Below are 104,898 nucleotides of genomic sequence, written 5' to 3' on the forward strand. Positions count from 1 at the left end.
TATTACATTAAAATTATAAAGGTATAATATTGTTTTTTTTATTAAAAACTTACTATTTTTGTGTAATTAAACTTGATCTTAAAAATTAAAATAATTTTTTTATAATATTTTTATAAGATAGATGCTAACTAATACTTTAAGATACTCGTTAAAGAATTAAAAATAACTTTTTTATAATATAATTAAAGATTTTTTTTCAACGCAATCTAACAAATTTTCAAGAATTTTTTTATTTTTAATTCTTTAAACAATGCCTTTAGACTTTAGAGCATAGTTGGTATAGTCATTTTTATTATATTATTATAACTTGTGACCATTTTGAGAACACAACTCTTTTTTTTTTTTTTTTTTTTTGTAATTTAAAATTTTTAATATGTTAATTTCAAATGAGTTTTATACATTGTATTACAAAATACGATATCCTATACTTTATAATTGTATCTATGTCGTATTGTATTTGGGTGGTGTATGATATCCATGCTTCTCTAGGTGCTTTGTTGAGTTCTAAGTTGAAAATATGCCAAAATTGATAATGGATTGGCAGAATATGGTTAATTTAACGACATGAAATGGTAAGAGGATAACAGCAAACGAAGAGGACACAGAAACAACCAACTTTAACATCTCTCAGAGCAGAGTATCAGAGTTCCACTCCTTCAATAATTTGCTGCATGCACTGAACAAAGCGTGGCCAATCTGGCAACCGTGCAATATAATGAATCATATACCTGAATATAAAGATGAAGCAGAAGTAAACAGAGTATTTGCACCTAAAAATAATTGTAAAAAATGTATAATGATATAATATTGGAGAAGCATAAATTTCAGTGTAGAGTGGACCAAATGTAGAAGGACACGTACGGATGCATATGCCGGGAAAACAGCAGTGGCAATCTTATGCGATCTTCCTTTGTTGTTGTCTGGGACATATCATCATGGGCATGGCAGCTTCTGCTCATGGGGTCCAAACACAACTATTTCAATTTCCTGTTTTATGTGCGTATTTGAGTTCACTCAAACTTTCTTCGTTACCATCTATTAACTATTATGGAAATACATGATACAATATAATTTATGTTTAAGCAAATGCACTTTTCACCATTTCAAGTTTTACACCACACTACATCAATAAACATGAGCTAATATTATTTCATGAAAAATGGTAACAAGTGTCTGTCTAGAAAGTGAGATATTCGCTACTCTGTCTAGAAAATATATCCATCTTCATAATTTTTAATAAACTTATTTCAGGACTTATCTAGTGAGATATTCGATAAAATTATTCTCTTTTATAATTAGTTACCAATATTTTTTTAAATTAAAATTAAAATTAATTTAAAATAATGTATTTAATTTTTACTTATTTTTTATTAAATTCATTTAAAAATAAAAATTATTGTTTATTTTTATTACTTTATATAAATTTTTATATATTTTTAAAATATTTATATTTATATTTATAAAAATTATTTATCATGTTATATTTCGTAGCTACAGATAAGTTAAAATAACTTTTAAATAATTTAATATTAAAAATAATCTTATATTATGTACATATATAATTATTTTAAAATAATTATGAAAAAATATTTTTTTAACTATTAATATATATATATATATATATATATATTAAAATAAAATACTTGTGCATTTCACGCTAGTAAGTAGTGTTCTTAAAGCACTACTAAACAAAATTCTTATTTTTTATGAGTATAATATTTTTTAAATGGTAAAAGATTTCTTAAAAAAGGTTGAATGTGTATGTAAATACACTGGTTAACTTATTTAACTGATTTATTTTTTCTCAAAAGACAAGTACAGAAGGGCCTAGGCACAAAGGACCCAAGTCCAACAAGACAATCAACGAATAGGCTCTATCGTAAAAGCGAGACACTTGAACACAGGAGTGTCAATAACAATTTTTAATATATTTTTTAATCACATTTTAAATTATTAACTACAAAATATATTAAAGATTATATTGCTAATATAAAGGCATGTACATTACTTCATCACAGTATAGAGCAAATACAAAAGTGACCTTGGGGAACCAATTTTTCTTTTTGTTCAACTCACCATTGGAAAACTCACGGCATGTTTGGATCATCGTTGACCACCGTGACAGGGTGATTGTAGACGAGACCCATAAACCCATAAAACACACAAACAATGTACATTATTTTTGCCCATAACAAAAAACCATTTTTGCTCCAAGGAGTCGTGGACTTAGAAGTGAAAACCGAAAAATAGGCAAAAATAATATGCGAGACGAGCCCAATTATGTTCACACTGTTGAGTATGTCAATAAGTTTTCATTAGGATTTGTTACATTTGAACTTGTTAAAAAGCTTAGACCCATTTGATCACCCTACTTAAGACCTGTTATGTATATATGCATTTATATAATATTTTTATGCATTAATTATAATATATTAACAATATTTTGTGTTTAATTTTTTTTCCCTATCTAGCTTGTTTATCATTAAGTTAGATAACCTGTTAAATAAGTTAAAAGAGCAATCAAACCTTTAAAATTATAAAATAAGGTACTTATTTATGCAAAACTTAACTTATCTTAACCTATTTTCACCTCCTAATCATACTTTTTTTTCCCAAATAATGCACATGGCATCGAACCCTGCAAATTCATGGACAAGTATTGAAAAAATTAGTGTGAAATAAAAAATTTGCTAACTTGAGGAAAGTAAAATTAAAAATTGTAATCTATATTTGAATGAAATAGATAATAAATAATAGAAAGAAAATATCTGAAAATGAGATAAAAATTTTGTTGTTTGGATGGATAGAAATAAAAAATTATTTTACTTGTATAGATAAATAAAAAGAAAGTAAAAAAATGACAATTTATACAAAAATATTTTATAATAACAATACAAAATTATTTAACAAAAAATTTTAAAAATGTATAATAATTTTTAGTTATGTAATCTTTTTAATTATTTTTTATATTTTAATATTATTTTAAAAATGTATTTTCAATAAAATATAAAAAAAATATCACAAGTTTTTCCACACAAAATCTCATCGTTTTGTGTAAAAACAATTGTAGTGAATTCACAAAAATATTATTTTTCTCTATAAAATAAAAAATAAAAAATAAAAAAATTTATTTCTTACCTATTTTTTTATCCATACAAAATGTTTTCCACCAAAATAATCAAATGATCTTCCTTGTCACAATTTTGTTTTTCTCAGCAACCATACCCCAGTACAAAACGACCTTCGTTTCATGAGGTGGCTTTCATTGACAGTTTTGATATATTTATACGACATGTCGTTTAATCAGTTCCGAATTTCTACGTCGCCGTTCGGTAGCAGTTACCACTCACTCCGAGGTCTGAGGTACAAGTCCATCGAAGAAGAATGCGTCTTCTTTGATGAAATGGAATTCGTAATTACGAAAAATCCCGTTAATTTTCTTCACTCTAAGTCATTGTGCTCGCTTGTTCTATTGCGTGTTCCTTTCCTCGCACGCAATTTTCTCCGCACAAAATGGACTTGCAGCTCCAAACCCCTCAGGTTTTCGTTTTCTTCATTAAGAGCTTCGTGCGCTTCTTCCTCAACTGTTTATGGAGGTTGGGACGATTTCGGCGGTTCAGACGTGCCTGGTGAGTTCGACGCGTTGCGCAATTTCTTCGTTTCTATTGGAATCAATGATAGGAAAAACGTTTTCGTTTTCCTCTTTGGCCTTGTTTGCGCGATGGCGATTTCTAGAGTTAAGGTTTCTTCTATCGTTGTCCTTCCTGCTTCTGCGTTGGTTTTTGCCATTGGTTTCGCGGTAGGGTTTTTTCGAAATGGAATGTTCGGTGATGTGAGGGCAAATGGAAGTAAGAGGAGGGAGAAGGAGGAGAGTTCGAAGCTATCTTATGAGAAATTGAAGAGTTTGGTGGAGTTTTTTTATGAGCTTGATGTTATGGTTGAGAACTTGAAGAGTGATGTGCAAAGTTCTATTAGGAAAAAGCGGATTCAAGTGGATGATTTTTATGGTTACGTTGAAACCACAGATAAGATAAAATTGTCAGCTTTGAATGCTAGGGATATTTTGCAGAGTGTAGTTGATAATGAGGAAAACTCTAGCGGCGTTTTGGTTGAGAACCATAAGATTAGTAGAAGAAAAAAACAAGTTGGAGAAACTGGGAACCAGATGCTACAGTCTATTGGCAAATTGTTTGTGGAAAATTTGCTTAGCTCCAATTCCACCAAAGTCAGAGAAAATGTTAAGCAAGAAAGAGTGGATAAAGCATTGGATCAAGCTCGAGGGACTGGTACGGTGCCTCCAGTTGAAGGCAGTGCTTCAAATTTGGTTGTTGATCATAATAAAGGAAATAGTAAGATGGATCCTTCTCCAGACTCGTCTGTTAACTCTGTTTTGGATAGGGACAAAAATGGAAGAATAATAACTACTCCTGAGGGAGAAAATTTTGGCTTAGGGGACATTCATGGAAGGACTAAGAAATTCCATGATGATAAAGAGTATAGTTACCAGAATAAAGGATTGAGGTTCACAAATAATCATAGCTTCTCTTTGAAGATGGATTCCAGCAGTGTAACAGATATGTGGGAATCCCATGACAATCGACTTGATTCTGAAAGCTTTAAAGTCAGAATGCAACGCATGGAAAGTGAGTCGTCCTTTTTGCATGAGCAGTTACTCAATCGAGGTCATGAAACTTTCAGGTCTTCTCGTGACCTGAGGGAAGGTGGGTTTGACAGGTCTCAGTATAAAGATGATACAGTGAATTACGATGATCATTGCCATCTTGCCGATGACTTGTCTGCACATGAGAATGAATTCACTACCCCTTCATCTGAGAAAATTTCAGATGACATGATGTTTGATAGGTATGTTGCTGAATCAACAGATCTTCTAAAACAAGCAAAAGAGTTTATAAAGGGTAGGTATGGTGAAGAGCAAGCTGAAATGATGTTATACAGGTCTGCAAACTTACTATCCAAAGCTGTGGCGTTGAAGCCTATGAGTTTGTTGGCTGTAGGCCAGCTAGGAAACACTTATCTTCTTCATGGAGAATTAAAGTTGAAGATTAGTCGTGAGTTGAGAACTCTTCTTTCTGGGAGCATCCAACCATCATCTGGAAAACATAGAATATTGAAGGGACTGAGGAATAAAATCACTAGTAAAGACGAAGTTGCACCTTTACTTATTGATGTTTGTGAAGAGTGTGAAGAGCTACTAGTGGAGGCAGGCAGAAAGTATAGGCTGGCATTGTCAATTGATGCAAATGATGTTAGAGCACTATACAATTGGGGCCTTGCTCTTTCTTTCCGTGGCCAATTGATAGCAGATATTGGTCCGGTATGCATTATTTTTTTGTCATCATGAAATTACATCTGCTCGTTCTTAAATCTATATTTATCAGGGTGTTGTCATTAGTCTTTAGATTACACATTAAATGCTGCTTTGTTTCATTTATGTGTAGCCTCAATGATGTGTACAATTTCGTTAGGAGCTAAATTGATTCTAGAAATTAGTTAGTAATTTGTTTAATTTGATAAAGCTTCTATGACTTCGATATTTCCTTGACATGAATTCTTCTGCCGGTTTGTTATGCTGAGTTTTGTTGTACATTCTGTTTCTATATCAAAGTTTGAGTTATCTTCAAATACTGTACACAGGGTGCAGCTTTTGAGGCTGAAAGAGTATTCCTGGCTGCAATTGACAAGTTTGATGCTATGCTGTTAAAAGGCAAAGTTTATGCACCAGATGGTATTATATCTATATTTCTGAATTTGTCATTTTTAATTTTTGCATACAAGTGCAACCAGAGAATACTATGTTGACAGATTCTCCATGAAGTATATGGTCTTCTATGGATTTTCAGAATTTTAAGTCATAAAGCAAGTATCTAAAAAGTAATTCTATAAAAGATGTCTTTGTATGAAGAACTGCATTAGGAATAGGAATTAGGGTCTTTGTAACATAAACATGGATCATAGTACGAGTGCAATAATTACACTTTCACATAAGTTGCTAGCTATGTTTGATGGCATTATGTTTTTTGAAAAATTTGCATAGTAAAATGTTCTCCTTAATGTCTAATTGTTCTACTACGGCATCTTAGTCCCTTTTTATATATATCTCTTTCATGATGATAGCTTCCTGAAGTCCGACTATTATGTTTAACTTGGATTTTAAACACGTTGAATTGCAGCTTTGTTCAGATGGGGTGTTGCATTGCAACAGAGATCTCGCTTAAGACCAGGAAGTAGTAAAGAGAAGGTGAAGTTACTGCAGCAGGCTAAAAGGCTATATGAAGATGCCCTTGATATGGACTCCAATAACATGCAAGTGAAAGACGCCTTATCCTCGTGTGTAGCTGAGCTTAATTATCGACAGTTTTAGCCAATAATGGAAAGAGTTACCCAGAAGAATCATTTTGCTTTCAATCTCTTATTTGCACTATGTTATATCTGCCTTGGATCAAGCACCAACTGCAGGTATTTTTTGCATAGTTGGCTGACGCAAACGAGTTATGATTTGTATTAATTATTCCTAGAATAAAAAAGGATCGCACGTAAAATTGGGGTAATACCAAGGATAGAATGAAACCATTTTCTTTACATATTTCTATCCTAAAATTCCTGTGAACACAAATGCCAGGACTTTTCATTATCGGTATAGAAATAATATTTGATTATGCGCAATCGTGGACACGCACAGTTGCTCTGTTGTGATGCATACTTGTGTGATTACCATTCTTCTAAATTTGACGCACGTCCTGGGCCTTCACAGCAACCTACCCGACTTGAAACCTTACACTTCTTTTGTTGCACAAAAATTGTTGGTTAGTTTGTCTAGCTGAGGCTGAGGATGGAGCCATTTCATCATGAGGATTAAGTATGTTTGAATTAATCGATAAAAATTATATTATTTGAATAATCAATTATATGTATATTTGATTATTGTGATGATTAATTAAATAAAATAATTTTTATATTTGAATATGTTATTATAAAATAATCACTTTTTTAGGGAAATATTATTTGTAAAGATATGAAGTTGTGTAATAGTTAGTTTTGTGATTATAATAATTAATTATTAAGGATAAAATGAAAATAATAAAAGTTAACTAAAATGTAAGTTGATAGTTTTTAATCATAAGTCAAAATTATGGCTATCTTAAATTTTTATTTTTATATTTTTGTAAAAAATTAACAAAAGATTATAAGTTGATTTTTTTTTCAAACAAAATTAAACAGTATTTTTTTTAATACTTTTTAAATAGTAAAGGGAAAATGATATTTTTCAAACATACACTAATATTTCAAGGCTAATGCTAAATTTCAAGGCAAGTTAGCCAAGTTAGTGGAGTATATAGTGCATTCTTGACATTGCTTATTTTGAAAACGTTTTTTCTAATGATATATAAAAATAATTATTCATATATAATGAAATTTTTATTAAAAATTACTTTCAGAGAATTAATATATTTTTTGCTATTAGTGAATTAATATATTAAATGTTATAAATTTTAATAAAAAATTACTATTTATTAATCCTTTATTTATATTCTTAGGAACACATTAAAAAATTGTTTTAAAAATGACTATTTAGTTTTAAAAATTCATTGAAAAATGCACTAAAAAGTAATTATTTCTTTATATAAATTGGAATCAAGTAGTATATCTTATTAAATATTATAATTTTTTTTAAAAATATTTAGTAAATTTTTAGTTTAAATACAGTGAAGTGCTTATATATGATACAATAGATAGATAATAAACGCGCGAGTGATATGTCATAAGAAAAATTAATAATGTATTTATGCATGGATTTAAATAATAAATAGATCAATTTTAACACTACTTAATTAATAAAAATTAACATATAATATAAAAATATAATAATACAATAATAATATGTTTTATTTGAATAAATAAATATTTATATAAATATAAATTATATGATAAATTAAAAAATTATATCATAAAATATATTTTAAAAGATAAAAATATATAAACAAAAATTGTATTATATATCAATTTTTTTATGTGTTCAATAACGTATAAGAAATTAACAAATGGTAATTTTATATTGAACATTTTTTAAAATTTTAAAATTTTTAATAAAAGATTACAGTTTACTATCTTTGGTCTTAAATATAGAACCCTTTTGGAGATTATTTTGTAAAAAATATTTTTAGTGGCGACAAAGTAATTAATTAGGTAGGAAGAGAATAAGACAGGATATTCCGATAGTTTTCAGTGTAATTTTAAAAAAATAATAAATTGCAGATAAATTTAATATTATTAATGAAGTTCATTACCTTTTCTTAATTCTTGTGAAGTAGTTTTATATTTAGGGTAATTTTGCAACTTCTTGTGTACGGGGCAAATGAGTGAATTGAGAAATTGGCCGTGAGAAGAGAAATACATAGGTATATAGATATTGAAAAGCATGAGTTCAAGACCATTGCGAACATGGGTAACAGGGACTGCAGTTATATTGGGTGGAGTAGCAACCTTGAACCTGGCTTCTTCAGTTACCCTCAAAACGCTTCAGTTTGTGTCTGAGAAGAAACGGGTAAAGATTAGTTAAAATTTGTGGCTTTATCTTATATTCTTTTGGAGATTCATGCTGTGGGTTTTGTTTGTAGAAAAAAATTGCGTTGCCGTGTAGGGCTTGTCGAGGGAAGGGCTTTTATATATGCAAACTGTGTAATGGGAACGCCACCATTGCTTGGTCCCCAATGTATGACCCTATTGCAGTTAACCCCTGCGTTTGTCCTACTTGCGAAGGAAACAGGTTAGGTTTTGTTTCTCTTCTTCATGCTACGTTTTTTTTTATATTCGATGTGATTTCAATTTTGGGGTATGATTGCTTAGAAAAAAGTGTTAAGACAAGGAATATGATTTCATTATTGGGGTTCTCTTGAAGTTAAGGAAATTCCTTTTAGTGCTTTTGAATTTATTTTTTTTATAATTTGGGATTTTTTGGGTCACTCTGGTTTTTCAATGCTTGCTCTTGGTTTTGCAGGGTTCAACGCTGTCTTAATTGTCTGGGGAAAGGCTATGACTGACCTGTTAAGCGATAAATACTGCTGCTGCATTTCTTTTGTTCCTTTTAGAATATGATTGTGTAAGTGACTTGCTGAAGTGTGTACTGCATCTGGTAGTTTGCGCATCTATCTCATTTTTCTTCAGATTGAATTACCTTCCCTGATTAAGGACTTAGCAATTGTTCTGTCATTATAAATCTTGGCTTGCCAAACCCATGGAGGAACTTGCCCACCTTTTTTTGTGGCTGGTGTAGCGATGCCAATTACCCACAGTGATACATCAGGACCACAAATTAGATTATTCCAAGCTTCCATTCAGCATATGCTGAACAACTTGTTACGATAATAGTCTTAAATTGGTAGATTAACAACAAATTTAAAAGTATATAATTTAGAAGATCATAGCGTTTTAAATAAACAAATTACATAAGCTTTGTGTTCAACTACTCGTGGATTTGGCCCGCATTAAAAATCTTAATAACTTCTGAGGCAATTTTGCATTCAGGGAAGGAGTAACCCAGAAGAATCATTTTGCATTCGATCTCTTGTTTGCACATATTATATCTGCCTTGGATTAAGCACCAACCACTGGTATTTTTTGCATAGTTGGTCTTAGACGCTAATGAGTTACGATTACCAGTGTCGTCGTCTTTGTATTGATTATCCCTAGAATGAGAAAAAGACAGCACGTATGATAAGGGTAATAATACCAAGGATAAAATAAAATGAAACCATTTGTTCTTCACATCTTTCTATCCTAAAATTCCCGTCAACACAGTAACCGTGACTTTTCATTATCAGTATAGGAAATAATATTTGATTATGCGCAATCGTGGACACACACGGTTGCTTTGTTGTGATACATACTTGTGTGATTATCATTCTCCTATAGTTTACGCGCGTAGACTGGGCCTTCACATCAACCTACCCTACTTGAACACACCACTTGTTTTGTTGCACAGAAAATGTAGGCTACTTTGTCCCCACCGTGGATGCTCCCGTTACTTCATCATCAGGATTAATATTTCAAGGCAAATGCTAAATTTCAAGGCCAGAGAATCGGGTTTGACACCAAAAAAATATAAATATGAAAGACAAGTTAGTAGAATAATAATAAAGGATAATACATATAAAATGCTACGATACAGGTGAGTTGCATAATCCATTATAGTGTGACATAATTGTCAAATATTTTGAGTGTCATTCAATAGTAAATGTAACTTTTGACTATAATCATATGTGATGAGTGTGTAGAGTCATAATCCAATGGCTTTGGAGTAAGTGTTCAACTAAATTCAAAGAATGAATTGTTATCAATCTATGGATATAAATACGGAATGTTAGATTTTTTGAGTTGTCTTAGATTAAGAAATATTAGGTCGAGTCTAAAAATATAACCTGAACTCATTTTTAAAATACATCAATTTTAATTCATAATTTTTTAATTAAAGTATAATGACGATATAAATAATTGTACGCTAATTTCATCATGAATTATTACATATATAAGAATTTATTGTCTTAAAAATTTTATTTTAAAAGTTGTATCTATAATATTTTAAAAAAATAAATTCGTTAGAATTAAGTGAAAATAACTAAGCTGGGTAAAGAAGGGGGCATTTAGCGGGTCAACTTGAATTCGAAAGAACAAAAACAGCGCCGACTCAAAATTGTTGGAATTTCCCAAAATTCTAAAAAAGTTGTATCTCTCTCCTCCACGTCAGCATTCACGCTCTGTATTTGTTTAATGTTACAATATTATTACATTATTGTTATCATAATTCATACCATACGATTAACTTCTCCCTTATATTTATCGTAATTTCCTTCTCCTCGTTCTTCTTCTTCCTCTTCCTCTTCTCCTTCTCCCTCCCTCCCTCTCTCTCTCTCTCTCTCTCTCTCTCTATAGCTGGAGGAGGAGCGGCGCCACCTTCGTTTCTTTAGTCGCGGAGGACTTCAATCGCATCAACTAACTCTGATCTTCACAAACCCCAAAGATTCCTTTTTCTTTTGCCTTTCTTTCTGGTAACTAATCAAATCCCTAACTTTTTTTACCTAATAAATTGCCCCATGGGGTTTCATTTCCCCCAAGCTCTAATCTTTTTTTGACTTTTCATGTGGGTACTGATCAGTTTTCCTTTGATGCTTAGCTGTGTTTTGATTTGTATATTTTCAACTTGAGCTCCTTTTTTTGCTCACACTAGAATTTTTTGTGCAATTTGTTTGTCATGATGCTGTTTAAGCATAACTATGCTGTAAATGAAAGGTTTTTGTGGCTGCTATTTTGTGTTTCTACTCTGTTTATTGAATTGGATTGATCAGCTTCTAGCGCTCTTGATGATGTTGTCGTATGAGAGCTCATAATTTAAATGCTTCGACACAACCACTGGCTTGTATGCACCCGCTACTATGCTCATCTTGTGGTTTACTGTGTTTAGGGTTCAATTAACTCTGTATTACATCAACATGAGTCGTTTGTCTTCTTGGTTAAAGTTGTCTCTGTTTTGGGATGAAAATTTTGGAATTCGTGTTGAATACAATTAACTATGCTATTCTGCAATTCAATTTGTAAAACATATATGTATTGATAAACAATTGACAATCATCGGTAGTTTGATGGTAGTATATTATCAAGTCTTACGTTAATAAGATCACTCTCTAGTATTGTTTTATCCCAATACAATCACCTGCACAGTCAGTTTCTTCTTCTTCTTGAGTTTTGGGATGGAGTCCTACTGATGTTTAGCAGGAAAAGATATACAATAACAAATGGGTAAATGCATTGAATTTTGCTACTCATTTTGCCTGAAAGGTTGTGCAGCATATGCTGAATGGAAACGCGGAATAATCTAAATTGTGGTCCTGATGTATTACAATATTCCAACGAAATGCAATTTTCCATTTTTACAGACTGCATTGTAGACACACAGGGGAATATGAAGTGTGAAGGGGAACAGTGAAAATATATTACTGAGTTAAAGATGTTTTCGTATTTATTTGAGTTATATCATCTTGTCCGAATGGAATAATTAAACTTTAATAATTTGGAAAGTGGTATCTTATACAATTGTAACATACAATACAATATTATAATACAACCACCACCACCAAACCTTATCCCACTAGGTGAACATACAATATTACAGTAATGGAAGGATTCTTGAAATTTTCCTCCAATTGTAATGCAATAACATGAAATTGGCATATCTCAAGATGCATTGGTTCTTTTGAAATGATTCTTGTGGCATTTTGAATCTTCACAATGTAGTAATTGATGTAAAAAATCTCAATTCTTTTTTCAATTGTTGAAATGTGATACATGGTTGCCTGAGATTTGTTTGAATGCAATAAATAATCGTTGGGTTGACAGACAGTTTTGCATTCTTGTGAAATCATACAGTGAATGGACCCTAGATTGTGATGAGCATGTTATGCCTTGATGAATGGATATCAATCTCTAGCTTAGAGTCTTAAAGTAATATAGTTTTTTTTTTCTCCTTGTGTAACTTATTATGGTATATATTCAACCCTGGATTTATTGATGTTTTGGATTTTGTTTGCTAAATTATATCGAGAACTTAGAGATTTTACTTTAATAAAGATTAAGGAAGAAAGGAGTTTTATGAGAAATCTGAGAGTAAATAATGGTTTGAATGTTTATATGTATATGTGTATGTGTGTTTGGGTCATGATAATTTACATCATATTTTGGAAATGAAATTTGTTTTTGTCAAATGATTATGCATGGCATGCTAAATGTCTTTTAGGTTCTGTTGTTTTGCAGTTGGGTGTCTCATTACTTATCTATTTTTTGCACTGATGTGTGTGATGTGTTTGACATCAGTTTTACCAAAACCTGTTGATGCCAAATTCAGTTTTTCCTTAATTTCTCATGTTGATGCTATCTGTGTGTAGCTTCTAGTTCCTTCAATTGTTTCCTTGGTGGTGGAGACTTTAGTGTATTTTAAAAATATTGAAAATTCAAAATGCCAAAGGAGAGAAGAGATAGGTCCTTGTCACAAGATAGTAGCAGAGCATCACCCTATCCAAGCAGCTCTAGCCGTTCTGGAAGATCTGCTCCTAAGACTCTTTTAGAGTCTGAGGAAAATGTTAAAGAATGGGAAGACGCTAGGTGTCCAGTATGCATGGAGCACCCTCACAATGCCGTTCTCCTCATATGCTCATCCCATGAAAAGGGATGCCGCCCTTACATGTGCAACACTAGCCATCGACACTCAAACTGTCTTGATCAGTTCCGCAAGTCATTTGCAGAAACAGAAACTCCATCAATAATTCCTCAAGTAGAAAGTCAAATTTCAAACACCAACCCATCTCAAGTCCGAGGTGCAGAAGCAGATACAGTTGATGTGCAAGAAGAAAGAAGTGAGGGATCTGTTACAATGCAACCCTTATCCTGTGAGAATGACACAAAATCAAATCTAGTATGCCCTCTGTGTAGAGGGCAAATAAAAGAGTGGAAAGTAGTGGAGGCTGCTCGTCATTTCATGAATGAAAAATCTAGAAGCTGTTCTTGTGAGACTTGCAACTTTAGTGGCACATACACAGATCTCAGAAAGCATGCAAGGATTGAACATCCTCTTGAGCGCCCATCAGCCGTGGACCCTGAGCGTCAACGTAACTGGAGGAGGCTGGAGAGACAGAGGGATCTTGGCGACCTGCTTAGTACACTTCAAACTTCATTTGGGGAAAACAGGGTTGATGATGGCATTCCCCCCATAGACGATGGTGGTTTGCTGGCTGTGTTTTTCCTCATTCTTCAACCTGCATCTGTGTCTAGGGGTACCCCCGGAACCCGACTCCAAATGCGAATAAGGAGACCAACTACACTCTGGGGAGAAACCTATGAGGGAGAATCTGGATCTGCTTCTAGAGATGATGCAAATGAGTCTTCAGATGGAGGTTCTGATAGCAGAAGGCGCCGTGTGCGAAGACGGGTAGCCCCTGATGATCAGCCATGACTTCGAAAATCAAGTGTATCAATTTGAATTATTATTGTTAATGTTCCCAAGTAGGTGTTCTCTCTGCTCCTTCCACTTAGCTGTCTTTTCAGATATGGTTATTCATTACCTTTGTTTGTTGCAGGTAAAATGTGGAACAGAAGGAGAAAGGGGAGTTTTCGGTTTGGATTATCCAATGTGTCCTATGGAGTGTCCAACAGTTCTGAGTTTTGCATTGCTGATTGTCAAACAAAGAATGAGACAAAAGTGTTATTCGTTGAGGATACTATAATCAGTATAATTAACATTTTACCCTTTCCCATCTTTTGCTGCAATTGTTGGGAATAAATGTGTATCTCAAGACCGAAGACCCAAAGTTACCATGTACTCCATTTCACTTATAATAATAAAATATTATTATTATTTTTTTATCTCATTTACACTGTTTTAATATAATTAGTTTATTTGATAGAGGTCTTTGAATAAAATTAAAGACTTGTTATCATCTCTCTTATAATTTAATCTAAATTATTCTAATTCGGATAGATTATAATATATATGATAGTATTTATTAGATGAATATTAATATATTTTAGTTATTAATTTATGTACATAGATAACATATATATGAATATATTCATTGAACTGATTTAAATTAAGAATTTTTTATAAATAATATTATCTTATATTATTAATAAAAAAAATTTAAGAAAAAATATAAATTTTCTTTAACTTTAAATTATCATAGTAATTAATAAGTCATATTATACCTGATGTTTTGGAGCGCCAGCTGAATAGATATTATATATAATTAAATATTTGTATGATTAATAATAATTTAAAAAATGTATATAATTAAATACTTGCAAAATTAATGATAATTCAAAAAAGAATTTATCAACTTTATGTAGTGAGAGTTTGAGCTCAATTAAAATTAATACTTTTATTAGGAAAATAAGTATTATTAAGTCATTAAATTAGTTTGTTATAATATTGATAAATTATACCATATTCTAGAATTAATTCTGTAAAGATGAAAAAAAAATATTATTTTCTAAGAGTCTCTAAAAGTAAAATATTACTTAATATTATTTGAATATTGAGGAGTGTTACTAAACGTCAATATTAATAAATTAATGACTAGCTTAGTATTAAATTTACTAAGTCACACATTAACAAGTGTTTTAATTTTTATAAATTTTTTTTTATTATTTGATAATTAAGATTGTATAATTTATTTTATTAAATAAATAATATTTTTAAAATAAAATATTATTATAATTTTTAAATAAAATATTATTATATTTTTTGCTAATACTAAAAATATTAATAATAAAACAGCAGCATAATATAATATCATTTGATAATATATTAAAATTCAATTATTAAAATTACATATATCAATATCAGATTGTCTAATTATTGACCAAAATGAGAAAAATTATTATAAGACAGCAGAGCAAATATACTAAGGACAATAAAACTATTGTCAGGGTTGATAAGAATTAGCGTGGTAAAACCGTAACAAAGGTATTGCTGTATATCTTAAGCAAACACGGTGACAAAAACAAAAAGAATCAACAAATTTTCTTTTCTCTTTCTCGCTATTATGCTAGTAATTGTTTCACATTTAAAGAGTTAGGTAAAAGAATTAGTATCGGTATGTATACACGTAGTGAATTAGAATATTAATCTCGACGTGGATTAAAGAATTAATCTCAATGTGATACATGTAGAGATTAATCTCGATGTGCATACACGAAGAGAAGATTAGTCTAGATACACGTAAATGATTAATTTCGATGTGAATACGTTAGTCTCAGTGTGTATTAATGATACATATGAAATTTTCATGCTATTGAAAAATTTTTACGAAATTATGAACATATACATTTAAAGTATTTTTCATTTAGTGCATTGAAAGTATTTTTCATTTTAGTATATTTTAATACAAAATAAATCTTATTTTTCTGCTTTCATGTTACAAAAACCATTTTTCACTGTAGTAATTTCCCCGTGAATTCCAAACAATTGAGCTTGACCGATGTTGTTGTGCCAATTCTTTTCTTCATTTTCTCTTGCCTTCTCCCTCTACGTGTAAGGGGAAAAAAGGTACGTGGAGTTTGATGTTGAATCTGCTCTAATGTTCTAGCTGGGAGTAGATTGTTATTCAATGGCTTGGTATAGTATTTAAAGAGAATCTAAGTTTTAAGTGTTTTGTTTGTTTTAAAATAAATTATAATAAAAATTAATTTTATGTTGAATTTTTTTGGGTGTTTCCATTCGACGGAGATAGAACGAAAGCGCTTCTAGTCTACCCCTAAAGTTTAATAGTAAACTTATATTCATACAAAAATTAACTTTTAATTATTTCTTATAGTTTTTAATGTATATTCTAAAGTATATAATTAAAATTAATAAAGAATAAATGTTTATTAAAAATCATAATAAATATTGTGTGTAAATTTTTATTACACATTAAAAAGAACCATTTTTATTTGAGGTGACTATCCGGATCCCAATTGTATGTAATCTTAATGGAAGACGCAAGTGATGACTAAAGATGAAATAAAAAGGAAAGTAAATAATGTAACAAAATTCTAACGATTAAATAAAAAATCAACGATAATATTTTTCACGTGATTCTAAAAGCAAGGGAAAAAGCACGCATATTAATCCGAGTCCCAATGGCAAACTTGGCAAACTTGGACTTTCACTTTTGACACAATTATTATTTAAACGAATTGAAAAAAGGAATGTGGGGTACCAATATTTGTGCATACGCATGTGTATGTAATATTGTTAGTTTGAAACAGAGAATAGTAATTTTTATTTATAGGAAATAAAAATTGGCAAAGTGTAATGAATCTGAGTTTTGTTTGTTAAGGTTGGTGTGTGTCTGGGTGGCATGGACATGGAGAGGAGTCGGATCTGTTTTGTGTGAGGGTCGTTTCTTCCTCCGTGTCCTTCTTCTCTTTCCCTTTTCTCATCTTTCATTACCTCCTCCTAATTATGGGAGCGGAAAACTCCTCCACCTCCGATTCCAACGAAAATAACAGACGCAGCACACTTGTCGTCTTGAATGTCTACGATCTCACCCCTATCAATAATTACATGTACTGGTTTGGATTTGGCATCTTCCATTCCGGCATTGAAGGTTCCTCTCTCTGTCGTTGCTTCAACATTTTGAACTAGTTTTTCTGCTTGCGTGCGTGTGATCTGATCTGTGTACGGTTTTTTCTTTTTATATTTCGTTTTTTTTTTCCATTAGTATATTGCTGTAAGAAGGCTCTTAATTCTCGATTTGACTTGTGGTTAAACGTATTTTCTTTGAATGCAACTTTTTATGTAAGGGGAGAGACAAGTATATTACTGAATAATAATGTTTGATTCCTAAACTTAAATTTTGGTGAAGAAAGGATGGGCGTAAGGTATGTTTGTCACGAAGGAACTAGTTATTGCTTTTCTGTTTGTATGCCTGGGAATTTGTGTTTGCGGAAAACCAAAGACGCTCTTACTAGTTTGTAAATGATTAGACCAATGAATCGGAGAGCAAACTGCATAAAGAGGGGGGAAATAACGCGTCAGTTCTATGAATGTAAACTAAATCATAACTCAAAAGAGGCATTACATGTACTAAGGCTCAGTTTCGCTAAACTTATCAATGAATACTTGTAGGAAAAAAATAAATTGAACCTCTAAGTTAAAACACCTTATCTTCCTTAGAAATTCTCTACTCTAACCTTTTCCAAAGCTGGAGATGCATTGTCTGATTTTTAACTTTTGGAAGAAATTTGATTATTTTATCTCTTTATTTCTTTTTCTGAGTATTTATTGATAAATTTATTCAAAATCAAAATAGTGAGGCAACAGAATAGTATGAGGTGAGAAGGTGATGTCTTAATTTATAGTTCTGCATCCTCTCTCCTTGTAAACTTTTTTTTTTTTTTAATCATAATCAGACGAAACAACAAGCCAGCAATGGCGACAGTTTCTAAGCCCTAGCTTATATACAACATACCCTTTCGTCTTCCTTCAAGAATCCAAAGGAAGCTCCTTTCTTTATGCGAAAAACAGAACCCCAAATTCAAGATTCCCAAGTTTTGTCACACTTGAAAGTCACAATTGTACCCCTGATTACAATCTCGGAAGTGAGAAGACAAAAAATACCTTAGAATACAAAACACTATCAATAATATTTACTCTACAATCGCCCAAAGGGTTTTTCAGTTGGAGAGTTGGAGTGAATATAACAGGTTATAAAAATTAAAAATCTGTTGAATGGAGATCAATTTTTTGATCTAATGCTAGTAGGTGGTTCTTTTAGTATAGTCAGAAAGCCTCCAGTATGTTGATTGGAGCTCATTTAATGCTGAGAATTCCATTCCACCCTTCAACGGCTTTTTTCAGTTATCTTAAAAGATTTGCCTAAGTGTCAAATTCCTTGCTCTGGTTTCACATTTATATTTTGCAATAATCTTCTTCATGTTTGCCTTTCCCAGTCCACTTTCTTGTGTCCAAGACTCACGCAAGGTAACTCCAAGTATACCAAAGTGTATTATACTATTTATGAAAGCATTTTTAACTATATAATACAATAATTAATGACAAAGGTAGGTTGATTACACGCATTGCATGTCAATAAAAGCTACAATCTCGTTGTCAAGCATAAACAAGCATGCCTTTCTTTTTGGGATACATTATACACCGTGTGTGAATTAGGTTTCATGTGTATAAAGGTGGTTTTCCTGGTTGATTGAGTACCTTGATTCAACAAAAATAAACAAAAATGAATATTAACATATTTAAACTTATTAAATTTTATCATTTTAATATATTATTTTTTATGGTTTTTGAATTCTTCTGATAAATATGCCATTTTTTGTATTGTGGCTTGGAAGCAACTATTATTTTTTAAGGTGCTCTCTCTCCAGAAAATGTCTGTCTTTTGTGATCTATGCTGATGTGTTCCGTGTTTTTGTTACTGCTGTTTTAATTCTTGTTGCTAATGCTAATCTGTTGAAACTTCTGTCTTTCTTTCTTTGGTTCTTTCATTTCGATATAGTGCATGGGAAGGAGTATGGATTTGGAGCCCATGACTTCCCAGCTAGTGGAGTTTTTGAAGTGGAGCCAAGGAAGTGTCCTGGATTCATATTTAGACGCTCTCTCTGTTTGGGTCAAACCAATATGAATTCTTCTGATTTCCGGACATTTATTGAAAACGTGGCTTCTGAGTATCATGGGGATACCTATCACCTTATATCTAAGAACTGCAATCACTTTACAGATGATGTCTCATATAGATTGACTGGGAAACGAATCCCGGGTTGGGTAAATCGACTTGCTAGGCTAGGTAAAACCATATGACAAAATTCTGTTTACTCCATATATATCTTCTAAATTCTCATTATAAAGTAGATGGAAGTTGCTTCCAGCTCTGTTTTCGTCTGTTTTAGCAAGACATCTAACATCAAGCTTCTCCCTGTTAAGTATAATTCAGATCAATAAAACATTTATTAATTGTTTGGAGTAAAAAGTCTTATATATGTATAAAAGGGTTAATACCCGCTTTTCTGTTCCTGTGAGCTATGTCATTGAAGTTCTAAGGGATCAAGATTGAACACTGCCTACCCAAACTGTTAGTTATGAAGTTTTGGGCTGTTATAAGACAAACTTTTCTGAAAACACTTGAATATATAAGGAAAGAAAATACTTTCTCTTGAAATATTGAGTTATTGGCTCTATTATATATCACAAAAATAGAATTATTATAGTATGTAATCACATAATATTTGAATTGAGTTCAAGTCAATTGTTGAAAATAGACTCTGACAATGATTATGTTTTGTCAATGCTTGAACTTCAAATTCTATTCCATCAGCTTTCTTCAAGTTATGTTTGGGAAGAAAGTTATACTGTCTCTGAAAATATCAACATCAGTTGTTTTTGGGTGGATAACATCATTTGTAATGTCATCACGTGAGATTAGCATAATTTTGGGTGATGTGTCTAATCCAGTGCATTGATTTCTCTCTTGTAGTTCTGTTCTATACATTTTATGTCTTATCCTCCCTACTTCGTATTCGTGCTGATTACACAGACACAATTATCATAAAAATACAATAATAATCCTAAGTTCAGCCTTTTGGTCCAAATTGCAGGTGCTTTGTGTAGCTGTCTACTTCCTGAAAGTCTTCAAGTAACAAATGTTAAACAGCTACCTGAATACCATGAATGCTCAGGTGTGTATATCTCTAGTTCCTTGTTTCTTCTCAATCAGCATGTATTCTAAATTCTAATCCATACTTTATTTTCCATCTTGTTAATACATGGAACTTTCTTCTTGTCTTTTTTGTAACTGTTCCAGAGGATGAATTTGTTGAATCTCTATCGACTGCCACACCCACCCCCCGTGGTTCAACAGAAATAGATGATGACCAAGAAAAGCACCTTCTTTCACCAGCATCTGGAACTGAGGATGTTACGTTCATTAAAGAGGCCCAAGTAAAGTGATTGTAGTGTCTTCAAGGTTAGAAAACACTTGGATAACACAGGCTGTCTTCGCTTGAATATTTATCCATTTGATTTGCAGTGATTCTTTTCTCCCAAATTTTTCTTTTCTTTCCATGGCTTTCTTGCATTCCCTTTGGTTCATTCATTGTAACTGAAGAGTCCAAACTGTATCTAGTGCTGTGTTGTTTATGTATAAAGGTTTATCATGGGGCTTGTTTGTTTGTGTGTAATTTTTTGGGGGGTTTGAAAGTTTGGGGAGTGTTGGGGCTCCCAAGTCTTTGTCATGTAAATTGTAAATGACATAAGACATCCAAACTTAGTTATGAAATATTCTGTGAGTAGATAAGCCAGTTTGTTTGAGGAATTAGTGTGCGTTTGGTAACAATTTATTTTTAAGAAATATTCGTTTAGTTTTTAGAATATCTCTCAGGAAGCTGGTAAAAGCAAGGATTTTTTTTTTAAAAATTAGCTGAACCAAATACTGTAAAATGTTTTTCAGTTCGTGGATTGAGTCTTTATAGTTGTTTTAATGAAGCTGGTATTTTCCTGCCCGACAGTAAAAGAAATGACCTCTGTAAGCAAGACTGGATCAGAAAACTTCTATTCTTTCTGGAAATTTCTGTTATAAGAGTGGTGAATTGCCATGGCCTTTGATACCATCTTTGGAGGGGAAAGAGGTGGCATGGGGAACTCGTGAGGGCATTTTTGGCCCTTTCCAATTACCATTTTCGTGTGAAGGAAGGTTGCAACATACGAATCGGGGAATGTCTAGTTTCAATATGGTATTTACGTATTGCTTATATATAATTTAATGTGGGATATTTTATATATCGGAAACTTCAATTGTTCTACAGTTTGTTGAATGTTGTTTGTGATCGTTATTCTCAAGATGACTCAAATGTAACATTTCTTGCTATTATTATTATTATTATTAGATGCTTTTCAAAACATGTTTCTATCTGTTGGGGGTTTCTGATTGCAAATAATTACATTTTGAGTACTGATGGTTTGTTTTTTGAGTAATTTGGTGTGAAATCATACAACATAGTTCGATCCTATTCGACGTATCCTAGGGAGAGCTGAAATTAGATGATGCACGTTATCGATGCCAAATCTGTGATCCTACTTTTTAGGTGGAGTACATGACATGATCAAATATAGCACGAGCATTGAATGCTTATCAAGATTTGATCTTGTTTATTTCGCAATGTTTCCAGCAACAGTTTAAGAAACAAATCGAAGTATATTTCATTCTATGAGCATAAATAGATGGTAGGTTTGATATTTATTTGGCACTCTTCCCTTCCAACCTGAAAAATTATTTTCCATCGTGACAAATTATTCATTCTTTGGAACAATCCTTGGAGCATAGTTGGTGGTTCTTGTGAAATAATCTTCTTTACTCTCTCGTAGAAAACCTTAATTCCTTTATTCCTTTGACAAGTAATACACGCGGAGCTTTAAGCATCCACGTTTCAGTATACAGGCCGCTGCTTGAAATTTAAATTTTCAATAAGCATTGTTTGGGATCTCTTAGATTTATGAAGAAAATTAAAGCGTTGATTTTTCCTGTATTTCCTTTACGTGGAAATTGCCCTTTAGTTTCTTACCATCGTTTTGAAAGGATACCCTGATCCCAGAGTTGAAATTAATTAATATTCTCTCTATTCTTTTTTCTGTACAAGATTACGTGAATACCTTTGCAGTAGAACGATACCATTGCTGTCAAAATCGGTTTCTTTAATTTTAAATTAAAAAATTATGAATTTGTGCTCATATTAATTTTTTGTTTCTTTTTATTCGTTTATCATTAAAGGAATGATGTTGCTATTTTCTTTTAAATATGTTCTTTATTATTAAGTAAAATTTCATATTAGTCATGCTTAACATCTTAAGCTCGCCCTTTATTAATAAAGTCAACATTAGATTTCTCTTAATTATAGAAAAAAGTGTTAAAAATAAATTATCAAAAAAGAATTACGAACATTTGTCTTTATTATAAATAGATAAGATTTTAATGGATTTAATTTAAATGTATTATTAATGTAGAATGTTTTACTGTATTATCCAATCATATGCTATCAAATTTTCAAATAAATAGTAATATTATGACTCAAAAATTATTGGAAACACTGTAGTTACAGAATTAAAACAATAATTATAGCGAAATAATATGCAACTTTCATACATTATTACAAATCTTCAAGTATACTATGTAAAATAATTGGTTAATGAAATGAAATAATACTATTCCAAACAAACTTAATTGCAAAAATTATCTTATGAAATTCCAAATGAACAGGTAGTTATTAGAAAAAGGGCACAAGTGAATTCTAGTCACTTTATTTATTTGGATAGAATATATTTTTAGTTTTTATAAATATAGTAAAATTTAGTTTTAGTCCAATTTTTTTATTGTTGGTTTGATTTTTATAATTTTTAAAATAATCCTTAATCAAAACCTATTGATGACGTGATACAATTACAGATGTTACGTCACACCTAACTTTAGATTGATTCTTAGCATAAAATTGCTAGAAGTATATCAAATCACTTTTAAGTAGTGATAGATATTGTCTTTAACTTTTGTATAAATATTAATTTAAAAAAAACTAAAAATAAATTTAACCATATTTACAAATATTAAGACATATTTAAGCTTATTTTTTAAAAAAGTCTAGAGTTTGACAACGTCTAACATACCCCTGCCCCCTTTTTCTTTATTGATTTTACTCGTATTACCTTTGCAAGAAAAGACTGATATGTGTAAAAAATTTAAGACAGTGTCAACTAAAGATCTAGTCAAATGGAACCTTTAAATAATGTACATGCCAGGAATAAATTATGAACATGGCATTTCCCAGTAGCAGGCGACGTTTCAAAATAGACCCAGAAAAAAATAAGTAATAATGAAGAAAAGATAAACTATATGTATAATTTGCTGATAGTTTTAGAACTAAGTTCCAATTTATACAATTGAAGAAACCAAGTAATCAGAACCAAAAATAGTAAGGGAAGACCCTGAAGCTGATTCCAGTAGAACCTCTAATTCCTAAAGTAGCTTAGAGCTATCTGCCAGATAAAATAGTGGTTTCCAAAGAGTAGGTAGATGCATAATCCACATGGCTTGACATAGAGGTCAATAACCTTACCAAATTGTTTTGATCTGCATGGTCTTCATCCACAGACAATAAATCAACAAGAATCATTCTGGAATCTGGGGGTTCATCCACCCTCACACGCCCTTCAAGCATATCAACCACCTGTGCCATGCTAGGCCTCAATCTTGGCTTCTCTTGTATGCACCACAAGGCAATATACACCAATTTAATAACCTCACTCTCATCAACACCCCCACGCTCCACTAGCCTATGGTCCACAATTTCCATGAACTTCCCTTCTCGCACTTTCTCATTAACAATCTTTGGGAAAAACTGCCACTTTTTCTTAGTCATGTCCCTCGGATCTTCCACCCTGGAAACATTTCTTCTCCCTCCAATTATCTCCAATAAAACCATCCCATAACTATATATGTCAGTTTTCTCTGAAACCCCCCTTTCCAATAGCCATTCAGGGGCCAAATACCCTCTTGTTCCCCTTATTGTTGTCATAACTTGGCTTACATCCTTGCCAACAAGCGTCGAGAGACCAAAATCTGAAACAAGAGCTTTATAATCCTCATCAAGAAGAATATTCTCTGGCTTCACATCAAGGTGTAAAACCCTTGACCTACAATCATGGTGAAGATAAGACAATCCTTTAGCAACATCAATGGCAACTCTATACCTCAAGTACCATGTCAAACATCCACCACGACGTGCATGTGTTTCCCTTGCGGGAAAGATCCAACAATCCAAAGACCCATTTGGAATATACTCATAAACAAGGTACCTAGGAGCCGTAGGAGCATTACAGTACCCAAATAAGCGTACAAGGTTCACATGTTGCACACTAGCAATGGCTGCAACTTCTGATCTGAACTCCCTCTCTCCACGTTCCTCTCCATCGATTCGTTTCACAGCTACTGAAGTACCATCATTGAGAATGCCTTTGAAAACCGAAGCAGAAGACCCTCTTCCCAGAAGTGCTTGAAAACCATCCGTTGCTTCTTCAAGCTCCTTGTACCGAAATTTGGTTGGAACACCGGCAATTTTCCTTAAGAAACTGTACTCTATTCGAAGCTCTCTCCCTTCTGACCTCAACTGCGACTCCAACAACCGCCTTCTGCGGTTGTAACGTTGTCTTATGAATAGACAAGAAAAAACAGCGAGGATCACAGCAATAGCAGCACCACAAATAAGGAAGAAAGCCCTTGAGAGCTTCAACGAGACACGAGCAGCTATGATGACAATGATCAGTGCAATCACTGATATAACAGCGATTGTGTTAACTTTTCTATCCTCCATTAAAACTTCATTTTATTTTATTTTTTTGTTCTTTTGTTTTAAGATGAAGAAGTAAGCAAAATGCAAGAGGGCCTCTTTATGGTTCCAACGGGAGCCGGGTTGAGTAGGTTAGTTTAGTCTGTGATTGCAATGTGTAACTTGCGTTTTGAATATTTATTATTTAATAAATTTCAAGATGGGGACCATTTATTTCAATTTTTGTTTTTCATCTTCAAAACAGCTAAAAGCTGAGATGTTGGGTAGCTTTATGATTTATTTATACGAATTATAAGCAACCAAGAATTTTAAAAGCAATATAAGTCCGACTTGAGGGCAAAGACCAGAGAGTGCATGCTCGTGTTTTTAGGACCCGAGAACTCTTCTGTCAAACGCGGGTTTTGATTTAGTCAAAATCCAATATATATAAATATATAGCGACAAAGAGGAATGAGAATGACTTGAACTTTGCTTTGGTCAATAATGGGGTTTCCCCTATAATTACGAAGGGGAAAGGATGCCTTCTCTCTAACGCGGCAATTCATTATTATAGCATGTTTCTCTCTTTCTTCCTCTCACAGAATTTAACTTAGGAATAAATAACACCCACCACTTTTAAGTTTGTCAAAATAACATTTTTCCCTAAAATGACACTCTACCCCACATTTATTAACTCTGTTACCTTCAAATTAAAATAAGCCAATAGAATATTCTATATTATTTCAAATTAAATCATATGCTAATAGAATATTTTAAATGTAATTTTCAATTATTTTGACTAAAATGAAGTTAAGCTAATTTTTAACTCAGTCAAATTGTAAAAAAAAAATTGTTTGATTTTTAGTTTTATAACTGATTCTATCTTGGTTTTCTTCAAAATACATTAGTGCTAATAAAATGAGTTGCTCAACTTGCAATGAACATTCTAAGGTCGAATACAAAAATTTATTTTTTATTTGAACTTTAAAATATAAACTTAGCTAAACATGAATTTACATTGTACCTTTAAATAGATTAGATTCACTTAAATTTGATAAGAAAAAAGTTTGGATAAGCTAAATTTAAAAAATTCAAAGTTAATTCAAGCTTAGAATTTAAGTTTAAATCTTATAATTTAATAAGTTTAAACTACCTATATTAACTTTTTTTTTTCTTACTTGTGTATTACTTTTATTATCACATATATATTTTCTCTATTATTGTTTTTACTATCATTACTGTTATTTAATTACTTTAAGTTTGTTAAAATAACATCTTTAATCATTAATTATCACCATTGTTATTATCTCATCTATTGAAATTATTATCTCAATTGATATTGTCTTTATCATTGTCAACTAACCTCGTTACAACTATAATTGCACTGATAACATTATCATTACCACTTTTATCATTATCACCATTATAAATATTATTATCATTAATTATCATTTTTAAATTATTGTTACTACTACAATCATTTTTTTTTAATCACTATAATTATCTATCACTATTATTATTATCACAATAATCGTTGTTATCACTATCATTATGATCGTTACCATTATTATTGTTACTACTCTTATTATTATTATTGTTATAAGCACTGATATCTTTATATTATTGCTATTATGACTATTATCATTAGTTATTATTTTTATTATTTTTTTATTACTCTAATTATTCACTATTATTATATTGCTATTATCTTTAGGGACCCTCGTTTCAAATAAATAATTAGTTGGTATTTTACTCTAATTAAAAATTTTCCCTTAAAATTGTCAACAATTTGATGGTAGAACCTATTTTTTTAACCCTCGTTAAATCTGATTTATTTTCTGCAATATGGAACTAGCACAGCCCTCCTAAAATCAAGATCTTTTTCCTTCCATCTACCACTTTTACCTGTGCTCCAATTTAAATTTTTTGATACACTGATTACGAAAATTTCGGTTAAATTTTCCTACTTTTATCTTCCAACAAGATATGTCATGAAAAGAAAACGTTGTCTTTTATAAACATTTTTTTAATCTAATTCTAGTTGAATTGAAAATATTATTGTCAGATTGGAAGATGGACTTGACTAACACGATTATAACATCTTAAGAACCAAAGCATTAATATATACATATATATATAATATGTGTGTGTGTTTGGTTTATTTTATTAATACAAAGATAATCTGCATAATTATATTCTCGATTTCTTTCAACAAAAAAATAATAAAAATAGTTGTTTAACACGGGAATGGCAGTCCAAACACATGGAAAATGCTCTGCTTGGATCCTTATTCACCAACTATGATTGAAAAGATTCTGATTCGTAATCATTAAACAAAACTCTTATCAAAAAGTACTTGGCATGATTAGAAAAAGAACCTAACTCTCTAAAGTATTACCGTTTGACAAAGTTCTTAAAAACATTATCATTTAAGGATCTGCACTCATAAATTAATAAATACTTTATTGTATTAAATAAAGAGATAAAATTTAAATTAAAAAATACATTGTAAAAGAATTTAAAATTTAAATTAACAATAAACTAAAAAATACGTACTTGATGTAAAAAAATAGCTTGATGTTGAAAAAGAAAACTAACTCCTAGAATTACTCTTATATAAGAAAGCTCATTAAAAATTTATACTTATTTATGATGAAAAAAATATTAACTAAAAATTTATAGATGAAAAATATTAATAATAAAATAAATTATGTAACAAAAAGATAAAGAAAAATGCATGTGTAAAAGTAGTCATAAAAAAAATATTATACAAACTATATCAGTCAATAAAATATATTAATAAAATAAAAGAAAAAAAACCTTAAAAATTAAGTTTGTTAGATGGCCCCATATAACCCGATGGCAATATAGTTACACTCTTTATGGTCCTATTTAACCCGGATACTTGTACCAATTTGTAGCTTTCAGTTTTAATTGAATTAATCGATCGGGTTCATGAATTGGATTAGATCCACAATCATCTATAATTTTTTTTATAAGAAAAATATTAATCAGTATTTTAAGGTAGTAGTTAAAAAATAATAATTAAAAATAATTTTATTAAAAAGCTTAAAAATACATTTATTTTCATGAGCGTAAATTTTAATATATTTTTTAATAAAAAAAAGTTATTTATTAACTTTGTAACCGGTACTTGATTCATAAAAGCCTTTCATAAAGACGGTTACTCATACAACTAGTAATAAGAAATCACCTTTTCACAAAATTGTCCCTAAGAATGTGTATAAATTGCTCAGGGAACAAAACCACTTATTGCACCGCTTAAGAGATGCCTATTGCGCTGCCCAAGGCCCTCCCCAGGTCAATCAACTCAGCAATTAGATTCAAGGTTTTGCTTGTTCGAAGAATGATTATTTGGAAAACCATGTTTTGCTTGGGCTTAAGCAATAAAATATGAGCTTATCTGGTTACAATGCATCGTTTATTGACACTAATATTGATTGCCATCCTCCGCATCTCTTATGACTTGTGAAGGAAATTTGGTGATTCTTCCAAGGCCATGCACATGCAATCCCTTTAATTACTCTACAAGCTGCTTTTAAGCCAAGTTTTCAATTACTCTTACGTTTGACTTTAATTAGACTTCATTTATTAATTGTAACAACTAAGCAGCAACTAAAACCTCGGTTTAATTCAAAACCTTTTCAGCTTTGAAAGCAAAGGTAATATAGCACATATATAAACAACGCTTCAATTCAATTTATAAGTACTCGTTCCTCTGAAAAATGCATAGATCTTCAAGTATCTCAAGAGGGTACGGTGAGTTCCTTGTTGACGTTTCAGCCACAGCTTCAGCTTCCTCATCTCTTAAAATGGCAGATTCATATGGTCTTCCAATACATAATTCTGTATCAAACGTTACCAACAAGAAGGAAGTGTCTCTTCATGGTAAGCCACCGACCCAGAAAGCCATTCATCTCATACCCTTTGTGCTAATCTTTTGTGGTTTAATACTTTGGATCTTCTCTCGTTAGTGAAAGATACTGAAATGGGAAAAAAAGGGAATCCGCTTCAAATTTTCTTCTAGCTCTTACTTCTTAATTCCTGTGTTTTCCGCTTGCAAAAATTTCTCTGTTTATGGATAAAATCGTGGCCATGTATGTGATGTAAATTATACTCAAGGAAGGAAATTTTATGATTTATATCATCGTCTTATCGAAAAACTTGATGTCCAAAATGGTTATAAAATGTAAAAAGAAGCTGAAGTTAGGGGCTTTTCAATTCTTGTGCAAAAATTCATTTATTTATTTATAGTACGTTCTGTCACAAAATTTTGAATTCAGTTCAGTTTTAGCACTTTTATAATCATTTGAAATGTTTTGATTCCAGCAATTCCAAATACAGTGGGTTAAGGCAGAGTATTACCTCTAACTAAACATTAATTTTAACTTTACTGGTCTGTTTGAGGTCAAATAAAAATAAGATAAGTATTTTCTAAGTTTACTTCTTAATCTGTTTAAAATAGTTTATAAACAACTTATAAAAATAATTTATGACTTTTATATATTTTTTTAATTCATTTCAATTAATTTAGTAGTATAACTTATTAAAATAAGATATTTCTATTATAATAGTTTATATTTAAATTTATAAAGTAAATTATCATATAAAATTAATTTATCAAATAAATATTTAATTAAATTATATATCTAAGTACACCTCTTTAGTTAAAAAAAATACATGCCTGTTTAACAACCTAACCTACTTATAATTTTATTAAATTATTTAAACTATATCTTTTATCTTCAAAACATAAAATTTTGTGTTATTTTCACTTTAATTGATATTATGATTGTTATTATTACCATTACTTTTATCATGATATTTATTATTAATATCTTTTTACGATTATTTTTATATCTTTTGCTATTATTATTCTTACTATTACGTATTAATAATTGTTATAATAATAATTATCATCATTGCACTTGTTATTGTTGAAGCTGTTATCATGCTTTTATCATAAACTTTAAAATGAAAAATTATTTGTATTGTCTAAATTTAATATTTAATGATAAATTTAAAAATTTAAGTCAAACAATTAAAAAATAGTAATTTTATTAAAAATTATAATATTATTAATATATTAAATTTTATGATATTTTATTTTTTAATAAAATTTATAGATTATTGTGTATATATATAATAAACTACAGATTATACAATTGAAATCTAATTTAAACTTTGAAATTTTCAAAATTAAAAATTAGCAAGCAAACAAATCATGGCAAAGTGACTTCATTGTAAATTGATGACTTTTAAAAGTTTTAACACAAAAATTTATAATTTTTGTGTTATTTTTTGGTAAAAAAAATGTATAATATATTCATTTTTAATTGTTATGTTATTTATAAAAAATTATCAAAGATGAATTTGAAACAATTTATTTTATTTTATTCTTTTTTATTGATGGTATGTTAGAGAGTTGTACTGAAATTAGTTGTTATGTCAGTTAAGACTGTCCAACTTGCAAATCAAGTGACTGATATTTTTTATCCAAAATAATTGACACATTAAATGAATGTTTAAATTAGTTGTGAAAAAAATCCTATATAATTGATTACTTTTGTTATACCAATTTTATGATTAAACTAACTAATCATTTGAATGGAGTTAAATTAATTGGAGATGTTCAAGTTGATTAGTATGAGTGGACCAAACCCTAAACATTTATGTCCACCAGCTGTACATGTACCTTTTGTGGCTATTTCTATACCTATTGGCACGTGATATGCATTTGGTTAGCACTTAGCATCTCAGCGGTCATTGCTTTCTTCCGAGATATGGGAAATAAATAAAGAAAATAAGTAATAAAGAAATTAATAAAAAAGAAATAGATGAAAAATGTTAAAGAGTTAGGAGTGTTAAAGTGTATTGGGCCTCGTAGGCCGATCCGCCTGATCTATTAAAAATAACGGGCTGGACTAATGATTTGTCTCTGCTGACCCATTTAGTTTGTTCTGTTTTATTTTGCCAACGGCAGGTTGGTCCATCGAATCTAATTGTAAAATTTAAAATTATTTAATAATTAAATTTTTTTTTTATTAATTTTAAGTGAAATAACTCATTAATATTTTGGCCCATTAATTTCTTTTTTTTTTTTAAATCTTTGGTAGGGGGGTTATTTTGAATGGGCCGCACTAAAAAATCTAATCCATTATTTAAATAAGTCCAAACAAGTTAGCTCATTTTTTTAGCGAATCAAGACAAATTGGCCCATTTTGATTTGACACCTTTAATTAAATAAATTATATTAAAATATTTTTATCATAATAATAAGTTTAATAAAAATTAAATGTTTTAATAGAATATCATAAGCACACAGTTATTTTAACGCAACACAATGTAGCATCAAGAAAATAAACGCATGTCTATTTATTTTTTACATGGAACTAAGTAGAGGTTAAGACAAATTTTAAAGGCGTATATTTATTTTTTTAGTTTATTTTAATGTTGAGCAAATAAAATTTTAAAAAATATATTAAAAGTTATCTTCTTATTTTGGTAAGAATATTTTGATATAAATTATTTATTTTTATAGTTTTTTGCATGCCTTGATTTTATTCTCTTTCTTTTTGATCTGATCCGATAGTCCAAAGAAAGAAAGAGGTTTGACATGGAGGAAGGAATATACATGGGTTTGAGGCAAAGTGATGTGATGGGGAAGCAGAGAATTTCATTCTCTTTGAATTTGTTCCCCAACCGAATTCTGTGACGGTCTTTTTTGTCTCAATTATATGAATCCTTTTTATGACCTTTAACTTACAAGTGAAGAGCAATGGATTATTTTTTATTTCGGTCTATATACACAAATTTGTGATTTAATTTTGATCTCAAGTAATTCTGAAATTTTTATCACTTTCCCTTCCCTTCCCACGCATCTTTTATCCCCACCAACTCATCTTACACGTCTGCGTACCCTATAAAATCACATACCGAACTTATACGAATTCCCAAATCAAACCATATAAATAATTATATTATATAGTTGTTAAATTAAATAAAACACCATATAAATTATAATTATAAAATTTTAAATTCATTTAAAATTATATAATATCTCATTTCACATTATTAAATTAACATACTTTTTTATTTTTAAAACAAATAAAAGTAAATAATTTCATTATTTTTACAATAATTCAATTTTAATATAATTTAATATTAATAATTAAAATAATCTATAATTATATTTCAACTATTAGATAAATAAAAATTATATTTTATATCAAATTATCAACGTTAAAACGGTGTAACTCGTATAAGTATAAATTGATCCTTTCAGATTAAAGAATTCAAACAAAAATATTAAAAGAAAATTTTGAATGTGCATTAAAAATCGCAAGAAGAATTGTATTGTCACACATTTTATAATATAGCTTTTATAGATAAGAAAACAAAATTTAGAAGATCAAAATTACGTATAAATCAAAATATAAGAAGAAAATATAATTAAGTTAATTTAATTTTAATCAAACGCATTTATATTTTTTTAAAAATTAATCGCCTTAATCAGACCTGAGCAAGTCCATTTACGATATGATAACCAATGAATTAATCGTCAAAGTATGTCGACGACAATATATAGTTTGTAGAGTATGTAGTCACAAAATTTATGAATAATAGTGAAATATTAATTTTAACTTATTGTTTTTGGTTCGGAATCATATTTTTTAGAGTCCAATTCAGAATTAATGATAATATAAACTAGTTAGGTTTCCATTTCATAAAGTAAGATTTAAAATACAAATTTTAATTTTAATGCATACATAAACAAAATAATTAGAAGTGAAATATCTAGTTTCAATTCCTAAGGCTTTCAACCCCAACGCCAGTTGTCAAAAGGGTGTTTTGTTCTATTTCTAATTTTTTACTTTTAAGATTACATATATCTGAAGTTTGCACTTTACTTCTAATAGAAAGGAAAACAACATATATGCTTTAAAATAAAAAAATAGTTAGTTGACAATTTTATATTTTTTAGGTTTAAACATAAATAATTTAAATAGATAATATGTTCTTATATATTGAGATTCGAATTAAATAGCAAAAAAGTAAAATCTAACCTTTTAAAAGTTTGTTATTAAGGTTTCTTTATTTTAAAAAAGTTCATTTGATTTAAAAAAAATTGTTTGACCAAATTTTCATTTTTTAAGAAAAAGAGGAATCCAATATAATTTAAGTAGAATGCTACCTAAAACTACATATACATTTGTTCTTTCCTTACAGATATGGTTATCAAACGAACTGAGTTCATAAGATGGATTGTAGATGAAGAAATGTGGTGGAACTGGAATAATGGTTTAAAACCAGATACAAGATAAGCAACAACAACAGGAATGGTTGTCTTGTTTTACAAGTTGGGTCGTTGATTGTGATATAGGCCAACCACAACACAATAAGCACGGTTAGCAAGGTAACAGAAATGTTTATTTGAGTAAGCAATGGTTTTTAGTTTAAATATTAATTTTAATAATTTATATATGATTGTATTATTTAGATTTACAATTCTCACATTTTAAAATATAAAAATGTTTCCATTATACTATACATACATGCATATATATATATATATATATATATATATAAAGAATAAAAAAAAATCTGTACTCACAAAAATAATAACTTAGTTTAAGCATATAAAAATAATAATTAAATAATGTTTGTGGGTTATGTAATATTAAAAATGAAAAAAATACAGTATCTTTTTTTTTTATATTACAGTATCTTTGTCAGATTATGTTATATAGTATTTAAATATTTTTGTGTTAGTTTATTTTTATCTAAAAATTTGTATAAAATATTACTGAGCATGTGTGTAATCCAATAAAAAAAAATGAAAAAAAGTTGTAATGATATAATTTATAGTAATATAGATAATTTGATCTCAATAAAATAATATTCTCTTTAAAAACAGTAAGTTAAATGCTAATAAAGTTTTTTATTTTATTAAATACCATTATTAGAAATGTCTTGCAGTAGAGCCTTTAAAAAATTAATTGTATGTGTAAATTAAATTAATAAATCACTTAATATGTATTATTAGTTATTATAGAGTTATAACAAGTTGTAATATCCTTAATAAAATATTAATGCTTAAAATAAATAATAATTAAATTAATAAATTATAATATCATATTTTTTTATATAAAATATGAAAAGCTATATATATATATATATATATATATATTTATTTATTTTAAAAAAGGTAACCCATAAGCCAGAAGTCACCCTTAAGCCCTTCTATCTCCGTATACTTGTGTAGCTATAGATTATTTTTATATAAAGATAAAATAAGTAACTTTTTGATCATATAATTATATATAATAATTAATATTAAGAATTATATGTTAGTTTAAAAAATTATATCACTTTTATATTTTATTTAATTATTTTTATAAATCTAATAATCACAATTTATTTTACTCATCCATGCAATGTTAATTCTTTCTATTTATATATCTTGTTTCTTTATTGTTTTTGGATAACAGAATTGAGTTTTTAAAACTGTTAAAATCAATTCTTAATATTAAAGTTTTTCTTATATACACAGTATATTTTCTTGGAATGAATTGTGTGGCAGGGAAATGTATTTGGCCTCGTGAATGGTGGGGACTGGACAGGCGGAGAAATCAGCTGTTTGAATGTATGTGTGTGTCAAAATTGACGCAATAATTAAGAAACTTTTTAACTTTGATTGAGAAGGATCTCTTGATATTCAGGTCAATGCTCAAACGCCAATTATTTTTGTCCCATATTTACTCAATTTTACTTTCAGAATTTGTATATTTTTGTCATGGCTCATAAAAATGCATAGACACCTCAAAAGTCCAGTTCAGCAAATAGCGAGTGTAAACTATGTTTCTGTATATTGTTTGGAACAACTAGATCTTGATTACATTTCCCATGATAATTAAGATGATGTAATGCATTTACACGTTTGTTTTAATTTGCTTTTAAGAAATAAAATCTCTTATGAACTTAAAAATAATAATTTTAAATATATTGAATTAAATATCTTCTAAAGAAGATATCAACTTAATTACTCACAAAAAAATATTTAAACTAAAAAAATTAATTTAATTACTATTAAAAATAGAAAATTAACTCATGGATGTATGCTTTTAAAAATAATCTTCATTTTTAGAAATAAGATCGTTTAAAATGACATTTTTGCAGAACTATATTTTTTTTGAATTTACCGTACCAACATTTGACATTTTATTCTGTTTAAAAATTTATTAAATCATTATTCTCATGAAAATAAATATTAAATTATACCAACTTTTTTTCTTTTATGGATATGATTCGGTAGAAATGATGCTAAAACAACCTATAACCGAGATAAGTTCAATGTTAGAATATATTTCAAATCTTGAAACTGACATAAGAACCTTGTATCCTCGTCTTCAAATTCCTAAAACTATAAAACTAATTCTTAAAACAAGCACCTTTGGGCTTGTTTTTTCCGTGTTCATGATATTCATTTAAACCACAAAATAAGTTGCTAGCTATCATTGTTTACAAAAATGTGATTAAAAATCAATATATTCTAAAATGGACGAGCAGTGATAATACACTATCAAGTCAATAATAAAATACATAATAATTATTTAACCTATATTTAAGAATACATGATATTTTTAAATTTAATATGTTAATAATATTAAATAGTATAATTATAAATAAAAAATTTATCATTTATTAATGTTTATCATGTGTCATCATATACACATAAAAATAATAAATAATATAAAATTAAGAATCAAATAATAAATATTACTTAAAAAAATTAAATAAAAGTCAAAACTAAAACAAATCAAAGCCCTATTTAATATGGATAGTAATTTTAAGTTTAGAAAAATTATTAAATTAAATTTAGGGTTTTTAGTTTCATAGTTTTTAATTTTAAGTTTTTAGAATTTTTAAATATAAATACTAAATTTTAAATTTAAACCACACAAATCACTTACTACTTTTTCATTAAACTTGTTTATTAGTAAAAAGGACAGTGGGTTGGGTAAGCTCCAATAAATTTATAATTATATCAAACTTATAGATATATATAAGTAATGAACAAAGATAATGATAATTTAAGTTACAACAATTATATCTAATCTTCATATTTTAGGCTGCAATTGTTTCTTACAATGTTAGAGTTGCTCATCTCTCCTTCTCTCTCTTATCCTTCTTTTTTTTTTCCTTAAACAACCTTTATTGTGCTGCAATATCAACTCTACTTAACATCTCTCATGTAGACCATTGTTTCTTCTTCTAGGTAGATGTGTTGATGTCAACTTTGAAGAGGTTGTGAGTAAGTTTGATAATTGCACAAAAAAGCACTAACATTTTGTACAACAACTTTAAGGATGAGGCATGAATTTGAAATTTGATAATATAAGTGGCATTTCTTTTAAACAAAAATACTCACATTGTTAATTACTAATAAAAATAAATTACTTCAATATTAAAATTTTGAGTAAAAAATTAACAATCCTAACTTAAACATGCTTTTAAATTTTTAATCTCTCACACCCTTATTTTTTCAAAAACATGGCAACAATACTTTCATTTCTATCTTTATTTTGAAGTGTGAAAAGATACATAAGGATCATGCTATTGTGCTTTTTTTTTTTTATTTGTTAAGAAGTGCTTTCTTTAGTTGTTTGCCCCAAGAACAAATATATGTCAACGTTGCTAGATCAACATACCTTAGTTGCAAACAAATCATGAGTATACAAATGCAACACTTTTTTAAATGCTAAATACGTCACAGAGCCAAACGTTGGTTCTAAATCTAAGCTATTTGTCAATGGAGGCACGTTACCATACGTACCAATAATACTAAGTGATTCATTAGCCTGCTGGTGAACAATGGGATGCAAAGAAAGATCATTTGGAAGTGAAGCCAAACAAAAGGTGGCTTTCCAATTCTTGCATTTGACCTAAATATAGCTTATGTGCCAACAAATCCGATTAATTCTTGTGGCGAGATTTGAGGTTGTAGAGAGAGGAGAGTTTTTTAAGATGCTCAGAATTTGTTAGGTCCAACAACAACTTGTACAGGAAATTTTCCATCTCCTAGACAAATCATCGTTGTTCAACAGATCCATAACCATAACAAGGAGTCATGAGAGATAATATTTTGATGTTCTTTCTCTCCTACCTTCTACAGTGGACGATGAGGCACTCTCTGTTTTTTTTTTTTTTTTCTCTAGTAAGTAATGTCTAAGCATTGTTATAGGTAAACACTTGACATGAAAATAAAAAAATAGGATTTTGATTTAACTTTAATTATTGGTTAAACTTGTTTAAGGTAAGTACATGAATATTCATTTTTTTCATTATTTAATCTTAATTTCATATTATTATTTCATTAATGACATAATATCATACTACTCTAAAATAATTAAAAAAAAAGGAAATTTTTAATAAATTTATTAACAAGTTTTATATCTTATACATCAACTATATAGGTGTAGAAAAATATATTTTTTAATTCAAAGAAAAATATTTATTATATTTAAATTAAAATTTTAAATAATTTATTTTTTTAATTTGATATCTAAAAGTGTTAAAATGTGTGTATTTAATGTCTTTTAATTTATGCATCCAATACAATATACCCGATTAAATGTGCACAAATGAATTAGATTGATGAGCTTTTCTCAAAACATCAAATTGATTGAAAAATAATAAAATATTTTAGCATTCATAAGAATAAGATTAAAAAATAATAAAACCAATAAATTATATATTATAATAAAAAAATTAATTACTCAAAAAATGTTATGATAATTTTTTAACCTTTTTCATTGGTGCATGCACTTTTGAACATTTTATTCAATTATTATTTTAAAGTCTTGTTAAAACTATTAAAATAACGTGTTTGTATATTTATAACCAATATAGGAAATATTATTAATATTTTACATGACCAATATTTATCATAATTTAAGATAAATGTATTTTTTAATTTTTTTAAGATTATTTAAATATGATTAATTTTAAATAAATTTTATGAATGTTTTTTTTTTCATACTTTTCTAGTTATGTATTTTGAGAGAGAATAAATGGAAAAAAGAAAGATTATAAATTTAATAAGTAATGTGATAGAAATAAAGAAAGAGATAAAATTTATAAGTATATAAAAAAAGGATAAAAAAATAATAATAAATATGATAAACAATAAAGCATAAATAAATTATATAAGTAAAATAACCATTTTCATCATTAAATTAATGTCAACTCATTTGATTTGAAAATGGTGAAATATCATGATTTGTATTAATTTTTAAGGAACGATATATATGGCATTTTAATTTTCTAAATTTAAATGATTTTAAATTTTACTAAAATTAGTTATGTAAATCTCTTTAATAGTTTAATTTGTTATAAATTAATTTATTTTAAATTTATATTTTTCACATTTTATCAAAATTAGCACAGGTACTAATTGCCATGTGATTATAAGAGTTTGTGAAGAACGATAAAAAATTCAGTTTTTTCAGGGGGAATTCACAGCATCGAAAAATGTAAATATTGTCTTAAAGGGATATAAATTAGAGATGGACTGGGGCTCAGGAATCTCAACTCTCAAAAGGGGGAGTATTAATTAGAAATGTATGTGTTGTACTAGAACAGTAAGAATAATTTTTTTAATGCATAGGATTAGACAAGTATGGACCATAGAATAGATAAATAAATAACTATATCGTGATTTTTAGACTGTTGGGGGCCTCTTGACTTTGAATGATTTGCTAGAAATTGTAGGTCGAAACTTAATGAGTTGCCATTGTTGAGAGAAAGAAAACCAATAGATTGTGTACATATTTCAATTTCAATTAGATTGAAGAAATGGATTAATCAAAATTACGATATAAATTAATTCAAACGCTGTTTAATTATAATATTAAAATAAATATAGTGCATAAAACTGTTTCAAACCCTACCAAAACTATCATCATTCATCATAATTGACGATTAATTATGCGGATTTTATGACTTTTGTAAAATTAGATATACTTTATTAAGGAATGAATTTGATCCTATTTTTTGAAAAAAAAAAGAAGCTTTTATTTTTGTTTAAGTTCTTTATTAGCATATTTCTTAAAATGCAGTTTTTGAGATACACTCATCTCATCCGCATTTAAAGAGTTTAATATCTGAACTTCAATGCACCAGATAAATATTAAATACCTTTACTATAATATCTAAATGCAGCTTACTAGTTATAAAATTGCGGGCAATAAACGGTAGAATGAGTGAGAAAGAGTCAGAGATAGGTGCAGTAGATTTACTCACAAAATAATTCAAAAAATACCATTATAATTAAACAGGTTATTTATGAACAATAATATAATAGCAAGTTTTATATATTGTGTGCATTATTAAATTTAAAAATTTTCTAAAAATAAAAAATTAAATTTATATTATATTATTATTTTTAAACACAAGGTTTTATAATTAAAAATATAAGCTTTTTGAAACTATAAAATGAATCTTAAAAAAAAATTAAAATTCAAAATATTAATATAAAAAAAATATAAATGGTGTAATATAAAAAAAAATTATCAGTTTTTTATACATCGAACAATAAATATATAATGTAGAAAATATATTTAACATGTTAAGAAAATAATAATTCTAATTTTTCATATATGAATTAGGTGAATGAGTTTACTTATCATGAAAAAAATTTTATATACATAAAAATTTAAATTTAAATTTAAATTTTTGTTTAACGATATCAAATCACTTATTATTTGAATTCAAGATTTTGAATTAAAAATATTTTTTAAAATATTCTTATTTGATAATACTCTAAAAAGTAGTTAATTTTAAAAGTTATTTATAAAAATATTCTAAAAAGTAGTTGATTTTAAAATTTATTTACAAATTATATATAAAATTAATTAATTAATTATAAAAATATATTTTAAAAAATGATAACTCAGATTTAGTAAACATAAATTAATTTATATTTAAGGTATAAATTTTTTGGTGGTCCAAATATTTTTCTGACTAACAACAGATATTTTTATATTATTTTTTTAGCAAGCACCAAGAAATATTCTTTTATTGTATTATCTCTTACTTGAAAACTATTTATTTCAAAAGCATTATTATTATTAAAATAAATATTAACTCGCTCTCTCTCTATTTTTTTTTTATTATATAGAACCATATATTAAATTCCTATAAACATGTTTATAATTAGCTTATCTCTTGCCTAAACTTTCCTTACCCAAGTTTGAAATCCTTTTTAATTTTTTAAAATATATAAAAATAATAATAACAATCTTTTAGACGGCGGTGAAACTGTACTTACACCATTAATGTAAAATTAAGTAATTAACCCATCAAATAACTTTAAAAAAAAAATCAAATAACGTCGGGATATGATAGTATTTTTTTATCCCATTATCTCGTTGCGAAATTTTATCCTTTATTTTTAGTTTTTCATCGTCTAAAAATTCAAGTGGAAGATTTTATTTTTGCAAAAAATAGAGAATATGAGTAGAGATAAAGGAAAAGTCAGAGATAGAATCAGACTGTTATTCTTTTGAAACTGAAATTTGAATTGCACCCTAAAAAATTTGAAATTAAAAAGTATATATACTAGGGATAAAATTTAATATGATTTTTCTTACATATATATATATATATATGAATTTGAGCAACACACACAAGAAAGAGGATCAATGACACAAGGAATGTTTACAATAAGATGTAACAGTTAATTCCCACCTCAACAAGCTATTCTTGGGCAGTTGGCAGCTTGGCAATCAAAATTCAACTTCGTATATTAAGCTTCCTTATTTAAAAATAAATTAAATCCATTTTTTTAAATTTAAATAAATCAATAGGAAACACTCAATGAAAATGATAATTTTGCAAATAAAAACAAAAAGGAAAAATTCTTCAACAACCGCAATCACAATAACAAGGAGAGAGTGAAAATCACAGAGACGAAAAGATCGTCTTCTGAATCGGAACAAGGTCAGTGAATTTTCTTCTCTTCCCTTCTTCTCCTATTGCCGTTTCATGTACTTATTCACTTTCTCTGTTCTTCATATCTCTGCTTAATTAATTAATTGTTATTATTATTTTAATATTCTGTCAATGAGCTTTCAATTTCAAATTTCTGCACGATTTGCTGTTGCTGTTTCTTTTGCTCTTTGTTTTGTTGCTGAGAAAATAGGGAAAACATAATCAAAATTCTCCTCTATGGTTTTGTTTTACCGATTTAGTAATTATGAGTTTTTTCCCCCTTATAATATTTCACAAAATGAATTTTAGAGAATTAAAGAGACACCAGAATAATAAAAAAGAAAGAACCTTGAAACTCAGCAAATCACTGGCGTAAAGCACTGTCGATCGGGTTTAGCATTCAAATGAGATGAAATCGGTTTAATGGCATTTGTTCTTCATCTGATCAATTGTACTTTGCCGTGACTGATTGGTTTGTTTCTCTCTCTCTCTCTCTCTCTCTGTATCTTTGCGTTTTTATTTTAAATTATACTGTTCCGTATCGTTGTTTATTCTGAACATAAACTTTAAACGAGTTCTGTTTTAGCTTTGTTTGGTTCTCTGTTTTTATTTTTTCTGATCACTTTATGACTGCATCAAAACTAGTTGTTTTTTCTGGTCTTAGAAGTCAAGATCTGAATTAATTCAATGTAAGAGTTTTGTAATAATTTTTTTGTTATTACCGTTACCTGTTATCTGGCTTCTCTTTTGTTTATATGTCATTATTATTATTTATTGATTGTTATCATCATCCATTCCATGGCTTCTCATTTTTACTGTGGTTAGCTTTGGATCTTTTTCCTATTCTGTTCTGATTCTTAATAGCTGACAACTATCTTATATTGATTTTTGTCCTGTTTCTTATTTGGATTTATGCTATTGAATAGCAGGTTTTGAGGTTGAAATTTTAAGGAAACTATGAGATTCAAGAAAGGGACCAAGGTGGAAGTATTAAACAAAGCTGAGGTGCCTTGTGGCTCCTGGCAATGTGCAGAGATCATTTGTGGTAACGGCCACAACTACACTGTTAGATATGAAGGTGCTGCTGGTGAGGCAACTGTGGAGCGGGTGTCCAGGAAAGACATAAGGCCATGTCCACCTGCACTTGAGCTTGCCGAGTATTGGAATCCAGGTGATGTTGTAGAGGTCTTCCAGAACTTCTCGTGGAAGATGGCTACAGTTTTGAAGGCTTTGGGGAAAAAGTACTTTTTAGTCAGGCTACTTGGATCTTCTCTGGAATTTCAAGTGAGCAAATTTGACATCCGGGTTAGAAAATCGTGGCAAGATGACCACTGGATTGTAGTTGGAAAGGTACCTTTATTTTGCCTTCTGATTTTTCCCCCCCAGTTTGCCTTAGCAGTTGCCAAGTACCGTTGGGTGTACTGATGTGGATGCTGTTACCCATCATGTGTTGAGTTGGTTTAGATTGAGCTTTTCAAATTTAATTTATTCTATATATTTTGTTTGCTAAAACTACTGATTAATATTTTAAAAATTGGGAATTAGCTTAGGTTGTTTGTCTTCATATGCTTTCAATATTGCCGGTTTCTTACTTTCAAAGTTTCTTCAGTTTTCCTCTTTCATTTTCATTTTCTTTAGCTTTCGCGAGTTTCTTCATTTTTTATTTTATTTTACTTTTTTGTGTTATTGTTTCTGGATCTTCCATGCTGTTTTATGGTTGAATTGTTATTTAACCTTCTCCCATCTTTCAGGGTTCTGCCAGCTGTGAGAATAGAAAACGTTCTAGTGCCCAACTTCAGAAGACAGCTACAAAGACAAAACTGTCAGGGTCCAATCTTCCTGAAAAGAAAGAGCTGAATACTCTGGAATCCCATCTTGTTTCTTTTAAAACATTGAAACGAGGAAGCCATTCCCAAGTTGAGGCATACACTGCACCTCCCCCAAAGTTTAGAGCACTTGAGAATGAAGGCAAATGTCACAGAGCAAGAGTCAGAAATGCACCCACACCATTCAAACAGGTACAGGGTGTCAGTTTTCCAAGGGATGTGCTCGCTGAAGAATGTAGACCTGCTTCTGTAAACAACAGAAAAACTGGGATATCTGATATGGACATAGAAAGGAGGAAACAAACTGGCGCTGTGGGTTGTTCATTTGGAGAAAACATAGATTCAAATCATGCTGATAGTGTTACATGCTCTGTTGGTAGTTGTAGTGTCACTAGCAGGAATTCCTATAAATTGCAATTTCCTGTATCTGCAGGTCCTTTTGAAGATGTAGACAGTACATTTAGTGACGCTGAATCTGTCTGCCGAAGGGGTTATGAGGAAGGGAACTGTTCCCCTCCTACACAAGAGGAATTAGCAGAAGAAATCCATAGGTTAGAGTTGCATGCCTATCGTTGTACAATTGAGGCATTGCATGCATCAGGGCCCTTAAGTTGGGAACAAGAAGCATTAATGACCAACCTCCGGCTTTCGCTCCACATATCAAATGATGAACACTTAATGGAGCTAAGAAACTTGATTTCTTCTGAAAACAGCATTCCTTTCAGATGACAGGAAATCTTTTTCTCTTCAATTTAATACTTTTATCTCAGGGATAGAGTTTCTTAACAGTTTGTTCTTTAGCCTCATTCAACTGTAAGAAGAAAGATGAAATATTTCCATCCTTCATTTATGTTTTATGACTTAGCGATATAGTTTGATGTGAATGTATATGCTAAACTTTGTGAATAAGTGATCATATCTGATCTCTTGTTAATCTGTTCATCTATCCTCTTCATTCCTGTTGGGCTTGTTCTGGTAGACACACACCAGGACCTTTGTAGAACCTTTATTAAATTCTAGATTTTGTAGACACTTGGCAGAGATGATCTGACTAATATTTGAAATTAAGTGGAATATCAAAATGTTGATTTATATAGGGGTTCAAAGACTAATATGCTTTATGGGACTTGTGTCTGCGTAATTTCTTTATATTTCATCCTAAGCTGAGTTTAAAAGATTGTTTGCATTCATTTCAGAGATCTCTAATTAGAAAGAACAAAGAAGCTTTTCTTTGCTGTCTAAATTTTGTACATACAAGCAATGTCGTATAAGAGATGTACCATTTGTAGTACTTATATGTTTCTGTTCTCCATCATTTGGAAATATAAACAATGTCATTTGCCAATACTAGTAATGCTTCCCCTGCATTTTCCAGGGCTGCGTAGGAGGCATATAGGTGTTGCTTCCAGATGTCTACAGATGATTGGTGCTTGCCACCTTTCTCTTGCTCTAGACAAGGGATGGCATTTCTGGTGTGGCTCTTGATGAGCCATCACATCCAATAGGCTTGTGGAGTACTCACATTCTTCCATTTCAGGCCACCTGTGAGCCTCAGATATCTGTTTTGCGGAAGATGCTTGCTCAAAAGTCTTGTGGCTACCATGGGGTGACCTGATATGTGAATGTATAGTTGATAACTTTCACCTCACCTTATTCAATTATGATATCTTTTGCATGCTGATTCATGTCTCACTATCAATGTGTTGTTGCAAATGAAATTATCACTGCTATTTTCTAAGTGCTCACGCAGAGGATGTTTATATGTCTAAGCCTAGCTAATGGTTAAAATGTAAAGAGTGCACAACTTTGGAATGTTAAATTAACATACTTGTAATGGGTATTTTGTGTATTACTGAGCAGTTGTTGATCACATATATTAACTAATAGTGGCATAATTAAGTTGGCTCGGGATGTAAAGAAGCAGCGGTTTTCCTGAAAAACAAAATTACAAAAGAAAACCTCAGGACCAATCAGCAATCACTGCAATAGAAAGCTGAAAAGGGTTTAATTTATTATGTGAATACCTAACCTAGAAAGTTTTCGCTTCCTTTCATATTATTAGCGACAGTTTTTGTTATTTTGCAATTTGTGATATTTATTGATCAATTGGATTATCCTTTCAGTTCATCTAGTACCTGCCACAGCTGCTTCGAACAATGCTGTTCCAGTAGTTTTGCATGTACTACTTTACAAGTTACTCGAATATGCTTTTCCTTTTATGGTTGTAAGCTTACACATGAAAGTTGTAATTGGTTTGTGACTAGTGTATCACTGCTAAGCAATTATCAATTAGCATAAGGTCCAAAATGGCTCTTGGAAGAACATGAGCACATTAAAGCCAGAATGACACAAGGTATGATTGTCCAGGCATACCCCATGGGAGGGGAATATATGTTTTACGCATATATTGCCCAATTCTGAGCAATGATACATACATTACTAAATAGATTTTAATTTCTTTATCAGCATGTTATACTACGCCAAGGTACAATATTTTAAAAACAATTCCTGATATACCTTTGGATGAAGATTCTTCATATGCCTTAGACGGAAGTTAACTGTCAGTCACCTAAACTCTATGATGTAACTTATTCCAGAGCATGAATTTATGCTGCGTAGAAGAATGACAACATTTTCGCGTAGTTACCTCAACATTTTATTTTTATTTTGGGTTTACGAATTGGTAGGAAAGGGATAACCTCCCCAATTCCACTAGAACTGCAAACATTTTCACCTACTTGCAGTTTGCTCAACTGGCCTCTGAATGATGCAGTTACTGAACTAGCTCCTGGCCATCAAGAGATTTGAATCTGCACTCATGTAAAAGGCTAGAATTTTCCTCTGGATACTCAGAATTTGTACCAAGCCTCGCACGTTGGCAATGCTCGGCATTTTTTAAAATATTATAATGGTGTTCTATCAATACTGAAAGGCACCTTGTCGAGGGCAGAGTATGTCATTTCGCTACATCTATTATTATTCTGTCATCAAAATCATGTTCTATTGCATCTTAAATTTTTAAGGTCCAACGTTGCAAAGGATAAAAAGTTTTATACAGTGAGTTTTTATTAAAAATTATGAAATTTAATGTTATTTAATGGATAACTTATTTTATATAACTTTATATTCTATGCAGCGTTGCACTTTTAAAAAAATTCAATTTTTAATTATTACTATTTTAGTGATCTTCGTGCTGAGATTCTGACTATCTGGAGAAAGGCGAGCCAATCATAAGCGGGTTCCAGCAACTTTGTACTTTCGACCCAATCTCCAATGACGGACCACTCACCCCAAATGTTGGAAGGCCAGGACCGCTTTCTGGATGTTTTTCTTGTGGCCCTGGACCCCTGGTGGACCATCGAGCCCAAAGTCTTGGATCTGACACTGATTAGATTTTGAATCATTGACAAAAAAAAAAAAACAGAATAATTTCTTTTTTTGGTAAAAAATACAGAATAATTTCAAAATTTCCTACTTTTTACACCAACAAATAATTTTAACTATTAAATAAAATTATTAAAAAATTTTAAGACGATAAATGTATATGCTTTTTGTTTAATAAATATTTTATAAAATTCAAAAAAGAATATTTAGAAGAATATAGCAATGCTCTTTAAATAATACTCTTTCCATCGGCCTAAATAGGAAAAAAAATCTTTCCATGACAAAATAACTTTGTCTTTTTTCTATTTTTTTTAAGTATTGATCAAATAAATATTTAAAGAGTGAGTTTTTTAATTTGGAATTCTTGACTTTAGACATCCATTTTGCATAGTTGTTTGCCTCGCTCATTCTTCATCGTGCTTCCACACTTACATTTTTTACACAGGCAGTTTCAATATAATCACATGTCAAACAATTCATTGAGTAAGTTAATTAGTTAATAACATTTTTTTGGGTCTTGAGTTTTTCCAAAATTTTGATGACTATTATCTCTCACAAGCCGAGTATGCATTCAACTTACTCTTAATGCTAATTGGGTTGGTGATCTAACTGATCTTCGATCTACAACAAATTATTGTTTTTTTTTTAACAATATTCTTATTTCTCGGCGAAACAAAAAGAAAAGCGTGATCATCATTTTATCATAGAATCTAAATATCATGTTTTTACAAGTACTACTTTTGAATTACTTTGATTATAATGGTTATTAGCTTATATGAGTTTCATACATTCTTTTGCTACTACACTTTATTATAATAATAGAAGTGCTATAATGATATTTTTTATGAAAGATTGAAGCCCATTGAAATTAATTGATATTTTATACATCACCATGTTGCTAATAGCACAATCTGTTTGATTTTTGTTTCCTCTACTGACTAAACAGCTAATAATTTCACCAAAGCACAAATTTCTTAAGCAAACTCAAGTTGGCATCTATCTACCAAGAGAAGGGGTGATAGCTTAATTTTGGCAATCATATCAATTAAGTTAACTATTATTTCACAGTTTTCTAATTTAGTTGTTTTATTGTTGTATATCTTTGTATTGTATTACGGTATTGAGGTATAAAAACACTTTTTCCTTCTGCATATTTTCTGTTAACATCAATTTCAAATGTCTAAAAAATGCTTATTATAAAACCCAAAAGTCGTTAGCGCCCAAAAGCAGTCGACTGGCCATTTCTAAATTAAATATGTCAAATAATTATTTACCTCCAGAATAAACTTATTATAATATAAATATTGGACACTATATATTCTCTGATTTTTTATTTAAAAAATATTCATTTTAAATGGGCTGCACTCAAAAGATTCTAACTATTTCAAATACTACTTTTGCACCTCAAGTGGACAGTGGCGATGCAAATGTATTTCTACTGTTCTACCTCGTAATTTCAAATATGTATTAATAAATTAAAACATCTTTCACTGGAGAGTAACTTTTATTTTTAAATTCCGTTTTTAATTCCTTTTTTATATCATAAAATCTGAACTTCTAATGTAACTTGTTAAACTGTGTTCGCCATACATTGTATAAAGGTTTGGGGAATGTATATTATGTTCGCTGAATGATGTACATGAGAATGAATAGGGTAAACAGATAAGGCTGTTACAAAGTACGCGATATATAATACATATCAACAAGCTAAAGAATAGGAGATAATGATGATGATCCATGCAGGCGTGATGAAGCCTTTGCATGGAGCTGAGATCAGGTAGGAGAAGTGGTTAACACACTAACGTAGTGTAGAATACCAACTTGAGAAAATCAAGGATATATAGTTGAAATCTAGAATAAAATGTTGGTTGATAGGAAAATTTTATAAGTAAACTAAGAAGGGAAATGTGCTCAAACTTGTCTTTCTCATTATTTCTAGGATCTAAACTCTCAATGAGATGTTTGGAAGCTAAATTGAGTCTAGACTAATTTGAGTCAAGTGATCCAATGGTACTCGTAATTTCACTCTTTTTTTTTTTGTAAAAAAGATTTAAATCAAAAATCTGTGTGAAGAAAATTTAGCTCGTTAACATTTAGAATAACAGGTGTTCATCAATTTTGTTTTCAACATTGATATAGTTTTAGAAGAACTGGCGAAGATATAATGAAGATATCTGTTCTTTTTTCTCGAATTCCATACACACTGGCATAGTTGTTTATACTTGCACAATAAACGCAAAAACATAGTTGTTCAAAATTTTTCAGTTCATTAACCGATAAAAACAGATTAAAGAAAAAATTAATGTATAGTTAGTGTATGAAACTAACATATTGCTGTTTGATAGTTAGTGATTTTGAATGTTTGATCTGTACTTACCCAAATGATGTAACAATTGACATGAACTTTACCATATTATCAATCATAACGGATGCGACATTGTTCGGCCTAGAAGACGAGGATAAAAAAGATGCTTTGATGAGAATGGCATATATGTTTGGTTAAATGACTAAAACCAAACATTTGCTCAAAATCTTGGAGTGTAATAATGCGTTTGTGGCTCAGCTTTGGTGGGAGCTAACGGGACTAGATATCTGATTGGATAATTGGACTACTGGCCAACTCGTAAACTTTTGGTTGAAAGTGTCCCACTAATCAATTTTTGTGGTACAACAAGTATAACTCCGAAGATAGCCAGATTGTGGACCAAATAAATAAAGGAAATACGAAGATTATTAAAAAATGGTTGTCCCAAAGTTCAGAAGCTCCTTCGTGCATTCCTACAATGTTAACTAGTTACGCAACGGCAGGTTGATCGATTAGATGAAAACAATTTGACCATTTGTGTTATATATATAGAGAGAGAGACTCACACGTACATATATTCAAGTATAGTATAGTATATATATCTTTTTGTAAATTCAGGGGTCTAAATTTGTTTAGCATAGTGGCATTTACATAAAAGTATTTTTTTTTAATTAAAAATGGCTTAATTATATTTTATACCTTTTTGATGATCAATGTAAAATTCTGTTCTTTCAATCATTTTCACTCGAATTTAATTTCTTGTTTTTTTATCGTTAGAATCATGTCGTTATGTTAATTTTTTACATATAAAATTTAAATATTTGTGATTTATTTAAATAATAATAGGTATAAAATAAATTTTAAAATAAAAAATAATTTAAACAGTCAGAAGTTAAAATTTTGATTAAATTCAAAAAAATTATAGGGTGTGAAATTAAATTTTCAAATATGTTGATTTTTTTAAAAAAATTGAAAAAAATATAAGATTTTGTTTGTGGATTTTGAGTGTAAGATTTAGCTGTTATAATTAAAAACTAAAAGAATAAATTCAAGAAAAACAAATGTACTAAACGACCAAAAACATATGGTAACTGTAACAGAGACGAAAAATGTATAATTAAATCTTAAGAAAATTACTGAATCACGTCATGTTTCATGTTTTTGTAATGACTTCAACTCTGATGTACACGTACCTCAGAAAGATGTTCTACTATTATTCTCAACCAAGTCGAGTAGCGTAAATGCATACCTTCATTCCATACTAGGACCATAATTTTTAATCTCTTTTTGAAAAGAAAGGAATTTTTTTTATTTTGGAACTTCACAAAAATTTTATTAATATAATAAAACAATTTTCATATTTTTTTTATTCATTCCCAGGAAAATTTTTATAAAAAAAAATTTCAGAGCACATTGTATACTATTCTTATATTAGAATCATCAAATTTTGTTTTAAGAAAAGACTAGGATATAGCAGGAGTGCGTGTGTCACCAGCATCACCAACAAAGTTTAATTTGTAAGTGCCATTTTTAAGATTTTGTTTTTTTACAGTTGGAAGAGGGTAATTCAAAGCTTGTTTAGTGAATAAAAAGAGAAAAATGAGAAAAAGAGAATGAGTTCCACATTTCTTCTAAGAAACTTATAGCTAGAAAGAGTTGACGGATAGGAAACCTACAAATGAGTTGTGCATTAATGCGGCTCCACCAAATCCTCTACCATTGTCTCATTTGCTTCCTTCATGATTGGTATTCCCATGTGATGCTGCCTCTCTCTCACTATGAGAGAAAGAGAATGAAGCCTACAAGTTTTTAGTAAGCATTTTAGGGTCACTCTCAACCTCTACATCTGTACATCACATGAAAATGTATTTAGTGAACATGAAAGTTAATTGTGAGAAATAATATGGGACAGGTCTTTTCAAAAATTGGTCCTATCTCCTAATATACACCCCCATTTCAAACATGAGGTGCTGTTTGAGGTTGAACAAGTTTTTAGTATATATACTATCTTGCCCTTGTAGTATCTATCTTGTGCAGTTGCCCCAGGCTATATTACATTTTAATTTTCTACTCTTGTTCTATTTCTTAAAAGAAAATATAAATAATGAGAAGAGAAAAAGACCTAATGTCATATATTTGATTGTACGTCTAATCTTATTCACTCCTTCAGTGCCAATGAAAATGTTCCATCTAGTGTTTCTTATGTTTCTTTTCAATGATCAGTGTGGAATGATAATTTATATATATCAAGACATAATTCATGCCCATTTTAAAAATCCCTTTTTAAGTAAATATTTTTAATTGGATTTTGTGTCTCATGTCCAAGTTTTCTTTTTTATCAAAGATCTTACTAAATATAACTTCAAAAATCCTTAAATCTTAGAAAACAACATATTCAGAGCAATATAATAAATATTTTTTTAATAAATTTACTATTTTCAAATATTTAAATTTAGTCTAAAGTTAATAATTTTTTTTAATAAAAAAATCATAAATTTAATAAAATTTAGCATCTATGGAGAAGCAAAATGAATTTCTCTCTCCAATTTGCAGTTATGGCCGGAAGATCTACCTAATTCATGAAAACTAGTGAAATGAATTACCCATTTATTGGGTGTAAGTAACTGGTAATTTATGGGATGGCAATCTCTCTGCAGAACTGACACACTGAGATTCTGATCCTAAGGCAAGGTTTAATGGAGAGATGTGGCTTCCTCATGAGACATAAAATTTTGGCAATCATGTTAAAAGGTCATTGCTATTTGGTACATGACAGACCGACAAGGTCTAATTATACAAGTGCAGACATTAGCCAGCTCAATTGCCTTGGCATCAGTGCCTAATTAGGAGACATTCAGGATTAATTTACTCCTTTTTTTTCTTATTATTGCATTAATACTGCGCTTACCACTGCCCATAGATCTTTAGCATTTACTTGGGATTTTAAAAATATTCCAAGCCAAATAGTTATGAAATAGCAGGTTAGGTTTACAAAATTAACATGAGCTGTCTATTTTTAATCATAAATATTTGTATTATTGAGGGCCACCTGGTACGAGTATCCCCATTAAGAATACACACTTATGAATGATGGAGTTTTTATTTTTATATATCTGAAGACATGCATTCATTTAAGTGCAAATTTCGATACAGATCAAGTACTAGAAAGTAAAAGTAGAAACATAAATTTCAAGCCATGCAGAGCTAAAATCTAATTGGAATGTAGATTTTGTCATTTAGCTAACCATGGGGGGACACTGCTTAGATGTTAACGCGGAAGAATGCTCAGACAAAGCACAAACCAACAGAAGCCTCCACTATTATAAAAACATTAAACTCTAATCAAATTAATTTCGCGGATTACTAGGACTATTAATGAGAGAGATGGGAAATAAAATAAGAAAAACATTGAATTGAAAAAAATAATATTATTCTTACGTGAAACATTAGGTTCTTGTTTTATGTGATTTGTATGCTCAAGGCGTAAACTGCGATTCCCATTATTCACAGCAAAAGCGTACTTGAACTATCATCTACAGCAGCACAGTAACACACAGAATGCCAAATCATAAAAAACTAAGGGTCACGCTAAGATTTAATAAATAAAAAGAAAACACCAATTGGAGTTTGTTTAATAATAAGGAGGAGGCAGCAATGATTCAAAATTTTAAAATAAAAATACTTTTTTTTTTAAAATTTCAAACTGATAATTTAAGATAATAACAAGAACTCAGACAATTTTGAAGATGTTAATAAAAGGAATAAATGAGGTCTAAGAGTGTAGGTGTAGAATTTTGAAATTGAAAATTAACGAGATACAAGGTAATTATGCGAGGGGGCCACATGCTGCATGGCATGCTTTGGTTCCTTTAACAAAAGCTAAAAAGAAAACTGAAATTAGAAGACAAGAAGATCTCCCCTAACCACATGCATCTTGGGGACCAGCAAATTAGAGCTCTCACCCCTATTCCACGGAAGGGGATGAGAAGATCCCAAAAAGCACTACACAATGCTGTTCCTCTAAATCTTACTTCTTACTAAATTACAAATCAAATGCCGCAAATCCCATAAAACAAAGTTAATAAACAATGTGCTGCATGCTGGATTATGGTCCCCTTTGCTTCAAAAGAACATTTTATGTCTTAAAGGTACTATTCTTCCTTTAAATCTTCCAGGTAACACAAATCTTACTCATCTGCATGGCCCTGCAAACAGGACTATATATAATTAATACAAGGAAGCTACCAGGGAGCCATCTAGTTCCCCCCCTTAAATATGATTCTTTTTTCTTTTTCAATATGTCAGAATGTCCAAATACGTCCTTATCCTAATTCTTCATTTCATTATGCTTCACGCTAATTTTGTTTTCTCTTCTTTTTTTTCTTCTCTGCCATCATTTAAACCTAACTAAAAATTCGGATATATATATATTTTCATATTGTAAACGACATGTACGAAATTGCGCTGATTGCGTGTTGCTGGAAAATGGGGTTGCACGGATCACAAGTGCTAGCTGAATAAACAATGTGATAAGAAGGAACTTAGAAACCCAACAACCATGGGGTTTGGGAATCTTACCTGTATACCATTTACTCTTAATTCAAGAAAGCTTCAATTTGCTACCATGCAATAAGAAAGAGATATTATGACATGTCTTTCTTGGAAAGTGAAGGACAGTAGAGTTCAGTCCCTAACTAGTTTCTATCGCTGTGGTACTCATTAGCTTTGTTCTAGAAGTCGGCAACTACATCTATGGAGATCACAAAAGTGGAGAGGACATTGAAAAGCTCATGATTCTTCATCATGGAGGGTGAAATTATCAAATCAAATCTTAACCGGTGCTTCTTCTTTCGGGTCATCCAATGATAAAGAATTTGTGGGTCTTCATGTCAGTGGTAGATAGTGATTTAGAACTTGGGTTTTCAATGTTTCTTCATCTACTTATTCGCCCTTATACACCATGCCTTCTTCCATCTCGTTTCCTGTTTCAATTTCTTTACCTTTTTCCGATCCCTCTATATTAAATACGTACCAAAAATAAAAAACATTTTTAAGAAACTACATGATCTAGAATAAATTCTCCTCTGAATTCATGTGTTAAATTTTTGAGACAGCAAATTAGACATCAGACTAATTAATTTAAATCGAAGCAAAATAGATCTCCAATTAAATTTGAACAAGCTCCATCAATTAATTAGTCTATGCACGTATTCAATGGAAAGTCATGTACCAAATTAATAACATTTACTGGGCATGGGGTGCAAATAATTTTTTTCATCTGTTGTGTATTACTTTGCATGTCATTAATTAGTTTCTCTTACACGGAGTTATGCCAAAAGATTGTCGTAGTTACACTGTTCGGTGGCGGAGTTGTGACTTGTGACAGGGGGAGCCATGCGTCCGGAAAACTTTTCTTGTTTTTCAAATTTAAGTAATTAAAAAAATTAGTGATGTTTATCCATTATTTCGCTCAATAACATTTATAAATTACACTTCTCAATACATAAAAAAACATTTTATTTCAAATTCTGTCCGCGGCATATATATTTAATATTTAATTTGATGAAGACAGATAGGGAGGGAAAGGTGTGGAGACCGAAGAGGATAAAATAATCATAAGACAAGCAATGGTTACAGTGGAAAGGACAATGAAAGGGCCAAAAATGCATTACAAAATTACAAATCTCTGTAAAAAAATGAAGGAAAATATACACAGGATGCACAAGTCAAGCAGCTATCTAGCAAATTGTTAGCCATCTACTGATTTACTCCTATAACTGGAAGCACTAGCTACATTGCAATTGGCAAAAGACACTTGGCCAAGAACCGAACCAAACCAAACCTCACATGCTAGAGTCAGTATGTTCAGGAGAGGAGAAAAAAACATGGGATAAATGTCCTTCCAGAAAGGGGAAAAGACACCACCGTTAATTTGCTCACAACACATCTCTCTTAGTTCCTATATATATATATAAATAATTTTTTTTGAAATAGAAAGGAAAAGGCATAGAGGGGGGTAATTTGGTCCCTGAAACTGAAGGGAGATATATACTATAGAGAAGAGACAGAGGGAGGAGGGGGATGGAAGAGAGGGATTGTTCATTGTTGGGGTTGAGGAGGAGGAGGAGGAGGAGGAGGATGGAGAGAGGACAGGTGTTGAAAAATGATTGGGGCGCCATGCTGAGGGTAGAGTAGCATGAGGACCGTTGGTGCGTGCTGATAACTAGGGGCCAACCTGAAACTAAAACGCTGCAGTATGATTGCGAGGGCCAGTTTGGTTTGTAGCACTGCAAGGTTTTGTCCAATGCATGTGCGCACACCGAGGCCAAAGGGTATGAATGCCACGGGATGCTTCGCGGCGCGGGCCACACCTTCAGAGAAACGCCCAGGATTGAATTCGTTTGCATCATTGCCCCATATCGCTTGATCGTGATGAACGGCTAGGATTGGAATCAACAGCTCCGTTCCACGTGGTATCTTGTAGCCCCCCAACTCCACGTCAGTTTTTGCCCGTCTGATTGTTGCGATCGTGGGTGGGTACAGCCTCAGCGACTCGTTCACAATCATGCTCAGCTGCACCAGATCATTGCCACCCCCAAAACATTATTAAATTTTCGTAACCCACGAGAAATAAATATGAAAAGACGTATTTGCCACTTGGGGGAGTGTAAGGGAAGCAAAAGGTGGCAGCTTGGTTATTGTTCCAAATTTATTTGCAAAGAAACAAACAAAAACAATTTTCTTTTTAATCTCATGTAGCATGAAAGGGTTGAAGGGAGGGGTTGCTTACCGTCCTTAGCTTTGCAACGTGGTCTTTGGTGGGGAGGTCACGTGCTCCGCACATCTTCAGGACCTCGTCACGTGCCTGTACCTGCCAGTGTGGGTGCATAGCTAGGAGAATGGTCGTCCACGTCAGCAGGTTCGATGTGGTCTGTTTCCCTGCAAAGAAAAAGCTCTTGCACTCTTCCACGATGTCATCCACTGTGACATTGGATGAATTCATGTTGGACGCTTGAATCATTAGCCCCAGCAAATCCTTTGGCCCCTTTTCCACCCTCTCGTTCCCACTCGAATTCTCTTTTCGTCTTTCTATCAGCTTCACCAGCGATTTCTTTATCTCCTTGTCCAATTTCCAAGATTTTATATTCCTCCTAGTGGGAAAGAACCTACACATGTTGTACATCCAAATTAATCACTATTTCTATACTCTAATTTCATTTTTCAGTATAGACAAATTATTCAAATGCTACGTACCACGCCACCATATCATGGGATGATTAATCTAATGTGATTGCTTAATTAAGTTTACAATTTTTATAATTATAATATAATTAATTACCTGTAACCCGGAATGAACACTTTTTGGAAGGCATCGGCGGCTAAGACCATTTGTTGGGCTTGTAGGCGAAAAATCGCTTTGCCATCTTCGTAGCTGCTTCCAAATGCTGTCCTCGTAATGACATCTTCTGTTAGGGTTTGAAACCACTCCGAAACTTCGATTTCAACCTCACCCTTCTCACCCATTGCCGACCACTTCTCCAACATCTCAACCACGCTTGTTGCCATCACCGGTATCAGCAACTAAAAAACATATATATATTTGGACACGATTATTGACTATATACATAAATTCAATTAAAATTGCATGTTGCAGATTCATACTAGAAAAAATATACATATGATCTAGTATATAGAATAATAATAATAATAATAATAATAAATAATGGAGTAGGAGTTATTTACTTTGAGATTTTCCATGTGGAAAGTAGGAGAGATAATTCTTCTGTGGTGAGCCCATTTTTCTCCTTTGAGGCTAAGGAGCCCATCACCTTCTAGCTGCTTCACAAGTGGGGGAGCTTCGTTTTTCTCATAAAATTCTGACTTAGATGTGAAGATTTCCCGGATGAGGTCTGGATCAGAGACGGTGAGACGAACGGTGGGTCCAAACCAAACAAGGAATGTTGCACCTGTATGAAATATAGTGAGAGATTAATTAATTAATATATTAAATAATTAATGGATGATATAGTATTAATTAGGAATAATTAATTAGTTTATTATACGGGCACAGTTTATTTTAAAAAAAGGCACGGAGGTGAAATGAGGTGTTTTTAACACAAAGTTGGAACTACCACAGACCCTCAAGTAGTAAGTGTGGAGTTTGCAAAAGAGGAAGGAGCAGGAAACATGACAGCCATTAGTTTCAGAGGAAGCATGGATAGTGTAGTGTAGACCCTACAGCACAGGACATTGAGAAAGATAGAGATAGCAAAAACAGCAGGAGGTGGGAAGAAGACAAGTCAATTTTAAAACGGTTACCAAACATATACAACTACATTGTCAAAATTCAATTCCTCCCATACAAAAACAAAACAAAGAGGACATGGAAAAGAGAGCAAAAGCAGATGACAACTCCACAATGCCAACAAAGTGCACTTACACATCATAAAAATTATGACTGTGTATATGTGAGGGTACTTAATCAGTAAGCTGGATATATATTTATGTTTTTTTTTTCTTAATAGGAAAATGAAATTGAGAATATGGACAATATTTGTATTACTGACACCCTTACAGAGCAGTCAGTAGGAAACAAATGTCTGATTACACATCAAACTGAAGCCTTGTTGGATTTTGAGGCTAGAAGAGTTGAGGATTCAACGAGGGTAGTGAATAAATAAAATAAAAATAAATATGGGTAAAAGAAAAAAATGGGAAAAGAAGGAAAGAGAGAAAACAGGTGGAGCTAGAGTCCAAACTTGGAACTTCAACATCATGCATCAAACAGCTAGGAAGTAACTCAGAAAAAGAAAAGCCTGAAAAGTTGCAAAAAGAAGCACCCTAACTTGGGCTTGAAAAGCCTCAAATTGTGAAGGAAGTAACACAGAACTAGGAAAAGAAAAACCACCACCACCACCACCATCATCATCATCATCATGGCACTGAAGAGCGCCAACTTTAATGATGAGGAGGAGGACTGTTGTTTGGAGCTAGAGACAAGAACGATTGTTAGAAGGCTTATCATCAAACAAAGCTGAAAGGGGTGTGAAAAATAATACTCTTAAATAAAATGCAATGGTTGATTTTGAAATTGAGTGGGTAGTTGTTGGGAGTGAAAAGGTAGAAGAAAATGTATGTATGAAGAGAGGAAGAGAAAGAGAGAAAATTTACAAGTACCATAGATTTTCTTCCAGTGATGGTAAAAGGAAAGGACTCTGGGAAGAATGTTGTGAGAGAAAGGCATGGGTTGAGAAGAGGCTTTGAGCATCATCCCAACAAGTTCTTTTACGTTTCCAATGAAGAAACGATAAGGGGGTCCTCTGATCCCTTGCTTGGAGAAATGGCCTTCAATTTTTCGGGGTCTCCACCAGAGCACCACTGTGAGCTTAAGAAGAAAAAGGAGGAAAAGGAAAGAGAGAGAAAGAAGCTTAAGGAAGGAGAAGAGGTCCTCCATGGGTTTGTCTTAGTGGTGCAGAGGAAGCAGGGTTTGGGTTTGGGTTTGGTTCTTATCTGCTTTGTTATGTTGGTTGTTAGTGGCTTGGCTTTTTAATACTAGAAGGAGTGAGGGAGATGGACATAGAGAGAGAAGAGGAAGCAATAGGTGGGCTTTGGCGACAGATGGAGAGAGAAAGAGAGAGATAGATGTTAACCAAGGCCAACGGCGTAGGGGCCGCCACTCCAATTCTAAGGGTCAACCAATGCAAACCTTTATAAAAATATTCATCTAATTCCATTCTAGACTATCTTACCCTTCTCCTTTCTTTTTTTTTTAGTATTCTTATACCCCTTTTATTTAGCTACTATATAAATAACCTTTGTATTTTTACATCTCATTTTCTTTTCAAGCTCCCCTTCAATATCCTTTCACTCACTCGTCATTTTATTAATATCTTTTTATTCAATATCCTAGTCTTTAAATTTATTTTAAATATTTAATAATATTTTTTATCAATATAAAAAATAAATATTTTATTATTTAATATACTTTATTTACTAATAATATATATTTAAATTTTAGTCTGTAAGCTAATTTTAAACTTATACAAATAATATTTTTTCCTAAAAAATATTTTTTTACATAATCAATTAAATGAGTATTTTTTAATATACACGTATTATTATTTATTCTTTAAACTAGGCTATAAAGACTAGGATTAACACTTTTTTTCGCTATAACTTTTTTTTTATGGGATACTGATTATAAATTTTTAATCTTTTTATTAAATTATTTTTAATATTAAAGATAAGGAATATTTAATTTAAATTTATAAAATTAATATAAATAATTAAATTTATTTAATTTTTGAAAAATTTAAAAAATAATATAACACGATAATTTTATCTTATTTACAATTAGTAAACTTAATGTTGTTAAATTAAGATAAAATTAATATGTTATTCTGTTTTTAAATAAATAAAAAGATTAATTGACTTTATTAATCTTTATTATTTTGTGTACTTTAATTTAAAATACCTTGTGGAAAACTTAAAAGAAGTACTTTTGTTTCCTTCAAAGAAGCATATGCTCTGTTGAAAGTGAAAATATATGTATTCATATTTTAAGGAAGTTTTGTTTTGCCTTTAAATTATAAATGCGCATATTTTTTTTAAAAAATAACATATTTTTTCACGAGTGTATATATCTTGAGGGAGATAGCTTCATATATATATATATATATATATATATATATATATATATAATAGTCATATAAAAATTTAAAAAGAATGAAATATAGGATTGATATGAGAAATAGTATATAGGTGCCTGAAGCTATTTTAAATTATATAAAGCTGAATTATTTTATTTTATAATATTCATTTTTGAATTTATTTTTCTTTGTTTATGGTACTAAACTCACAAATTTCTTCCATGATAAATTAGAATCAATTCCAAAAACGTATATAATTAATGAAAACTATGGAACATATAAATCAATTAGCATGAGTTTATTTTATTTACTTATTTTGAGTTTTGATCGCTTTAAATCCATAATTGTATTAAAATTCAATAAAAATAAATATAATCCCTTAATATATATATATATATATATATATATATATATATATATATATATATATATTGTGTGCTTTGACGACAATACATTTATATTGACTATTTCTTATATATTACACACCTATGTATAAAAGGACTTTAGAAAGTGAAATAAAATTTAAAAATTGTTACTATCAGTTTAATAATTTTTCAGAAATTTTACTTTATCCTACAGTTATTAATAATAAAGAGAAAAAAAAATCTCAAAAGATGTTTGTATAAGAATAAATTAAAGTATGACGCATTTTAATCTTTCAAGCAAAGTATATGGTTTTCAAAAAAATCAAAGAATGAAAATGTAATTTAAATATTCATTCAAATGCATTATTTACTCTATTGTACATTACAACCGTATATTTTACACTCTTAACTTCCTTTGCACATTACACAATGCAGACAAATACATTTTTCATTAACAGAAATCAAGGGTGTAATATTTCAATGGAGAAGTTTTGAGAAAAGAGATTAAAGGATAAATTTTCATTTTAAAATTTATAAAATATTTGAATAACAAATTGAAAGTATTTTTACCATTAAAAAATATTTACTTAAAATTGAAAAAAAAAAAATCTTTCCCTCCCATCCCTTTCAACCTGGTAGAAGTCTCTATCTAATCATATGCCTTATTAAACCTCTTGAGTATTTGTTGGTGGAAACAAGGTCAATCTAGCGTGAGAATGTCCCCTATTTTTTCCCAATCGTGACTGGTAAAAATAACTATGCCGCTGCATTGCTGGCCGTCAAGGTTGAATCCATCCAATTTTTATTTTTACGTAAAATAAATTGACCTTATTCACATTTTAATAACTATTAGATCTTGAAGGGAATGGTATGCACCTTAGTTATTAGTTGATAATAGTTTTAATATACATAAAAAAAAAAACGCTAATTATGAGACTTTTTAAAATGAAAATTAATTATCACAGCATTGAGTCGAGTGTGACTTGAAGAAAGGCCAAGATTAAACTAGAGAGGTCATTTTTTTCCCCAATAATCGCTTAGGTTGGCAACTGAAATTGAATCATTGGCAATGGTCAGAATTAAAAATAGAAGGGTCCCGTTTTGTCAATAATCGCCTGTGACTATAAGGTTGGTTGTTTTCCCCAATCAAGCAACATATGTTGCAGTTGCATCGATCGTTTATGCCAACTGTCACAGTGAAAAAAGGAATTTAGTTATGGATATGTCACCTTGTGTAAAACAAAAACTACTAGTTGCTTAATTATAAAATTCTATATAAGTGTAAATCTTTCTTTTGGACTCCAAAAAATAGGGAAAGTAGAAGAGAAAGTGACATGTGGGGATATGTCCTTATTGGCCATTAGAATACAACCAACCGGTCCTAAGGCAAATGCAAATGAGTAAGTAACTATTATTCAATGGTAATCATTGTAGATATAAGTTTAGAATTCAGCTATTTAAAGTAAAGAAATGTGTAAAATAAAAAAGCAAAGACTTAATTTAAACTAATTACATTTTTTAAATATTCAAATCTAAACTAATAATGAATAAAATTTCAGTATTTTATTTTAAAGGAGCCAAGTTTGTGGGTTTACCTTTGTGCAGCGTGATTTGTCATATGTTTAAATAACTTAAAAGTCAAAAGATCCTTATTATGTCTAATCGAAATGACTTCACAAGAAAGACCAATTTCAAATTATACATGAGATTCCACAACAAATCATCACGAGAATGTATGCACATGAATCATGAAATGTATGAAAAATAATGTGTTGACTAAAAAATAAGAATCCACATTGATAAGCTAAAATGCATCTCGTATGGAATATATTATTTGTTTAATGATCATTAGGAATTTACAAACTCTAGTTAATTAAGCACAAAGAATAATAAAAAGATGTAGGATATTCCATATAGTAACTAGGTAGAAGTTTTGTATAAGAAATAGAGGAATTAATATTAGAAAAGATAGAATGGTTAGCAATGGGAAAGAATGTGGAAGAGAAGTGAAAAAGATGATGTTATAAGAAAGTGAGGGAAGAGAAAGCGAGAAGGGGAGCACAAAGGAGGTTGTCGTTTTGGAATGTTGCTCTTAAATTTGTGCACATGGGAACAAGGGTGTCTAGCTTAGGGTATCCTTGTGTGCATTAGGTGGGGAAATATGCTCTAGTTGACCCAACAGTGGGGTGCCCACTCAAAGGCACCCTTCCCTAATCTTGTCCTAATAGACCCAAGACATATTGGGGCCATGTGCCCCTTGTGGGTCCTACAAATTTATAACAGAACTCAACGGCTTAGAGGATAGTTTGTGGACAAACGCTGGCTCTGGCTCATTCCATCATCATTTTATGTTTCTAAGCCAGATTCGACAAAATAGGAAACCCCTCCCTTCACACTGACCTCTCTGATTTTCCTACATTCTGTCAATTCATTTTATTTCCTCGCAATTCTCAGTTAAAGCAACCTCTCTCTCTCTCTCTCAATCATTAATAATTTATTAACATTGCCAGTTAGACATAAATACCACCATAAACCATAATTACACACTACAGTTTTGGAAAATCAGTTTTTAGCTCAGCCTACGTCATCCGTTCATCAAATTATAAAAGTTGACTCACACAAATTAAGCTTCAAATCACAACTTTTTATTATCCTATTAAACCTTCTTCACAGAATTTAAGTTTTATCTCACATCTACCAACACACATATATATATCCATGCAAAAATTAATCAGATCTTCACAATTTCTATGAAATTTTTAGAAATTAGTCAATACTTTAAATTTTTTATATATTCAATAATCAAAACATATACTTTTTCAGAAAGATAAAAAATTGTTGTCTTAATTCTCATACTATTTCTATGGATAAATTTTTTTAATTATTTGTCACTTTACTAATCGAGACACAACTAAAAAAAATCAGAGTAATGAAAAAAGAAAAAACATAAACTCGTTAACTGTACTTTAACTAAACGCGAGCTTTAAACATTGATTAGGTCTTCGTTTCTAATTTCTAACTTTATGAATAAAAAGTCTTTTTTTAATAAAATTCTTATCGACAAATTTTACCTTATTTTAGAAGAATTAGGTTTTGACGGTCAATTAAAACATATATACTATTAGTGCATGCGAAAAAGAAGCTTGTGATCGGAAAATTAAAAAAAATATATTTACATATCACAAACACATCTTAAAAATTAATATTATATACAATGCTTAGTTCAAAATTTGAAATTAAAATATATATATATATATATATATATATATGTGTGTGTCAATTAAAATTAATATAAAGTTACAAAAATTAATAAAAAATTAGAAAAACTCAAATTTAATTGACTAATATCAAATGTTAGGTTTAAGTTTAAAATTAATCTAGTATAATATATATCTTGTATTCATGTGACTTTTTTTTTTCTTTTGTTAGACCGCTTGTTTTTGAGAAATAATATAATTTTATTTAAATTAAATATAATTATCATTGGCAACAAAATTTTCTTTGAGTATTTAACATAATAATACTCTTATTTTAATTAATCACATTTATTTCTTCTAATTTTTCAATCATTTAAATTAGGTTTCTTACTTTAAAATTTTATTTAATAATTAATAAAAATATAATATATTCTTTATTTGTATAAATTATTTTTAAAAAATATATAAATTATTTAAATAAAAATAAGTAACCTGTATAAAATATAACAAACATTTTTATTTTCACTTATTATTATTGTTGTTATTATATATTGTAAACCTACAAAATTTAATTACATATCACATCTTATGCTTTTATTAATTATTGAATATATTTTTAGAACAAACGATATTTAACTTGAAAAAATTAAAAAATTAAATATACGAGTAATTTTTTTTTTATCAAAGTCTAATTTGGATAAACTTTTGTAAAAATATATTTGTAGGAGAAAAAAATAAAATACATAAAATAATTTTTATAAATTAAAATTAATTTTTACTCTTTTACTTTTTTAGAAGTCTTCTTAATTAAGTTCTTCAAAGCATAAGATGCATAAATTAATTTTAATTTATTAAAAATATTTATTTTTTTATCTTAAAAGTATTTTTACAAAAGTTCACCTAAATTAGACCATGAACCACAAATACTTGTATAAATGAGTTAAAACAAATGCTATAAATGCAATTTTTTAATATATTTTTCTAACACAGTTGGTTTTTTTTTTAAGTAAAATTTATTAGATTAAAAATAAAATTTACACAATTTTTTATTTTCAATACAAGCAAATAGTTCAGACTAAAAAATAAAACTTAAAAAATAAGAGAGCAAAGAAAAAAGAAAGTTAAATTATTTTTATTTTATTTAGATGTTAAAAACTTTCAAAATAAATAAACTCAATATATATGTGTATAAAAAGGATTATGGAGGATACTTAAAAATTGCCTAATATTTTCTTTTAAGATATGTCTGTGAGGGGATTATATATTTTTTAATTTTAAATTAAAAAGTTACATATTATTTATAATATTAAATATATAATTAATATACTAAATTTATGTCATAATATTAATTTTAAATATATTTATTTAAAATTTAAAATTTTTTTTTTTCTTCTGTCTTATAAACCCTCCCTTCCCAACAATATCTTAATTTTATAGAAATTTTCAAGTAAAAAAGTTTCTGCCTTATTATTCTAAATTGTTAAAACATGAGAAATCAACAGTAAAATTGCTTTAGCTAAGGGTTGTGCATGGATTAGATTTTTAAAAAATTAATCTAGATCTATTTAAAATCAAAGTATAAGGATTGGATTATAAATCAATTTATTTTAATTTTTTTAAAAATTAGTTTAAATTTGGTTTTAAAATTTGAATTTAATTTAAAATTGATTTAAAACTAATTTTAAATCTAATAAAAATATATTATAAATATTTTTTATATTATTATTAAATTTATTTTAAAAAATATTTAAATTTTATAATAACTAATATAATATTATATATATATATATATTATTTTTTTCTTAAGTATCAATATTTTATTAAAGATAAAATATGAGTACATGGGTACTCTAATCTATTACGTCTCTAAAAAGAATTAACAATACATATTAAGATAATATTCATATATTTTGATTTATTAATAATTTTTGTATTTTATTAAACTAATAAATATTTAGATATAATTTTATTTTATTAAAAAATAAATTTAGACACTAAACTAGTTATAAAAAAATATAATTAATTAAAAATTAGTTTAATATAAATCTAAATTTTTAAAATTAATTTAATATTAATTATAGATTAAACTTATTATAAAATTAGATTTTTTGTCCAGTTCTAACTTTAGCAAGAGTTGTTGTAGCCTGTAGGTACAGAAAACTTGTTCAATAACAAATGCAAAATAGTTATCGTGCAATATTGAAATATTTTAACATGTATATGGCACTGTATTTAAATTTTAATTACATGAAAACATTAACATCTGTACTCACGCGAATAAAAATTTTATAAGACATAATAAAATTAACTATATTATATTTCATTATTATATATATATCATTCGATTATTTTTTAAATACATATTTAATATCTAAAAGTTCTAAAACACACATGGTACGAGTGTAAGCAATATATATACTATTAACTTTATATTTTATTATAAATAAGGGTACACACATGAACGTGTGTGTAAGAATAAATCTTATAAAGATACATAACTTATTTAATCCTTCTACTTATTTTGTGAATGTGATTATTCGCATGAAATAGTGATGATTCAGTATACAAACACACGTACTCTAATACACAAAAACATAGTCTTTTCTTTTGTAATTAAACTAGTATTAATTAAATCCTAAGTATATCATATCCATATGTTTAAGATGTTGATAGAATTGAAAGGATTTCATATACTCACCCAATGTATCTTACAAATGAAATGAACAGTGGAAATTCTCAATTACTCTATTTGGTTTTAAATAGTGGGAAAACAGAATGAGGATATATAGATTATTCAAGAATCTGATTTAGCAGCTAAAGGTTCGACCAGGCGACGTCTAAAGATTCCACCGTGATCATTATTTGCCTCATTGGACTTACATGGCTAAATTTGTATAGACAAAATTGAAGAGAGAAATTCTTCAAATTCCATGCTTTATTAAACCCGAGTGACAACGCATGCATATAAACATGCACATGTACATTCCATAGGCAGTCAAATGTCAGAAATCACTTAAAAAGCGAATGACAAGATTACTTGTAAAATCAAATAAATTAATTCATCCATTTCATACACCATAGAGGGAGAGGGGGTGGGGATTGAAATTTGATGTAACAATTTGCTTTATGGGGGAATGTATGAAAACTGAGGAGGTCATAGCTAAACCATCAAATCAATTAATGATGACAATCCCCTGTTCGTCCACCTTTTGTGATTTTCTCTACCCACCATCCATGTTACTTTCATAAATTCCAATGGTAACTGTTTACAAGTTTCAATTTCAAAGTTGCTTAGCTATATGGTATGGGATACTTGAGAGCATCTAACAAAATACGTAAGGACAATGAGGAATATACAACCAAAATGATTTTTAATAGACCACTATAAAGCATGCATCGATCTTTAGATTAAAAATACAAAAAGAGAGTATGCTGACAAGAAGTTTTGGAATTATTAGACAAAACAAATAATTGAATTCAATGATAGACTAGAACCAAAAGCCAAGAAAATAATTGACAATAATAGGCACCAATACACGAGTTATGTATTTTTCTCCTAGCCATCTTTGAATTGCACAAATTGAAGAAACTTGAAAAGTTGTGAAAAAGATTTAGTTGGTAAGAGACTAATTAAAGAAGCTATAATTAAGAGCGAATGAAGGGATATACATACATGATTTGGTAGCAAATCTCTGCGCATTATATTTCATATCTCCTACATATGATTATGGTCATTGATTAAAAATTACGTCCATCAAACTCGTGATATTTTTTTACGTTTATTAGTGGCCATGCGAGGATATTCAACCACTTGTCTTTCTATATTTGGCGTTCTCCACATTTAACATCCTTCATATGGGACAACCTTTTGACCTTTAATTATAATAGAAGAATGAAGAATTCAAATTCAGTTGCAAAATCCATAAGGAAAAGCAGTTAGCCTTTGGAAAGATTTTCGTCAACTTTGCTAACTAATGATGGGAACAGGGATGGCAATATTTCTTGTTTAGATACGTTGTTGATCGATCAAGAAAATGCGCTCTTACTAGAGAGGATCAATTTGGAAAAAAAGTTAAAGTTCAATTTCACTATCGAATGGCATGCGTTTGCGCATGCCTTAGGAATTGGCAATAGATATAACCGAGTCCACATCTCTCAAATCAGATGTTACCAATGAAATGCATTTTTACAAGTATACTTTGTAAGTTGTCATCAGAAGAGATTTCTTTCTAAGTCGAAAGGTCAGAAAGAAGGTCTAGTCAGAATATCAATTCTATAAAATAAATTCAAATTTTGCATGCTTCCCATTTCTTAATTAAATCCAAAATTACCACTTTGACATCCTTGCTTGTTGTCCATAACTCACACACACACATATAATGAGAAATTGATGTGTTTATCACAAAAGTAAGAGAATTCAATTTCAATTATTAAATTATTTGCATATATAGTCATTATCCACACACATATACCGCAAAGATAAGCTTACACATGTTTAATAATTTCTTTTTATAAATTACAGCTAATCTTATGAATTATGTGATATATATTATCTTATAATTATGCATGCTGAATATAAAATAAATTAGTTATTCATGTGTATTAATATAATCATTGACATTTATTTATAATCATTAAAATAGCTATAAGAAAAAGAATGACATTTTTATAAAAGTTACTTAAAAAAATAGTAATAAACCTATGGGGGTGATTAAAATTAGTTGTATATAATATTAAAATTTAAAAAAGAATATTTTTAAAAAACTCATTATCAAGCTTGAAGAAGTTCATTTTATTAAAATAAATTAAAATATAATATATTTCTTAAATTACTTGCTTCTGGTGGTGCCGTGGTTTGAAAATTGGAAATGAAAATTTTCATATGCATTCTAGTTCATTTAATATCATGTGTTGTTCGTGTAAAAATGTTGCAAAATTGGTTCAATTTCAAAGTCCAGTTTGTCCTTTTGCGGCACATAAAGCCCTTCGTTGCATCAACTCAAACCTACCCAGCTGCGCAGTTTGCTGATGACTTGTTTGTTTCTTGGGCCCGCAGGTTTACCATATTGACCTTTCATACGCCCCAACCATCTTATTTTTCTTTTCTTCTTCACACACGTTTTATATTATCTTAAACAAACGTTGACGCCTCCATTTTTAGAATTGAAATCAGAATGGACTCACATATTTCATTTTAAAATGACCTACAAAAAACTGTAATGTTCTTATTTATTAACTTTTAGGACTATTTTATGGCAGTATGTATGTTATTAATCTGGTTTTCCAAAAAGGTTAAGGTCTTAGAAAAGGTCGAGCAAGGGTAAGCTTGGAATAATGATAATGGTCCGAAGATGTTATATAAAATATTTGGATAGCATCAACATCGAGACAGAGGGGAGCATAGCACGGCACGGCAGGGTGAGGTTTGTTTTGGAGTGCACAAAGATAACAACCTCTGGCAGTAGAAGTGATATATGAGAATCACAGACACAAGGCAAAAATCCGTACTTTCAATGCTGTGCAGATAATATAGACAAACTATTAATAATAATATATAAAAGGCAAATATTACTATATTGTATATTTTCGACTCACCTTAGCCCTCGTGAATCGAGGGGCACTGCTTGCACTTTTTCAGTTAAAAACAGTTATCGATGGTGACCAAGTTTACTTTTTCTCCACCATCCCCAAGATTTCTTCGCAATAATACAGTAATTTATTATGGTTGTTGTTCATATGCATGTCTGCTTTTATGCACAAATGAAGAAGCTGAACACAATGTACTGCATTTTATGCCGTGTTTTGTCCCATTAAAACCATCCTTGTCCAATTATGTCTCTTTCCAATGCCCCTCTTTCTATAAATTTAAGTTTTACATTCACCTAACTTTGCACCCTTTTCAAACATAACTATAAGCTTTTCATTTCTTTATTTAATTAACCCTCCCACTCTTTGCTTTTAGCCTAAAAGTAAAACCCATATCAATATTCAAACGCTGCGAGCATAATATAATCCATTAATCTTATCATCTTAACGGAATAATATGTGCAAACTTAACACCCTTTGTTTAACTCGCTTCATATTGTACCAAAATAATCTAAACTAATTGGTTAATTAGTATGCGTGTGTACAGATCTATAAACAAATTTCAGGACCTCTTCTTTTCAACGTATAAAATTTTCTAATGATTTATCGATATAATCCCATAAAATTTAGCTCATGTCCACGACAAACACACTACTTTTCATTTTAATTATTTAAATCATCAAACCAGTAGCAGAGTTATAACAGAAGATTGGCTTTAATTTTCTTATATAATCCGGTTTTGTAATCTAGCTTAATTCTTACTAACATTAAAAAAAAAATACTTGTTTCTGAATTTATAATTTTTGCAAAGATAATAATTTTACTGATTGGGTATTTATATATCCTTGTTTAGCTTCATTATTAATATTTTAGTTAATTTAAATATAATATCTCATTATACGTTTATTTGACAAAATAATAAAACATGAATATTATTATATTATTAATAATACAGATAAAAAGTATAAATATTTAATTAAAATTTAAAATATTCAACTTCTTAATAAACTAAAAAATCCAAAGATAATATAATTTTTAATTGTAAAGTATTATAAATACAAGTATTTAAATTAATTAAATAATATTTAATTTTTTATTTATTCTAATTATAAAATATAATAAATGCATTATATGAGTATGAATAGAAATAACTAATGTGATATCCGTATCAATAAAATTTTGTGAGTAATTAATTATCTATATTCAAACCCCTATATTTTTCGGATTTTAACTTTGACATGTGGATAAAAAAATTTCATTTAACAATAGTTGAATTAATATTGTTTGCAAAATAAATTCTTGAGAAATCTCTTTATCACTGATTAAAAATAAATATTTGACATTAATGTATTAATGTCATGCATTATTGAATATATCCAATTTATTTTAATGCATTATTGAAGATATTATACTTTTTTAACAAAAATTATATTTAGTTTATTTTTTAAATATAAAAATTGTTAATGAATTTATTTTTATTATTTTAGCATGACACTGTCAATTCATAAGCAAAACAAGTTTTGTACGAGTACCAGAAATACTACTCAACAAGGTATATTAGCCAATGCATAAAGTATACCTCCAACAGTCTCACTGGAGGTTATATGATTATTTTTTATAAATAAAATAACATATACTTCTATGACACTGTAAATAAAGTGACCATCTAACTTATTATCTTTCAATGTTTTAAATATTTAAATATAGAGTTAAAATTTAAATATTAAAATACTATATTTCACAATTATACTTATAATATTACATTTTATGTAACATAAAATTAAGGTAAAATATAACATATTATTATTTATATATTTAAACATTATTATTTTTTTCTTATCAATGAATAATTTTTCTCTAAATTTTTCTTTTATTTTTTTACTGACTTTATCCCATCCCATGGAATATAAACGTATTTGTCATCGCTTAGTTTAAGAGTAAATCTTTAATATTAAAATAAAGTATATATATATATATATTAGTTTAATTATTTGTTTCAATTTTTATAAATTGAACAACTATAATAATATATTTAATGAGTCCTTATTTTTATGTATTTCAAAAGTATATATTATGTTAATTTTAATGTATATGACTGAAGTATTAAAAAAAATTTAATTGATAAAAATTTTTACAAAAATAATGTATGTGATTAAAACTTTTAATCTAACAGTTAATTTTAAAATTAAATTATTTAATAAAAATTTATCAGATGGTGTAAGAATAGATGTAACTTACACCAATGTAATTTTTACACAATTCTATTGAGTTTTATTTCTCAGTTTTGTATTTTATTTAACCTTTTTAGTCACATCATGTAAAAAATTAAATATATGAAAATAAAAAATGATATAATGAAAATATTAATACGAAAGATACAAAAATTTATTCCTTTTTATATATTATCAGTTAAAGAGTTCGTGATTTCAGGGTGAATAATGTAATAAATATACTTTTAATGATTTATATTTAAAACAATTTTTGATGTTTTTGTTATTCATATTTTTAATTATTTATAGTTTGATTTTGTCTGTAAAAAATAGGTGCTATATTAGTTCTGCATCTTTTACTTTATAATTTATTAATCTTGTTTTATGAGTAGATCAAAATTGAAGGAATTAAATATGTGTGCTTTGATATATTTGTTTTACATCCTAAAATCTTAGACTAATGTGTTTGTGCGAGGGATGAAGAGAGAGAAATTAATAATTTTGGCTACGAATAGGATTTTGGGCATAAAAGAAATCTTCATCTTTGTTTTTTTATATGCCGTATGTTTTATACTTTATGCGATGCATATTTGACCCTAGTTCGGCTGTTATGTTTCTGTTTTTCCTCTTTCGCAATAAATTAGGAAGAGAGTTTCACAATAAGTACTTTCCAATTGCACTTTTTTTCAGTTAACCTTTTCAATTGCATTCTAGCTTGTAACAACCACCTTTCAGCTGTGGAATCTTCTATCTTTTCCATTCTTATGTGGCATAATACATTAAAAAAAAGTAGCGTGAAACATATCCTACATTGGTCCTTTTGTTTTCTTATTCCCATAAATGACAGTTTGTGCATGGGTAAGTACATACAAAAAGATTCATGACTTGTAATTTACTTTAAAATTCGTAGAAATGTACAAATTGGACTGTAGTCTAGTCTATCTATTGTTAATAGTAATGCAGAACAGAAAGAAGACTACAGAAATAATTAAGGGCAGGCTATATAGTTGTAGAGATGAGATGAGAAGAGTAGGGCTAATGAGTTTTCAAGTGATATGAGATTGAAAAGTACTAAAGGAAGAGAATCCAAATCATCACAACTCGGCTGAGAGAGAGTGAGAGTGAGAGGAAGAAATGAAATGAAATTGAAATGGAAATGGAAGTATAATTGAAACTACGGGTCCTTATTTCCAATAAATTCAGGTTTCCCCTAGTCTCTAATTCTCATCACCACTAGGCGCATATGGCTTAGACAATGACAGTTGCTAGCTATCCTCCTATTGATGCCCCTACCGTTTATGTGTAAGCACATGCTTCTCTTGCAGAACATGTCCTGTTTCAATTTTACATGAAAACAAGCTATAATCAGTTTTATTTCTCCCGTTACCATCCTCCCTACCCTACCATGAGGGGCTCCCCATATACATTTGTTGTAAATATGTATCCTCACTTCATAGCCCATGTGATGATAAGTCACATTCTTCCATTACTATTCTATTTCTCCTCACTCCATTTTTCCCACTTATAACTTTCCTCTCATGTTGGGGGTTAGGGTAAACGTGGGACTAGTGTTTGTGTATCATTAACACCAAAATTTGTGACAACTTAACTAGGTTCTTATATTCCATCCAACAATTTCTTTTAATTTGTAAGTTTCATGTTGCTTGGATTTCAATTTAGGTACAGTGATCATAATTCAAAATTAGACCATGTTGCCAAAATACATCCCTCACCTACTTGTGGCATGGATTCCAGTATTTTATTTTTAAGTTTGCAATATTTAGACTGTTTGATATTAATTAAAATACGTTGAATGGTAACATAGTCAAATACATGCACGGATTAATGAGAAGAGATTCACATACATGAGCTCTGCATGCATTTCGCTCATATTCTAAGTCTTGGGTACATTAATTGTTTTGCACATATCCATATCCATATTGATGACATGTAATTAATTGTACACATATTGATTTGAGTAGGAGACTAAAGAAGAGTGCTAAAAGACGAAAGAAAATAAAAGCAAGTATATTGAAAGCTAGCTGTAACCGTATATGTGATGGGGATGGTATTGAATGGCTAAGAAAATGCATGATAGAGAACAAAAATGGGAGACACAGAGAACAGGTGCATATGGACACCATTAACAGCTGAGGAAAGAGGAAAAAAGAAAAGGAAAGAATAGGCAGTTCACTAAAAGGATGAAAGACAGGATGGGCCACATAGCAAAGTGAGCCCCGTTGAGGAACAGCAAGAGAAAAGATGATGACTACAAAAAAGAATGAGAGAAGTGAGGCTACAGTAAGGGGCCTGGTGAGGATATTGGATAGATAACTACTAAATAGGGCCTAGCCCAAAGCAACACCGACCACTCAACCGACATTGAAAGCCACCTTTCTGAGCCTGCCCTTTAAAGATGAATTTTACATTGTGCTCTACATGGGACCTAGTTAATAAGTTGTTGGAGGTAACCACTAACCAGCTCCTGAAAAATTGACAGTGTACAACTCTAGTGGGCAATGGTCAAAATTCTCTATTATGAGCCCACCCCTTCCCACATTCATAGACATCCTGCTGGTGCTGGCAATGCTCAAGACCAGCTTTCACCTGCCCCACCTTTTCCCTTTGTGGCTTCCTACCACTGCTTATTGCCCACATACTGTGAATACAGTATGTAGAGTAGTAATGGCAAAATGGGACTGTAGGTGTGGGTTAGAACCGACACTGATAGGGACAAGTCTTGTGGCAAATGGAGCTCAACAGGCTCAGCTTCAGCCGGGAGAGAGCCATCAACATCTTTGGCCCATTAAGGCACGCCTACTTTGGAGCAGGTAACCTGTTATGGAGACATGGCAATTGGCAAGTGTTCATAAAACTACTACTGCATATTAATCATATAGTGACTTGTCTGGTGTCATTGGTCATGTGGTAATTCCTATTGCACTGTTCAACTTTCACGTGTCTATGATATCCCACAAATTTATTGAGTATGTAAAAGCCTTGGCATATGGTACACTTATGAATGGTGAGGGATGGGATTTGCTACTTCCGCCATGCATTTCATCAAACAACCCAAAAGCTGAGAGCTAGTTAGCTAATAAGGGAATATGTACTTGCCTAGCTAATGGAGCACAATCAAGAGCCCAAAGTTGGAACCCTTTATGCTACTGTTCAAGGTTCAACGTATTCTGAGACTTGTAGCTTTTCATCCTAATGTACATGGACCAGGCCAACTGGCCAAACACCTAAAAGCTATGTGCTAGAAATCAAGTGTTGCCACTCAGGACCGCAACTATTAATACTTGCCATCAGAATCTAAGAAATTATTATTGCTTGGTAAGAAGGGTTTATAATTTATCTTGGAAACACTTTTCAACACAGAATTCTAGGTGTTGCCATACAAAAAAGAAGGGTTGATATCCAGCAGATCAAAGATTAAGCTACCAGTTCCAAAAAAGAAAATATATCAGCTTTTTTTCCCATTCCACAACCAAACCAAGTGAAGATCCTACAAGTGGAATGTTCTAAATTGCGTGCTGAAACGGATAGATGCCTGTTGCTTTCATGTGAGACATTTACGAGAGATAGCTTTTGTCTTAATCTTTATATTCTATTTCATTTTACAGGTACCCGACATAGTACTAATACTAAGCAGTCTAAGATAAGCTCACAACTATCTAACCATCAACTCATGAGAGATGCCCATAAACATTTTAAAACGACAAATTATCATAAAAAATGCAAGCCGTGTGCATGAGGACTGAATGAAGAAGAATCATCATCCTGTCTTCCCCATCTAAACACAACAAAATTTTAAATTTTCAAAAATTTCTTTCCACTTTTACTACATTATTCTCGAATCAGACATGCCATTAAGTTTGTCGCCTACGAGGTGCTCGGAACAAGCTACATATAATAATAGTAGTAGTATAATACATTATGCATTTTTTTTTTTGCCCCAACAAGATTGGCATGAAAACCAGTGATTATAGCTCTAATAAAAGTAAAATCATCGATGGTATTTAGTACATTCATTTATCCATATCAATTTTAACATTTAATTCAATTGATCTGGACATGTGAATGTACTAACTACCGTGAGATATGGTTGATGAGGTCCATTTCATCCACGCGCACATGTGCACAAAATTAGCAAGGGGAATGTACTCTGTATGACATCATTTAAAAGTTTAATGACCCAAGAAGTCAATTGATTACTATTACACACAGCACAACTGTGGGAACAAAACTAAGAAATACTGCTTATGTCCGTGCTGAACAGACCCCTACCTTTACTCTAACTTGTTGAAAATTCCCCAATAATACAATGCACCAAAAGCAGATGAAAAATACATCTTTTTTTTTTATCAGGAAAATTCTGAAATGCCCAAAAGTTTACTCAAATGTATCATCATCGTCATCAGGAAGAGGCTGAGCAGCCGCCATAACTAGCTCTTGTTCATTCCTGTACAGCACATAAATTAGATGACACACATAAGATTGAATTAACTAAAAAAGAAACTAACAAGAGTGAGGCAATACAGCTTAATGTGTCTAAAAGCACATAAATAACTAGTGCATTTGAATACACAACTTATTTAAAAAAAAAATTCAAACAATGATTTATACCATAAATTTAACAATGAAACTTATTAAGCTGAAAAGAGTTTATTTTGATGCACAAAGAAGCTTACAAAAATAAGCTGTTCATAAGCTTAAACAAACAGGCCAATCATAAGAGTCCTTACAATTGCTGTGTAGCTAGATCAATGACTACGTCCGGGGGAGCAAGAGCAGGCATCTCAACAAAATGTAGGCCAGGGTCCCTGTAATCACAATACCAATAATTTGCTACCACTTGTAACATTGGCATATTAACAATAAAATAAACAAAAGAATAAAGCATTCCATTACGTACCCTGCAAGTTTCTTGGCAAGGTATAAGAAAGGTTTCTCGAAATTGTAGTTACTCTTTGCAGATATCTCATAGTACTGCAGATTCTTTTTCCTGTGAAATGTAACCTGCTTTGCTTTAACCTGTCTATTCTTCACATCAACCTTGTTTCCACAGAGAACAATTGGTATGTTCTCACACACCCTATGATTAACAAGAGTCACATACTCAACATTGAAAAATACATTGCAAGAAAACTCCAAAGATATTAAAAATAATAATACGAATTACTCAACTCACCGACAGAGATCTCTGTGCCATGTAGGAACATTCTTGTATGTCAACCGAGCTGTTACATCAAACATAATGATAGCACACTGCCCATGAATACTGCAGATATATCAAAGGTTTTCATCAGGACATCATAACAAATTTTCTGATAAATAAAAGAACATGTAGGAACGTTTTGTTACACATGGAATCAAAGAACTTAGCAGGTTACATGCCAATAAACAAGATATGCAAAAAAAGAAATAACAAATTTCAGAAAAGGAAGGGGGGGGGGGGGGGAGGAGCGAAGGGTGTGTACTCAAATCACAAAAGATAAAATATAAACACAAACAAAATCTTGAGCTATTTTCTTCTATTCATGACTGATAATTGACAAAGACCTACTTCATCTTCCCACTTCCCAAATATGAGTCAAACAAGATGATTACTAAGTTAAATTGGCAAGGAACTTCTAAGTATAACTAAATTAAAATCAAGATGAATGTCTCTTCAATTAAAATTAAAATATATGTTTGGACATTTGCCAGAAATATTATTATACAATTTATTATATGAACTTCATTTAGACTTACTAGTAACCATCTCTAAGACCACCAAATTTTTCTTGACCAGCAGTGTCCCAGCAATAAAAGCGAATTCTTCCACAGTTGGTATTGAAGTCTAGTGGATGAACCTCCACACCTATAGTTGCTGTTGCAAAATTAAACAAAAACCATAGATGATGATTAGAAATAGTAATAAGCAAATAAAGGGAGTGCAACAGAAGGAAAGGGATGCTGGTTTAATTACGTTCATATTTCTTCTCAAACTCCCCAGTTAGGTGTCTCTTCACAAAAGTTGTTTTTCCTGTGCCATCAACCGGGTAGTTAGTAATGATCATTGATCAACATCATCATAAGTTAATAAACAAAAAAAATGAAGTCGGTGTTGGAGAATTGAGTGAATGATGACATGTCATGAGAGTTGAGAAGGAAAGAAAAAGATAACAACCAGTTCCTCCATCGCCTACGATGACAAGCTTGAAACTTGGATACTCAACCGTTTGTTGCTGTGGTAGAGCCTGTATAAGAGAGAAAAGCATGAAGAACAACGATAAAGCATCATGCAAACTCCATATATAGAGAGAGGGGCTTACGTACCATGAATAATCTTAATGAATGAAAGGGTGGTGAATGATGAAGGTGAAGGGGTGAGGATGCATGGTGTTAGAGAGGGACCTTATAAAGTTTGCTATAGGAGAGGGTGTGGACTTGAAAATCACGCACAAGCACAAACATTGGCTTCAATCTCACGCCACAGCCTTTGCATTATTGAAATGAAGTGTGGTGGATCAAGAACCAACTCGCGGCTTAAGAATGACGCGCTCCTTGCTTTTTCAAACTCTCTCATCTTCTATCTATGTGTCATCGCCCGCACCAACCTGTATCCTATATTCTATATCAACTTAGAGTAAAGTCAGTAAACACCTAATCTTTGCATCTCAAGAAAAGATTATTCCACTCTCTGCATGTTTTGAAATGTTTAAATTTTAAGAAATGATTATTAATTCTTTAAAATTAAGTTAATTTAAAATTTTGATAAAAATAAGTATTTTTCTTTTAAATTATATTAAACGCACATTTAATTTAGTGTTTAAAAAAGTTAACTATCAAATAAATGTGAAATATTTTGGTCTTTCGGGTTTTTTTTTTTTTTAATCTCAGGTACATAATTAGTATTTAAAAAAGAGGATGTGTGCTATTTAGTTTGTAGGAAAATGTCAGTGATCTAATTTTGTCACTAAAAAAAATTATAGAACTAATATAGATCTAACATTTGTAATTTTGATACTATTTAGTGACTTTTTTTAGGAGCTGAATTATATTGCGTAACTTTTTCAAATATCAAATCAGATATTTAGTCTATCGAATATGTCACATCCCATCGAAAACGCATGGTCGTATAAACGTGTTATATAAAAATAAAATTTATATTATAAAAAATTATTTTAAAATTATGTAATTTTAATAAGTTTATATAGTTGATGCATATTTGAGAAATATATTATTAAGTATTGTAGTATTCTTTTTATTAAAAAAATTGCTTTTTTAATTCATTTAATATTTTAAAGATTTTATCTTTAATAAGCTATGTCTGTAAGAAATGTTATCATAATTTTCATAAAAAAAATGTATCATATTATGATTTTATATTTATTTATAATTTATCTAAGATTTTACCATTTTTGGGTAATAAATGCCTTTTAGGTGGTGCACAGTATTATATAAATTTTTTTACGTAATTATGCAATGTTTAAAAAATTTTATTTATATGTAGAATATTCAAAAGCCTGTTTAGATGAGCACTTTCTTTGAAAATTATTTTAAGGCCATGTTTAATTAAAAAAGGAAGGCTCTCAAAATATTTTCAATATTAATTTTTTGAGTTCTTTTAATTTAGAATTTTTTCTTTCCCTCATTCTTTCGTATTCATTTATAATTAGATTTTTTTTTTCAAAATATATTAGTTTTTAAAGTGAATTTTTTTAAAATATATATAAAAATAAAAAATTATTAAAAATTAGTGCATTATTTTTCAAAATTTATTAAATATGTTTATTATTTATAGAGTATTAGTCACAATAATATCATTATTAAAAAAATGAAATTACTCTAATTTTATTTGAGATCAATTAAACTGAGATAGATTAAATAAATTAATCACATTATCTATTAAAGGTGAAACGATAAAATTATAAAATCAATAGTTTTACAGTTCAAAAAATTAGAAAAAAAAAAAGAACTGATAAAGTATTAAAATAGGTAATAGCAAAAAAAAAAAATTTAAATAGGTCCCATATAAATTTTGTCTAATAATACCGTTAATTTTCTAGACACGGTCCGGGTGAAAGAAAAATAAAAAATTCATTTAAAGACGTGTTTGTGTTCTCAGCTGATTCCAAGTGCAGAGAGAGATGTGATGTTATGACATTGAATCTGTGTAAAGCAACCTTCAAGAAAGTACAAAGACAATTCATCACTTCCATCCAAGTTGCAACAGCCACCCCTTTTGACCTGCTTAATTTACCTAATTTTACCACTAAACAGCTTAAATTTATTAAAAATTACAAAAATAAAAAAATTAAGAATGAAAGAAAGTAAAATTCATATTTTTTTTAGGTTTAATAAATTTTAACCAATAATAAAAAATATATTAGAAAGAATGTATTACTATTTTTTTTTTAAAAGAAGTAAATGTGTTGGAAATGATCTTACAACGATCATTATTTTTTAATATTTTATTAAAATGTTAAATTTTATTATCTTTTTCTTTTTATGTTCATATACACTTCAGGGCAATTTTTTGTTCTTTTATTGAGACCCAGGTAGTCCTTCCAATGACAATTGTTGCACCAACAGTTTCTCCCGTATAAGTTTAAGCGATCTAAATTCAACATATAGTTACATCAATACGTTACCAAAACTTAAACTATGGACATAGAAGAAAATTATGAAAACTATTTTAACTTTTACCAGTAAATGACATGTTTGCAGAGATATTCTTTCGCTTAACTAAAATATAACTGGATTGAGGATTCTTTATTAATCATATATTCTTCGCATCAATCAGCGCGTATCAAATAGATCTTCTGTATGAAGAATTTCCAATATACTCACAAAGTGTTATTCAGAACAAGCCATTAGAACTGGGCTAAGTAATGACGAGGAGCTATGGTAGTTAATATGAAATTATAAATTTAAACCACATTATTACAATTAGAATTGTTACTATGTAATTCAGAAGAAACATATTTAGGTCGTGAAATGCATCTCAAATTCCACTATGACACAAGTTTGTGTAGAATCATATTGTGAATAATTTATAAATATCTATGATTAGTTTAATTATACTTTATGTTATGTTATTGTGAAGATTATTTTATTTTTATGAGGTATACCGTATACACCATTATAACATATTTATGAGGTTTACATAAATTTTTGCTTAAAAAATACTGTTTAAAGAAATTTTAATTTACTTTATTAGATATTTTGATTATTTAAAAAAAATATTAAATATAATTTATATCTTAGTGGAATAATATTTTTTTATTTCTTTAATTTAATGGTACGAACATTATTTGTATTAGAATAACTATAAGTATGATCCACGGTTGGTTTGGGCTGGGGTAGGTTATCACTATTGTTTATAGGGGGAACAATTTCAACTGATCTCAGATCAAAGAATTGTAGAGGCAGATTCTCCAATTCCATCCATTCCGCCATGGCCACGCCGTCCGATCCTTCGAACCAGTAAGACCTCTCTCCTCAGACATAGTATCAATCTTACTTTAATTTTAATTTGTTATTTTCAACTTCATTCTCTTAACTCTTTTTCGTTAACTACCACAGAGAAGCTGTTGTAAGAAGGAAGAACAATGGACCTCCTTTTAAGTTCCTCTTTCCTCTTGTATATGCCCCTGTACTCCCTCTAAGTATGTTACTTTTCCCATTCTCTTCAATTTTTTCCCACCTCTTTCAAATAGTTGATTTTTATTTTTTTTGGGTTGTTTCAATTTTCTTTTTTCTATTTTTTTTTTTCAGTTCGTATAGGGCTGCGGCATAGACCCGTCTTGAGAGATCGTTTGTTTACTGCTGTGTTGGCCGGGGCCTTTGCTCATGGTTTCTATTTGGTGTATCCTTTTCTTGACACTTTTTGTGATGCTGTTACTACCATGTTATGCTTGTTTATACTTTTGCTCAATCGAATATTATTTTTGTGTGACTTAATTCGGGGTCATTTTGTGCTTGAAAAATCTCAATAGCAGTTAAGAAGCTATTATTCGGAGTTTGGTGTAGGATTGCAAAATGGGTTGGAAGATTTGACAATAGTTATGGGGTGTATATAGTTTTTAGATGATACGCATTGTGGGATTTTACTGTGGCTCCTTTTTGTTTATTAACTGAAGTTGTTATTTCTTTTATGGGATTCCTGGAGGTTGGGCTCTCTTAGTCGTTTTGAATTATACATGCTTCTAAGGATTTAGATTTAGGATGAATTTGGGTAAACAATTTAATTAAGAGTTTATTCAATAAGGTCTTATTGTATGAGAGCTTATGTTCATAAATCTTACTATAAAACTTACTGAAGTAAGCTACAGGTGTTGGTTTTGAATAAGCTGCATCCAAAAGATTATCAAAATGAGCTAAAGAGATCTTATAGGAATCCTTAGTCATTTTTGTAAGATCAAATAAACTATGTAAAACCTCTTCTAACCCCTTTGTGTCTTGTAAGTCTAATTAACTTTTGGCTTTAAGCATTTGTGTGAGAAAACATGGAAAGGGGGAATAACATAGGGTTCTGACTTCATGTTATTTGGTCAGTGTCAAAACTTACTGCCGAAAATAAAAGTTCCCTTTCCACAACTTGTCAAAACTCGCACTTTTTGGGTGCGAGGAATTTTTCTGATGACCGGATTCATCATATTGAATGAAGTTCAATATAAGATCAAATTTGGTTGGCAAGGAGGCTCAGAATAAGGACGCATGTATCTTTCCTCAATTTCCTTCATAAAATTATTTGATGTTTTGATTGATTAGATGCAATTGATGATGACTGATTTTAGTTGATTTTGAAGAGTCAAGACAATTGTTTCTGACATCAACTAAGCTTCATTTTGATTTTCATCTCATGATTGGAGGGGGGAAGTAGTGGTAAATTTAAGATCAGTTTGAGTGTTGAGGATTTTGATTACTAGGGCTTCCAACTAGCCATTTGTACATTAAAATGGGCATACCCCAATGAGGGACAAATAAGATGCTAGTTTGGCATTTTCACATTGAAGTTCAGGATTAGTGTATGAACATAAAATTTTGTTTTCAAAACCTAACCCTTATGAAGTGATGACACATGACAGTAAGTAGGATATGTACACACCAGAGAGATACATAAAGATATTAAGTTCTATGTTAAGTTTGGATTTTGAAAGGTATTATTTCTTAGAATCATTATATAACAACCAATAAAGGACAATATATTTGCGTGGAAGGCATTTTGTTCTCTACTTGTATTATCAAATTACTAAGCTACAGTACCTTCCTGAATTATATTTGCCTCATACTTGGTCAAAATTCAAGAACCAACAAAGACTGCATACTCTGTTAATATTTATATTCTCTTATCATGTTTCTCCATAATGGCTATACCCAGAACAGATCTGTATGATATTGAGAGCAAGTGATTTTGCAGAGCATGTTTCAAACAATTCATCGGTGTCAGTTATCACAACCTCAGGTCCTCAATAAAATTTTTTGCAATTATTTGCAGCTCAACATATCCCGGTAACATCTTAAATTTAGGTCAATTTTGAACATGGATGAAGATATTTTTAACTGTTTTGGAAGATTATTATGCTATATACTCTTTTGAGAGTTGCATCTTGTATTGTGGTTTTAGCTTTTTGTAGAATGACTGTGGAAGAGTGTTCTTGGATCTCAAATTGCTGTAATGCCAGCAAAAGCATCCTATTTTTCTCACCTGATGTCAAATTGTCATTGCTCTTTCTTCTCAGTTTGATGTTGACTAGCATATAATTAGAGGGTCCATGTTGATTCAGTAACAGCAATATACATGTCCTTTATCACTATATATCATCTCATCCATGTTTTATTAATGACCGGAAGCAGAGAAAAAGTGGAAAAAATGAACCTGTAGTTAGAGATGATAACCCTTCAGTGAATTTTAAAAAAATTATGTTGGATGATATTCAGACTCAGGTTTGGTTTGTTTCATTGAAGTTACATTAGGATAGCAGTGCAGTACCCATTTCACAATCCACCGTAAACTGGTGGTTGGTATGAATTTATGATCACTAATATTTATGTCAAGATGGTTGACCCTTGACAGCCCAGACTTCGCCACCTTCATTTTTTTATGAAACAGAGCTTACACAAGTAGCCCCTCCTACGGGGAATCAAGCATACTGATTCCAAAGTTGACTCCTTTTCCTTCTAAACTTCTACATCTTTTTTTTCTCCGTCAATAAGTTCTACATCAAAATCATAATCGAAGAAGTGTTTGCTGGGCCTTCAAATTTTAGTTGCTCTGATGGGCCACTAAACTTGATCAATCCATTAGCCATACCCTTTTTGGGCTAGCAAAATATCTGTGGCCCTCTAGTCTTCGACTCGACCACTTTTGACCCAAAAGAAGTCTTAGACCACGTGGTACGGTTTTGCCTATACTGCCCCCGAAGTTTCGGTGGAAGTGGCCTCAAGATTATTCGGTACATGGGCCCAAAAAAATGATCTTTTCAGGTACGCATCTTAGACTTAGTTTTGTCCAACATTGATACGCGCTTTTTCTATTGTCTTCTTCTGATTCTAATATACACGTTAATATGGTGACATTTTGCATATACTTTTCATCCCATGTTTTATTCTGTTTTGTTTTTAGCTCATTATTAACAGTTTCTGCTCCGGAACTAGGAATATTATTTTATACATGGGATTTAGAAATTATATATAACAAATATGGTATTTTGAGAAAATTACGTAAATATAAGATTCAAAAATCGTCAATAGCAATTTTTAACGTAGGTAGTGATGGAACAAAGATGTTATGAAAAAATTACGTAAATTTGGGATTCAAAAATTGTCATTGGTAATTTTTTTAGGATGCATCCATAGATGTTATATTAATAATCATTTTGCTATAATATGTAACTTAACATGTATAAAATTATGTTACAAAAATAATAAAGGATATTTATTTTATAGAAATTCAAAATTGGCAAGGACTGAAATTAAAAAAAAATAACCAAAATCAAATTTAAATAAGTACGAGAATTAACATTTTATCCAACTAAACATTAAAATAATAGATTTGTCATATTAAAAAAAAAGTACTTGCTGAAGTGTCTACAAACTTAAAAAGACATTTTATACTCTTTTTAAATGTTATAATTTTTTTAATATTTTAAAAATTAAAGAATATTTATATTTTTTTATGATAAATTGTTAGCTTTTACTATTTATTATATATATTTGATATAATATTAATAAAGGTTATTCTATATGTAAAAACACAAAATGTTCTTATATCTTCAAGGCACCATAAAAATTACTATAAAAAACTGTAACTTTTATTGAAAAAGAAAGTTAATTATATAAAAAATACAATATATTTTTTATCCTCTTAAAATAAATTTTAAATATTCATGTGAAGATTGTCTTTAAAATAAATGTTCTCAATGTAAATGAAGTTCTATAAATATTGGGTAGCTACAGGTACAAAACTGAAGTTTGAAAAACCCATGTTGGAAGGTGAGTAAACTAGATTAAAAGGTCATACAAATGAAAGCTATCACCGTTCAAAGCAAATATGCTTTGAGATTCCGTAGCGCAATTTGCAGCTACAGTAGCCTTACAGACAAGAGACCACTATGACAATATTCTTATTTAGCAGACAGAGACTGAGAGGAAGAGCCTCGGCATATTCCCTGGATGGATGCTTAACCCAGCATTTCAAATTCTCAAATATTCCCTTCGTATCAGATACTCCTACTTGTTACTCGTCCACACGCGCCTCTCCACCCGCGGTGAACACCAGTTTAATGACGATGGGACCCGCAACGCTGCGTTCAACGTTCCAATTAATTACTTAGTTAGTTATAAGACATTAACGCCCCTTCGCCCAGTTGGTAACTACATTTGCGTTAGATCCGATCCACCGACTAAAAAATGGATAATGCTGCTGATTCATCCCACTACTCCCTCACACTCCACGCAAAACGAAAGTCAAATCAATCAAATAATTCAGATTAAAATTCGAAACAACAGAATAATGGATCATTAATCATATTTTTACTCCTTAATCCATGTTATATACACGTGATTGCATCCGTTGATCACTATCTAAATGCTACACTGTTATAAATCAATTTGCATCGACGCTTACATCGAAACCCTGAAATCTGGATACAAGCAATTCACAAAATGCAATAAAGAAAGAATAGTAAGCCATGTGAAGTCGCCGGCGCCGGAAAGTTTACAAATCGGTACGGGACTTGAAGTCAGAGGCGAGTCGAGAAGCGATGGCGGAGTGGTACATGGTGTCGTGAAAGGCCTGGGTGCCGACTGTCATCAACCGAAGCTGCTTCGCCTTCTCCTCCGTGAAGCCACCGGCGAAGCGCGGTCTCGACGCCTTCGACTCCATCGCATCCGAAACGGGTTCCGGCGTAGTCTGTTGGAGACTCGACGCTTTGTTGGTGGAGTCAATGTAGTCGGGTTCGGAGGACCAACCGAACAACGGGGTCCACCAGTTGGCAGAAGAGCTTTTCCGGCGATCGGGACCAGTCCTTGGGTTGCCGGAGGTGGCGGACGCTTTAAGTCCGACAACTCGAATGGGTATCAAAGTAGTGGCCATTTTGGGATCTTTATCTTTCTCTTCCGTTAGTGAACGGTTTGATTAACAGTTAGGGTTCAAAGTGGTTCAATAGCAGTGCTTTTATAGCGTGTCCGAAAAAGAAAAGGATAAGATCGAACACGTGGCGTTGTCAGATAGAAGGGATGGTGGGCGGTGGGGTTGTTTTCTTACACGCTTTTTTTATGACTTTTTTTTACGAAAATGGCTTTGCGTGTCACTGACGGGGAAGGGATTCGATTGGGCTTGGACTTGAACTTGGGCTTGGAGTATTCTTGTTGAAAAAATCTAAAACCCAAACTGTGGATGAAAATAGAACACGAACCTCAGTTGCTGTAATTGCCATGAACCTTCCTGATTTGAAGATTGTTTGACCAAAAACAAAAACAATTAAGATTGATTTTTTTCCTAAATGCCACCCACCCGCAATCGGGAGATCAAGTTCGAACCTTTCAACTATCTATCTCTGTCTATAGACCCCATGTTCTGTTGAGGATGTGTTTGGTTATTAGTAGAAAACTGAATAGTCGTTACATAAGTTGACTCGTGTGTTCATTAAACTCCACTTTAACAGAAAACTATGCACATAATGAGTGCAAAGTAAACTTGGCTAACAAATTTAATGGGTTTCAATATAAATGTTTTCTCAACGTGCTCTTACTCTAAAGGGACGTTTCCTATGGATAATTTTTTTATTTCTTAAAATTATATTTTTTGGAAATTATATTTCATGAAAATCATTATTTTTAAAATTTTTATAAATATGTTTGATATGTGTAAAATATTTTTTGAAAATGTTTTTAAGATTATAGCTCAATTTTTTCACTTTCATGGGAATCTTAAGGTGTATTTGGTAAAATTAATGATTAAGTTAACTGAAAGTCCAAACACTAATTAATTAAATTAAATATATTAATAAAATTAAATATTCAACTAGCTCGTAAATATAAAAAAGATAGCTAAATCATATGTTTTTAAATAATTATAAATTTTAATTTTATTATCATTTTAAATATTTTTTATTAAACAGTGAGGACATATGACTTATTATTATTATATTACAAACAAAATTAATGATCGAAAGTGATTTTAAAAAGTTGAATGAGAGAGATATAAAAGAATATTTTTTTTAACTAAAAATGTAAAAGGAGGAATAATTAAAAAATATATGAAAAAAAGAAGTTAGGAACTAAAAAGTAGCGTTTAAAACAATGCTAATTAGTGTAGTGGTTTCAAAAAATACAAAAAAATTACTTATGTCAACTACTTTAATAATAAAGTTGTTTTTGTTAAATAAAAACTTAAAGTAATAAAATAAAATTTCAGTTAATTGAAAAAGTTTATCAAACAGAATCTTAGATTAGTATTCCTCCCATTATACTTTTATTGAAAAGTATAGTAAAAAAGATTGCTAAAAATGTTACCTTTTTATTTTTAATATAATTATAAAAAAATAAAAATATGACATTTCCAACTCAAGATTCTTTAAAAATATAAAATAATTTAGAAACAAAAAAAATCTATAAAAGAATTTGTTCACAAAACATCCCTAAAAATATATAAAATATTCAATGTCACCATATTGCAAAAGTAGAGTAGATGATTTAATTGTTTTTTATTAGTTGTTTTTTTTATAATTGGAAATTGGCTACTTTATATTGTCTTTTCGTATAATTGTTTTGCATCTTCAAATTTCTGATAAAGTACAGTCTTATTGAAGAAAAATTCTCAAGCAAAGATTCAAAAAACCTTTTTTCATTTTTTTTGCATTCGGATGGCTGGCCCATTTACCGTTGGGACCTTTTTAAAATTTAACTTTCAACCCAACGTCCCATTACCACTGGTTTAGCAAATGAAAAAGCTTTAAGCCCTGTGTGGCTGTGTCCATTCTACACAGTACACACACATATAAACTTAATTAGATTAAAAAAAAATTAGGATATCAAAATCACATATAAAAATCCAAAATTTAGGACATTTTATTTTTTATGAAAAATCATTTCATCTCTTAGCATTATAATACTCTAATCTTTTCAAGTGAAAATTTTCAAATATCAATATGGATCGCTACTAATTATATCGGGTGTTAAGTTAGATTCAATATGCATCTTTTAGGAATCAATCAAGTGCTAAGAATGAAGGAAAAACAATTGAATAAATGAATCTTTTTAAACTTGTTAAGCTGAGAAACTTTATGATTAATTTCATTTCAAAAATATTTTTGTATGTTAAAAATGAAATAATTTTTGTTGTTTACTCTAATTTAGATAACATTTTTATCTACGTGTACATAAAAATTGCATTGTAAAAAAGTAAGAAACGAAAATAATTGTGAAAGTTATGAACTTATAACTAAAAGTTTATAATTGCATAAATAGTTTATGAAATTAATCTATTTAAAAAATTAGTCATATAATTGACTAATTTATATTAAATATCTTAAAAGGATATATAATGTTAAAATTAAATATAATTATTTTAACACATTTAATTAATAAAAGTAATATCATTAATTCAAATAATAACTTAAATTTTATTTTAGAATTATTAATTTTAACATGTTATATCAATAAATATTATAAAAATTGATTTAAATATTTTATTTTTATACTTATTTCTTAATTTTAAAGTATTATTTATTTATTTAATTATTTATTTTTCATTTAAAAGATATATTATTAACTATTAATAATAAAAAGATGAAAATAGAGATAAAAGGAAATAAAATATTATGAAAATAAAAAATAATATTAATATACTAAAATTTTAATTATGTGAATGGTGAGTTTTTTTTAAATAAAGTGTAAAAATATAATAAAATATCAGTAACTAATTTTTGAAAGTTAAACATTTATTTAAATCACTTTTAAAAAATTAAATTTCAAAAATTACAAGTTCATTTCATTTTGTTTTTATTAAATAGTTCTACTAGAAGTTACAAACTCATAAATAAATTTTAAAATACCTTTACTAAACACGACCTTAAATATACTAATAAAATGACCTAAAAAATATATTAATTAATAAGTAATCTTAAATTATATATATTATTTTATTTACATTAAAAAATATAATAAATTATTATTTCAAACATGTGATAATTATATAAATTGAAGTGAAAGAGACTTAACTACCGTAAGTAAATAATATATAGATTGACTTTAAATTAACTAACGAACTTTTTTGGGTCATTGTTCAGTTTTTAAAAATATAAATAAATTTTTAAAAAATTAAAAATATTATTAATAACAATAAATATTTTATTACGTTAATTAAAAATACATTATAGAGTTCAGATTTATAAAATTGGGAAGAAAACTGTTAAAATAAGGGTGTGAAATTTTAAAAATTAAATTAAGATCATTATAAAAATAATAAATAAGATCGATTCGGATTGTATTAATTTTAAATTTTAATTCATCCAAAAAATAGTCAACTTAATTTACTGTGTGGTTCTTTAAATAAAACTAAAGATAAATTAAAAATAGGAATAACATTTAAGAAATAATTTTGAAAAAAAATAAAAAATAAAGATAAATAGTTAATAAAAAACGCCACGTGACTTTAGCACCCAAACTTATCATGAAATATTTGTCTTTTTCCAAATGAGAGAATAATCTGATTCTGATAGATTGAAAAAATAGTAAGAAAATCAAATCGTTTATTTAATTACACATAATCTGTTATTTAACGGGAGAAGATTTGGTGAAATAGGTAAGAAATTTTCAAAGGCATATACAATTAATCAAAAAAGATTTCAAGCAAAATGCTTAAAAGGAACTATAAAAAACTTGTTCTAAGAAAACAAATCAATATTAATGAAATAATCAATGGTTACTAATAGTTTGACTTACCCGTATCTAATCATATTACAGTTAAATAAAGTTAAATTCTTCTACTATTTTAATTTACAAATATTCTTATTTATATAAAATTAACACGTCTTTTAAAGGAAGAGATATTTTTAAAAGGTTAAAGTCAACTAATGTGTTTAAAATAATTTTTAATAGAAAAAAATTATATAAATATTGTAAAAGTATTTAGCATTTTCCATTACGATTTACCAAAACAGATTTTATAAATTAAAACTAAATCTGCTACTCGGAAAAAAATAAATCTAGAAACACCCGCAGATGTAGTTTTTGTAATGGCCCTTTTGATATGGGTTTTGCTTCGATTAACCCACCTTTTTAGTTGTATTTTTGGTGTTTATTAATTCCTCTATGATTTATTATAATCCAACTACTTTTTATCTTTTAAAAAATTAATCAATTTTAAAATTAATTTCTAAGATTTAATTTTTTTGAAAAGTTAATGTTGTAAAAGAAAATAAAAAAGATGTGTCTTAAAGAAATATAATAAAAAATAAAAAAATAAAAACGACTTTTATTAAAATCATAATATTTAATATTATCAATATATTAAATTTAACGATATTTTATAATTTTTATTTAAATTTTATTACACTTAATTTTTTATTAAGCATATGACACCTATATTGAAAAAATAAAAGAAAAATGTTATATCATTTTTCATGTGGTGTGGTGTGTCCGTCAAGATTTCTTGACCGCCACCCACGTGCGAATATGAGACCCTATGCCCCTTTCTATTTCTTCTCCATCAGTTTTGTGGGTCAATCTGCATACATCCTTGGCCTAACGCGAGTGAATCTTTGGTACGTCAAAGTATCAAATTCAAAAGTTGACCAGAAAAAGAAAAACGTATCAAATTCAACGAAATAAAAAAAATAGTGAAAAGACGAAAAAAACTGTTTAGACTGACTAAGGATATACTAATTTTAATTTAATTAAAAATACAATACAATTTGAATACACTAAATTTTAAGCATAAATAATTTATCTTTACATATTTCAAATATGTTTTAATTAAAATATTAATAAGCGTGATATTGTACACTTGTAAGGTTCAATAGGGGTAGAATTTATAGGAGTTTAGTGGAGTTTGCGTTTGTCTAAATATTTGTGATGCTTTGTTTCTATTTTTAATTGGTGATTTCTCATCTCTCATTTTTGTTATTATGATTTCAAAAGCATTAGAAAAGTTAAATTGAAGGTTTGGAAGAGATTTTGAGAGCATAAAACACTCAATTTGAATGTGTCGGATACTAGATGAAAGATATTAAAAATGCATTTTACCATGTGAGAGTTATACCATGTATATCATTAAGATCTAAAAATATACATTTATATGGTCCCCTTTCTCTCGGCTTTTAACATCTAACCAATTTTCCATTTTTGGATACGTGCTCGGAAGTACTAATAATTTTCATAGTTAAAATGACATTCGTTCAATTCAACATTGCATGTCAAGAAAATCCTTTTCTTTAGAAGTATTTCAAAATATCTATCATTTGGAGTTAAATAATCTCATGTAAATTCACACACGAGTTGTTTATTAACATTAACAATCAAGAACCAAATTGTAGAAAAGAAGTAAGCAAACGAACTGGAATTAAAATGCGAAAAAGTAAATGTACAGAAATTAGAACGTACGACTCCTAGCAATGAACATGACTAGGAGTCACTTAGTAGCAAGTGTCTGGCGCGGTGTAAGTTTTCAGCGTGCAGAGTTTTTGGGTGCAGGTGTCTGGGTGCCAAAAGTCATCCTCTCGAAAGTGAAGCTTTGACGTATTTATAGGCAAGAGAAACTACCATCGTTCTCCTTTTTTCATAGACAATTCTCGGTAATTGCCTTCAACTGCTACACATTATCCACGACTGGCTCTGATCGTGCTGTCGGTTGTAGTTTCTTTCATAACTGTTATTGCCCACGATCTTTCCTCGTATTGTTATACCTTCGTTTGGTGGTAACTGCTGGTAACCGCTTCTGAGCCTTATAATAACTTTTGAGTCATATCATAACTCTTGTGAACTTAGAATCTTTTTTTTTTTTGAGTAATTCTGAGAGAAATCTAAGAGGCTCATTTATTATAGACTTAAAATATTTTTTCAAACTATTTCCTGTTTTTCAAGCAATTCTAGAGGAAATCTAGAGTTCAACCAGGTTTGTGAACTTAACATATTTTTTGACCAATTCTTATTTTTCAAGTAATTTTGTGTTGCTAAAAACTTAGAAACCCTCAAAAACTTATTGAAAAGACTTTTAATCTTGTAGACTTAGAATATTTTCCTGTTATTTTTGTTTTTCAAACAGTTTTGGGTGTAAGATACCTGAGAGTCACTCAAAAACTTCTCAAAAAAATCCTCTTATCTTGTGGATTTGGAATACTTTCTGATTGTTTTCAATTTTTGAGCAGTTTTGACTATTCTCAATCCAGAGGCTAATGTATCCACAAAAACACCTCAAAAAAGCTTATTCCAATAAAGTTTTAGAAAAAAATTTTCTTACTCCAAACAGATATAAAGCTCAAACTGAGTGTACATGGCATGTTTAGATGTCCTCCCATGCATGCTGAGCAGGTGAGGAACAACTTGGGCAATGGAACATAAAGGCACATCTTATGTTTTATTTTGCCATGGTTTTAGGATGAATCGGGAACCTCTAACAGCCTATTCACATAATGATGTTGGTTAAGAATGGGCATTTGACTTAATTTGGCATGTGGGTTTCACCTAATGGCTGCGGTTGTCGTGGCTAATTTATCTCCATCACTTTGGCATGTAGTTTTTACCTAACGCCTGCACTTGTCTTGCTAATTTGGTAGGCTTTTCAACCTAAATTACGGTCCATGAATCATGATTGCCAGAGAAAGTGCCTAGTCCGGTTCACATGGACCTTTTATGTTAGAACACTAATTAATGCCCTTCACATGGTCTTGTTAGATACAGTTACACTCTTAATTTTGTTAGAAACTGTTTGTCCAAATGATTCCCTCGATTTGTCAATGCTTTCAAGATGCATATATTAACACTACCTTTTTGTTTTTGGTTTCAATTCTGGAATTTTCTGCTTCACTCTACACCGTTCACGGAAAGGTCCGAATAAACAGGCATTGCATTAATTACTTATTCGCAAGTTATAAGGATTTAATTTAAATATAATGACATTCAGAAAAGTTTACATTAATTTAATAAAAATAGTATTTATATAATTTTAGCGAAATAAAAATGTTAATGAAATAAAATAAAAATTCATTCAAACCATCGACAAAGAAACGCAAGCATCGCTCAATCTTTGTATTCGGGTCCCAAATGATCATTATTTTTATATATTTGATTAGCGACTTTATACTAAAATTCCCACCGCACCTCAAGTGGCTTCAAGAAAATCTCAGCCGTGGCCCTCGTTTAATGGTCCTTTGATGGCTTAACACAATTTTTTTCCTTATGCTTTGTAATAACACGAGTAAGAGTTTTTTAGTGAGTAACCACTAACCAAACATAACGGAAGAAATTAAAGAAGATACTTTTCATCGTCACTTTATAATTCCTTTTAGAAAATACTAACTACCATATTAGTTACGGAATCAAAAATAAAATATTTTGTTAAAAAACAAATGTATTTGTTTCCATACTTTTTAAATGTATTTTAACATGAATTTCAATAAAAAAATTATTATTTATTCATACTAGTTAGCAAAACTCTTCTTATTCATTTATTATTCTTATTTTATTAAATTAACGTACAATTAATGTTTTATTTGTAAATTATCTTAAATAATTAAAATTTATTTAATAAATAATTTTTATAGGTCTATTTATAAAAATAATTAATTAATTTATTAAGACTAGTAAAAAATTAATTTTGTTTACCTCATTCAGACTAAAAGTATAATAAATAATTTTTTAAATTTATCATATTATTAGGTACTTAAATTCAATCTTAAGAATTAAGATTAATAAAAAATACTTATAATATTAAATTATCGTGAAGTATATATTAAATATATATATATATATATAAAATATACATATGTCGTATTAACACATATTTCATAATAAATAAATATTTTAAAAATTAACAATTAATGTATATAAAAATAATTTTTTAATAATTAGAAAAAAAAAGCATATAAATAGGATTTAAGGTAATAATAAATAGGTAAAATAATAAAAATAAGAAATGAAGAACATAAAAATATAAATTATCTCTTCTATAAAATTTAAAGTACCAATTGTTTTTAATACATGTGCAAAACCTATAACGTTAAAAAAAATAAAATGAAAGAAGGATACTTTACTCTAACTCCATGCAGAGGAAAACCGAAAGCAGAGAAGAGTACGGGAAAAATTAAAGAATGAGAAACAACCAAATGCGAAATATGGTCCTATATATAATTTATTGTGATGCATTGTTTGGTTGCAACTCAAATCATGGGAACTTTGTCAAAGTAGTCAAAAAATCCTTTATGAACACAACTCATTTCAAGGAAACCAGATAATTTAGAATTATATACCTTCGAGGAAAGACGATATTTTCAAGAAATTTCCATGTCCATGGACCACGAAATCGAGTTGGGACCCATAACTCCTACTTTCACTCTCTCTTCTTTCATTCATTAGTGGACTAGAATTGATTACATTCCAAAATCACCATTGAAAATTTGACTAGCTACTCGTTTTAAATATAAAAATATTAATCTTAATTTTTAGAGCTAAATTTTAACATCTAACAATCATAAAATTTATTTATTATATTCATATAACTTTAATACAATAAATAAAATGTGACTCTATGAAAATTCTCTTCTTATTTATGAATCTTTATTGACGTAATTACTTTTTTTTATGTAATTAACGACATTAGAAGTTTGTTAAAAAAGATTTATTTTATCAGATTTAATTATATCTTAACAAAAGTCAATCAATGTGTGGATTGATTGTTTAAACTAAGTATCAAAGGTAGGTTACATTTTTTTTGTTTTGATGAGACTCTCTCTTCTTTAGTTTCCTTTTTGAAGATATATTCTTTAGATGTTTGGTTTCCTAGATTTTTAATTTAGACGGTTTGTTGTTGGATTTTTAAACTCCGTTAAATAACAAAAAAAAGTATTTTTTTAAAATAAAATAAATAATATCTTACATATTTAAATTCAACTCTTAAAACTGAAAATAATAAAACTCTTTTAAATATATGTTGTCATTATTTATGTAAGGTCGACACAATGTTTCTTTAAATTTAAAGCACTTTTTTAGATAATTTTTTTTAAATTAATAAAATGTTTAGTTAAAATTTTCATTATTTGATTTAAAAACTATCTTTTAATTCGAGGTTAGGATAATCTTAGCAGATGTAAGATGTTAGGGTGGTGTGTGTAACTTAATTTTTTGACCACAAACAATTAAGACTTAAGCTGAATATATATATATATATATATATATATATATATATATATAATGTTTAAAATTAATTATTTGAACGAGTTGTAATCACACGAGTAAAATAAAAAAATTCTAACAAATTAGTAATCTTTCATTTAAAAAACATTAAATAATGACAAGGCCATGCGTCCTGGGGGGAGTATAGTGCAATATTTTTTAATATCAAGTATGAAAAAATTATTTTAAAAATACAGGGAAAAATAATGATATGAGACTTTGTAAACTGGGGAAAATATTTATGAAAATATAATATATAACCTAAGACATATAATCAATAGATTAATTAATATAATCCGATTTGTTAAAATTTAAATTTATCAACTCCAAATTTTACAATTATAAAACTAAACGTAATAATATTTTCTTAAAAATAAGATCACCTAAAAAATTAAATAAAGTCACAAGATGTTGGATGCTAGGTAAAGAAAAAGTCACATAGCTCTTTAGAAGAAATTCTTATTCTCACAAGTAAGAAATCAAACTTAATATTAAAAAACAAATTAAAGGAATTATTTATTTTATATTGTTAAATACATTAGATAAATTTATTAAATACATCCTAAATAATAATTTAAATTGTTTTTAAAAATATTGAATAATTATTATGTTTTTAAATATAATCATACATTTAAAAAAATTGTTCTCTTTTATCATGTGTTTGTAGACACACAATAAAGAAAATACTTAATTAAATTATAAAAATTTCATTAACTTTTATGATTAACATAAATTAAACATGCATAAACTGAGAAAAATAAAATTGCGGTCAAACTTAACTCATAAGATTAGGTCTTTTTATATTTCGAGTTAATCTGACCTTCATATTTAAGTGGATTGTACAACAATGTATTGCCAATTTAACATTTAAGGTTAGAATTTTTTTTAAAATTTAATAACATATTTTGTAATACATTCTTTTTAATTTAATTAATTATTAATTAAAATTTATTAAAAAAACTTAAATATAAAAAAATATTAATTTAAGAGTAAGAAAAAATGAGATTTACATAATTTTTATAATTTTTAATAAATTTTAGTTCATAGTTAACAATGTGTTAATGAGTATTTTACTAGAAAATTTCAATTTAAAATATTATCTTAAAGTTCATCTCAGGCATAAAATATATCAGATCACCCGCAATAGCAACGTTATTTTCAGAAGAAAACAATAATCATTATCATTAGAAGTTATTGTTGCACTTTTTTAATAGCATTATTGGGACTAACAAGACATCACAATTCAGAGAAGTAATTATCTTGAGGTATCATCGTCAACATCACCATGGATTTGCTTTCCGAGCACTACGTAGTGGAGGTTAAGCTAAAGGAAGATGGATTGGAGGGTGTGAACTTTACAAGTTTTAACATCATGAAACATGCACTCTCACTTCCTTGGGTGAGAAATCAATAATCAAGTGCTAGTACACCTAAGTTAAGTCCAACACTCTTTGTCCTTGGCAAGAAAATTATAAGCTTAAATAAATTGTTGACTTTTAAATATTATAATTTTTATTTGATTTTAAAAAGAAATACATGATTTTAGCCTTTAGTAAAAACTTAAATTACATATTTTTGTTAAATACAAGGATTAAAGTGACAACTTTGATATCAACAAGGCTTGATAATCATGATTTATTGTTTTTATCGTGTATATAAAAGAATCCTTTATCCACAAAACAATTTTTATTTTAATAACTCTATACTTTTAACAACAAATAATTTTTTAGTGTCAAAGTACGTCTTTTAAACAAAGTATATAAAACTCATCAGCTACACTATTTAATATTATGCATATTTTCCAAATAAAATTTATACTTATAAAAAATATAATTAATTTAATTATTTTCTTTAATCTTTATAATTTAATTTTCGTGTTTCTTATTTAAAAAAATCGCAAAGAGTAACATGTATCTTTAAATACATTGTGAAAAAAGAAAACTTATTTAAATATTTTGCTAACACGGTCGGTTTGAGAGGCATTCATTACCGACATAGAAACTAATAAATGGGTCTTCATACAATAAATGAAAAAATATATAATTAAAGTCAACTACCGAGGCCTAATTAAAATAATAATATAAATAATTAGAGTCAATTACTTATTTAGAACGGTAAGCTGTTAGAGGCTAACCGTCGATCTAAACTAATTCAAACTAATTTTTTCGCCTAATGCAAACTAAAAAATTTTAGTCATTACACTCTGGAACTTACGAATTATTGATAAAAGTATAATAATTTTTTTTAAAAATAAATTAATTTCTTTTACTGAAGTCAAATAAATACATTTAAAAATTATTCAACATGTAAATTAATCGACAGAAGTTGTATTAATTTAATTTATAAATTTAAATTTTATTAATATAATTGTAGTAAATATTTAAACAATTTTAGTAAAAGACTGGTCTAGACAAAAATAGATACATATAAATAAAATAATATTTCATAAAAATATTTTTTAAAAACTTATTATATGTGATAACTTATTCAACAATTAGATGTAAAAGTTAAATTACTGTATTATTAATATAGATTTTATCATTTTAATGATAGGTATTATTCTTAGAGCAAAAGGAGCTAACGAGTCATGATGATTTTATTAGAAATGGGAGAAAACTTACGGGTCGGAGTGCTTAAGAGGTTCATTTTAAATGAAAAACCAAATATAATTTAGTTTGAGCATTAGATTTGAATTCAAGACCCGTGTATCTCCAACTTGATCACTTCATCTTTATATATATACACGTACACGTACAAATGCTCTCATCGGTGAAAAATATTGTTTTTATGATTAATTTTTGGATTAATTATAAAAATTTAATATAAAAAAATATATGGCATTGTTGAAATTTAGAGATAATTATTAGATCAATTTTAAAATAACTAATATACAAGTGAGATTTTAGATCGTTTTTCTAAGTAACCAATTTATAAAACTCACTTTAACAATTGATCTGACAAACAATATTTTCCTTTTCTCCTATTTTACAAAATACAATTCCTAGAGTCTAATCTCTAACATTTTATGAATCTGGGCAACGTTGGGGAGAAAGATGGCAACTGTAATAAATGAAACATAATAATATTAAAATTCGTGCACATAAAATTAAGAGAAAGATAACATGAATTTCACTCAATAGAATTTTTGAAATAAACACTTAATATTTTGTCATGTACTAGAGTTACTTTTTATAGGTTACAATTTATAATATAATAATAGTAAATATTTTTTAATCATAAAGAAAGTGGAAAGTATACCATATGATTTATTTGCAGCTTTTTTTTATTTGAATTTTTTCACGATCGGTGCCTATTTTACTGTTGCTTTTTACCAGGCCAATGAAATTGAATAGCTTTGTGATTAGGTAAGATTTGGTCCAATAAAAATTTGTGGTGCATACTTGATTTATTTCTGACATTGCCTCCCTTAAATCAAGTGTGTAATTTAATCATTTCGAACATTTTCTTCAACTTGTAAAATAGCCTAGCTTTCAGTAGTTTTGTAAAAATATCTACAACTTGTTCTTCAGTTAGACAATATTTGATCGTTACTTATTTCTCAACTACCAGTTCTCGAATTTTATGAAACTGAATATCTATGTGCTTGGACCGTCCATGAAATACTAGATTTTTACATAATGCAATTGTTGACTTGTTATCACAAAATATCATTGTAGGAGTATCGTGCTTCTGATGCATCACTTCAAGCATTCTTCTTAACTACATTGTATAGGTTGCACAACTAGCTACTGCCATGTATTCTGCTTCGTCCGTTGAAAGAGCAACAACAGGTTATTTTTTTTAGGACCACGATATTGCACCGTTGCCAAGATGAAATGTATATCCTGACGTGTTCTTCCTTGTTTCTACATCTCCTGCCCAATCACTATCTGTATAGCCAACAAGTTTCACATCATTATTTTTAGCATAAAAAATTTCCCTCTATTAGAGTACCTTTGATATATCTCATAATTCTTTTAGCTCTTTACAAATGACATACATATGGCTCTTCCATGAATCTGCTCAGCAGTCCTACTCCAAAGACAATATCTAGTCTAGTAGTAGTCAAATATCTGAGGCTTCCAATCAAGCTTTTGTAATATGTTGAATTAATTCTTCTTTCATCAATATCATTTTTCAGCTTCAACTTCTTTTCAAATAGGTGTTGAGATTGGCTTTGAGTTCTCCATCTTGAATTTTTTTCAAAATCTCTACAGCATATTTCTTTTGAGAAATGAAAATTCTATCATTCTGCTGAACAACCTCAATGCCAAGAAAATATGACATTAGGCTCAAATCTGTCATCTAAAAACTTTTAACCATGGCCTCCCTGAATTCTGCAATCATCTTTGGATTATTGCTAGTGAAAATTAGATCATCAACATAAAGGCACACAATAAGAATATTATCAGGGTCAACAGATTTGTTATATATAGTATGTTTAAACGGGCATCTTTGAAAACCATTATACACAAAGTAAGAATCAATCTTCTTATACCACGCACTGGGTGCCTACTTCAAGCTATACAATGTCTTCTTCAATTTGTAGACTTTATCTTCTTTTCCTTCAACTTCATATCTTGCAGGCTGCTCAACATATACTTCTTCTTCCAAAGTGCCATTCAGAAAAGCAGACTTAACATCCATTTGATGAATTTTTCAATTATTTTGAGCTGATAGAGAGATAAGCATACGAATTGTATCTAATCTCACTACAGGAGCAAATACTTCAAAATAATTAATACCTGACTTTTGTTTGTATCCTTTTGCTACTAACCTCGCTTTGAAGCGATCGATTTCTCCACTAGATTTGTACTTAGTTTTGTATACCCACTTTACTCCAATTGGCCTTTTGTCTGTTGGTAAGTCTGTCAGCTCCCATGTTTGATTCTTCTTAATGGCATAGATTTCTTCATCGATTACTTTTCTCCAATGTTGATTATTTGAAGCTTCTTCAAATGTTACAGGCTCACAATCTGCAAATAAGGCAAAATTAATAATTTCTTCATCAGATGGGTCATTGTCATTACCCACAACATAATCCTCCAATCTGACTGGTGGTCTCCGATGCCTTTGTGGTCTGCTTGATGTTTCTGGCTCATCAAGTGTTGGACCTACATGTCAGTTCTCCTCTTCATAATTTTTTGGAATTATTACAGTCTCCTTTTGGGCTTTGGAAGACCAATCCCATATTCCTTCTTTATCAAAGGTCTCTGCTGATAATTACCTTCTTTGTCATTAGATTGCTATGCCTTTGAGTTGGTGTTGTAACTAATAAAGATGCACTTCTCTCCTTTGTCATTGAGCTTCTTTCCGAGTTAATCTGGTACATGAACATATGCTATACACCCAAAAACTCTGAGATGTCGGATTAAGAGCTTCTTTCCACTCCAAGCTTCTTCTGGTGTTTTATCACAAACACTCTTTGTTGGACACTTGTTCAAAATATACACAGCAGTAGAAAATGCTTCTGCCCAAAATTTTCTAGGTAGTTGTTTTGCCTTCAACGTGCATCTTACCATGTCCATGATTGTTCTGTTTTTCCTTTCTGCTACTCCATTTTGTTGGGGACTGTATTTGGTTGTCAATTAATGCTAAATTCTGTGTTGATCAAAGAGATCTGCACAGGCGAGATATTCTTGGCCTCTATCTGTCTTTAATGCTTTAATTCTGGAGCCACTTTGTTTCTCCACAAATGCCTTAAATGACTTAAAGGCATCACAAGCTTCTGATTTCTATTTCAAAAAAAATACACCCAAGCTTTTCTGCTAAAGTCATCAATAAAAGTAATAAAATACCTGCTACTGCCATAAGTTGGTATCTCAACCAGGCATAAATCTGAATGGACAATTTTTAACAGCTTTCTTGCTCTCCAGGACTTTCTAGTTGGAAATGATTCTCTGTGTTTCTTTCCAATTTCACAAGTCTCACATATATCTTTAGGAATGCTTATAACAGGAAAACCAGATACATATTCTTTTCTAGATAAAAAATTTAATCCAAAAAAGTGATAATGTCCAAAGCGCATGTGCCATAACCAATCATCATTTTGTATAATGGAACTCAGGCAAGGAATTTTATTATATTGAACTTTCAAAGGGAATAAGCAATTAGGAGTCACTTTTACCTTAGCAATGAATCTCTCATTTTTATCAATCAACGTATAATAGATATCACGAATCTGCATGTTGTAGCCTTTCTCTGATAATTGTCCCATACTCAACAAATTGTGATGAAGAGCAGGGGCATAAAAGACATCAGAGATGAAATTTTGAGAATCATCCTTCAATCTGATAGTAATTCAGCTTTTTCCCAAAATAGGAATATTTGAATTATTTCTAAATTTTACGGTAGATTTTACCGTTTCATATAGTGAGGAAAATAACTCCTTTTTTTCACACATGTGATTGTTGCAGCCTGTATCTAAGTACTAGATATTTCCATCACTTGCAAAATTATTTGCTGCTAGAAGTAAAGTTTAGGGATTATCAGAATCTCACCAGCATATTGATATTGATTTTCTGCCATATTTGCTTGTTGTTTGTATCTACAATCTGCAACTTTGTGTCCGAACTTTTCACAGTGGTAGCAGTTAAAGTTTGTCCTCTCTTGGTAGTTGAAGCCTCCTCTTCCACGGTTAGCAAATCTGAAATTGTGTTCACCTCTCCCTTTATTAGATGTCCTAAAACTGTTATCTCTCCATTATTGATTAAAATTACAACGACCTCTACTATCTTCACTTCGGTTGGATTCTGCTACGTTGTTAAAATTCACCTCGCTCTTCAAAGCTTCTTCATTTACCTTTTTTGTTTTCTCTAAAATTCTGCTCACATGGCTTTCAATACTACCTTACAACTTTGCAACTGTCATGATTTTAGTGTCATGGGACTCAATTATTGTAGTCACCAAATGATCGAACTTTATTGGCATAGTGCGTAAAATTTTCTCCACCACCTTGCTCTCAGGGATGTCTTTTCCATACACCCTCATCTTATTGACAAGATCTGTTACCCGTGAAAACTATTGTTCCACAGTTTCTGAACTAGACATCTCATATCTTTCATATTCTCGATGCATGGATTGCAGTTTGGATTTCTGAGCTTTTTCTACTCTTTTGTATGACAGCTTCAAAATGTTCTATGTTTCTTTGGCTGTTTCGACATTTTCTATTTTGCCAAAAATTGAATAATCTACACCTTGGTGAATTTGTGATAGTGCCAACTGGTCCTTTCTTTGAGCACCATCCTCAGCTCCTTGTTGTAAGCCTGGTTCAATAAAGCTCCAAATATTGTGAGCTTTCAAATGGGTGGACATCAACAATGCTCAATAATTATAATCTAGTTTCCCATCTAATTTGGGACCGGACCAAACAATATTGTAGTTTGTGGCCATCTTTCTCTCTCAAATAGATTCTAAAGATTTTGATAAAGTAGAGACTCTCTTGTTCCTTACACACTCAAACCTTTTGATACAAACTCTCTCACAAACTCACAAAACCAATGTTGGATCTAACCAACTCTGATACCAATTTGTAGTCAACGAAACATAATAATACTAAAATTTGTGCACACAAAATTAAGAGGAAGAGAATATGAATTTCACTCGATAGGATTCTTAGAACAAACACTTAATATTTTGTCGTGTATTAGAGTTGCCTTTTATAGACTACAATCTATAATATAATAATAGTAAATGTTTCTTAATTATGAAGAAAGCAAAAAGTACATTGTGTGATTTGTTTGCAGCCTTTTTCAATTTGAATTTTTTTCACAATCGATGTCTACTTTATTGCTGCCTTTTACCATGCCAATGAAATTAAATAGCGTTTTGATAAAGTAAGATTTCGTTTAATAAAAACTTACGGTGCATACTTAATTTATTTCTGATAGTAACATGGTTCATATATGTATATCTGGGTTTTGACATTGATGATGGGTAGCTGAGAGGTGCAGATATAAACTAAGAAATTGTCAAACTTCATTGCCACCTTGACCTCGCCTTACCACAGGTTCATTGACGCGCTCACAACAATAACCACTGCATCACCTTACACTGACACTGTTTAGATTAGGGCTGAGAGGTGTACAATCATCGCCATAAACACATAGCTTTTCATCGAAGATACAAAGAGAATTAATGGAGTTAGGCGCAGTTCTAATCTGGTGGCTTTGGTGAAAAGGGTGACGTTGTTATGGTGGTTGAGGATCCTCTATTATGGTGGCTATGTAGTGATTATGGTGAAAGTGTGGAGATTTCAAATTACAGATTATGTGTTGGTAGTTCACGAGCATGCATGGTGGATGAGGGCGATCATTGTTGTAGTTCTAATGGTGACTGATGGTGTCAACCACGCGCGGCTCGCGGAGTAGGCAGCTATGGTTGTTGAATTTTGAATGTTTGGTGTCAATGGGGTGTGATAGAGTATAGTAGCATACTATATTTTATTTTTTAAATTTCAAATTAAAAATATTTTCAAGTTTTAACTAATAAAACTTTCAAGTTTATAAGCGATTTAATTTTTTTTTATCACAGTAGTATTTCTTGCATTAATTAGTACAGAGTGTCTTTAAGAAATGTTTATTACCATATTTCTCCCTCCCAACCACACACATATTTTTATTATTATATTACATTATTAATTTAATTAAAAACAAATTATATAAAATTTATTTAAAGATGAATGACAATAAATTTATCCAATATTTACGTGTGAAAACTTTAGTATCATCTAACTGTTACACTAAAAAGAGGAAAATTTTATATAATTTATAAAATGCTAAATATAAATTATAAGATAAACTAATATATTTTTAGTATAATTTTTATTTTACTAATTAAAAAAAATTAAGTATAAATTTTGAACACTTATTATAAAAAGATACTGTTAATCTATTAGATAATATTATACTAGATTCGATTCATTTTATAACATCCTTTTAACTAAATTACATGTATTAAGAAATTATTTTGAAAGTCATTAATATATTAATTGTTGAGAAATTAGTTATAATATTTTAAAATTGTTTTTAATTAAAGTCAAATTCTGTTATTATATTGATTATTTTATTAATATGTTTTCAATAATAAATATCAAAAAAATAAAAACATATAAGTTTTTCTTCCTCTTACTCTATTTATAAAAAATAACAATTATAATTTTTAAAAAATAAAGAATCATTTCCAAATGCTTTAATTACTAATTTTTTTTTCTATATTCTTATTTTATAAGATTTAAATTAATAAGACACCCACATATTATCCATAGTAGTGGATAAATTCATTCATTTGATATATTAATAATTAATTTAATCATTTATTACTATTAATATTTTTTATGTATACTGTAAATTCATGACATATAAAAAGGAAGGGAAGTATTATTAAAAATTACAGTACTCAATGTTATTAATGCATTAAATTTTATCATTGGTTATTTTTAATAAAAAATGATGTTTAAAATTTTAAAATTATTTAATAAAAACAGTTATCACTTTCAGTTGTATATTTTAAGCTTCAAATACTGATGTTAATTTTTTTAAAAATTTAAAATTAAATAAAAATATATATTAAAAATAAAAAACATTTATTTATTTTTACTTAACAATTGAGTAAATTATAAAAAAATTATATATATATATATATATATATATATATATATATATAAAGTTTGCTAATATATTCTAAACCATTTTAACGTTCAACAAATAAATAAACTTTGACTAAGATACAGTAACTTCGCTTAGATTAAGGCAACATACTTTTAAATGCAAAAATTATTAAAGAAGAAAAAGGTTAAATTTCTGTTTCAGAAAATAAAAAAGCTCGAATATGTTGGACAGTGAGTTTTTAGGAGAAAAAAAAGAAAGAAAATAATATATTTTAAATTTTAAATTAAAAAATTATATATTATTTACAATAATAAATAAATTATTACTGAATTAAATTTATATTTAATTTTAAACATATTTATTTTAAAAATAAATGTGTTCTCTTTTTTCCTCCTCTCCGAAATGTTGTTTCCCAAACAATCCTGAAAACTCCCTTAGATTTCCTGTCCTCACGCGGTTACCCATACATCATCATCGCACCGCCCCACGCCATCGATACACGGATGAATCACGTCATTGTCGTGCCATGGGCCATGCTGTCCTTTTCTCCATAGCAAATAAGTTATTTTTTTCAGTATTTTTTATCAATCTTTAAAAATAAGAATTAGAATAAAATTAACGTGATAATTTTTAATTAAAAAAAAACATTTTCTTGTGCGATTAGGATGGGCACTGTACATTTTTATTCAAGGTAAGAAATTATGAAATGTTCCAAACTTCAAATAATTAAAAAATTAATGCTCATTCGCATTTTGTTGTTGTTAGTTCAAAATCTTATACTGTAATTTAATTTATTTTAATGTAAATAAGTTTTTTACGATTTTTTTTTTAGACTTCAAATATGAATCACTTTTTTAAACATTTTTAGTAAAAACCCAAAGCTAATAGTACGAATGCCTATAAAAAAACTTCATAATTGAAATTATCAAAAAACAAATTTATCAACTAGAATTAGAAAGAATTACAATACGGCATTCAAAAAAAATTCTTGATGGCTT

General features: G+C 29.5%; 10 protein-coding genes across 20 annotated transcripts; 6 read left to right on the plus strand and 4 right to left on the minus strand.

Annotated features, from left to right (window-relative positions):
* The first annotated feature begins 3,292 nt into the window (after positions 1 to 3,292).
* LOC113874780 lies at positions 3,293 to 6,759 on the plus strand. Its single transcript, XM_027512993.1, has 3 exons — positions 3,293 to 5,335; positions 5,656 to 5,746; positions 6,192 to 6,759. Exons 1-3 carry the CDS (start codon positions 3,293 to 3,295, stop codon positions 6,380 to 6,382), a joined length of 2,325 nt encoding a protein of 774 aa, XP_027368794.1. The 3' UTR covers positions 6,383 to 6,759.
* Positions 6,760 to 8,389: 1,630 nt separating this feature from the next.
* LOC113848252 lies at positions 8,390 to 9,211 on the plus strand. The gene is made up of 3 exons (XM_027477694.1): positions 8,390 to 8,563; positions 8,637 to 8,785; positions 9,017 to 9,211. The coding sequence occupies exons 1-3, from the start codon at positions 8,438 to 8,440 to the stop codon at positions 9,057 to 9,059; spliced, it is 318 nt and encodes a 105-aa protein (XP_027333495.1). The 5' UTR covers positions 8,390 to 8,437; the 3' UTR covers positions 9,060 to 9,211.
* A 1,601-nt stretch (positions 9,212 to 10,812) lies between these two features.
* Positions 10,813 to 14,430, plus strand: LOC113846269. 2 transcript variants are annotated; one of them, XM_027474337.1, is made up of 3 exons: positions 10,813 to 11,063; positions 12,954 to 14,067; positions 14,142 to 14,430. In XM_027474337.1, the coding sequence occupies exon 2, from the start codon at positions 13,025 to 13,027 to the stop codon at positions 14,015 to 14,017; it is 993 nt and encodes a 330-aa protein (XP_027330138.1). In that variant the 5' UTR covers positions 10,813 to 11,063; positions 12,954 to 13,024; the 3' UTR covers positions 14,018 to 14,067; positions 14,142 to 14,430. The 2 variants fall into 2 exon arrangements, with proteins under 2 accessions (XP_027330138.1, XP_027330140.1); XM_027474339.1 differs by lacking the exon at positions 10,813 to 11,063 and having other exon boundaries at positions 12,736 to 14,067; positions 14,142 to 14,327.
* A 2,431-nt stretch (positions 14,431 to 16,861) lies between these two features.
* Positions 16,862 to 21,321, plus strand: LOC113846868 (deSI-like protein At4g17486). Its single transcript, XM_027475574.1, has 4 exons — positions 16,862 to 17,153; positions 19,062 to 19,349; positions 20,158 to 20,238; positions 20,364 to 21,321. Exons 1-4 carry the CDS (start codon positions 17,009 to 17,011, stop codon positions 20,507 to 20,509), a joined length of 660 nt encoding a protein of 219 aa, XP_027331375.1. The 5' UTR covers positions 16,862 to 17,008; the 3' UTR covers positions 20,510 to 21,321.
* Positions 21,322 to 23,577: 2,256 nt separating this feature from the next.
* LOC113847729 (probable receptor-like protein kinase At5g20050) lies at positions 23,578 to 24,967 on the minus strand. The gene has a single exon (XM_027476983.1). It carries the CDS (start codon positions 24,913 to 24,915, stop codon positions 23,578 to 23,580), a length of 1,338 nt encoding a protein of 445 aa, XP_027332784.1. The 5' UTR covers positions 24,916 to 24,967.
* A 15,841-nt stretch (positions 24,968 to 40,808) lies between these two features.
* LOC113846401 lies at positions 40,809 to 45,601 on the plus strand. 10 transcript variants are annotated; one of them, XM_027474609.1, is made up of 8 exons: positions 40,810 to 40,893; positions 41,811 to 42,234; positions 42,636 to 43,261; positions 43,907 to 43,957; positions 44,086 to 44,334; positions 44,834 to 45,063; positions 45,177 to 45,349; positions 45,484 to 45,590. In XM_027474609.1, exons 2-4 carry the CDS (start codon positions 41,842 to 41,844, stop codon positions 43,914 to 43,916), a joined length of 1,029 nt encoding a protein of 342 aa, XP_027330410.1. In that variant the 5' UTR covers positions 40,810 to 40,893; positions 41,811 to 41,841; the 3' UTR covers positions 43,917 to 43,957; positions 44,086 to 44,334; positions 44,834 to 45,063; positions 45,177 to 45,349; positions 45,484 to 45,590. The 10 variants fall into 10 exon arrangements, with proteins under 10 accessions (XP_027330405.1, XP_027330406.1, XP_027330410.1 ...); XM_027474608.1 differs by having other exon boundaries at positions 43,907 to 44,334; XM_027474611.1 differs by having other exon boundaries at positions 43,907 to 44,334; positions 44,975 to 45,063.
* Positions 45,602 to 54,498: 8,897 nt separating this feature from the next.
* Positions 54,499 to 57,853, minus strand: LOC113874781 (cytochrome P450 734A1). Its single transcript, XM_027512994.1, has 5 exons — positions 57,577 to 57,853; positions 56,143 to 56,366; positions 55,739 to 55,980; positions 55,190 to 55,565; positions 54,499 to 54,972 (listed from the first exon to the last, which is right to left on the minus strand). The coding sequence occupies exons 1-5, from the start codon at positions 57,851 to 57,853 to the stop codon at positions 54,499 to 54,501; spliced, it is 1,593 nt and encodes a 530-aa protein (XP_027368795.1).
* Positions 57,854 to 74,307: 16,454 nt separating this feature from the next.
* Positions 74,308 to 76,913, minus strand: LOC113874899 (GTP-binding nuclear protein Ran-3-like). The gene is made up of 8 exons (XM_027513157.1): positions 76,731 to 76,913; positions 76,582 to 76,651; positions 76,381 to 76,437; positions 76,164 to 76,281; positions 75,601 to 75,690; positions 75,325 to 75,504; positions 75,155 to 75,232; positions 74,308 to 74,871 (listed from the first exon to the last, which is right to left on the minus strand). Exons 1-8 carry the CDS (start codon positions 76,731 to 76,733, stop codon positions 74,802 to 74,804), a joined length of 666 nt encoding a protein of 221 aa, XP_027368958.1. The 5' UTR covers positions 76,734 to 76,913; the 3' UTR covers positions 74,308 to 74,801.
* A 2,879-nt stretch (positions 76,914 to 79,792) lies between these two features.
* Positions 79,793 to 82,178, plus strand: LOC113847718. The gene is made up of 4 exons (XM_027476968.1): positions 79,793 to 79,883; positions 79,983 to 80,065; positions 80,175 to 80,265; positions 81,781 to 82,178. The coding sequence occupies exons 1-4, from the start codon at positions 79,855 to 79,857 to the stop codon at positions 81,809 to 81,811; spliced, it is 234 nt and encodes a 77-aa protein (XP_027332769.1). The 5' UTR covers positions 79,793 to 79,854; the 3' UTR covers positions 81,812 to 82,178.
* Positions 82,179 to 83,813: 1,635 nt separating this feature from the next.
* LOC113848053 lies at positions 83,814 to 85,041 on the minus strand. The gene has a single exon (XM_027477417.1). It carries the CDS (start codon positions 84,994 to 84,996, stop codon positions 84,619 to 84,621), a length of 378 nt encoding a protein of 125 aa, XP_027333218.1. The 5' UTR covers positions 84,997 to 85,041; the 3' UTR covers positions 83,814 to 84,618.
* Between the last annotated feature and the right edge of the window lie 19,857 nt (positions 85,042 to 104,898).

Source organism: Abrus precatorius, unplaced genomic scaffold (assembly GCF_003935025.1).
Source record: "Abrus precatorius isolate BTA unplaced genomic scaffold, Abrus_2018 Scaffold8, whole genome shotgun sequence".
NCBI classification, from domain to species: Eukaryota; Viridiplantae; Streptophyta; class Magnoliopsida; order Fabales; family Fabaceae; genus Abrus; species Abrus precatorius.

What these genes read in the sequence shown, in the direction of transcription:
- LOC113848053 (XM_027477417.1), bottom strand. Translation starts at nt 84,996, where the DNA reads ATGGCCACTACTTTGATACCCATTCGAGTTGTCGGACTTAAAGCGTCC.
- LOC113846401 (XM_027474604.1), top strand. Translation starts at nt 41,842, where the DNA reads ATGAGATTCAAGAAAGGGACCAAGGTGGAAGTATTAAACAAAGCTGAG. An exon ending in ACTGGATTGTAGTTGGAAAG is followed by an intron (nt 42,235 to 42,635) that starts GTACCTTTATTT and finishes CCCATCTTTCAG; the next exon opens with GGTTCTGCCAGCTGTGAGAA.
- LOC113874780 (XM_027512993.1), top strand. Translation starts at nt 3,293, where the DNA reads ATGTCGTTTAATCAGTTCCGAATTTCTACGTCGCCGTTCGGTAGCAGT. An exon ending in TGATAGCAGATATTGGTCCG is followed by an intron (nt 5,336 to 5,655) that starts GTATGCATTATT and finishes TACTGTACACAG; the next exon opens with GGTGCAGCTTTTGAGGCTGA. An exon ending in CAAAGTTTATGCACCAGATG is followed by an intron (nt 5,747 to 6,191) that starts GTATTATATCTA and finishes GTTGAATTGCAG; the next exon opens with CTTTGTTCAGATGGGGTGTT.
- LOC113847729 (XM_027476983.1), bottom strand. Translation starts at nt 24,915, where the DNA reads ATGGAGGATAGAAAAGTTAACACAATCGCTGTTATATCAGTGATTGCA.
- LOC113874899 (XM_027513157.1), bottom strand. An exon ending in CGTAGGCGATGGAGGAACTG is followed by an intron (nt 76,438 to 76,581) that starts GTTGTTATCTTT and finishes TTGATGGCACAG; the next exon opens with GAAAAACAACTTTTGTGAAG. An exon ending in TGGCACAGAGATCTCTGTCG is followed by an intron (nt 75,505 to 75,600) that starts GTGAGTTGAGTA and finishes TGTTAATCATAG; the next exon opens with GGTGTGTGAGAACATACCAA.
- LOC113846269 (XM_027474337.1), top strand. Translation starts at nt 13,025, where the DNA reads ATGCCAAAGGAGAGAAGAGATAGGTCCTTGTCACAAGATAGTAGCAGA.
- LOC113848252 (XM_027477694.1), top strand. Translation starts at nt 8,438, where the DNA reads ATGAGTTCAAGACCATTGCGAACATGGGTAACAGGGACTGCAGTTATA. An exon ending in TTGTGTCTGAGAAGAAACGG is followed by an intron (nt 8,564 to 8,636) that starts GTAAAGATTAGT and finishes TTTTGTTTGTAG; the next exon opens with AAAAAAATTGCGTTGCCGTG. An exon ending in CCTACTTGCGAAGGAAACAG is followed by an intron (nt 8,786 to 9,016) that starts GTTAGGTTTTGT and finishes TTGGTTTTGCAG; the next exon opens with GGTTCAACGCTGTCTTAATT.
- LOC113847718 (XM_027476968.1), top strand. Translation starts at nt 79,855, where the DNA reads ATGGCCACGCCGTCCGATCCTTCGAACCA. An exon ending in CCGTCCGATCCTTCGAACCA is followed by an intron (nt 79,884 to 79,982) that starts GTAAGACCTCTC and finishes TAACTACCACAG; the next exon opens with AGAAGCTGTTGTAAGAAGGA. An exon ending in TGCCCCTGTACTCCCTCTAA is followed by an intron (nt 80,066 to 80,174) that starts GTATGTTACTTT and finishes TTTTTTTTTCAG; the next exon opens with TTCGTATAGGGCTGCGGCAT.
- LOC113874781 (XM_027512994.1), bottom strand. Translation starts at nt 57,853, where the DNA reads ATGGAGGACCTCTTCTCCTTCCTTAAGCTTCTTTCTCTCTCTTTCCTT. An exon ending in TCACTGGAAGAAAATCTATG is followed by an intron (nt 56,367 to 57,576) that starts GTACTTGTAAAT and finishes TATTTCATACAG; the next exon opens with GTGCAACATTCCTTGTTTGG. An exon ending in ACGTTGCAAAGCTAAGGACG is followed by an intron (nt 54,973 to 55,189) that starts GTAAGCAACCCC and finishes GATCTGGTGCAG; the next exon opens with CTGAGCATGATTGTGAACGA.
- LOC113846868 (XM_027475574.1), top strand. Translation starts at nt 17,009, where the DNA reads ATGGGAGCGGAAAACTCCTCCACCTCCGATTCCAACGAAAATAACAGA. An exon ending in AAATCGACTTGCTAGGCTAG is followed by an intron (nt 19,350 to 20,157) that starts GTAAAACCATAT and finishes TCCAAATTGCAG; the next exon opens with GTGCTTTGTGTAGCTGTCTA. An exon ending in TGAATACCATGAATGCTCAG is followed by an intron (nt 20,239 to 20,363) that starts GTGTGTATATCT and finishes TAACTGTTCCAG; the next exon opens with AGGATGAATTTGTTGAATCT.